This window comes from Rhinolophus hipposideros, assembly GCF_964194185.1.
Source record: "Rhinolophus hipposideros genome assembly, chromosome: 5".
NCBI lineage: Eukaryota > Metazoa > Chordata > Mammalia > Chiroptera > Rhinolophidae > Rhinolophus > Rhinolophus hipposideros.
Window position 1 is genome coordinate 83,838,285 of NC_138051.1, and position 142,774 is coordinate 83,981,058.

Sequence of the window (142,774 nt, forward strand, 5' to 3'; positions counted from 1 at the left end):
TGGTTCCACCACAGATGGCCAAGCTCCCTTATAATATCACAGGGCAATGATTAATATAATTGATAAGAAAGAAGATAAAGCACCAAAATGGATGCTATGGGTAAGGTTAAAGAGAAATCCCCAACATCCTAATTTGTTAGGACTGAATGGAACTACTCAAAATACTCACTGAACTAAGACAATGGTGAAAGTTACTCTCTTTATATCAGCACAAAACTATCATAAATTGTTGTTGACAATTCCTGCATCAAGTTTTCAAGCTAACTGCAAATCTAAGAAGATTCAAAATAAAAGGCATGATGTTGCAAAAATGGTATTGCCCGCTACTCAAAGAATCATTTTCAGCCATTCATTGTGTAGAAGCACTATTGATCCCATAATAGTCTTTTCAGCCACATGTCAAGAGCATCACACATATAAAACACAGCAATTTGTATGCATTTAGGTCAAAATGCACAACTATTAATGTAGAAATCCAAAATTATAAAACACTTTTTATCGTAGCTAAGTAATATACCCTATGTTCCAATTTAATAGGTACCTTTGGAAAAAAAAAAGATGAAACACAGAGGAATTCATTGCTAAACACCGCTTTCTGATAGTTAGACTGCACTGATGGATCTTCTACAAGAAGGAAAATGCAATGCTCTGTAGTCATTCTCATTCATCTGATATATTTTAAAGGCTTTTTGTGTGTGTGTTTAACAGATCTGAGTGAAAACACTTTTCTCTTTACTTAAACTGATTCACCTTCTCATCTCATGTATTTATTTGCCCCAGTTTAAAATTATGCTAAGGAAAGAAAATTACTTTATTGATTATCACAGCAATTTGTTGAGCAGGCTCTTAGAACATGATTATCCTGAAGGCTTATACCACTTTTCTGAATTGAAACTGGTAGGCATAGATTTTTACCTACACTATGGTCACCACTAAGCCAATTTCATGCTGTCTAAATCTTGATTAAAATGCTGCACATTTTAGCATACCACTTATATTCCCAGTAAAGCATATTTACCATCTACCAGAGTAAAAAAATTAAAATAAATAAATAAATACATAAATACCCACAGGCAAAATACATGAAACAGTGCTTTTCAAGATAGTAAACCTGAGATTGAAAAAAAGGATAATGATCCCTAAAAAACAGTAAACAGATAAGGTAAGCCCTGTGATCGCCACAACTTCCTGCCTTGAGAGAATTTGCAGGCCATAGTTCAAGTAGAAGGAACCCAGGCAGAGCTCAGTGGATGCTTTGAATTGAGGAGACAGATATGGAAATCTAGGGAGCTCAATGTAGCTAGAGTTTGCAGGACAAACTATGGAGAGGAGAGAGCTACAAAGAGAGAAAACTCCAAAGGGTCTCTTTGGAGTATTCAGCAGCATACAAATCATCACATGCATGTAAAGAAACTGAGGCTGGAGAAAGGAGCATTGAACAAGATTGGAGGGGAAAGTACCTATCAGTCACATAGGAACAGGAACAGTGATTATTCCTACCAGCCAGAATGAAACACCTCGTAATTCGTGGAATATTATGTAGAGTACTCAGAAAAGTCTTACCTCAGGAGGGGGGAATAATTAATGCAAGGTTAAATGCCACTCTGGTCCCACCTCACAAGCCTTGAAAGCAAGATCCAAAAATATCAAACTGTTTCCAAGTAACTTAACCACACCTCATAACAAATCTCAAGAATATTTATATAAAAACAAATAATCCAGCACCAAAAGAGGTAAAATTTACAGTGTCTGACATCCAAATGAAGATGATGAGGCATGCAAAAAAGAAGGAAAATACAACTCATTTTGAAGAGAAAAATCAACCAATCTAAATTTACCCAGAACTGACAAAGATGTTACAATTATCAAACAAGGACATTGTTGTGGGTTGAACTGTGCCCCTCAAGAAAGATATATTGGAGTTCTAATACCTGGTACGTGTGAATGTGACCTTGTTGGGAAACAAGGTCTTTGCAGATATTCAAGTTAAATTGAGGTCATATTGGATTAGGGTGGGCCCTAATCCAATGACTGATATTTTTATAGGAAAAGAGAATTTAGAACAGAGAGACACACGGAGAGAATATCTTGTGATACAGAAGAGAGATTGGAGTGGTGCTAGCCAAGGGACATCAAGGACTGCTGCTAACCTTCAGAAACTAGGAAGAGGCAAAGAAGGATTTCCCCTAGAGTCTTCAGAGAGAGCATACTCCTGCCAAGACCTTGATTTTTGACTTCTAGTCTCCAGAATTGTGAGTGAATTAATTTCTCTTGTTTCAAGCCATCAAACGTGGTAGTTTGTTACAGCAGACCTAAGAAACTAATACAGATGTCAAAAAGTTACTGTGTTTTAGATGTTCAAAAAGTTACATACAGACAATGAAAATATGAAAAAGTACCAAATTGAACTTGTAGATATCAAAATTTCACCTGACCTGAAAAACATACAGATGGGATTAGTGGCAAATTAACTATTTCAAAAAAAATAAATAAATAACAGAATACTGAATTTGAAGATACAAGGGGAAAAAAAAGACACTATCCAAAATGAAAAACAGAGAGAAAAAGAAATTTTCTAATGAAAAAAAGCCTCAATGAGCTCTTTGTGGGACACTTTTAATCAGCCTACTATAAGTGCAATAATTGGAATCCCCAAAACAATGGAAAGCAATAAGGGGACAAAAAAATATATGGATTGGGTCCCACCCAGTGGCTCAGGCGGTTGGAGCTCTGTGCTCCTAATTCCGAAGGCTTTCGGTTCAATTCCCATATGGGCCAGTGCCAGATGGCTCAGTTCGTTGGAGTGTGTCCTCTCAATCACAAGATTGCCAGTTTGACTCCCACAAGGGATAGTGGGCCGCACCCCCTGCAACTAACGGCAACTGGACCTGGAATTGAGCTGCGCCCTCCACAACTAAAATTGAAAGGACAACAACTTGACTTGGAAAAGTCCTGGAAGTACACACTGTTCTCCAATAAAGTCCTGTTCCCCTTCCCCAATAAAAAAAAAAAAAACTAAACTAAAAAGGGAACAAGGAATCCTGGGGGGAGGATAGGGGGGAATACATATATATGGATAAATAATGGCTGAAAATTTTCCAAATTTGATGAAAACCATAAATGCACAAATCCAGAACCTCAAAATACTACACAAGAAATATGAAGAAAAAGTACATCAAAGCACATAATAATCAAATTACTCTCAACCAGTAATAATGAAAGCCTTAAAAACAGCCTGAGGGATAAAAAAAAAAAAAAGCATGTTTTAAAAGTAAATTATAACAGAAGACTTTTGTCCTTGGAAACAATGCAAGCAATAAGACAATAGAGCAATATTTCTTTAGTACTGGAAGGAAAGAAATATTTTCAATCTATAATTCTGTATCTAGTAGTGGTATTCTTTAAAAATGAAAGTAAAATTAACACTTTTTCAAAAAAGATGTAATAATTCATAACTAGCAGGTCTGTACTACAAGAAATGTTAATGAAAGTCTTTCAAGCAAAAGTAAAGTGACATCAATGGAAAATATGAATCTACACTAAAGCATGAAGAAAGCCAGAAAGGATAACTAAATGAAAAAATATACGAGTGTTTTCTTCTGACTTAAATTTCTTTAAAAGACAATTGGCCTTTTTAACAAAGATAATAACAATGTGTTGTAGAGTTTATAAGTTATGTTTAGGTAAAATGTGTGGCAACAGAAGCATGAAAGCTAGGGAAGAAGAAATGGAAGTAATACTGCTGTAGGATTGTTAAACTATACATAAAGTAGTGTAATATCAACTGAAGGTAGATATTATCTGGTAACTTAAAGATGTACACTATAAACCCTGAAGCAACCACTATAATAACCAAAGAGTTAATAAATAACCTCAGTCAATAAAGAAGATAAAATGGAATCATAAAAATTTCTGAATTAACCCAAGGAAGTTTTAAAAAAGGAAAAAGGGATATCAAAAACAGGTGGGACAAGTGGAAAACTTGTAACAAGATTGTAAACTTTAACATCAATAATGATATCAAATGTACATGACTTATACAATCCAAATAAAAGGCAAAGATTGTCAGATTGAAAGTAGAACTTTCAGCTAGAACTGTCGTCTTCCAGTAATTTGCCAAAATGACCAATACAAAGGAAGGAGGAGAGGCACCAGCTATATCTAGGCCTTTTAAAAAACATGGAGTTGTTTCTTTAGCCACATTCGTGCGAATCTACAAAGTAATATTGTAGACATCAAGGGAATGGGCACTGTTCAAAAAGAAATGCCCCACAAATGTTCCCCATGGAAAAACTGGAAGAGTCTACAGTGTTACCTAGTATGTGGATGGCATTGTTGAAAACAAACAAGTTAAAGGCAAGATTCTTGCCAAGAGAATGAATGTACGTATTGAGCATATTAAGCACACTGAGAGCCATAATAGTTTCCTGAAACGTATGAAGGAAAATGATCAAAAAAAGAAGAAAGCCAAAGAGAAAGTTACCTGTGTTCAACTGAAGTGCCCGCCAGCTCCACTCAGAGAAGCATATTCTGTGAGAACCAATGGCAAGGAGCCTGAGCTGCTGGAACCCATTCCCTATGAAGTCATGGCATGGGTGTAAAAAAATAAAAGACTTCTGTGCTTTAAAAGTAGTTCTGTTAATTGAACAGAAGTCTGGTGTCCCCTACCCCAAAGAAATATTTAAAGAAAGCTTTGTGTCCTAAAACAAGAAAGAAAGAAAGAAAGAAAGAATAGCCCAACATTATGTTATGTGTAAGAAATGTACTTTAAGTATAAAGACACAAAGAGGTTCCAATAAACACCCCTGCATCTATTTTTGGAAATTGAATTTGTAGTTAAAAACCTTCAACAAATAAATCTCAAGGTCAATAGAGCTTCACTGGTGAATTGTATCAAATAAGAAAGAAAGAACATTGATTCTTACATAAATTCCGATAGAAATTTACAGAGGAAGGAATATTCCCTAACTCATTCTATGGTGGAAGAATTATCCTGATACAAAAACTAAACAAAAACATTACAGAAAAGAAAACAATAGACCATTATCCCTTGTGGACACCTATGCAAAATTTCTAAATAACATCTTAGCAAATCTAATTCAAGAATACACAAAAATCTTAATATATCATCAAGATCAAGTGGAGTTTATCCCTGGAATGCAAAATGGGTTTAACATTCAAAAATCAATCACTGTAATTAACCACATTAACAAACTAAAAAAGAAAAATTCTGACTCATCTCAATAGATGTAGAAACATCATGTACAAAACCTAACACCCAATCCTGATTAAAATCTCTAAACAAATGAGAAATAGATAGAAACCTCTTCAAACTGATAAAAAAGCATCTGTGGCAACTGTATAGGTAACATCATATTTAATAATAAAAAACAATTTCCCCTTATGAGTAGGAGCAACATGAAGATGTCTGCCTTTACTTTTTCTACCCAAAATTGTCTAAAGGTTATAGCCTGTGCAATAAGATAAGAAAAAGAAATGAAAAGCTATCAGATAACTGCAGCTCAAGCAGTCATTTTGTTTACAACCTCACAATAAACTTTGAGCCAAAAGCATCCAGTTAAGCCACTCCCAAATTGCCCCACAGAAACTCCAAGATAATAAGTGTTGTTTTAAGCCTCTAAATTTAGGGGTAATTGATTATGCTGCAACAAATAACTAATATAGGCATTGCAAACTTGTTCTATTGTAACCATAGAACCAGCTCAGACTAGTCGTATCCTGTTTGATGAGTACTGAGTTGTTTTTCAGAGACAACAGACCAAAACCACAAGTCTTGCAGCCAAACCATGCACAGAGGAGAGAATTTTGGCCTCCAGCTGCACCCAGAACCAAAGTCTCAACCCACCCCCGACCCCCACCACACACACATGGAATCAAAGGACCAGGACATAACCAGAACTTAAACACTGGAATCCTTTTAGAAGCCAAGGGTCCATTGTCCAGAAAGAAACCTTGTTGATGCCCCTTTACTGTGAATGACCAAGTTCCAAGGTCCTCCAATTAAAACTTGCCCCACCAGCACTTCTGCATACTTGTCCAGCCTCCGCTCCCATGCTCCTTAAAAACTCTTGGCCTGGTTCAGAGTGCAAGATGGATTCGAGGTACCAAGGTCTCCCATCTTCTCAGTTGGTGCCTTCTCGATCATTAAGCCTTTCCTTACCCCAAACACTGACATTTTGAATTCTGACCTTTCAAAGAGTTGAGCACACAGACTTTGGTTTGGTAACACATTCGTTTAACATTTATTCTTTACTAACTCTGAGCTAGGCATTGTTCTTGGTGTTAGGGATACAATGGCCAAGAAAAAAAAAATCAGCAGGGTTCTTTCATGGGACTTATGTTTTGAAAGGGATGGGAGAGCACCAAGAGACAGGCAATAAAGGAGTAAACTAATCAATAATAATAACTAATGATAAGTGCTTTGGAGACAGAGAAACAAGGTAATACGATGGGGGATCATTACTTTACACAGGATTTTCAGGAAAAATCTTTCTGAGGAAGTGATAATTTAAACTAAGACTTGAATGATGTGAAGATCTAGGGACAGATTGTTCTGGGCATAGAGTTCAGCAATAGTGAGTAGCCCAGAGGTGGTAATAAATTTGGCTTGTTCTGGGTCCAGCAAAGTGGCTGAATGTGGAGAACAGGGAAGCGTATTGTGAAATGAGATTGCATAGATGAGTAATGGTGGGATCTTGATGAACAGGGATTAGCAAACTTTGCCTTTCAGAATTTATATGTAATTCTTTTACTGTTTTTATTTTTGGTTGCATAATAGTATTCCACTGTGTATAGATGTATCACTGTTTATCCATTGCCTAGCAGAGGGACATTTGGATAGTTTCCGGGTTTGGGTGATTATGAATAAAGTCACTATGAACATTAAAATATACATATTTTAAGTGTAGAGTTCAATGAATTTTGACAAAAGTGTGCATTCACTCGTCTCCAGTCTAATTGACACAGAACATTTCCATAACCCCTGTGAGTCCTCTCCTGTCTTTTTCTAGTCAATTCTCACTAAACATTATTCTGATTTCCATCACCATAGCTTTCCCCTCTTGTCCCAGAAATTCATATAAATGGAATCACACAGTATGAGAAGAGTTAATATCTCTTTTATCCCAAGACGAATCAGTAAGCATCTGAAGGTTTTTAAGAGGGAAATTGGCATAATCCGATTTATATTTAAAAAAAAAAATTTTTTTTGGCTACTGTGTGAAGAATGATGAATAAATGAGAGTGTGCCACTTAAATATTCTTTTTCTCTACATCTTCTGGGGGGAAGGGGACGTATATGGCTCAATAAAATTCCTGGGCAGACCAGAATTTGCCTGCTGGCTTCACACGCTGATAGCAAAGCTGGATTCGGAGTTCCCTCAAAGGCGCCAGAACGGTTTCTGCCGTGCTCCGTTCTCGCCAGCAGATGGCGGCAGAGCCAAGTCCCCGACCCGCCTCTCCGAGTCAACCTGCTGCAGTGTAAGCCGGCCGCCGCCAGGCGACCCCTCGCGGCTATTTCTGCGCGAGTGCGGGGCCGCTCGCGCAGAGTGGACCAGGTTCGTGCTGAAGTTGGGGAGCAGCGAGGATCCGGCAGACGTGTCGCGCCCCGGCTTCGGCTGCACGTCGGAGTGGCGTCCGCAGAGGCGTCTTAGGCCAGGAGGAGCTGAAGTTCTGCAGGACCCCAGTCCGCCCTGGACAGTTCATTCTGCAGGGACTTTGGATAGAGAGTGCGTGCGGCGGAATCCCGGCAGGCAGCGTTTGTAGGCGGCTACCCACGGGAAAAGGTGGCCCACTGGGTTTAGAGAAAAGGAAAGGGGGGGCGTCTATATGAGGCTTGGAGAGAACTAATGGGAAGAACACGTGGGGCTGGTTGGAAAGCACAGGGGATAACCCGGACCGGTGTTAGGTATCCGGGAACAGAAGGAGCCATCTGCGTGGCTCTAGGCAAGGAAAGTAAAGCCAATAGGCTTGTTTGGGTGCAGAGTTGCCTAGGGAAACGGAACACTTAAGAGTCTCTTCTTTCCCCTCTCCAGCCTCTTCTTTGGTGCTGGAGTCACAACCCCAACGAGTCCTCTCTTCTTCCGCACCTCCCTCTCTCCTTCACCCTGGAGAACCCGAGGGGCAGAGGGCTCGAGAATGACACGATAGTGGAGATTGAAGAAATAACCTTGGGGACCCGTGGAAAATGACGCCGATGCTCCTGCTGCAGCTGGCGCTGCTTCTTGCCTTGCCCTGGAGCCTGGGGGGTAAAGGGTGTCCCTCTCCACCCTGTGAGTGCCACCAGGAGGACAACTTCAGAGTCACCTGCAAGGATATCCACAGCATCCCCAGCCTACCGCCCAGTACGCAGACTCTGTAAGTACCTCGGAGAGGAGAGGGTAGGGCCCAGAGGCCAAGCGCAGCTGGAAAGGTGGACGGAAGTGCGCAGAAAGAGCTTGAGGGTAGGCCAGAGGGTGTGTGTGTGTGTGTGTGTGTGTGTGTGTGCACGCGCGCCTGCAATGAATAAAAAGTCAGTCGCCCAAACTTGGGATTGCTGACACCATAGTAGTTATTAATAACACGGGAAAAGGTAACAAAACTTTGGTGCAAGATGAAAGTGAGAGTTGTTCTTTCTGGAGAGCTGCTATTCTGCACTTTGTCTTCCCCTCACCCTGGGGGAACCTTAGCTTCATCTCAGCAACTCAAGAACTGAATTGTTTATCTTATTTTATTTTGAGTAATAAATAATTGAAGAAAAAACTGTATTTCTTCTAGTTTTTCTAGATGGGAAATTATCTTAGCTGGTCTGCTAATTCATCAAGTAGTTGACAAAAATTTAATCAGGGGCTCTTTTTTAAATATACCCTTCATACTTTCTATGAAGGTAATTTTGTATGAAATAGCTAAATTACTTTCTCAAATATGAACTGCCCACTTACATAGGACATCCAGAAACTTGCTTTGGGATAGGCATGGTAGAAGTATAAAGAGATGAGGTTTTATAAAATATATTTTTATCTGCATGTTAACTACTACCAAATTCGGAACTTGATGTTAAATAAGCTTTATGTATGTACAATAACCTAGGCTGGTTAAATCCAGTTAAGGTAGGAAAGTACAGGTTATTATGGAGAATGTGGATAGATGAAAAGCAATGGTGAAGTTGTATTTGGAGATTTTTCTCAAGAATTATCTCATAGGGACATTCAACAGTAGGTGATGAATGTTTCAGTACAGGTATGAGTATGAAGTTCTGTGCTCTGAGATACCTCGGCTTCTTATCTCACCTGGATTAATTTGTGCAATAACCTCCAAATACTGTTTTATTCTCCATGCTGTGACCACAGAATAAAATATGTTCTTTACTCTTAATTAAACCCCTACATTGACTCCTCATGGCCTCCAGGATAAAAATGTTTTCTACAGCCTACAAGATCCTCTAACACCAAGCCTAGTATTTCTCTCAAACCTCATGCCTCCTAATCTGTCTGACTTTCCATTTTTACTGAACAGAACTTCTGGCATTTTCCCGAAAGTTCTTTTCTCTCACAAACTGCCTTTGCCTTCCCTCCCATATGTCACCCCCTCTGCCTAAAGCAACTTTTCCCCTTTCTTCATCTGGCTCATGCCTTTTCCAAGCTCCAGACTAGGACTCAAATCCTTCAGGAAGCCTCTCCTGATTCACAACCCTATGCCGGGTGAGCTACCGCTTCTCCACCCTCCTCCCAACATTCTGTGCATGAACCCTACGCTAGCCCTGACACACAGTGTGCTTTTCGGTAACATTTCTCTGTGTGCCTATCCAAATAAGCCATGACCCCTCCTAACACTGAGACACTGGAACTACTCTGGTGTCCAAAAAAAGAAAAAAGCTTAAGTGAATGAATGAACCCGTGAATCTGCTAGTCTCCGATTGTCAGTTGTGTGGCAGAGAGAGAGAAGGCCAAAGGCATCACGTCTACAGAGACTTCTTTAAAGGTGGCAGAATTTTAAGTTATTAAAGAGAAATGGCTCTGACAGTGGAACGGAACTTGGAGTCACCCTCTTTACAATTCCACCAAATGATGTGGAGAAAGGGTAATAATGTCGGAGAAAGAGCAATGGAGTAAGAGTCAGGAAACCTGCATTCTCTTCATCCCTCTCTCACTAACTGTGAAATTGGGTGAGATAATCTATTCAGAAGGACCCAAGATCTCTTCTGGGTAAAACAGAGGATTCAGTTAGGTGCTTTCTGATGTCTGTGATGCTAATAAGAATAGTCTGACAGAATCCACTGAGTCACAAAGACTAAGAACTGGATAATATAACAGCAAGGAGACTCTGACCTTTAAAACAATTGGCGGGGGGTGCTATTCTGAAGAACGAAGTTATTTTGAGATAGGGAAGAGGCTATTGAAAAGTATGGGTAGAATGCTATGCTAATCTAAACAATGACCACACCATCTACAATGGTAGTGAAGTGATTTTCCAAAGTTTGGGGGCAGTAGAACTCTTTTGTTAAAGGGAACTTTATAAGAAGTCAAAATGTGAAGCTGACAATTATATTGTGCTGCTCTCAGCACTTTACATGAACTCAACCCATTGAATATTCACAAAATCCAATTGAGTAGATGGTTTTGTTATTTTCATTTTATTAATGAAACTGAGGCACTACAAAAATGAGCAATTTGCCTAATGTCACATAGCTTGTAAGTGGTGGTGTCAGGATTTGAAATACCACAGAGCTGCCCCTCAAACCACTGCTCTCAGATGAAAGTGGGTCTCACCTGTCAGCTTTTCCCCAGTTTTGTCATGAGGCTCTGGAGAAAGAAGTTTGAAAACGAATGATGTTCAATAAGCCACAGATAACCTTGGGAGCTGTTGGCCTGAGAAACTTGCAAGAACTCAGGAAACAGAAGGTTACAGGGAAGGGAAAGAACAAAAGAAGGAAGAAGATAGAGGATGGGAGGGAAGGAGGAAAAGAAAGCCTACATCTAAGTTACAGATGGCATTCCCTAAACAAACCAGATCTTTCTCATTAAAAACTTGGTCTGGATGGTAACTGCTTTTCTTAATCTAGAAGCTGTGTAACCACTGCCTAGCTGTTTGATAAATTATTATGGTTCTGAGAGCAGTTTTCTTAAGCCTTATCTTCTACCCATATATATATTTTTTTCCTTCCATCAACATGTATTTGATCCCCCTTACCCTCATCTCCCACCCTCCACCCCCCCTACCCTCTGGTAACCACTAAACTATTGTGTCTATGAGTTTTTGTTTCTCATTTGTTTGTCTTGTTCTTTTGTTGTTTTTGGTTTATATACCACATATCAGTGAAATCATAGGGTTCTCTGCTTTTTCTGTCTGACTTATTTCGCTTAGCATTATACTCTCAAGATCCATCCATGTTGTCACAAATGTTCCTTTATCATCTTTTCTTACCGCCGAATAGTATTCCATTGTGTAAACTTCTTTATCCATTCATCCATCGAAGGATATTTTGGTGGTTTCCATGTCTTGGCCACCGTAAACAAAGCTGCAATGAACATTGGAGCACACGTGTCTTTATGTATAAATGATTTCAAATTTTTTGGGTAGATACCCAGGAGAAGGATTGCTGGGTCATATGGTAATTCTATTTGTAATTTTTTGAGGAACCTCCACACTGCCTTCCATAGCGGCTGCACCAGTCTGCATTCCCACCAACAGTGTATGAGGGTTCCTTTTTTTCCACAGCCTCTCCAACACTTGTTGCTATTTATCTTGTTGATGATAGCCATTCTGACTGGGGTGAGGTGATATCTCATTGTGATTTTTATTTGCATTTCTCTGATGATTAGTGATGTTGAGCATTTTTTCATATGTCTATTTGCCATTTGTAAGTCCTCTTTGGAGAAATGTCTCTTCAGGTCCTCTGCCCATTTTTCAATTGGGTTGTTTGTTTTTTTGTTGTTGAGTTTCATGAGTTCCTTGTATATTTTGGATATTAGACCCTTATTGGAGGAACTGTTTGCAAAAATCTTCTCCCATTCTCTCTCTTTATTTTGTCGATGGTTTCTTTTGCTGTGCAGAAACTTTCAAGTTTCATATAGTCCCATTTGTTTATTTTAGCTTTTACTTCCATTGCCTTTGGAGTCAAATTCATACAATGCTCTTTGAACCCAAGGTCCATAAGTTTAGTACCCATGTTTTCTTCTATGCAGTTTATTGTGTCAGGTCTTATGCTTAAGTCTTTGATCCATTTTAAATTAATTTTGGTACATGGTGACAGATAACAGTCCAGTTTCATTCTTTTGCACGTGGCTATCCAATTCTGCCAGCACCATTTATTGAAGAGGCTGTCTTTCCTCCACTGTATGTTTTTAGCTTCTTTGTCAAAAATTATCTGTCCATATTTATGTGGTTTTATTTCTGGGTTCTCAATTCTATTGCATTGGTCTATGTGTCTATTTTTCTGCCAATACCATGCTGTTTTGATTATTGTAGCCCTGTAGTACAATCTAAAGTCAGGGAGTGCGATACCTCCAGTATTGTTCTTTTTTCTTAAGAATGCTTTGGCTATTCGGGGTTTTCTGTGGCTCCAAACAAATCTGATGATTTTTTGTTCTATTTCTTTAAAAAATGCCATTGGGATTTTGATGGGGATTGCATTAAATCTGTATTTTGCTTTGGGTAATATGGCCATTTTAACTATGCTGATTCTTCCAATCCATGAGCACAGAATGTCTTTCCATTTCTATGTGTCTTCTTCAATTTCTTTCAAAAATGTCTTATAGTTTTCAGGATATAGGTCCTTCACATCCTTGGTTAAGTTTATTCCTAGGTATTTTATTCTTTTTGCTGCAATTGCAAAAGAAATTGTATTTTGTATTTCTTTTTCTGAGATTTCATTGTTAGTATATACAAAAGCAATGGACTTTTGTACGTTGATTTTGTAGCTAGCAACTTTACTGTATTCATTGATTGTTCCTAATAGCTTTTTGGTGGAGTCTTTAGGGTTTTCTATATATACCATCATGTCATATGCAAAGAGTGATAATTTAACTTCTTCATTCCCAATTTGGATGCCTTTTATTTCCTTCTCTTGCCTGATTGCTCTGGCAAGGACTTCCTACACTATGTTGAAAAGCAGAGGTGATAGGGGACAGCCCTGTCGTGTTCCTGAATGTAGAGCAAAGGGCTTCAGTTTTTCACCATTAATTATGAGATTAGCTGAGGGCTTGTCCTATATGGCCTTTATTATGTTAAGGTATTTTCCTTCTATACCTATTTTATTAAGTGTTTTAATCATAAATGGATGTTGTATCTTGTCAAATGCTTTTTCTGCATCAATTGATATAATCATATGATTTTTGTCCTTTATTTTGTTTATGTGATGTATCACATTGATGGATTTGTGGATTTTGAACCATCCTTGTGCCCCAGGGATGAACCCCACTTGGTCATGATGAATAATCTTTTTAATGCATTGTTGTATTCAATTTACTAGAATTTTGTTTAGGATTTTTGCATCTGTATTCATCAGAGATATTGGTCTGTAGTTTTCTTCTTTTGTGTTGTCTTTACCAGGTTTTGGTATCAGGTAATGTTGGTCTTTGGTATTTGGTAATGTTGGTCTCATAAAATGATTTAGGGAATACTGTCTCTTCTTCAATTTTTTGGAAGAGTTTGAGCAGGATTGGTATTAGATCCTCTTTCAAGGTTTGGTAGAATTCACTAGTGAAGCCATCTGGTTCCGGACTTTTGCTTTTGGGAAGGTTTTGGATGACTGATTCAATTTCGTTACTGGTGATTGGTCTGTTTAGATTTTCCAGTTCTTCATGGTTCAGCCTTGGCAGGCTATGTTTCTAAGAACTTGTCCATTTCTTTTAGGTTATTGAATTTGGCGGCATCTAGTCCTTCATAGTATTCTTGGATGATCCTTTGTATTTCTGTGGTGTCTGTGATAACTTCCCCTTTTTCATTTCTGATTTTGTTAATTAGTTTCTTCTCTCTTTTTATCTCAGTGAGTCTAGCCAAGGGTTTGTCAATTTTGTTAATCTTTTCAAAGAAAAAGCTCTTTGTCACATGAATTTTTCTTATTGTCTTTTTGTTCTCTATTTCATTTAGTTCTGCTCTGATTTTTATTATTTCCTTTCTTCTGTTGACCTTGGGTTTCTCTTGTTCTTCTTTTTCTGGTTTTTTAAGGTGTAACGTAAGGTTATTTATTTAGGATTTTTCTTGTTTCTTGAGATAGGCCTATAATGATATAAATTTCCCTCTTAAAACAGCTTTCGTTGCATCCCAAAAATTTTGGTAGGATGTATTTTCATTGTCATTTGTTTCTATGTATCTTTTGAGCTCTCCTCTAATTTCTTCTTTGACCCAGTCTTTAAAAGTATGTTGTTTAATCTACATGTATTTGTGCTTTTTTCTGCTTTCTTTTTGCAGTTGATATCCGATTTCAAAGCCTTGTGATCGGAGAATATGCTTGGCATGATTTCAATCTTCTTAAATTTGCTGAGGCTGATTTTATGTCCCAATATATGGTCTATCCTTGAGAATATTCCATGTACACTGGAAAAGAATGTACAGTCTGATGTTTTAAGATGAAGTGCTCTATATATGTCAATTATGTCCATTTTATCTAATGTGTCATTTAGGGCTGTTATTTCGTTATTTATTTTCTGTTTGGATGATCTATCCATAGTTGTCAATGATGTATTTAAGTCCCCTAGTATAATTGTGTTTTGGTCAATTTCTCCCTTTAGTTCTGTTAGTAGTTGCTTGGTATATTTCGGTGCTCCCTGATTGGGGGCATAAATATTGATGACTGTTACGTCTTCTTGTTGTATAGTCCCCGTTACCATTATGAAATGTCCATCTTTGTCTCTTGTTATCTTTTTCACCCTGGAGTCTGTTTAATCTGATATCATTATGGCTACATCTGATTTTCTCTGGGTATACCATTCTCTTGGAGTGTCAATTTCCACCCTTTCACTTTGAGTCTATGCTTGTCCTTGTAGCTGAGATCTGTGTCTTGGAGACAGCATATGGTTGGGTTTAGTTTTTTGATCCAATTGGCTACTCTGCCTTTTTATTGATGAGTTCAGTCCATTTACATTTAGGGTGATTATTGATATGTGAGGATTTCCTGTCATTCTATCTTTACTTTTCTGGTAAGGCTGTGTCTCCATTGTTTCTTTGCCTTTTTGTTGTTGTCTATTATTTCTGTGTGGTGGTATTCTATGATGGTTCCCTCTGTTTCTTCTTTTATTACAGTGTGTATTTCAGTTCTGGATTTTTTTTTTTTGAGTGGTTATCCTTAAGTTTATGTAAAAGAAAGCTTGATATTTAGAATATTCCATTTTCTTCAGTACGCTTACTTTCTCCAATCCTATATTCCGGTTCAGGCCTTGAGTCCCACCCTTTTTATGTTTTGGTTCCCACAAATTGTCCCTGTTGATGGTGGTGGAATAGCCTCCTTTAGTATTTCTTGTAATGCAGGTTGTGTATTAGAAAATTCCCTCAGCTTCTGTATGTCTGGAAAGGTCTTTATTCATATCTAAATGATATCTTTGCTGGATATATCATTCTTGGCTCATAATTTTTCTCTTTCAATAGTTTGAATATCTGGTTCCACTCCCTCCTGGCTTGTAGAGTTTCTGCTGAAAAATCTGATGATAATCTAATGAGCTTTCCTTTGTAGATTACCGTCTTCTTTTCCCTGGCTGCCTTGAGGATTCCAGGGAATCCTTGAAGATTCTTTCTTTGTTGTTGATTTTAGACAGCTTCAATACAATATGCCTTTGAGAAGGCCTGTTGGGATTGAGGTAATTAGGTGTTCTATTCGCTTCTTGGATTCGAGGATTCAGTTCTGTCCACAAGTTTGGGAAGTTCTCATCAACATTTTGTTTGAATATATTCTCTGTTCCCTTCTCTCTTTCTTCTCCTTCTGGTATGCCCATTATTCTCATATTGCTCTTTCTGATGGAGTCAGAAAGTTCTTGTAGAGTTCTTTCATTTCTTTTAATTCTCAAGTCTCTTTCTTCTTCCATCTGTGTAATTTCCAGGTTTCTATCTTCGATGTCACCGATTCTTTCCTTCATCTGGTCAACTCTACTACCTAAGCTGGTTATTTCATTCTTAATTTCTACTATTGAGTTCTTAATCTCCAGAAATTCTATTTGGTTCTTTTTAAAAATTTCAATCTCTTTAGTAAAATGCTCATGGTATTCTTTGATTGTGTTTCTGAGTTCATTAAACTGCCTTTCTGTGTTTTCTTGCATCTCGTTGAGTTTTTTCAGAACTGCAATCTTGAATTCTCTATCATTCAAGTCACGTATTTCCATATCTTAAGTTCCTTTCCTGGAGACTTTTCGCTTTCTTTCTAAGCTGTCTTGTTGCCTTGGTTATTCATGGCAATTACTGATTTATTATTTCTCTTCCTAGACATCTACAGGAGTGGCTTCTGCAACAGGTTGATAGGAAGAGGTCTTTCTTATGTTTTCCAGTACTTGTTGGTAGAATGTTTTATTTTCTCTCTGACTGCAGCCTTGTTTTTCTCTCTCACACGGTACTGCTATGTTTTCTCTGCAGTATTCCAGCTTCTCACACAATGGGGGTATTCCCTGGGAGACGGGATTCTACTCTGTTAATAGTTCGCCTGGGTCAAAGGGGCAGTGTCCGTGTGGGTACGCCGAGAGCTGTTGAAGTGCCAAAGCTCTTTCTGTACCAGATTCAGAGCCCGTGTTTCAGCAGTTCTGTTTACTCCTACACAGATCCGCCCAGATAGGTGGGGACAGGGGCGGGGTGAGTTGTGAGAGGTGGCTCAGAGCAATGGCGGCGACCACCACCAGAGCTAGTCCTGCTTCCACAGCTCCCTCCCCTTTGCCAGAACTAGTTGGGCTGCGAATCTGTGTCTGTGGTCCACAGTTCTCTGAACAGCAAATATTCTGTTCTTTTGATCTGACACTGCTACTGTTCCACTTCCAGCACTGGGCAGGTGGGGGCGGGGTGAGCTCTGGGAGGTTAGGGAGGGGGCTCGTCTCAGTGCCTAAGGCTTCTGTTCTCGCTCGGCAGTGAGGGCTTAAACCACTGTTTTCAGCCTTCTTCCCTCAATCTTTTCTCCAAGGTCTCTGCCCTGAGCATTGTGTTCAGCCATGTTATATGCTGCCCCCTCAGCCCTGTGGCCTATAAGCGGAGCCCTAGCAGTCCGAGTTCTTCCCTCTCCCGCAGCTGCGGTAGTTCTGGGATGCAGCGAGCTCGGAGCACTGCGCCAGGTCTAAGTCCTGCGCCCGTGCAGCTCCGTCACCGCACCTCTCTCTTCCCTCTTCCCCCCTCGCAATTCTTCCACCTTTAGGTGAATTCAGTAGTGGGCCTCTTCGTCTTGCCTATCTGCTGTGCAGGGAGTCCTTTGTGGAGTTATTGTTGTTCAATTTTTTGTAAATTCCAGGGGAGCTTTACAGAGGCTCACCTCACGCAGCCATTTTGATGACGTCATTCTTCTATCCCTATATTACGGTGCTAAAAGGTAAACCGATGGCCTCTTTTTGCACGACCTATACGCCTGCCACATGGTCCAGTGGATGGGTGGGACAGAGTACACTGTTGGGGCTCTTACTGAAACAGTGGTTCTGAATCTTTTTCTCCACATCCCCCCTTCAGAGAGCGATGATACACTCTCATTAAAACTAGGTTCTAACTAGGTGGTAGGTGAAGGACAGCTGGCATCCGTAACCCTCATCCCTCTGCCACCCCATGGAACATTCTACAATCTTTGATATGTTGGTAGTTTGAAAAAAAAATGCTCTTCTCAATTGAGATTTACTGATTTAAGGAAACTTAAATGAAGCAAGCAGAATAAAATTGAAAATTTAAATTTTGGTATGTAATTATAGATCATATCACCTCAAAACGAAGAATAACAAGATTTACCTATCACTGATTCAGAGCATTGCCATTTGCTACCTCTGTGCATGATTGGACTATCCCTTCTCTGAATGGGGAGGTGAATAGGGTTTGACGACCATTCTAGATGTGTGTGGATTCTTCCTCAAGAAAGTGCTTCCTTACCTCACCTGGTCCTTTCGACCTACTAGCTTTTAGTTTCATGATGGCAACAATCTATAATCACCTCCTCCACATCTTCCACCCCCTCCCCCACCATCTGGGGTCTAGAGCTTCAGTGGAGTAATGGTTTGTCCATCACACACTTGCGTGCCTTCAGAAATGTTTCCAAAGGAATTGTTGTGACTATTGTTTTGGGTTCTGATTTTTGCTTCAGTGTTTAGTCTTTTGCATTCTGCATCTGTGGCTCTAAGTCATTGACTATTGTAGCATTTTCTAAGATGAAGACAATTATTCAGTATTTTTGCCCTATCTGTGTTCCACCTGTGCTATCATTTGCTCAGTAACTTTAAGTTCACTCATGTCTTTAACTGAAAGAAATTTATTTAGAAAGTGGTATCACAACTATAGCTGGAAAATTAGCATGACTTGCTATAAATAGGAGGTAACAAAAAAACTAAATACAATGCAAACAGAAATGTAGCTATATTCTAGCTCAAGACTATGGTCTGTGAATGCTCTGTGCCTGTGGTGGCCTTCTCTTTAGAAAATAAGGAAGAGTAACAAGTGTTCAAGAAATAGTAAAGAGATACCAATCCAACATGGTGTCCTTGGTGGTATCAGAAGGATTGGAAAATAATGGAAAAGGGAGTCACTTTCTCATTATGTCATTCAATGTTATTTAATACTATGTGGGCATTCCACCTAAAATAATCTCACATATAAAGTCACATCTGCTTCACATTTCACACTTGTTTTAGTCACAATCAGTGGTCATAACCTGAATAACATATGGTTTTCAACCTAAGAGAAGCCCTCTGCTTTAGTACCCACCTGCTGTCCAAAGAGAGTCCAATACTTTGTGACTTAAAAGGCTTCACTTTATGCTTTCAGGCTCCGTGATTTATTCTTTTAGTCTCTCTCTCTCTCCCTCCCTCCCTCTTTCTTTTTCCCTCTCTCTCAAGGTTTTTGATGGTCAGTAACAGAAAACCCATTCTGTCTAGCTTAAGGAGGAAAGAAATATTTTGAAAGAATAACATGTAATTTACAGAATCATTGTAGAACCAGGCTTTGAAAGTAAGCCAGGGTCCAGGGCAGGCAGGAAGTTGGAGCCACAGCCAACCATCTGGTTTGGAACAACATCAAGGACAACACCTCAGCCACAGCCACCAGACATCTGTGGTGCTGGGCTCCCCATCCCATAGCTGCTGAACTGTCTGTCTGCTGCCATCAATGATTTCTCAACTGTCCCTGCCTCTTTGAATTACCAGCCAGAGAGTATTATCCTATAAGGGAACATCCGATTATCTGGCATTCGTTACATGCTGTGTCCTAGATGCTAGGTCTAGAGAGAGGGAGGAGATCCTCCTCTCCCACATTTGGTGTCTGTAGTGGAAGATGCAGAACTGAGTCCCTCTAACATTACACACAATGGAGAATTTCCCTCAAAGAAGGGCCATATGCTCTCAACATTACTCACTTTCTTCATTCTGCAAATGTTAATTAAGCACTGGCTGTATTCCAGATATTGTGGTAAGCTCTGGATTTAATGGAGAAAAACACCAACATATCCCTGTCCTCAGGCATCCTATAGTCTATTGCAGAGTCTGAATATTAATCAAATAATCTCATAAACATATAATTGGTTGAGGTTGAGGTTATACTTGGTAGGGATGTGTTGAGGTTATATTTGTGTGTGTTGAGGTTATACTTGGTAGGGATGGGGGAACTGGGGTTCAGGGAAGGCTTGAGCTACATCCTGAACCTGTAGCAGTTGGGTATACGGGTTGCAGGGGTAGGGGATTGGGATTGGGGAGGGTGTGGGAAAGTGGTATTCTGGGAAGTGGAACTGCTCATTTGAAAAGCTTTGAAGAGTTGCAACCTGAATAGTGAAGGAGTTTGATTTATTCACTTGGGACAAAGATACTGATGAGCAACACAATACGTTACTACTTCCTACATGCAGGTAAAGGTGAATTCTGATGTCTGTGGGGGCAGCTTTTGTGCACAAAAAAGACTTATTGGGGTAACTGGTTTTTAAAATATTTGATCCATTAAAGTCATAAACATACAATCTAGTTCTTTTTTTGAGTTTTCCATATATTTATTACTTTACTTGTAAATCTAGTTAATTGCAACAATTACTTTAAGGAAGATTTTATAATTCAATCATTTTTCAATAAATAATATATTAAAATAATAAATAGTTTGAATACAAATTTAATATATTTTCTTTTAAAGCAGCTGAATGTTTGACAGAACTTTCCAAATGCTTAGAAAATTCTAGAAAATCTATTAAATTAAACTTTATAAGTACGAGGAATCCTACATTTTTCAACATCCCAATGCTATTTACAGGGGCAGGAGAGTAAAGTGGTGAAGAGCGCACACTCTGGTGTGAGATCAGCAGAGTTAAATGCCTGGCTCTTCTATTTCCTAGGTGTGCTTTTGGGAATGTAGGGAAAGAAAAAATAGTTTTCCCTCTACCCTAATAAGTTCTCTCCAAGTAAACTTAGTAAAAAATAATTTCCTTGTCAACTTAAATCACAGGTTAAAATAAATTACTCAATTATATATTTTATATTGGAATCACAAGGCCAATCTACTAGACATTCCAATAGGACAAGTTTAAATAATATAATTACTGAAAATACTAAATATATATTAATTATTCTTAAACTTAACACAAACATATTAATACTATGGGTCTGATTTAGATTCTCATTTCTATTCTTAATTTAAAATTTTCCCAAGCTAAAAGACATTTTTAATCATTAAGCAAACTAGTCTCGCTCCCATTGAACTTAGGTTCTTTATGGAACCAACCATCCAGTGGCTTCCTAGGTTCCTTATAGCTAGGGTTGCCCTATCTAAGTGGATCCTCTCTTTATACCTGTTGTTTAGGTGTAATTAATTGCACTCCTTTCACTCTCAAAGTTGTCCGAATTTGAAGGATACAGTACTAATAGATCTTACTAATAGATGTAAAGCCCGGAGGGACATATTGAGACATTCTAAGCCTTTTTATTGTCACTAGGAGTCAGTAACTTAAAAAGAGGTTGGTCTCAGTACTACCTCAGAATCTGCAACCCCTACATACCTTACGTGATAGGGAACTTCCTGTACTGCTGCAGTTGAATTTTGCATTTCTTTGGGTCTCTTAAGATACTTAAAAAAAAAATAGTTTCAGGTGTACAAAACAATGCAATAGTTAAGCATTTATACCCCTCACAAAGTGATAACCTTCCTTCCCCAATCTACTACCCCTCTGACATCACACACAGCCATTACATTTCCACTGTCTCTATTCCTTATGCTGTACTCCACTTCTTGTAACTATATATATTAAATTATAGATGACATTTATTATTAAACTTCAGGTTCAGGTATAGGTCAGGCACCTACACCATTCATGAAGTGGTCTCCCTAATAAGACAAGTGTTTATTGGATACCCTACAAAATCTTTACAATGTTATTGATTATATTCCTCAAGCTGACTTTCGTATCCCCATGGCAATCTTGTGGTTACCAATTGTGCTTTCTAATCCCCTTACCTTCTTCCCCCATCAGACCCCCCCTCTTCAAGCAACCCTCAGTTTTTCCTCTATATCTGAGACTGTTTCTGATTAGTTTGTTCATTTATTCTATTCTTTAGATTTCACATATAAGTGAGATCATATGCTACTTGTCTTTCTCCATCTGACTTATTTCACTTAGCATAATGTTCTCTAGGTCCATTCATATCGTTGCAAATGGTAAGATTTCATTCTTCTTTATGGATGTGTAATACTCCATTGTATAAATGTACCACAGTTTCTTGATCCAGTCATCTACCGATGGGCATTTTGGTTATTTCCATGTCTTGACTATTGTGAATAGTGTTGCAATATACATAGGGGTGTATAATTTTTTTTAAATTAGTGTTTTGGATTTCTCTGGATAGATACCTAGGAGTGGAATTGCTGGGTCATAAGGTAATTCCATTTCCAGTTTTTTGAAATACCTCCATTCTGATTTCCATAGAGGCTGCACCAATCTGCAATCCCACCAACAGTACACGAGGGATCCCTTTTCTCCACATCCGCGCCAGCACTCGTTGTTTGTTGATTTATTGATGATAGCCATTTTGACTGGGGTGAGGTGGTATCTCATTGTGGTTTTTATTTGCATTTCTCTTATGAGATTAGAGAAGGTTAATGATTAGTGAGGTTGAGCATTTTTTCATATGTCTGTTTGCCATCTGTATGTCCTCTTTAGGAAGATGTCTCTTCACAATACTTAGTGTCTTCTCTGCAGCCTCCTAAATGTCTCCTGCCTCTGCCCTTGCCCTTCGCAATCTATTCTTCACACAGGAGTCAAAGAATTTGTTTTTAAACATAGGTCAGGCCATGACCCTCCTCTACTCAGAAACTATCAACAGGCTTCCTGGTCATCTCAAAATAAAAACCAAAGTGCTTACAGTGGCCCAAAAGGCCCTACATGATTCAGACCTTTATTTTTCCAATTCTGTTTCTTATTACTTTAGCTCATAATTCAGCTCTCATTCCATTGGCCTCCTTGCCTGTTCCTCACACTTGTCAGGGTTTATGTATTAGGTTCTTCCCTATGTCTTGAACGTTATTTTCCCAGATGTACCTATGGTTAATCATCTCACTTCCTTCAAGTTTTTGTTCAAATGTTACTTTTTCAACATGGCTTTCCTAAATCTTAAAATTTAACATTCCTTTTTTTTTTTGTTTTTTCTTCTTTACATAATCCATAGCATGTATCACCTTCTAATATACTTCGTAATTTGCTTGTTTTTATGTTATTTTGTCTTTCTCCATAAGAATATAATCTCCATAGGGGAAAGGTTTTGGGGTGTTGTTGTTTTTGTTGTGCATTTTGTTCACTTATGCATCCCACGTGCCCAGAAAGTATTTGTTTAATAAATGAATGTATGAATGAATGTCTCCAGAGGCACTTTAATGTCATTCTGTTTTGTTCTTCATACCCTTTTATAATTCTTTTTCAAAGTCCTTAAGTTGTTTGCTTTTTTTTTTTTAACTTTTCTCTTTCTTCCACCTCCATCCTCCTCCAGCTCAAGCCGTTGTTTCTCAGTCTAGTTGTGTAGGACACAGCTCCCTGGCCCATGCTGGTATGATGAGCCTTGCGCTCCCCACCCCAGCTGAGGAAGTTGGTCACTGCCGGCCACTTCTGGCAGCCCATAGCTGCTCAGCTCCCGGGAGAGCTGTTGTTCACAATCTTAGCTGTAGAGGGTGCAGCTCACTGGCCCATGTGGGAATGGAACTGGCGACCTCGGTGTCAGGAGCATGGTGCTCCAACCACCTGAGCCACCAGGCCAGCCCCAAAGTCCTTAAGTTTTATTTAAGGTAGATGAAATTCTACCTTTGTTTCATATTTTTCTTGGCTATCCGGGATGCTAGTTTTCTAGATACTGAAATCACATCTGATGGAGTTCCGCCATCTCTCACCGCCTGTTTCACCCTATGTTCATATTATTAAACCATGTTCAAGGTGCTCCTTTGAACAGCCACCTCCAAGAAATTAACTCCATCAGAGCTTCCTAAACTTTCCAAATGTAGTGCTTCTAAGCAAGAGGTAAGTGGAAGAGAATCCCAAGGATACCTGGGGTACCCAGCAGCCAACAAGAGTAATCAGGACATTCCTTTGAAGTCTCTGATTTTGTTTCTTTTTTATGTAACTTCCAAAAAATTACTGTGAATTTGAATTCTTTTCCATCATTTAACTGTGGTTCCTGTGGCTTCATATATATACCTTCCCAGAATAGTTCCTTGTATGTACCTTCAGGATAATGCAACTCTGCATTTGAATATCCCAGTAACTTGACCCAAGTAAGGGACTTGATGTATACCAATGGCAGGTATTGAAGGAGGCCAGTGAAAATATGCAGGTAGGAGGCAGTGTGTGTGCCTAAAGCCTAGCCTCAATAGTCAGACCAGCTCTGCAGAGGCCATGCCCATTCAACCCTTTCCTCAGACCCCTTGGTCCTGAATGTCTAGTGATTTCACCTGTGTGAACAAACCCTGGCTATCCTGGAGTCTATTTTCTTATATAGGCTCTGATAAAGTAGTAGACATAGAAAACTAATTCAGAATACTTAAAACACATTGTTAAATGAATGAATTTTATCTGGACTTATCAATTAATTGAAACAGATTTTTCCCCCTCCGGAGCTGAGAAATCGTTAACTTGAATTGATACAACTATTTGATTATTTTAATATCTCCTTGTTGTGCAAGTATGTTTGTTACCCTTCAGATTAAGATTCATTAATCAGAAGTCCATGGGCTTCTTAGGGGCCCATGATTGTCTTCCTCGGAATCTGTGATGAAGTAAAAATTTGTATACAAGTATATCAGTGTCCTGCTGAGAGAATCTATAACTTTCCTCAGATTTTCAAAACAGTTAAGAAATTCTGTTTCTTAACAAAAAGTTTAAAAAATTCTGTTTAGGAATAATTTGGCTTTTTGTGTGTGACAAATGTATGTATATTTGGTATTAACTATGACTTGATATTTTTATTTTATTACAAAGAACACTAAAATATATTGAAAAAAATAAACAAAAATGTCCTGATCTTTCAAAGTGATATTTTTTGTTAAGAATACATTATTATGAATAATTTTTATGCCTCACACTTAACCCTTGAGTAGTCTCTTTATGCAAAAGTTCACTAAATATGGCTATTCTCCAAATCAATGGTTTAAAAATAGATTTTACAAGTATCTAATGCCTTATATCTGACATTAAATCCTTCATGCTGACCCTGTCTCCATTTTCACTGAAGCTGGATGGTATGCTTACTTACTATTTTGCCTTTCATTACTACAGTTAAAAAATAGTTGAAGGAAATTTTGAGTATGGACAAAATGGTCCTATTTATTCAAAGCTACAAATTCGATTTTAAAGGGTTCCGTTTAGAAATCTAACTCTACTTGCTTTGTTTCATTTCTGTATGAATTCTTAAGAACATTTAAGGAGTCCCAGAAATTTTCGAAGCAAATTCTTTTCTTAAAATTACAAAACAGGCATTTGTGATTTTTAAACCATCTAATAAGTGTTGTTCTCTTACAACACTTATATGTCACTGTAGTGACATATAAATATGACCTGAATTTTTCTGTTACAGCCCTATTTAAAATATTTTACCGTTAGAATATTCCAGGAACTCAAATATTTTATTATCATCTTAATTAAACTTCCCACACCACTCTTGTACCTGTAAAAAACTCCCTGTGTCCCAATTTTTCTTTCAAAAACATGATCTCTGTATTTATATGAAACGTGAAGCCTTTGGCTTACATCTTGTAGACATTAGCTTAATTTTACCCACACCCGAATGTTATCGTAATTATTCAGCTCCAGAGAGGGGACTGAATTTGTTTCTTCCAATTGCCAGCTACTGTCACTTCATATTTTATTATTTCAATCTTTTCTGAGCTGAGAAACCAGAAAGTTAACTTTGGGGAAAGGATCTGTACATGACAATAAATAGAATTAAAAAGGAGGGCATACGTGAGGGGCTCTCTGATGACAAAGTCACTTTGTGACTACTCTGTTTCCTTCTCAACACCCTTTTCAGTTATTTGTGGGCACATGGCCGTGGTCCAAAGATTTGAAATGACCAGAAATCTTACCTCTAGATAGGTGATATTTTATGGTAGCTAGTTTTTCTTCCTTCTTACCTTTCTTTTTTCAATAAATATTCATTGATCACCTCTTATATGCAAGTACTATTCTAGGCATTGGAGGTATATATTAATAATAAACGACCTCATTGATCTTACAATTTAGGAGCAGGAAATAGCCAAAAAAATAAATGAGTAAAACACATAGTATGTCATATGGTGATAAGTATAATGGAGAAAAATAAAGGAAAGGAGAGGGAAAAGGAATGCTGGAAGTTGCATTTTAAATGATCAGAGAAGGCCTCACTGAGAAGGCCACATCTGAATATCAATCTGGGGGGAGAAAAATCTGAACAAACGCAAAGACCCAGAGTTGGGAGTACATGGGAGGAATACACATAGTATGTTTAAGATGTAACAAGGAGAGAAATGTGGGTGAAGCAGAGAGGGTTGTAGGAAATGAGATCAGAGAAGTTATAGGACATGTCATGTTTTTTTTGTAGATTGTTGTAAAGCATTATATACCACATAAACTACAAATGAAATAGAAGGTGAGCTCTTACACTGATTAACCAGTCAATCCCCATTCCCCCTCTCCCCATAGCCCTTGGCAACCACTAATCTGCTTTCTGTCTCTATGGATATACCTATTCTGGACAATTTATATCAACGGAATCATGGAGCATGTGACCTTTGTGCCTGGCTTCTTTCACTGGGCGTAATGCTTTCATGTTTCATCCACACGGTAGGGATAGAAAGAGTGTGGGCCATCAGACAAGCAGCCCAGTGGGAAAAATGTAAACAGGTCAAAAAGTACTTTCAGGACTTTTCAAGCAGGTTCATTTCTAACACACTGGTGTAGAGAGCAACCCCACTCTGTGTCTAAATGCCTTACACCTTAGATATAATAATTTGAACACCAAAAATGCCCACACTTATTCTCAGAGGCTTAGAGCCATGAAATGACTCTCCTACCTCAAAAGGTTTTAAGAGTACCCGTCTTGTGAAGGAGAGTGTTTCTAGCCAGTTGGCTGAGGAAAACCATGCGCTCATCCCTCCTGGATCCCGTAGCAATCTTAGTCAACACTTTGGGAAAGAGGTGACTTAATAGCAATGCATGAGCCATTATCTGTAACTCTTTTACCCTTTTAAGAGCCACTACTTATCCAAAGGGTTTTTTCTCTGTTGTAAGGAAGCTGCAGAACTCAAACAATATCCTATTTATAATGGTGTTTCTTATAATAATATTGGCTTCTATACCTTATTTTGCCATTAAAAAATTTAACCAGTATACCAATAAAGAACATTTGCTGAGAATAAAACAAAAAGATTAAATGAGAGAAGTAGATTCTTCTTCCTAGAACTTACTTCTCAGCTATTTCTTTCCAATCCACACTGGGCTTAGAGGCAGAAGATATAGTGGTCTAATTCTAGCTCTCCGCCAACTCGCTGTGTGGGAGACTATCTGCTCAACACACAGGATGAACAAACTAGTAGGATCTTCTATCTCTAAGGAGTGGTGATGAGGCTCACATGAGGTACTGCTAGTACATGCCATACCTGATAAACCAGAATAAAGCCTTGATCACAGGCTAACTATTATCACTAATGCAACAGTGGGTCTGAGACCTGTGAAATTTGGCCTGATCTAACCCTCAGTGGGAGCATTACATTAGAGAGGACAAGCTTCCATGCAGCGACCATTCGGCAACTGTTTGGCTTGAGGGCTGTGCAGCTTTATTAAGAAGAGCAAACACTTGTCCACTGTGCCAAAGGGACATTTGAAAGATTTACAAGATTTCTTATCTTCTTCCAGAGATATTCCTCCCTGAGGAGTTACTGTTAGTAGGCTAAAGTGACAGAAATTCTGACTGGGGGCGTGGGGTGGGTGGGGAGGGGTGGGGTGGTGGTCTCTGTCCCAATAGGGCCCATAAATCTGTAAGAAGGATTTATCTGTTCTGTGTCAGATTTTGGCTGAAAAGCCTGTTAGTATTTCCAAACTCTCCAGATGCCCCTATTTAATGCTTGGCTGGCCTTCTTATGTAGTATAACCAGTTGCCATTTCACAACCATCCACAATCCCTGGAATCTAAAACAACAAAGCCAGAAGCTCTGAAATGTGCTCTATGAAGCATGAAAGAATCTATTAAGGTTCAGTCGGATTCAGTTCTGTGTGACAATAAAATTCTAATGTACTTATAAGGAATTCCTCTCACTCATAAGCAACGTGTCACTTTACAGAAAGTATGCCTCTCCTGACCACTAAAGTAGGGAGGGTGCCTTGGAGGTGCTATGCTGTCTTTTTATAATGTATCCAGTATCTTCATTTTCAACAGCAGCAAAGTAGGGTGGGGAAGTATCTTGGATAAAGCTGTCAGCTAAAAGTCATGATGAAGAGGATGCACATTTTCCACACAATAAGGAAATTGCTGTATGACTATGTGAAAGGACTATTTATATAGTGAAAGTGGTAGATAGAAATGGAGATATTAAGTCAGGAGAACGTGAACAAGTCATGAACATTTTAGCAAGGCACTTAACCTTTCCGTGTCTCATCTTTTGTATCTGTTCAATGAAAGCCATAGGATGGCTCTGCCATACTTTAGAGAAGTATTGGGAAGACCAAGGAAGTAATTGTTTAAATGTACACAGTGCTCTTGATTATTCAGTGATAACCTTTCTCATTTAACAGAGTAAGAATATGGGAGGTTATGTGTTTACCAAATATTGTGGGGAACACAAATTTATAACATATGGATTTTGAGAGAATTATAAAAACAAACAAAGCAACAAAACTAAATTCTTAATTTAAAGCATCTCCACCCATCCTTTGCTGCTGTACTCTTACAACAATGCAAGACGATTCCTCCTTCCTGCATCCAATGCTCCCTTCTCCGAAACCTACCTTGACTTTTTTCCTCTCTCTCTTTCTCTCCCAGATCCTTTCACTGTTATCTAAACACACTCAAGTCTCTTTTTGCTAAAAAAAAATTAAAATCCCTCCATAGTTCTCACATCTTAATAAATCTGTTCACTCCTCCTTCCCTACCTGTCTTCTTCCTTCACAGCTAAACATTCTTAGAATTTTCTCAAGGTGCTCTCTTGATGTTATTACTTCCCATTCACTCTTTAGCTTAGTGCAGTCTGGCTTCTGCCCCCATTACTCAATGGAAGAAGTTCTTGCCAGAGGCATTGGCAACCTTTGTTGCAAAATCCAGAGGACATTTTTAGATCTTTTCCTGGATTGAACAGAGAGGTTAGGGGATGAACTCCAGCCCCTGTTGCTACAGCTGGTCTCAGGACCACAATCAGTACTTATCATTCTAACCCCTATTGTCCATTCTAAATTCCCCTCACACTCAGCTTCCACCTTTGTTGGCCTTTATGACTTATCTGATATGATCCCAGCTCTCACTCCTGAGGAATCTGAGCCTATGGTAACCACACTCTTCTCAGGCTGGGGTTGCCAGACTTGTCCATTTTAGTCATAATTGAGCAAGTACGAGGACATTCGCAAATAGATTATCTGAATTCCACACATATTTCTCCCGACTGTCATTGTACACCTGCTGGCCAACCCCTCGCTGCTGATCAGGATCAGTTACTCCTACCAAAATATTAACTCTCCCTTCAGTCTGCTTGTCCCTAGACATAAGGACAGAGTGTCCAGGTGGCAATCCTAGCTTGTAGTTCCCTGCAGAGCCTAGAATTGTAGGAATGCGAAGCACAAAATCCCTCAGTGGGTCATTGGCTATAATGGCACCTGGGGCCACTCCTGCTTCCACCCCTTGGTTCCAAGACTCATATATTCTTCCTAATGGGACACAACACTGAAATATGAAATAGAAGTCTGTGATTCAATGTGTAACCTGCATAATGTAATTTTATCGTGGCAGAGTATTGCCTGCAAGTTGGCACTTCAGTTGTGCCTCTGGCAAACTATTCCATTGCTCGGTAAAACCAACTGCTCTGGATTGTGTGGGACGTGATATGACCAATGGATACCATAACCATGGACTCACCTCCCTATCTCCTTTTCTGTGAAGTAAGTCTCGTGGTCAGATGCTATGTTGTATGAGATTACATGCCTGGATCAGACACTTCAAAATTTCCCAAATAGTGGTGCTGGCTGAGGCTCTATGGGCAGGAAAGGTGGACAGTTACCAAAGATAAGTGTCTCCGATGATGACACTTGTCCTTCTAGGAAGAAAGGGCTCAACGTGGTCAACTTGCCACCAACTGGTCATGTGGTCCCCTCAAGTAATAGCACCACATTTTCTTTTGCTAACCAGTTGGACTTTCAAATGGTGGTAGTAGCCAGAACAGAGTTGATAAATGGGAATCCATGCTATTGACATGCAGTGTCCACTTTGTTAATGTGCCAATTATGCTAATTCTCAGGTGGCCAATGACAAAGGCTGGCAATTGTCAACTGATCAAGTCATTTTGTATTGATTATTCAATGCTTCTTCTATGGTGGCTGCTTTCTGGTGGTCATTAATACCGGATACACAGATCTTCACATTCACACCCTGTATTTATCCTCATTCATTTAACCCATTTTTCTCTGCAAAATTCTAGTCTTCTCCTTCCCAGGCCCTTGACCAGCTGGCTAATCCAGTCGCTCATGATTCCATGTATATTCTTACCTCAAGCTACTTTTCCATAAAACACACCCATTGGAAAAATTTTCCCTTGCAGCTGTTTTTCAAAGCCACTTCCACAGGCAGCTGATATCCATTTTATGTGGATATCAGCTAGACCATACCAGACCAAAATCTGTATACCAAACCAATTGATCCATTAACCAAGTTCTGCTTTTTCTTCTCCCTTAAGCTGCTTGTGTGAGACACCTTACACAGCCGTAGGTGTGAGCCAAGGAAGGCACAGTGCTGCCATCTTGGAGACTTAGGGGTCTGGATTACCTGCTCGTACAGTTTACTCGTGCTTTGTCATCCTGCTTAGGTTTGATTCTTACGTACCTCTCTCCATCTGATTAATTGCTGCTGAGTCTGCCTGATATTATCACTTAGTCCCACAGAACTCAGCTCATGAAGAGCAGTTTAGAATGCAAGGGCACTTGGTTTCCATGGTAAAATGTTCAGTCTCATTTGACCCAGTAGCATACCAAGCGCTCTTTTTCTGCGCTGTAGATGGTGTGGCCTTGATCCAGAATTCCAGGGGACTGCATTGTGATTCTGCTGTGAGAGACCTTAAACTCCACACCATACTACCTCTTTTTCCACTACTGACCCCTCTAGCAGGGCCTACCAGATCATATGGCCCAAGTCCTGCTCAGTTCCTGGTCCTGGCTGGCAGACTTCCATGTCAACTGGTACATGGGCAGAGCAATGCTTTTACAGTATTCCATTGAATGAATAAACCTCAGTTTATTTATCTCTACCGAGGGATAAATAAAAGCATACGTCTTAACTGTAAGTCCTGAGTTTGGTCTTCAGCTTTTTTCTCATTTCCCATGGGACTGAAAAGCTTCACATTTAGTTTTCAATTGTTTGCTAATTGTTCTCTACTTTTCATGATCTGTCTATAGTCGCTTTAATACAATTTCATCAAAGCCAGCTAATTCCTTGGATGGCATTGCTTTCTTTCACTCCCACCCCAACACAACCCAGACACATGTGCTTCCCTAGGACATGAATCATTGCGCAAGCCAGGGCAGTTCCCTGTACAGAACATCCTTCCAAGCTATCACTGGTGAATGTTTTAGTAATTAGGTTGTCACCTTGTGCTGGGTATGTTTCCCACATACTACCCAGTATGGGATCTTCATTACCAACTGACAGAAAGCGATGCATTTCCAAAACTCCATTTTACCTCCTGCTTTCTCAGACCTCTTTTGGTACCAAATATGTCAGATCGGTTATGCTGAGGCAGAGCTGGGAATGCATGTGGTTTGCTGGGGGTAATATCTATGAAGGATAAAGGAAGAGAAAGCAGTATTTGATAGGGAGAGCCTCAAACTGTGCTGCACATCTGACAAAGTCTCGGCCCAGCCAATGGGGACCTGTTAGAGAAGCCCCACATTGGGCATAACGGCCGGACTCTAGTGCCCTTCATGCTCCATCATTGGCTATGGGCTTCCCAGGATGATTAGGGCCTCGGTTCAAACATGTGACAAACCCAAACGTGCTGCAGATGGAAGCAAGCTGCTAACTGCCTCTTGATAGCTAAACAGAAAGCTGTTTCTTGGAGGGTAACCAGAGTGGCACGTCTCCATGGCTGCCACATCCCTTTTTCTTTTTCATCTTTTCTGCTTGTACTTCCTTGGCTTTCTTTACAAGCTTTTTCTTCTTTACCTACCACTTAATTGATGTTGTTTCTTAGGTTCTCTTCTCATGCCACATTTCCGCCAGCTATCTTGTCCGCTCCCATTCATGCATCTAAGGAGATTCTAATGAATTTCAGTTTCAGATCTTTAGGCTAGGTCTCTTCTGAGCACTGGACCTATATATCATCCCACTGCCTATTTACATACCCTACAGACTCCTAACATTTAGCATTTCCAAAAGTGACCTCATTATCTCAGCCAGACTCTTTCTGTACATTCATCTTAGCGAATGTATCACCATTTACTTAGATCATTAAAACAGACACCATAGAGTTCTCCCTGATGCTGTCTTCTCACTCGTTCCTAATATCAAATCTATAATCATTACCAATCTACATATCTCTGGAATCTGTCTCCTTTCATTCCTCTTATTGCCAACATCAAAGTTCACACCACCATCACTGTTTTCCACCTGAACCACCAGACATGGAGTTTTTTCTGTCATTAAACATAGAAGTCAGAGTGATAACTCTAAAACGTACTGTGGATGGGGTCTCAGTTCCCTGTTTAAAATACATCATTGGCTTCCATTGTTCTCAGGAGAACCTAACTGTCCTGAATCCCCTTTTCAGACCTATGCTGCCTGTGCAATTGTTTTATCTTCTCTTCTAGACTATTGGCACCTAAGGTCAGGGAGTGAATCTTACCTTTGCTTCCCTTGTAATACCTAATCTAGTGCCTTGCATATAGCAGGTTCATAAAATCATCCTGGATTGAAATGAAACTTTCAGGTGTTGGCTAATAGATATTTTTAACCAATAGCCATCTTATCCTGGCTTCCCTGGAAAACAATCTGAGGCAGAGATTACTTACTGATGTGAGCGTGAGGAAAAAGAAAACTGGCAGGGAGGGCTGCCTCCCACCTCCTGCTTCCCACTGATCAAAGTCACTCCCCTGAACTTCAGTGGTGTCATCTGGTCCCTTCGATGGCTTCTTGGAAAGCCGGATTCCGTGCCCTACGGGGAGGCGTCTCGTTTGAGTTCAGAGTGGTCAAAGATGCACATAAAATGTGACAAACAAAACATCCCCCAACTTAAGCCTGTTGATTGTTACTCTGTTAGTTTTTGAAATACATTTATGCTAGAAACATAAAACCGGTGGCCATTTTCTTTGAGTGGCTTGAAGCAGGAATAATTTTTTAAATGTTTTATAGAAGACATTCATAAATAGATTAAAATACAGATTGAACAAGTCCTGATTTTTCTCTCTGAATCACCAATAACTTGAAAATCTCTATATGCCTTGTAAAAAATCAGTGTTTTCTCGTATGATGTTATGATTCAAAATTAAGAGACCTATACACTCCTTTTCCCATTAAATTACTCAATACAAAGCAAAAGAGTCCATCCTTTTAATCTGATATTCTCTGTCCTCAAATGTAAGTCATACCTATAATGAAAGTTGCTCACCAGTGCACAGATAAAAAATACTTAAGTTGGGGGAAGAATTCTTTTTTTACCAACAAGTGGTTTTTACCTACTTACAAAAAAGACTTGAGAACTTGGACATACTTCAAGAACCTCTGAATGTTTTTCTTCAGCAGAAATTCCAGCCCAGACGTTCAATAACCCAGGTTTGTTTTCAAAGAGGAAATAAAGAAACAAATTTCATAAAGACAGGCCAAAATTTGAAAGCAATTAATCATGACAGGTCCAAGGATTTTGCTTCATTTCATTATTAACCACTCTTTCCAGATTTTAGTGTCAGACAGTGGAAAAGAGGAGGGGAAAAAAGTCCGGGAATTGAAGATGAAATTCAACATAAAGGGGACGTTTTAAAGCCATGTTCAGAGTAGAGGAAGAGTAATTAAAGAATCAGCTGACTACTGGAGGGCACTTGTGAAGTCAGGGAACAACAGATAACAAATGGGAGCCTAAGGAAGATCTATTCATAGACTTCAAACTTTGAAAGGAATATCGCAGACCAAGATCAGTTGACATATTGGTGGAATAACTGCTTTAAATTAATTCACACCAACAGGCTGAGATGATGCTAAAGAGATCCACTCATAAATCTGTGAGGGTACTATACAGAATTTCGGGGGAATCATAGAAAATGAATGTTGGACCAGAAAAATAGGATCACTTAGTTCAGGTTTTCTAAAAAAAGGTACTGCTTATTTGCTGGATCACTTAACTGTTCTGATCCTCTAGTTTTTCTGTAAATAGAGGACATTTATTAGCCCTATTATCCATTAGAATTATTTTGAGAATTAAATAAGACATGCAAGCTAATCATAAATTGCAAATCAACATAAAAATGTTCCCAATTATTTAAATCCCTTCCATCTTTGCATGCTCGTTGCTCTCTACCTCTGTTAATAGATTTTAACATCTTGTGTGATGGAAAAGTTTATGTCTAGTTTCCTGACTAAAATTTAAGATACTCAAGAAGAGAGACTGTGACTTGTTTTTGCATATTACCCCACAGCCCAAAACACTGATTAGCACTTAATGGGTACTTAACAAATATCTGTTGAATGAAGCAAGATTAAAAAAATAATCTCAGAAGACTGTGCTTTAAATCAAAATGTGCAGGATGATATTTACCTGAGATATAAACCCTACAACGTTTATCTCTAAATAATAAGTTGCACAGTTACAAGGGTAACTGTAAAAAGTAAATTGGTAAAGTCCTACCGCAGAGTTCGTGGTAAAAAACCTCTGGGAGCTGTAGTGAGCTATCGAAAGGGCCAAGAGACAGATGAAATTTCTAAAAATATTTTGGGGTTGGTGCAAAGGTAATTGCGGTTTAAAGGGTTAAAAATAATTGAAAAATCACAATTACTTTGGCACCAACCTAATAATATTAATTTTATTAGTAGTATAGGGCATCAAGTCAGGAGAAATGATAGTCTTACACATTCAGCACAAATTGAATCGCATTTTAAAAGGGAAATTAACACACTAGGGTAAATTCAGGTGACTGCCATCCAAGAAGGTAGGCAGTATGCCATGCTATATTAAAGAACTGAAGAGCCAAGCAGGGCCCTGGGGAAGAGAAAAATAAAAGACAGACTTGAGCTGTCTTCAGATATTTAAAAGCTACCCAATGTTGCCCCGCTAGGCAAAATTTAGACCAATAAAATTTTACTTCCAAATTGGATTGTCACACGTCAGATTGAGATTCAGTATAAGAAGGATTGTTCTAAAGACAACAGCTGTTTAGCAATGGAATGGACTCCTAGAAGATGGAGAAACTGTGATGGGAGGGATTTGGGAGCAGGGTGAATGCCCGGGGCTTAGACATTTCTTGCAGTCCTATTTGTGCCTACCATTGCACTGAACATACAATCCATATTCCCTAAATATTTTTCATAAGTTGATGCCGAGGAAAATAATCATATTTAACTATGAGATATGCCTGCTTTGTCTGCCCAGTGGAGTTTAGAATTGGGCCAGTCTCTTAAAGTAGTGAACTCCAGTTTTGATTTATTGTTTATTCCTATCAGTTTAAGTTCTTAAACATATACTCCTAATATATACACTTATTTATAAGTCCCATACTATACTAATGTACTAATAAGCACATCTTAAACATGTTGATAAAACACATAAAGGTGAAAGGTGTGAGAAAGAGAAAAAGAAATGTTAATGTTTTCTTTCAGCACACAATGGGTCATGGCCACCCCACTTTGCAGAGCACTGGCAGACAACTGGAGCTTAACATACTTCTGTCTCAAATACCTGGATATTTCAAACGCTTCCTGGTTTGAGTTACCTACATATCAATCTTAAATTTTTCTATTTCCCTTTTCCTATGTATACAATACTAGTTAGGATTGTGGTGTTTTTTTTGAAGAGTAAGTGATTTTATGGAATTTCTGTATATGTTTATTCTAAGCCTTTTATTTAAGAAAAAGTTTTAATTCAGTTTCCTATTGACCCTGAATGATTTGAATCCAATTTTTCTATCTTGTGTCTCAAAAGCAGGTGTGTTCCCTTATAAATATAATAAATTTTACAAAATTGTAACTGTGTGGTGTTCTGAGGAGATGAGAAATTTAAATGAATGCATCAGCAGGAACTGAATTGATAATTCTTACTCCTTTTTGTCAATCTTTCAGTTAAATCCCTAAGTCCCAACATAAACCCCGTTAGCCTCATTTGAATATTTAGATGCTCTTTGCTTCCCCGATATCTTCTCCCATTCTTGGGAGATTTAAACTATTTTTAAATGAATTATTATGCAATACAGTGCCACATATTCCCATGATTCTTCTCTATTCTTGGAAACTCTCTTCTATGACCTAGTAAGTAACTACAATTTGTTTACTGCAAAATTTTCTGAATCATGTGCTCAGTGCTTGGTCGCAATAAGCTTTCAGCCAACCAGCAGAGGGAGCACCAAGAGACAAGCAGGTTTCAACTCAGATTACTTCCACTTCCCTAAGGGGACCGGAAAGCTCCCACAGAGTCCTCACTGGGGAGAAGTGTTGTTCTATTAATCGGAAAACCTGGGCGTTAGGCAATAGCACCCCTGGGGATCCAATCTCTTGCCCAAGATTTCTTGGGATTCCTATAGCAATCAAGGAGGGAAGTCTCTTTTGTACTAGTTCCTCCTGGGCCTCTGGTGGTTCTTGATTTCTCAGATCCTAAAGAAACAGACTCTGTGAACTGAGTTGGGTAGAGCTGGTGGGATGGAGAGAAAAAGAAAAAAGTTTCTTCTCATCCAGCTTCCAATAACCAAGTCTGTTTCTTTCAGAGCAAATACAAGACTTAACACTGATTTACTAAGTTTCTTACGGTTCTGCTCTCTGGGACCAAAAGAGTAAGCTGCTAAATCTGTTTCTTCAACTGTAGAGAAGATATTATTATTGTTGTTGTTGTTGTTTTAAATTATTCTGATCCTAGTATTATCATTCAATTAGTAATTTCTATTTTCTGCACTTAATCTCATTTAATCCACATGTCAGCTCAATGAGACAGGTTTTATTGTACCCATTTTAAAGATGAGGAAATTGAGGCTTAGTAAGGTCCAGGAACTCAGTCAAGGTCATAACAGCTAGAAAGGGGGGGTGCTGGGACATGAACAAAGCCTCCCTGACTCCAGAGCCCCTTCGTCTTCACCTGCATTGGGAAGTATTGTTCTTCTTAGAGTGATACCGTCTCATGCTTATATTATACCTTACAAAGCACTTTAACTTTTATTCTCCCCACCTCACAATAATTCCATGAGGTAAACAGGACAAATATTAACATCTGCCCCTGCCCACCCCTCTTTACCTCTTTAGGCCCCATTTTAAAAATAATAATAATAATAATAATAAGGAAACTGAAGCTCAGAAAATGCAAAAGATTTTTGTAAAGTCATGAAGATCATAAAAGAAGTTGGGATTATGCGACTTCAGTCCTGTGACTGCTGCACAAGCTGCTTTGACACCTAAAGATAGAGAGAGACCCAGCATTGCCTCTAACTAGCACTTTAACCCTAAATGGTCATTTAAACCCTGAAGTTTTTGCATACGGAAAGTAGATGGGAATAGCAATAATAATAACACCTACGGTTAACTCAGTCTATTATTACACATATTAAATGAAAAAACCGACATAGATGTCTATGCAGTAAGTAGACAAAATACAAACCAAGATAACTTTATTATTAGGACTATCCTGGTTTAGAAACTAGATTGTCTGGCTCCTGGTAAAATTGCAAGACAGGACAGGTTAGTGTTTAATACACCCATCTCCCCATCTCCCAATTCCCAGGTTGCACATGCTGCCTTTGTCCTGCCTCTTAGAAAGAAATGGTGGCTGCAAAGCCATTTGAAGGTATTTAAGAGGAAGGCTACTTCTCCTGACTGCTGCATGAGGTGGTGTTTACCTCCTTGGGGGACCACCTACAGCTCCTTTTCCCCTGTATGGGACCAGAAGCAGTTTTGTTGTACTTCAGAGGGAAACTTTGAAAGCCAGGTGAGTTGTCCTTATACCACTCAGAACTGTCCCAGTACCCATTTGATATAGTTGATAACAAAGATGAATGAAGTAGTTGAAAAGGAAGAAACAGAATCTTTAAACTGATCCAGGACATGAAGTCAAGAATGTACTGCTTCCTTTCTGCAATTTGTGAAACAAAAAGTAGATTGTTTCTATTCTTTTAAGAAACTGTGTATGTGTGTGTAAGTGTGTGCATGTGCATGTGCATGTGCATGTGCAGGTGGAAGATATAAAGAGCATTGGAGGGAGCAGTTGATCATGTCCTTGCTCGATTTATTCATCCAATTTAATATTTTAATATTTTCTGAGTGCTAACACTGTGCTAGGTAATGGAAATGGAATGCTGAACAAGACAGATAATTTGTCCATACTCTCATAGAATTTGCATTCCAGTTGAACAGCCAACATTGATCAAGTAATTACATGTTTGGTGGGTGTTATAAAAGAGACAAATAGGCTTCCATTACGACCTTATTTCTGAGCACACTGCAATGTCTTAAAGTTATTACTAATAAAGATCAAGCAGAGGTTCTGTTGCGTATTAGAAAACTCCAAATGATTCCCAACAATGAAAAATTTAAATTTCATAAATATGAATAGTAACTATTCTAAAAACAAACTAATCTTGACTCACAGTCTCTCTAAAGCTAGTATGAAAGAAATGAGAGACACACAATATTATCTCGACCTCACTGACTACGACATCTTTGGAGAAATAGTGCATGCAATAAGGTAGAAGGAAGGATCGAAGAATATGTTTTATAAGGATAACAATTCTGCTGACTTTTCCCCTTCTGTGCTATAATAATTTCAGCCTCTTTTGTAATCATACCCTGTTGGAAAGCCACACAGCTTGGACTGATTTTTGCCTGCTGCAGATTTTGGTTTCCAAAAGTACTTCTCCATGACTAAGGAAATGGGCAGTCCCAGGTTGGCTAGCTCCATTAGAACACTTAAAACTTCATTGCACAACTGTATGACCAACTAGGGGCTTAGCATCAATTTGAATTTTCTCATTGGCATCCAATTTTGAGGATATCATATTCTTGGGAAAGAAAGAGGGAGTAATTGTTATGATTTTCATGAACTTAAAGACTTTTAGTATTGGAAGAGGGACTTGTAAACCATCTACTTTAACCTTCTACCCAATGTAAAAATCTCCTGTACTTGATTCATGATATTCATCCTTTGAATATATATGGTAAAGGGAATTTACTATCTCATTTTTGAAGAATTCTGTTATCCTTTCCTACACTGCAGAAAATCTACCACCATCGGTCTTAGATGTGTCCACTAGAACCCTATAGACCAAATCATAATGAATTCCACTTCTATTTAATAATAGAAGTATATTATTCCCAGTATAATAAGTCTTTTGTAGGTTAAATACTCCAGTTTTTAACCTCCATTCTATGTACAACGTGATCCTCTGAACTGCTTCCATTTGGAGTCGGGAAAATTGAGATGGGAGAGGAACAAAATGTTTGTGTCTTTTACTTAACATATTTGCTATTTCTCTCAGTTTTGTAATATCAGGAGGTTGATCGCCTAAACCCTCATTCATATTAATAATTAAGCTGCAGAGAGCTACTTTAATTGTAAAGATAAAAGCAGAATTTCTCCATCAGTACTGCCCATGGAGTGGCTCCAACTCATTCTCTTTGGTTCCAAAAAATGTCCAATAAAATAATATTGACTCAAAAATTAAGCTCTGGGTTTGAAGACACTGCCATGCTGTTGAGTCACAAGAATATATTATTTTTTGATTTCTGTTATGCTAATTTTAGTAACTTTGGCAAAGGGAATATAAAAATATGCAGTCCCCAACTTATAGGGTTCTGTTCCAGAAGTCAGTTGTTTGCAATGTGTTTTACATGCCTATTAAACTTTCTGGCGAGCCTACCAGACTTTTTAACCCCTAAGATGCCTGGCATTGTAATACCATACCACAAGTCAGCTGAAAACCAGAATGCAGTCTCAGTATTTTCACTTAACATGCACCTTAAGCACCACTAGAAATATTCTAGCATTCAATATCTTTAACAATGTTTTTCTGGATTAGTGTGGCCAAGCAACTACTGGGAAAACCATGAAGGTTTTCATGCTTTCCCTCTTTTCTCCAAAGGACTTAAGGACTCCCTGCCCTAGGCAAGTAAACAAAGAAACCGGGAGCTCCTTGTGACCTGAGCCTGGTGGTGGTTGAGAAGGTGAGATGCAGTGATAGACGTTACAGACCTTCTGGGGGAAAGCATATGACTCAGCTATGCTTCTCAGGCTTCATTGGTTCTACTCAGGCTCCCATTCTCTTCTTCCACATCAGCCTGATACATAGACTCTTCATATTCATTCTCGACCTCTGTCTCTGTCTTTCTGTCCACCCTCCCATGCCCCCCGCAATAAAGTCTTTCAGTTTTGCTTCACTTGTCCTTTAAGCACTCTCCAAGGTTATAACAGTTTAAGGTTTTCCCCAGCAGGTGCCAAAATGAATAAATGAATGAATGAATATTACCAGTCACAAAAGGGAAACGAGAACTATAGAGAATCTCTCTAATAGCATTCTCTATTCCTTGATCTCACTTCCCATCTCTGTCTCGCTTACACCTGGAAGGTAGAGGCAGAATCACCTTGACCCTACTGGTGGGTTAAGTAAAATACAGGAAAAGCCAGGACAGGTCTTTCTAGACTTTAAAGGAAAGAGAGTGGTGTCCGTCTGACATCTGACCTTTGATAAGAAAGTGGAACAAAGCTTCTTGTGGGAGTTGGGAGTCAGGAGCTGGGGCCTAACCTTGCTGGTCTTCCGTTAGCCCCTCTTCTCTTTTCACAAAGGAACAGGTGCTCCTAACCCTTTCCAAGACCAGACACCACCTCCCCCCCACTCTACCCCCCCCCACACGCAAACCTACCACCACCATCTCCCCTTCCTTTCCTTCGGAGACATGCTTGGCTATTGCAGGAGCACAGTTCCTTGTCTGCAAGTCCAAAATTCAAACAGCTCTGAATACTGACAATTTTTGGTTAACTCATGGCAGCAGAACTTAGCTCAAATTGATGTGAGGTTATTTTTAGTTTTTATTTACTCATACATTTACTATAAAAATATCAATTACCAATGTGATTGTGTTTAAAGTAGGCCCAGATCCTGCTTGGGTAAAATAAAGTATATTGCCTTTCTAAAATCTGAAAATTTCTGAGTTCCAAAATACATCTGGCCCCAAAAGTTTCTCGGTAAGGTCCTTTATGCCCTATTTTCGTGCATTCTCCTCTTTCCAGCAATGTGTAGAAGTCAAGAGCATGCACTCCATGCCCGTGGCTGGATTCAAATCCTATCTCTCATATCAGTTATTTGTGACATTGCTAAATTTGCTTAACCATTGTGCCTCGGTTTCCTCATTTCAAAACTGGAGATAATAGTGCCTACTTCAGTGTCATTGTGAAGATTAACGCACGTGAATTTATGTAAAATGCTTAAAGTAATTCCTGGCACATAGTAAGCACTTTAAATTTACTATTACCATCATCCTTTGTCTCTCACCATCACGGCAAATATTACCTAATCTCCCTGTTATAAAAACCCTGCCCTTGACTCTGTCTCCAGTCTTACTTTCCTTTCTATCTGTCTGTCTTAAAGAGAAGGCTGTACTTTCTCAGTTTCATTTACTCTCCAACCTGCTCAAATCTGCTTCATTATCCCTTTACTCAACTCTGTGATAACTGCTCTCCTGATGGTCCCCCAGGACTCTTAACTGCCAATGTAAAAGGTCAGCTTAGTTTTTATTCTGCTTGATATTTTTCTGTAACATTTGATATTTCTTCAACAACCAGACTCCCGTCTTGCCTCGTCTCCATTCTACCTCTCCCTAGACTTGCTTGTTAAAGGTTGACCTTTCCCAGGATGCCTACCTTTGTCCTTTTTGCACCCAGCCTCCTTAGAGAACCTCGTCCAGGGTTTGTCTTCCTGTGACTGGCTCTTTTCACTTAGTACAATGTTCTCAAGGTTCTATTCGACTCCACTTACATGACGTATCTAAAATCATTAAATTCATAGAATCAAAGAGTGGAAGAGGGTGGTTGCCCATGGCTAGGGAGAGGGGAAGATGAACAGTTGCTACCCAGTGGGCACAAAGTTTTAGTAAAGTAAGATGAACAAGCTCTAGAGATCTGCTGTACAACATTGCACCTACCGTGTTTCCCTGAAAATAACACCTAGCCAGACCATCAGCTCTAATGCATCTTTTGGAGCAAAAATTAATGTAAGACCAGGCCTAATTTACTATAAGACCAGGTCTTATATAATTTATATAATATAATATAATGTAATATATATAATATAATATAATGTAATATATATAATATAATATAATATAATGTAATATAATATAATATAATATCGAGTCATATTAATGTTTGCTCCAAAACATGCATTAGAGTTGATCGCCTGGCTAGTTCTTATTTTCGGGGTAACAGGGTATAGTCAGCAGTACTGCATCGTACACGCCATGTATTATACACTTAAAAATTTATGACAGTTTGTCTCTAGTGTTCTTTATACTACAATATAAACTTAAAATAACTAAAATAACACTAATACTTAAGAAAAATAAAAAACTGATATTTGTGTAGTGGACAACTAGATATGGTAAGTTTTTACTAAATTTTTCTGTAAGGAAAAGCAGTTTTTGAAAACGAATGCCTAATATTCATATTTTACAATGAAAATATAGCATATTATGCTTTAGGTGAAAGATAGTTATTTTCTTTTGAACAATATTAAAACAAACCACTTGTTGTACAGCTCAGTAACATAATGGGCACATAACAGAGTTAACCTTTTAAAAGGTTAACTCTATTAACCTTTCTGACTCAGTCACAGTAAAGTAACGTAGACAATTAGTTATTTATTTATCTTGCCACCTTCTAAAATTGCCTGCTTACTTCACATTGCTTTCTTTAATGTTCTTTAGTGAATTATTGCATTTTATAAAAATTTCAGTCTCATCATAAAACTTACCTGTCTTGATGGATTTACTTTAGTTCTATTTACTGTTACTCGTATCACCGATGACTCACATTTAAAAGACATTTTAAAATGTTACCCTTTATTCCTGTGCTACACTAATCATCCCTTGAATTGAAAGTCTTAAGGAAGTATTTTAAGTACCCAAATGTAGATGGAGTAGAAATTTGTGATGTATACCTCCTTCTAGGAATAAAATTTGGATAAACCAAAAAGAAGAAAAAGCAAAAAGAGCACCTCGGCCTGGTTAACATGTCAGCCATCACCGTGATAATAATGACTGCAGACTTTATCATGAGCCCTGAATGCTTCTTGTGCTTCGGATTTCTTTTTCCGTTGCCTTCTAGACATCTCCACCTGGGTGACCTGCAGGAATCTCAAACTCATCTCATCTCAACCAAACTCATTATCTTCATCCCCACATCCTACCCTAATTTCTACTCCCAACCCCAAAAAGAATCCTACAGCATTTTACTTCCTCATTCTTCATCTCAGGTTTGACGACACTGTACTTCACCTACTGGCTGGAGCCAGACATTCTGAGTCATCACTTCTCTGAACCTTTCACATTCACTTAGTCACTAAAGTCCATGCATTCTTTTCCACTATTCCCACCCAACTCTACTTACTGCTTGAATTGGGGCTTCCATCAACTACCACGTACACCAGTGGACTGACACTTTTGACCATGACCCACAGTAAAAAATATATTTAACATTGTGCCCCAGGATACATATATATTTATGAATTTGTGTGTTCTATTTTATTTCATTTTTCAAAAAGGACAGTCATAATACGAAAAATTGATTTCACAATCTACCAGTGGGTTACAATCTGCAGTTTGAAAAACACTAACTTAGAATAATGGTACTTGACTCCCTCCCCCATCTACCATATTTGTAAGACTGGCTCAATACATAACACTTCAGGGGTGTATGTCAGAACCCCAAAGGTGGGGCTTGCGATTTGAAAAAGAAAATGTTCCCCACAGGTGATTCTGCTATCTCCTATATGTTCTACTCAGCTATCAAGACAACAATGAACATTTATTAAGCTGTATACATAAAGCATACAGCGGTGGTCCAAATAAGCATGATATATTTATTTGGCTTTTATATTTACACTTGCTCAGAGTCCTCATAGGTCTCAAACTAAAAGCATTTTCATACCTCCATGCCTTTGCACATATTGTTCTCCTTGTTTAGAACGTCGACCTATAGCAATCTATATAAAAATCTATTCCTTTACGAAAGACAATTCAGTGATAGGGCTACCGAGCCCAGTTTGCGTGCTCCTCCAGTTACTCTGTCTCCTGGTGAGAGCGGTCCTGGCAACAGCTCCTGCCAGTCCTGTCAGCTCACCCCATAAAGCTCTGGTGCAGTAGCCTGCACCTCATTTTTCTCTGATCTGTTCTGACTCAGAGGTACTGGAAGTCAGGTTTAAGATTTGCGGACACACAAGGAGGAAGACAAATCTGAACAGTGCAGGTTTTACCACATGGTCTTCTTATGAAGAGAGTTTCCATCCTGATGAATTCAGGGTTTCCTTTTTATCCTTCTCCTACCTGGAAATATAGCATGAGGTGGATCCTGTGATGGCCCCCATTTTAAGGATGAGGGAACCAGGGCACAGGGACATTAAGTAATTTAGGAAGGCATATAACCAGCAAGTGGCAGAGTCTATAGTTTGAAAACATACTTAGAGATGAAAATGTGCTACTTGTCTCTACTGTTGTGCTAAGGGAAAAAACACGAAGAATATAGTTTATACTTGTCCACCCAATGGTCCAATTTTTTCTGCCTACTAAAGGTATGGCTTCTAAACGCTCCCCCTCCCTTTTCTTTTGTACACTCCCAATCAGCACTCTAAAATATATGTGTATATATGCATATTTTATAGACACATCTACTGCATTAATATACCATGTAAATTATAGAAAAAGCACACAAACAGAAATTTGAAGAGTATGAATTTTAAAAATTATAAATAAAAGTTCTAATTTTTTCTGTATCCCAAAGTATTGCTTTGGAGAGCAGGTGTAAAGTATCATATTTAATAGAAAAACATGTTTTCCTTCATATACAGAAATAATATTGGTCCACAATCAATATTTATTCACAGAGTTGCTTTTCAAGGTGTGTTGGTCTGCCTATCACGACCCCCAGGATAAAAATAAAGACAAGTATTTGCAGTTTTGAGATGGCTAACCCTGACTAGGAAAGCAGATTATAATGTGCCACAGATTATAATCTCACTATCGTGCCCTTGGAACTGGAGAACACAGAAGTTTTGGAGTTTGGGGTCAGTTAGGAGTGATAGGAAGAGGACTGAATTAACAACAGACAAGAACTCTAAATAATTTGACCACTGCCTGAAAGAGCTATGGGACTTGGGCGAAACAGTTACTAGCAAGTCCTTTGATTAAATTGCTTTCGCATGTATTAATTCCACTGATGTTATAATAACCCTGTGAAATAAGTAGGGCAGACACAACCACCTTCATTTTACAAATGAGGGAAGGATTAAAGAGAGTAAATAACCTGCTTATACAATACGAGGTATAACCAGGCTTCACAACGGTACCCTCGATTCATGTACTGCCTTGCTTTACCTCTTTGGACTTCACTTCCTAAAAGCAATATATATATATACGTATATATATGTATACGTATATATATGTATTTATTTATTATGTATTACATATAATATATGCATCAGATTTATATTCAGTCTTTTATTTTTATAAATCTGTACAGCAGCATTTGTAGCTTCTGTTTCATTCCTAATATTACAATTATGTATTTTTTTCCCTTCTTTTTCCTGATGAATTTTGCTGTGTCTATTTTATTAGTTTTTTTTTTTAAAAGAACCGGTTTGTATATTAGTTTATCAAGTTTAAAAATTGAGGTACCATCATTATGGTTTAAAAAATAGTAATTAGAATTTTTAGTCATATGTAGTAACTGCTAGAAAAAAGTTTATTTCTTTGTTTCAATGACATTGAAAAGCCCTCTGAAAACATGAGCACTAATTTTTTTTTCTTACGTAGTTCTCGTGAGGAGAATCTTAATAGGTATACGTGATTGTAGAGACATTTGGGAGTCTTTGTTTACCCTGATGCACATGTTTATATAAGATTTATTAGATAAGAACCATTGTGATAAGTATTGTTGATACAAAGATAAATATACATGCCCTGTCTTCTAGGAGTTTGCAAGCCAATGAAAATGTATAGCTACTCTTTGTAGTTCCCTGCACTCTGTTATGAGTCAAGGGCTTTGTGAACAAGTTCTCCTGACACTGTGCACTGGCTTTCTGGGAGACTAAGTGACTGGCCTGGACTTCACAGCCAGGGAGCTTGTAGTCTATCCTCCAAAGCTTATTCTTCATATTGGACCACACATACGGCCCAAGGAGTGATATTTACTATGCCCTTTGAGAGTCCGAGAAAACATTGTTTAGTGGTCTGGCATCATCTATATTTACTTGGCTTGATTTAGGATAGAGTATAATCCTAATTTTTGATGATGAAAGGATTTTCATGTGTTAACCTTATTGGTCACGACATCCACAGGGTGATTTCCACTCATAGAGTGATTTGTGGAAAAACACGTGTACTAATACTGCATTTAGGATTTGAATGGATATACTTGTGAGAGATGGGCCTATAAAATTCATCTTAATGTGAGAAACGCAATAAATAAACATTTCTAAAATATCTTATTGGTTCAGTTCTTTCAGACCAAAGCCACTCAGAGATCTGCTCTGTATCAGGGTCCCCAGGCCCTCCCGTGAGAAGGTCCTGTTTTTTCTTTGCTTGCCGCCTTGAAGAGGAGTGAAAACAGTATCAGGGACAGTCCTTCTCAGAGGCCTCCTAGAGGGTCTGCCTTTATGGAAGTGTTTGCCTCCCCAGGAGGAAACCAGATGATCTGAGCTTAAGGGTCAGACCAGAGAGAGTAGCTGGATATCAGCAGCCAATCCATGACTTTAGAGTCTCCTCGCTGATTCCCATGGTGCCAAATAACAAATATCTTTCTGTTGTGTGTCAGAGTCCAGAATGGGGGGTGGGGAGTTAGTTTGTGTCTAGAAGACTGAACAGAGAAAAATAAGGTACTATACATGAAAAACTAGCCAGTGCCTGAAAACATAGCCTTCAACAGATTCCTTCTCCACTTGCCCCCTTCTCCTCATCACATCGTTAGTATCCGGCTGGACTTGTCAGTACAAGCCCTAAAGGTTTGATTGAACAATGGCACTACATAGTTAATGTTACTAGACTCTTTAACATGCTCTAATTGCCACAATTTTACTGGAAGAGAGCAAGGTTGGCAACCAAACTGAGGCTAACGGACTGGTCGTAGAATTCCCACACCAAGAAGGAGGCATAAAATGACTTGGAGACCCAGTCATAGTTTCTACAGCTATTAGTCATGGTGTGTTAGTGGAACACAATCTCAGAAAGTTATTTCCTAAAATCTTCCCAAAGACCTGCTTCCTCACACAGACAGTTTGGGCAATTGTAATGACAGGGAGAAACCAGAGTATCAGGAAGAACAGAATTTATGCTTTAAGTTTCATTTTGTTTGGGATCAAACGTTCCTTAAAAATAAACTTTCACCTGATCCTAATTTTCATTTCAATTCCATAGACTGGTGATGTGAGTGTTGGGGATAGAGTTCTTAGAATCTTTTCATGTGGTAAGAATACAGAAATGGTCTGATTCTGAGTATTAGGATCATGATCAGTGTTTTGATATAAACTCAAAACCTTTCTAAGTTACGTGGTATTTTTTTGAAGGTTAGAAATTGGACTTTGCAAACAACATAAATACCTTTGTCTGAGAAATGTTCAATAAGCATGGGGTTTGATTCCCATAAAGTTCTAACTACATCTAGAAAGTGTCTTTGAAAAGCAGCTCTGAAAACTTAAGACTGGCAAAGATGTTGGATAGTTGAAGGAGAAAATGGTAGAGAATTCTGTTTTGTGGTACAGGGGAACAAAAGGAGGGGGAGAAGTAATTATTGTCAATTTAAAATTTTATATTAAATTTCTAGTGTACAGTTTTCAAGACTGGCAAAATTTTCAGTTTATTACAATGTTAGATGTGTGTTAGAAATCTCGCATGTGAATGTCACCTTATTAAATTTCAATAGCACAAAAGATGGGAACAAGGGGATAAGGAAATAAGCAGAGCATAGGCTTTGATCAGCAATGGAATGCTGTCCTTCTACCCAGAATGTCTTTCTCCCAAGGGCAGATTTCTATTTGTCATTTACATTTTAGTGCAAATGTCACTTCTTCTGGGAAGCCTGATCACCCCAAATTCCATATTATACAATTGTCTATAATAGTGCTTAATGCCCTCTATTGAACTACTTATTTGTCTTTCCCATTAGCCCATGTATTTTTTAGGGTCATTTATTTATCTCCTCTATTTAACACAGAGCTTAGTTCATGCTGATGCTTCTGGTCCAGGGATCATATTTGAAGAATGGCAGGTCTATACAAAAGCTACTATCTTTAATGTTTCCACAATAGTAAATATGGGATACAATTAACTTCCAACACTCATTGAGAGCTTACTAAGTTCCAAACAGTGTTCTAGGTACCTTATGTATGTTAATCCCCATGAGACAGGTCTGAGGCAATAACTTGCCCAAGATAATACAGCTAATATGTGGCAAAGCTGGGCTACAACATCAGGCAGTCTGGCTCCAAAGGCCAGTATCTAATTTATACACTATAGTCTACCCGTACTACTGCAGTAGTAGCTGTGGGATTCAAGTCCACCCTCGGCACATATCTTAATGTAATGTCAGAGGACTCAGAGCTTACTGGGAGCTGCTGGTGTACAGAGCTAACAAATGGGAAAGAATTCCTCTAGTAATATCCATAATCTCTCCATAATCTCTGACTGATTGGCCTGAGATACTGGTCTTGTCCTGTCTTCAGACTCACACCAAAGTACCAGCTGCTTGGGTCTCGAGACAGCCTGCTTTTGGAGTAGAACTTGTAACATTGTCTTTCTTGGTTCTCAGACCTTCGGACTCAGACTAGAACTACACCATTGGCTCTCCGGAGTCTCCAGCTTGCCGACAGCACATCTTAGTACTTCTCAGCTTCTGCAATCACATGCACCAATTTCTTACACTAAATCTCTCTGTATGTATGTATACATCCTATTGGTTCCATTTTTCTGGAGAACTCAGACTAATGCAATAAGTAAATCAGTGGAAATATATAGTTGTGTTTTTATTGTGAGAAGAGGTAGAAAGTTGGGTTAGGAAAAATTTGAGGGTTTTTTCTATTAATAAATCCTTAATATTGATTTGTTTATTAATACTTATATATCTTTTACATACAATAAAATATAATGAAAAGGACATTGAACTGGGAGTCCAGGCACTTGAGTTCTAGTATTGGATTCTTATTACAAATTATATGCAATGCCTTGACCAAATCACTGAACCTATCTAAGCTCAAGTTCCCTCCCTTTAAAAGTGAAAAGATGGAATGTTTAGTTTCAGGATAGTAAGGACATCTAGAGCCTATACTCGTCTCTGGAAACCAATCAAAATAAACAAGGATAATTAGCAACAGGCATTCTTGTTTGTGATTATTAGAAAATCCTCAATAACTCAAACCATAATATACATGAAGAACAGCTATCAATACAGTGAAAATTGGACTAGAGGAAGGGAATAAAGTGAAAGAAGGAGGGTACTGGGGGGTAAAAGGGCAAAGTTCTCTGAAGAAGGTAGCATATACCAAGAGATAAGACATGCATAGAACAAGATGGGTGCACTCAAGAAGTCCCTGAAATTCCACAAGGTACCCTGGAGTTGCGGGGGATGTGATGATGAATGAGAACATTTGTAGACAAGCTAAGTCTTCAAGAAGTTATGTTTCTGTTTGGCAAACCAGATGAGAAACTGAATGATAAGCAGCCTGAGGCTATCAATTTTTATCCTCTACAGAATGTAAACTCCGTGGATATTTTTCTGTTTTATTAATCACTGTATTTCTGAAACCTAGAACTGTACCTAACACAGAGTAGGTACATAAGAAATATTTGTTGGATGGATGGATGGATGGATGAATGGGTGACAAGGTTATGGCTAAACCACCCCCATTAACATATGCGTACACACACACACACACACACACACACACACACACACACACACACACACAAAACCTCATATTATTTGAGACCTGGATGTGAACTGAAAAATCTTCCTACTATTCCAGACTACCAGTTTGGCCCTTCACAGATTCTTATATATTATTCTGCCACTTCCAGAGAAAACACTTTTTTTATCAAAAAAGAATTAGCATAGGACTTACGCAGACAAACAAACAAAAAAACCTATTCCAATAAATTAGAAAAGGAACAGAACAAAAAACAAAAAAATCATGGAAAGAACACCCACCAAAATATTTTTATTGCTGTAGAGCAATTAAAACTTGTTACCAAAGAGTTGTCTGTGAGTTCACAAAACTTAATAAATAAAATAGCATTTATAAATCAAGACTTCAAATCTGAGATACACAATCTCAAGGAACAAAGAATAAGGCAGCATAGATTTTTATGAGAATTAGTTGGCAAATCTTAGGATAGATGTGAAAGAGAAAAATAAAGTTATCACAGAAATAGAGCCTTCAATGGGAACAACAATGCTGCCAATGCTGAAATATGGTCAAGACATACTGGGAAAACAGCAAATTGAAACAGAAAAGAATAAAAACTGGAGTAGCGAAAAAATTGTAGATAAAAAATAAAGAAGGAAATCCAACAGGTGCAACACGTTTTAAAACACAGATCAAATGAAGCAAAAAATATCCAAATCCTAACAAATATCACCCAGTAAATTTAATTTTTAAAACTCCTGAATAAAAAATTTTAAAAAAAGGCTTGAGAGACAGTCGGATGGCTCAGTTGGTTAGAGCGCGAGCTCTCAACAACAAGGTTGCTGTTTCAATTCCCACATGGGATGGTGGGCTGTGCCCCCGGCAACTAAAGATTGAAAATGGCGACTGGACTTGGAGCTGAGCTGAGCCCTCCATAACTAGATTCAAGAAAAACGACTTGGAGCTGATGGGTCCTGGAGAAACACACTGTTCCCCAATATTCCTCAATACAGAAAACAACAACAACAACAAAACTGCGTGTTTGTACTATAAAAGCAACTTAGGGGGGAAAAAGGCTTGAATCTATAGAATTAAAGGATACATAGTATCCCAGCATACATAAATATTTACTAATACCTAGTAAAGTTAATGAACTTCAAAGAAAAAGAAAGAATGTAAGAGTATCCAGAGATGGAAAAAGATCTCATCCTAAAAACAAAAAAATTAAGATAGCCTCAAACTTTTCCACATTTAGTGCTAGGAAGAATAAAGTCATGCCTGAAAAGTTCTCAGGGAAATAAAGTGTGACCCTAAATTGTATATCCAGACACATTAGGCCCCTTTACTAACTGTTCATATATGCAATAACTTTTTCGAATATGCAAAAATTTAAGAAAATACAGACTATGTGAGTTTTTAAAAAATAATTAGCAAACTTAAGTCAACCAAGATATAAATGTATTAACTATAATAAAAGGACAGCTGTGAGCATTGAGTTCTTTTATATGGAGAACTAAGGTTAAAATAACTTTGAGGAATTATGGTTATAGAACGGAATATAAATGTAATAAATTGTTACTTGCAAAAATAATATAACTAACAAAAATCAGGATCTAGAGGGAAAAAAGATGGGAGATAGTTCAAGTGTACTCATTTCTTCATTTCAAAGTTTATTCTTTAAGGGTAATCTAAGATCAAGTACATAACTAAACAAAATAAGTATAGCAGAAAAGAAAAGCAAGAAGGTGAAAGAAACAAAGAATTCTAAAAATATTGTTATTCAGATTGGGGAATTAATAGATACTGGTTAAAGAAAGAGACAATTTACAATATTATATAATGTTATATTTTAGAAGGTGACGAGAAAATTACTAGATCTAAAATTGAACCATAAATCTTCCATATTATGGGAAAGAAATATGCACACATGCAAAATAAACCTAAGAAATCACAAACCAATGGTAAATATTAGCAAAGCAGGATTTAAAAAAATGTTTTAATCTCATAGCCACCACTAAAGAATTGTTAAATAAACAAGAAGAAAAGAAAACCCAGAGAGGTGAATCCTAGGAGTGGCTGATGATTCCGGAAGAAGTAGTTAAAAGAGAAGTTGAGCAGAGGTTTTGACAGCTCCATAAAGCTAAATGGCTAAAAAACAAACAAACAAACAAACAAACAAAAAACTACTATAAATTCTGTTAAGGAGTGATCTCTGGTAAAACTCTACACAGTGAGTTGGGATCCCAAAGGACTCTACCTATGAGTAACTGGAAAAAAAACTTGGGTCTAAAGTAGTTACAAATTGTCTCAGTCCCTTTGGATTGAGGTAATCTAAGATTGCTGGTGCCCCTAACCATCTACAAAGGCAAATGTAAATCCTACCTGGAGGAAGATAATTGTAGGTCTCAAATTATTTCAACAACATATTTTTCATATACAATGTCTTGCACACAATAAAATATAACCAGATAAATGAGAAGTGAAGATGATATAGTAAAAATCAAGAGAAATAACAGCAGTAGAAATGGATGTACACGTGATTGAGATAATGAATTATCAGGCAACAACTTTAAAATTTTTAATAGAGGTTTTTTAATAAAAACCTAAAGTGGATTTTTTGAAAAGACTAATAAAATTGATAAGCCTCTGGTGAAGCTCATTAAGAAAAAAGAATTAGAAGTGAAAAGGGATATATCACTACAGAGTTCACAGATATTTTAAAAATAATCATAATATCATTTAAAGATATTATTAACAACTTTATGTTCCTAAATTTGAAAATTCAGATAAAATGGACATGTTTCTAGAAAAAAAATACAATGTACCAAACTAACACAAAAAGAAATAAAAAATCTGAATCATCCGATAAATTTAATGGAATTAAAAATCAGAACAGGGGATGGGGGGAGGGGGGTCCACAGTGTGAGGGATATAAATGAAGAACGTCTAAGTATTGCCTTGTCTTGTGCACCTGAAACTAATAAAAAGCAAAAATCAGAACAAATGCATGTTGTTATTTTCTCAGTTATTCCATTCACTTCTTCTACTTAAAAAAAAACAGTTCAGGCTGGCCCGGTGGCTCAGGCTGTTGGAGCTCTGTGCTCCTAACTTCAAAGGCTGCCGGTTCGATTCCCACATGGGCCAGTGGTCTCTCAACCACAGGGTTGCTGGTTCGACTCCCACAAGGGACGGTGGCCTGCGCCCCCTGCAACTAACAACAGCAACTGGATATGGAGCTGAGCTGCGCCCTCCACAACTAAAACTGAAAGGACAACAACTTGACTTGGAAAACGTCCTGGAAGTACACACAGTTCCCTTAATAAAGCCCTGTTCCCCTTCCCCAATAAAACATCTTTAAAAATAAAATTTTAAAAATTTTAAAAAAAAATTAAAAAAAAAAAAACACTTCATTTTCGTATTTTTGAGAAAGAATTCCTTATGTTGGCTATAGGACTATTTGGGGAATTAAAAAAAATATATGAGTATATATTTCCTCTTCATCTTATTTTATTCAATGTGATCAAACTCTTCTATGATTTACTTTTGAGGATGGTGTGTATTAGTTTCTCAATTATATTTTAAGCCATAGCTTGGCAGACCATGTGGCATAAGGAAGAAAGGGAGGAAGTAGGGAGACCTGTTGTGATTTGGATTATCAGTTCTTCATCTAGATTCTTTGCAGTCTCTTAATAGCCTTCTTATATATAATAGTCATGAATAGTCACAGATATTATTAAATATAAAATATGTTTAAAAAAGCAGTATGACAAAATGACTGATTTGAGTTGTGTGAATGTATGTGTGTGTGTGTGTGTGTGTGTGTGTGTGTGTGTGTGTAGTCTTGTAGTCCTTGAGCAAGGTTCTTGAACAAAATACTTAACCTCTCTAATTTTCAATTTCTAATCTATAAGATAAAGATCATTGTGATATACTTCACACATCAGTGTAAAGAGTAAATGAGAAAACACATGTAACAATATTACCACAGAGCGTAGGACATAGAAGAATTCTATGTATACTAGCTATTATTTATGATTATGATGGAGAGAAAATAAATTATATATGACTTGATTTTAGTTTTTAAAATGTGTTGATGAGGAAAAAGCCAAATCAATCAAAGTCTCCTTATGCTTGATTCATGGAAATAAAAATTTTCTGTACTACATGGTAGGAATGAGTGTGGCCATTCTGGATAACTGTTCTAAGTTTAGCTACCCAGGGCCTATGAATTGATCAAAACATTTGACATTTTTCTAAAGAAAAGAAGGTAAAATAATAACTTGGCTTTTCTTTAAAAAAAATATACCAGGGACTCTGCATCCTTGCCAGTTGTCTGTTACATAGTTTGTTGAGACTGTCCAACATTGTCTGGAATTTCCAAGTCTCGGGACTATAAAAATAATTCACCAGCACTGCCTCCAAATAAATTTATATTGTGTAATTACTTCACACTGCACTTTGGACTACAGTATGGGTTGGATGTGCTGCGAATCATGTTGGGTTCAGTAGAGTCCTGCATGAAGCCTGTTTTGTCATAAAAAGCATCCCCTTGATGTTTAAGGAATGATGTTAATAGGTTCTGAAAACACTACCTACAATTACTGGAGCATACATATTGAAGCAAAGAGGACAGTTGAGAATAGCTGATACAAACTCTGAAAAAAACAAGTTCAATGACATTCCAGTGTGAACCTTCAAGAACCCTTGAGGGAAAAAAAATTACTTTTACAGGGAACTTTCAATTGACTACTCTCTGATGTCTAAACAGAATAGACTGAGTTCTTTTTCTTTTTCTTTTTTTTTTTTTGGCCTGGTCTTTTGGCTAAAAACACCAAAGAAAACTGATCATATACTGAATTTCAAGAAAAAAAACTATATTGCTTTTAGTAAAATTCATTTTTCACCTCAAGATTAGAGCTCTTCAGACTATCACATCAAAATACATTTTCTTTAAAAATCTGAAATTTTTACTCTGAATTTTATTGAAAGTAAAATCTAATTATAATATGGGATGAAATGTTGTTATTAATCCTTTCACCTCTCAATGAATTAAGACACATAAAAGCACTACTTACAGCTCATGCTGCCAGGTGAATGTTAAAGTCTTTTTACCAATGATTTGTTTTGTGAAACAAGCTTTTCTATGTCCAGTGGCTTCACTCAACAAAGAACTTTACTGAATAGTATTTCTAATTCTATTCTAATAAATAATTCCATTCTGACTGGAACTATCTGAATATGACCTCCCAGATACAGATGCATTGGATTTTCTATCCACTTAGACTACTTCATTCAAAATAGAAAGTCATGTGGTTTCATTTTTGTTATTTTTTTAATTGAGAGGATTCCCTGGAGGAAATGTGTACATTGCTTTAATATCTTTTTTGTTTTATCAAGAGGATTGTAAATAAGAAATGATTTTCAACCATACTTGGTTGAAAGAACCAGTACTTTCTCTTTCCATTGTCCCCAATACCCAACCACCATACTTTTGACCTTTTAATGAAAAAATGATTTTTCCAACTATAAAGCGTGCTCATAGTTATGAATAATATTGATCCAACCCTGTTCTACCTATCCTCACTTTTTAAATGGTTAATAACTTTCCTTTGATTTCAAATGAAATACATGATTTTGTAGACAAATTAGAAAGCACAGAACACAAAAAGAAAAATTTTAAATATCCAATCCCACTCCCTGAAAACTTCCATTAATATTTTGTTGTACATCTATTTAGAAGTTTTCTTGTGCAATTTATGTAAAACAGTTTTACAATGTATATATGTTTTGTAACTGGTTCTTTTTTAATCAATTATTACATTTTAAACTCTTCTCATGTTCTTTGCATGCGTCTTCTAGACAAACGTTAATAGCAGAATAATATTTCATTTAGTGACTGTACCATTATTATTGAATAAATCCCTTATGTTTTGACATTGCAATCTATCTATCTATTTATCTATCTATCTATCTCTATCATCTATTTATCTATATTTCTTGCTAACAGAATTAGCCTATTCTTCAGGTTGTTTTGTTCATGTTTGAAGTGAAGGAGCAGGGAACAATTTTACAGGTAATCCAAAGAATAGGGAGATGGTTGAAAATTGCAGTAAACTAAACAGTAGTTTTTTGGTTAGTCTGGATACTTTGAAATGTTCAGTTTAACATGCATACGAGTTAAAGGATCCATCTGAAACTATCAGAGAAACCATATACATGTCTAAAGATTAAATACATTTTTAATGTTTTTTTAGGGTAATTAAAGAAAATAGTCCAATTGCAGTCTCTTCCTTTTTTCCAAGTAGATATTCTGAAAGAAAAGAAAATAAGTACCGTATTTGCCGGCGTATAAGACGACTGGGTGTATAAGACGACCCCCTAACATTTCCACTCAAAATACAGAGTTTGTTATATACTCGCCATATAAGACTACCCCCTCTTCCGCACACCTTCCACACACCAAATAACTTTCAGTTTAAAATTTGCATCATACTTCTTTCTTTTGGCTGGTGCCATGATAGGGATGATAGGGGTTTGACTGGTCGACATTTTCTATGCTGTACTGTACAATGGTGCAGTATTGTGGTTGGCTGTTGGCTGTATACAAAGCCTGATTTGATTGGTCCCTGCTCCCTGTTTGCCCGCCCTGTCACTATAGCAGTCTGGTCCACCCTTGCATCAGCATCTCCCTGGGACCTCACTAGTGCGCAAGTGCGAGCTCTTCAACATTCTAACAGGCACCATGATAGCGCAAAATCGCGAATCTTCAATGCATATGTAAAGAAATATACGGTAACCCAAATTTACCACACTCGCAAAATCGCACACAGCCGACCATACACCCAGTATGGTATCGCGATTCGCGATTTTGCGCTATCATTTTGGGTGTATGCTCGGCTGTGTGCGATTTTGCGAGTGTGGTAAAATCGCATAACAGCAAAATCGCATAACAGCCGAGCATACACCCAGCAGCGCTGCTGATGCCTGAACGGTATGTGGAATGAAGTGGGTGGGCATCGGGAGGCCACTATGGCACGGGGCAAGCACTATGGGCAGTCTATCTGAAGTGTACCTGGCGTATAAGACGACCCCCCCACTTGGAGGCATATTTTTCGGGGCCAAAAAATCGTCTTATACGCCGGCAAATACGGTAAACACAATTTCTTTTATGTTATAATTTGTTTCTTGAGCCATTTCTACCACTGTATCAATGAAAACATAAATTTAAACTCATTTCATTTTATGAATAGTTAGGGAAGCTAGAAATCTAAGGAGTAATTTCATGAATGCAAAATATCTACTTGAAGTGTCTTTTTTACACTTGGAAAGAAGTGGAAAGAAGTGGTATTGGAAAAAAGAAAGACAGTTTGCTTAATCCTCTCTTTAGTTTGCCCTCAAATTATAGAAAATCCCCAGAGGCTGACTTCTTTCACAAAGTCAGTTTTGTTCCCTAAGAGCAGGTAGAAATAGTCCACTGCTGCATTGAAGCCCCTGTTCTTTGTTAAATTTTTAAAAATTCTTTCATAGTTGAAAATACAGTCTATACATAGAGTCCAAATATTTAGCTGCATGATCCTTCTGGGTCTACATTCCTGATTTTAATTCCTGTGCTTGTCACGCTCACAACTCACCACAAAGTATTTTAAAAATTGCACAGTGGTAAAACAAATTTATCAGTGAGAATTTCTTCTCAAAAAAAGTAAAAAACACTGGGCAAATTGTAACTATCACATTAAAATTATATTAATAACACCCGGTTTATAATACACAACTTCACAATGCATAAGTATCTGAATTATTTTCACCCATTCCCTCTTTTTCTACTACCAGTGTTTTCTATGGTGACATTGACTGGTTCCAAGTCATAAACTTGGCACATCTCAGTGAAATATTGATTGATTGATTGACAAAAGTATTTAATACAAAAGGTAGCCCTTGAAATGCAGATGACATTTCATTCTTGATGGAGAATCATAAAATATTCTCAGTCTGATTGCCAAGTGACCAAAAATGTGACACACAAATGGGAACTTTGGGTCTTTCTGGACCACATAAGTGTAGCCATGCCAGAGAAGGTCAACCAGGCTTCTTAATTCAGTAAAATTCAGTCACACCCCACTCATACCTCATATTTTTTAACAAACAGGGACTATCGTGGGAAACATGCAGCATTAATGAAAACCTGCTCTCACTTTTGCACATATACACACAAACTATGTATTTATGATTTCAGAAACCTTGTAAGAAATAGCATGCTGGAATATGGATTGGATTTACATGTTGATAAAATTTCACTGAAATGAGCTTACTACCATGCAAGATTACTGTGAAAAATTTAATTGCACAAACTGTTCTTATTGGAACAGAGAACTGTCTGCTCTTTTCACTAGCACTCACCAGATTTCCATCCCCCACAGCTACTGCAAAAACAAGAAAGACAGTATTTAAGACTGGATCCTCGTCTGCAAAATCTGTACGTCAATCAGTGGTGTTTCTTAAATCTTCTAAACGCAGACATTTGAGAAATATAAATCTTGCCTCAGCAAGGCTCAAAAAAAAAAACATTTGACTCTAAGTCACATTCTCACTGATCATTCTTGGTTAAATATGTCATAGAAAAAATAAATTAAATTACATCATTACCTTCAGTATTTATTCTCCCTTGTAATTTCTATAGCCTAAAGCCAACGTGTTTAACTATTAAATGTACATACTCCACTTAGGATATGAAACCATAGCTGTGAGCTTTCTTTCCTGATGCCTGACATGTGACGTCTTAGTCATTAATAGTAAACATTGGTACTATTTGTATAAGGTAAGTTTTCTGAGTTTTTTCATTGTATTTTAGGGAGAATAATTATTGCCTTCTTATTTTGAACCATCAAAGGCAAATGAAAAACAGGGTCTCTACAGTACCTATTTTTCATATGAAACAAATACTATTTTGATACTAATTGTTTTGGACAGTAGGATAACACCTTGAAGTTTTTCTGTTTTTGTCAAAAGAATATATATATACTTAGATAGCAGGTATTTTTCCTTTTCACAAATATTCAAAATATATTCGAAAAGTAAAATAAAATATTTTGGCTACATAATCACACTCATTTGCTTTTTTTTTTTTTTCTCTGCCATCTGCTTTTAAGGCAGTAATCAAAGTGTTACAAGATTCTTTGAATACAAGTTCTGCTTCTGAAAATGGAGACAATGGAAAGATCATCCAGCTGCTTATCCCTAAATGGAGCGATGGGGTGACAAAAAGAGAAACAGGTTGACATAAACACTCCTGTCAGCTAGCTCTAGCTAAAAAATTATTGCCTAACAAAGAAAAAGACCACATAACTTTCATATGGGTTAAGGCTCCTGCATCTAGGGTCAGTTAGGCTTAGGGAAGGCACACATATATTATAATAACTTATTTTCCACGACTCTTGTCTTATAGTAAAACTATCAGGGAAAACGGAACAAAGGCTCTGTAAATCAGTGTCGCATCTTCATTATTTAATTAGCTAGGTGCCATGTCCCCGACAATGATTTTTATCTTTATTTGAAGAGAAATAGATGCCTTGGAAGAAAACTCTTCCTATGTGTTTTCATAATGTTAATCAGACTAATAACATTTTAAAAGTTAGGGAAAAAGGCGAACGAAAGCTTAAGCTAATATATGATGAATTTTAGAGAAGCAACTTATACCAAAATTTTTTTTAATTTAACTCATTAATGCATTTTTTTCTTTCCAGATTATTGCTATGAATGTATCCAGACAAAATGTACAAGCTGCTAAAATGAATTTGGCAGTTTTTATGCTCAATTGCCATTCCAATAATTCATTCATTTAGCATAATTGAAGTCAGGCTTCTGTCTCAGGCGGCATTATAATCATCATATTAATGAGTTCCTTCAGTAAATAGATAATTCATTTTCATCTTAGGCTAGGATTGCTGGCATTCCCCCTTTCACTTTTGTTTAGAATTTATTGTGCATGTTGTATCATTGTAAGACAGCTATTCTGAGATATATCATCCTTAGTGGTCTATGTGTACTGGTGAGCTTTCTTTGGTGAGAAATGTGGGTAAGCAGAATATCTTGTTTGTGGAATTAGACAAAATATTAGCATTTTAAATATTTTTGTCTTCTGCTAGGTAGAAGAGGAAAAATTGTTTTCCTTTTACCCTTCTAGGTTCTTGACTGGAGCTCTGTAACCAGACAGATTACCAGAGAAAAGCATACAAATTTATTTAGAGAGGAAACTGGTGGGAAAATTTGATAGGACAAAGTGGTTGAGCTAGGGTACTACGCTAGGGAAAACTTAGCAAGGGCTGTTGTTCATATTCCTCTCAGCATCCCGTTGTCTTTGGTGATAAGGATGATTTTTTTCCTCTAAGTATAGGGAGGGCATCTCCCACATAAGGGTCTTATGTCTTGCTTCAAGGAAAAAAAGGGGTCAGAGACTCCTTCTTGCGCCTGGCATTTCTCAAATTCCTCCAGGTTAAAATATTAAGTATGCCAAGGCACCATATTTTGGGGTAGCATGTCCTGAAACCCATCATTCCCCCATCTGAAACTTTCCCCAAGAAGTTTGACAGCCCAGAAACTTAGTTGGTAAATTTCCTCATATCCCACTGACCCAGTCACTCAGTACTGGAAATAGGCCAGTCCTAAACAGTTGTGTCTCATTTCAGGAAGTGATAGTGTGGGTGGAAATAGGGCACCCACTTAAGTTAAGTTTCTATATGGTGTTAGTAATCACGCATTTAATGAGGGACATTTTCTATGGAAGGAAAAGAAAACCAGGTTAATGTTTAAAACAAATTATAAACTCAGATTTGTGTCCAGAGGGAAGTCAGTCAAAAAGATTTCTAGAGGTTGGGTTCAAAGCATCTTTAGGTGGTAGAGTAAGGACAGCCAGTAACACTCCAATGAATTTTCTGGTTTGCAATTTGAATATCTCTGGTGATAGCACTGGGTGTTCCAGAGAACTTTTTGAGTGACCCACAGAGCAGTAGGCATGAAGAGTACCCCCGCGTTGTCTGTTATGGTGAGTTCCTAAAAGTTTATATCATTGTTCAGCTTCAGCTTGCAGAGCTTTGGGAAATGGGCAGTTTTAGTTTGTAGTGATGCCAAGTCAAGAAGATGGGAGGAAAATTGGAAACATTAATTATTGCTAAAATGCACAAAATGACAGGATTCAGTTTATAAAGAGACAAAAATAGCTCAAAGGTAATGAATATTCACAAAAGTGGGTTACAGTTTTTCACTGAAACAAAATTTTTCTTTACAATCACCTCCATTTCTACAAAAGATGATCAAAGACTGTTTTTATTTGCAAAAATAAGTCTAGTCTCATTAAACTTGGCCTAATTCGTTACACAAGTGCAGCAAGAAAAGTGATTGATCATATAAATTCTTTTTAAGTCTGCTTTACAGGGACGCTCAGAGAAATTTCAAAGTTAGTTCAAAGTCAATAAGATTTTTTTTAGAATTTGATTTGGGGAAGTTTTTCAAAAATGTCAAAAGATGTGAACACTTGATTAAACAAGATCTTGGTCATCTATTTAACCAAAGTGACAATAAAAGATTTTAAAGGCAAATACAGAAGGTTACAAAGCTGTGAACAAAACCCTTTTACCGTGTTTCCCTGAAAATAAGACTTAGCTGGACCATCAGCTCAAATGCATCTTTTGGAGCAAAAATTAATATTAAGACTCGGTATTATGTATTATATTATATTATATTATATTATATTATATTATATTATATTATATTATACTGGGTATTATATTATATTAAAGACCTGGTCTTATTTTAATAATTTAATAATTATATTAAAATAAGAAGTGGGTCTTATAGTAATTTTTGCTCCAAAAGACGCATTTGAGCTGATGGTCTGGCTAGGTCTTATTTTAGAGGAAAAATAGTAATACTAAGAAGATTAAGTTTTCTCAAATAATCAAAAGATCTGATAAAGACAACATGAAGCACAGGAAGTTATTTTGATAAAACAGAGCATCTTTGTTGCTTAGGTGGATTACTTGAAAGGTAACTGACAACCCACACACCATGGCAGGTGGAAAACCAAGCAAAACTCTCAGGACACACACACACACACACACACAACAGAAAGAAAAGCAATAGCTGTCCCTGGGAGAGAAAGGATCAATAACAACAATGGGTACTCGAAAGCAAATTCACAAGAGTCACAATCCAAACAACTAATTCTTACAAATTTTTGGTTCTGCTAATCTGAATTTGGAAAGGAAGAGGCAAAAAGAAATTTTTATCTTCCTCTCTAGACTAAGCACTAAGAAAGATCCACAAAGCAAACTCTTACCTTCTGCCAGCTTTTTGTCAGTTGTCTCCGTTCTCAACTGCAGTCTCCAAGGAGAGTGGAGTACCGCAACCTTTTGCTATTCCATCCTTGTCACCAGAAACTATAGGGGAGGAAAAGAAAATGTTTTTCCTTCTACCTTTTTAGTTTATTAGCTAGTTTTGTAACAAAAAATAGGTTTACAAGAAAAAAGCATACAACTTTATGTAATATAATTTTTATGTGACATGGAAACGTTCACAGGGAAATGAAGATCTGAGGCAGTGAGCATTTTTTAAGCTAATTTAATGAAATGTGGAAAGAAATGGAAAAATGGGATAGGACAAACGGGTATGAGCTAAGGGTAGTAACCTGTGAAAAACTTAGCAAGGCCTCTTAGTTTAGATTCCTGAGTGTCTTCAGAGATAAGGATACTCCTTTCCTCCAGGTATAGGGAGGGCACCTCCCACTTAAGGCTCTTCTGTCTTGCTTCAGGAGAGAAGGAGGGTCAGAGCGTCCTTCCTGCATCTGCTATTTCTCAAATTCCTCTAGCTTAAAATATTTAATATTCCAAGGTAACATAGATTTTGGAATAGTGTGTTGAAACCCACCAATTGCTACTAACTCGGCAGTAGGAGAAAGATTTTTGTTCTAACTTAAAGTGTGAATGTATTTACATGTATGAAAGAGAAAGAGAATTCAAGAAACATGTTATGTGTTTCAGAAATTCATATAATGGGAAAGAACGTAGACATTATTTGAACCTTTAACTCAAAGTGTATGAAATTGCATTTAGATGCTATTTCTGTTCCAAGTCAAACTTCTTAGAAACCTTGTAGCCTTACTCTAATTTTCTTCTTAATTAAATATATGATATTTACTTTTGAACACAGAATAACCCCCAAAATTTTTAGCCAACCAAAGTTATAAATTAGGCCCACACCACCTACAAGCAGTGTGTGCAATCTTACGATAAGTATGCCCTCAAGATCCATGCCTGAGGACATGATCTTTAAGTAAGACTATCTCTGAGCTGAAGAAACTGTACCTCTTTGAATGATACCCAACAGGTGTGTGTGTACCTTATTCTTTGTTTTCCTTTGGAATGGCCTGATTTTACTCAGACTTCAGTCAAATGACTTGTTATTCTCTTATCTTTGTAACTTCAGAATGTGGGACTTGGATCAACAGACTTTTAAATCAATCCAATTAAGGAAATGTAAATGAAGGACCTGTGAGGGAGGGCAAATAAATTATGGGACCTGAATTTCTGAAATCATATTAAGGCAATGTTGGATTTCATGCTGAAACACCAAGGGTTTCACAGGGCTGACAATCTATCCTTGTGCCATTGGCATCACCTCCCTCCAAGTTAATAGATCCTTTTATAAACTAATTTGGCTATACTGATGCTTTAAGTTGGCAAGTTACATATATAATTCTTGATAGACAGGATACACCAGGTAAAAGGAACTGCTGTAAATAAACCTTTAGTGATGTGGTGGTGAGGTGTGGGGGAAGGGAAGCTTTATGTAGTCCTGTGATTATCTCTTAGTCTTTTAGTGAACCTGTGCCTCTGGACTGTGAACTTCACGAGTGTTTCTCGGGTTTTTTCTCCCCTTGAGTAGGACAGGGTGCTAGAGCTGGCTGGAGTTGGCTATTTCCCTTCCCCAGGTCAGTTAGGCTTTGGTTAACTAGTTTTCCCTGAGGACAGGCCTTGTTAAGAACAGAGCCGTCTGGTATATTTCCAAATAGCTCCTTTTCCCCTCTCTTTGCTAGAAGCACAAGGATTTTTCTCTGATATTTACTATGAGAATCTGGTCAAGTGCTTGGAGGTAAATCTCACAAAATTGTGGAGGTCCCCCTGTGACTGGATTTCCCTGGAGTTTTCAACTCTCAGAGTTGTCTACACTGCGCTCCAGGGATTCGTCAATCACAATTCAGGTTTTCCTACCCTGGCACCTGGTCCTGGGGCCGTTCTCACGAGTCTCTGCTCTGGAAAGGTGGATTCTCTGTATTCACCTGTCTCTCCAATTCTGGGAACAGTGGTTTGCCCTATGTCTTCCCTTCTCTTATGGATCCAAGAAGAGTTGTTTTTTTCAGTCTGTTCAGCTTTTTACTTATTGTTAGGACAAAGGGGTGATTTCCGGGCTCTTCACAAGTGGAACCAGAAAACAGAAGTTCCAAATATAATTCAGTCCCTGCAAATATTAGAAGTTCAAAGAATACCTAGATCAAAGAAATAGATTGTTGAGAAATAACCCTGCAGCCTAGAAAGAAAAATACACAATTTTAGTCTACTCTCTTTAAATAAGGTAGTAAATGGACACCTTGTGTGATTACCAATATTTAAACAGCAAAAACAGACCCATGGAGATGATAAGCATGGTGAGGCATTATCTTTTTGTGAAGTAAATTAGGATAGTAGGTACATGTTTTTCCCTACAGGATTCTACTCAAGCAGTTGCTATAGAAAAGGAAGGAAGTAAAAAAAAAAAAAAAAAGAAAGAAAGAAAGAAAGAAAAATGAGCACTTAGGTGGAGAGACATACTGGAATGCATGAAGATGTCTCATTATCTATAAGGAAAACAGTCTCAGACCTCTGAAAAGTATCCAAAAAAGCAAACTGGGAGAAAAGCCACAGTGTTTAAGTTGTATATGCAAGATGTCACAATCCTGAGAAGAATTAGCTCTTGTCAGTTATTTCTAAACTGCAGCAGATAGATGATTTGATGATGTAGGCAAAAAGATTGTAACCATACACTATTTTTAATCTTTAAGATATATCAAACACCTTTAATTCCTCTTAATATGTATTCTGATGACACTCTAAGACATTTCCATTGACAAGTGCATGATATGAATTCTGTAGTCTTAATGAACTTATGAACGTATTATGTTTACCTTTAGCTAACAAATTGAATATGATGGCATATTAGTTTCCTGCTAATTCAAAGACCAAGTATGAAGATTTATTTTCTGCATTTGAATCTCACTCTCAGTTCTTGTTTTATTGGGGAAAATATTATGTTTTTTCATTGAGTATTATTTTTGTTCATTGCAAATCATGAAATATATGTCGTCAGAACCATCATACTTCTAATAATGTGTTCTGTATAATAAAGGTGAGTCATTGGAAAGGTTTAATGATTAACACTCTAATTGTGTAACTGTTATTTTCATAGGAAGTTTGTAGAGACTCATCTGAAAACCATTCCCAGTCGTGCATTTTCAAATCTTCCCAATATTTCCAGGATGTAAGTCATTTTTTTAATATAAAGAAAAGTTTGCAATTATGATGTTATTTTCTAAATGTGTTCTATCAAGAAAAATACTTGTTATATATTATACTTGCATAAATCTATATGTATATTTCTAATGTATGTGAAAATTTTATGTGCAAGATGTTTATTTGATTTTGCTGTATCTCCACTATCTAATTCCTAAATTATTTTTTTAAACCTAAAACTAATTTAAATTCATTTGGTCTTGAAAATTGAATAATTCTTGATGTATTTTAATATATCTAGGAATGTGACAAAATCTTAGCTGGGAATCTCTCCCATAAACAGATTTCTATATCTGTCTATACTCTGTCTACCCTGATTACCAATTATTGATTCACTTTTCTCAAATGTTTATATTGTGCCATAAATGTAGCCAATGATTTCAGAGTTCTCTCACTTAAAAAAAAAAATTAAAAATAATCTAAATCCTAGAAAACTGAATTGCTACACACTCGAGAGTGAGGAGAAAAAGAACTACACTGAGTTGACAAAAAGTGTGTCTATATATGAAATGAACCAGGTCTTTATTTAATTAATTCTGACTAGAAACACAGATAATTCAGAAATAACAAATGACAATACAACTGGGAGCACCCTGTATAGATTCTGGCTAAATTTATTCATTTCATGACCAGTTATTGAGTGTCTATTGTGTCATTTCAGGGGCATGTGACATTTTGGGTTGTCACACCTAGAGATGAGGGTGCTACTGGCATCTAATGGGTAGAGACAGAGGATTTGCTAAACATTGTATAACAGGATATCCCCCCCGCCCCACAACAAAGAAGTATCTATCCGAAACGTCAATAGTGCAAAGGCTGAGACTCCATTGTCACTGGACATCGCTGCAGTTTTTATTTTCCTGACCAGTCTGTCCTTTTTCATATTTTGGCCTCCTTTTGTTTCCTTGATATTGCTTTTTCATTCCTTTTCTATTGTTTTGCCCTGGCTATTCTTCCTCACTCTCCTTTCCTGGCTTCCATTTCATTTCATTCAATCCCTTTAATACTGGTTCTTTATTTATTTTGTCATAATCTTCTATACCTTCTTCTTTCTGGAGTGAACACCCCCAGTCCTTTGGCTTCACCAATATCTAATAAAACTAATTCCTCAGTGAATATCTCTAGCCCTGACCTGTTCTTACAGTTTAGGCCTGCATTACAAACCTCCTTCCAAATATTATCACATTGGTGCCCCACAAGCACCATACACAGCATATCCAAAACAAACTCATCTTCCCCCTAAACTGCTCCTTCTCCTTTTAACATTACCACCATTTAGTGGCCTGTAGGCTAAAACCTCAAATTCCCCTTTAGCTCTTTCTTTTCCCTCACTTCCTTTATACAATTGCCTATTCAACAAACATTTACTGAGCCCTACTTTGTGCTTGGCATTTTGCTAGATATGTCACATACAACAGTTGACAATACTCATGGAGCCCACAATTTCCATCCTAAGAAACTAATAAGTGCTGTGATGGGGTCAGTTAAAAGGTGCTGTGGGAACTCATATGAGAGGTGTATTACCGGATTGGGGGTGGAGTCAGGTAAGGCTTCCTGGAGGAAATGGCACCTAATTTGCAATCTGCATTATCTGGCTAAATAAATAAATATAGGTGGAAAGAAACTTCCAAGCAGAAGAGAAAAGCCTGGGCTGTCTGTGAAATTAAAATAAGTTTGCTGAGAATGGAAGGATGGGGGAAGTAGTGAAAAATGAAACAGGGAGGTAAGCAAGTGCAGGGCCTGTGAATCATTTGAAGGAGTTTGAACCAAAATCATAATAAAGCATCATATACTACTTTACAAGGGAATAAGGAATAAGTTTAAAAAAAAGAAAAAATCAGAGTAAGAAGGACTAGATGTGCTGAGTATATAGGGATCCTCAGGGGAGATATTTGGGTGGAGACTGAGACTCAAGCGTCATGAACAGGTAGATGTTACTGGGACCAGGGAAAGAAAGGCGTCAGTAGATAGGAGGCTAAAAAAAGTGAAGAAAGAACAATTTTAAGAGCCTGAGCTTCCTAAATAGGCAGGAGAGGATAGAATCCAAGCAGAGGGACTGACCTACAGGTCACCTTTTACATTGCAGCAAGAGAGTCACAGTAAGAGAGGGGGCAGGTGCAAGTAAATTGATAGGCTTATTGGAAGGGACTTCAAAACATTCTCAACTCAGGGTTTTAATCTTTTCTATAAATTATGAAAAGATTGTCTACGCATGTTGAGGGTGACTGTCAGGGTTAGAAATTTGAGAAGGTTTGAAGTGAACATGATGGGCAATTAAAGAAGAAGATTGACAGATATACGGGCCTACTGGAAGATCTTGTTGAGGGTTCCTCTGGGGACATCCTGCTAGATTCTGAACCCCTTCAGAACACTTATCATCTTATATGTTAATCCCATTTATTAATACTGGTCTGTATCGCCCATTGCTATGAGTCCCTTGAAGCTAGGGAACATGTCTGGTCAATTCCCATTTACTGACATACAGTAAATGTTCCATAGATATTTGTTGAATGAAAGGACACACACATACATGAATAATAGTTAAAGAGGTGATGATATATCTAGGGGGCAAGAGAGAGATCACCAGGATGATCCTATCATGTTTCCCCAAAAAAGGGACCTAGCCAGACAATCAGCTCTAATACATCTTTTGGAGCAAAAATTAATATAAGACCTGGTCTTATTTTACTATAAGACTGGGTATGTAATGTAATGTAATGTAATGTAATGTAATATAGGGTCTTATATAAGACCAGGTCTTATATTAATTTTTGCTTCAAAAGATGCAGTAGAGATGATTGTCCGGCTAGGTCTTATTTTCAGGGAAACATGAAGGTAAGTTTGCCTGGGACAGTACAAATACCACCTATTATTCTGGCATAATTATTAGTAGTACCCTGAGCTAACTCATAAAAATATCCTATTAGAGATTTTAAATTATAGGGTCACCTTAGTGATTACATAAGATTTAAATGGTAAAAAAAAATTTGAGGAAGAAGTAGGAGCTGATTTTTCCTGGTTATAAAAATGGGATAAGCAAACAAGGAATCATTCTTTTTGTCCCAATGAATAAATGGTTCTTATATGTTGGCTCCACAACTGAGCTATAAGAGCCTTCTAAAGAGGTATCATTCAGTTGGAGACACTGGAACTTCAGTTATTATGACATGGGCTGAATGACTATCCCACTGAAACCTGAATTTCTTTTTTTTTTTTCATTTTAAAAATTTATTGGGGTGACAATTGTTAGTGAAATTACGTAGATTTCAGGTGTACAATTCTGTATTACATCATCTATAAATCCTACTGTGTGTTCACAACCCAGAGTCAGTTCTTCTTCCATCACCATATATTTGATCCCCCTTACCCTTATCTCCCACCCCCCACCCCCCTTACCCTCTGGTAACCACTAAACTATTGTCTATGTCTATGAGTTTTTGTTTCTCATTTGTCTTTTTCTTGTGTTGTTTTTGGTTTATATACCACATACCAGTGAAATCATAGGGTTCTCTGCTTTTTCTGACTTATTTCATTTAGCATTATACTCTCAAGATTCATCCATGTTGTTACAAATGTTCCTATATCATCTTTTCTTACTGCCCAATAGTAAGAAATTCAGGAGAAAATTTGGAACCATGGATATGATACAAAGTTACATAAACAAGTTTGCAGACTTTAAAATTAATCTTGTCTTTCAAATGGCTCAGCTTCATCCATTATACATCCCCACAGTCTCTACACAATAAATTAATTCTGTCCAATGCCTTCGATTGTGTCCTCTATGTTAGAGATACAATATTTGGATCAAAATGATTTATGTAATGTTATCCACAAGTGGCAATAGCTTGGGAGATCTGATAAATTGTTTATCAACAATTTCAAAAATGAAAATATAATATGAAAATGAAATGAAAATATAATTGTTTAGAAAATAGATAATTCAAAACACAAAGCACAGGACCTTTAGAATACTAACAATGACCATGGTGAAAACTCAAATAGAACAGTAAGAGTTTCTCTTTAAAAAATTGTGTTAACGAAATTATTCAATTTCATTAGTATAGGCAGATTGAATGCAAAGTATAGGCCAGTGGTTCTCAACCCTGCCTGCACATTAGAATCATCTGGGAAGCTTTTTAAAAATAAAGTGTTTTCCCCATCCCTCGTAAACACTGACTTAATTATCCTGCACTGAGTCGGACATCTCACGTTTTAAAAGCCTTCCGGGTAGTTCACCTGTGTGGCCAAGGTTGAGAAGCTCTGCTATGGCTACAGGTGAACAGCATCTGTTAATCATCAATTTTCCCAAATATCATAGAAGTGACTCTCAACAAAAAGCAGTCATTGAATTTGGCTACATTAATCATTCTTAGTACAAGATGGAATTTGAGGAGACTATTTGAAGCACCATTCCTTCTGTATTCTTGTAGTCCGTTGTAGTTAGAAGCTTCTCCTTTCCCCTTTTTAGTATTTCAATTTTTTGAGTTATCTTTTGCTTACAAAGTTCAAAACCTTGAATTTTCAGCCTCATTAAAATCAAGAAGAGAAGTCTTTAGATAACATGTAGTCACACCCCTATGGAATGTTCCACTAGGGCATCACGGATTTCTCTTCATCTTTGAAACTACCTCTCTAATCCCATGCTATTAGCTACTCCAGTAAAAATCCCTCTTATTCATTCTTGAGTTCTTTTCTAATGTCTTTCATTTTCTGCTTTTATTTGTGCATTTATTCATTCATTCACCTAACACATATTTATTGGGAGTCTACTACATGCCAACCATTATGAAAGGGACTCAAGATTTTGATGGCCAGCAGAAACAGACATGATTGTCCATTTCAGAGAATTTGCAGGCTAATGAGACAACATAAATCAAATATCCAATTTGCGCTATGATAATTAGTGAAAAGAGGCATGAGGATATACTATGAGAAATTCGACCTAATCAGGAAATTTGGGGAAAGCTTCTGAAGGGAGTATCAGTTAGAAGAGTAAGAATGAGTAAGATTTAATGTATTGGGAAACTTTCAGGTATCACGGGATCTGAAAAAAATATTAGCTAATTTTAACATAATTAGGGAATGGTCATGAGGGTTGTGTATGTTTTATTATCTGGTAACCCCATGACAAAGAAGTTACATCAAAATTAATAGTAAGTTTGGAGTTTCCAACCCTACTAACTGTCTACTTTGTCTTATATTTTTGTGACGTTCAGCTACTTATCAATAGACGCAACTCTGCAGCGGCTGGAATCACATTCTTTCTACAATTTGAGTAAAATGACTCACATGTAAGTACAATGAAAAGTGCAGCATAGACCCAAGCCACCACCACTCTTGACTGATAATTTTGGGGTTCTGGAAGGCAATAACAGTGCAACTATGGAAGACCATGTGGGTAGGCCCTTAGATAGATTACATAGAGATGGAGAAGGCCCCATCTGAGCCTAGCGTTCTAACAGTCCCCAAGCATAAAAGCACAACCATCTTGGACCTTGCAGATTGATCCAGATACCAGCTAAATAACAACCAGTGATCCCAGTGGATACCACATGGAGCAGAAGAATCACCCAGTTTAGCACTGCCTGAAATCCTAATCCACAAAATTGTGAGCTGTAATAAAATGGTTGTTATTTTAGCCATTTAATAATATTTAATAATATTTTGTGCTTTTTTGATAGGCAGAAGAGGTGGCAATTATATGTCAGTTAACAATAGGTAAAAGACTTTGAGGATTTTGTAAGAGAAAACTACAAGAATGGCAGGTTTTCTCTGCAAATTATCGAGGGTCCTAAGTGGATACAAATCAGTTCTCCTGGGTTTTAAACTTCAGCTGGGATACCGTTTGGACCCAAAAGTAAACATCTGATAAAGATTTGTAAAATGATGAAATACTGGCTCCTTCCATCTTCTATTTCATTTCCGCTGTAAAGAAGCCACTAGCATAGAGATGGGTTGTGTTATTACTTCTATTAATACTAGCTACCAATTATTGAGTGCCTTTTACGGGCAAGCACTCTGCTAAAAGTGCTTCACATGTACTGTCCCACTTAATCTCACTAAGCCTCAGTTTCCACTCTGTAAATGAAGATGATAATATACACAGGACAGGGCTCTAGCCCACATTTACTCAGCTAATAAATTTTAGTCAAAATTTGAAACCAAGCATGTCTGCCTCCAAAACCAATGCAAAACCATAGGACCTCTTTAATTAAAAGCAAAAATCACTAAAGAAAATGCTGACCTCACAAAGATGTTTTTACTTTTATGCAGATTTTTTAAAAATCACAAGTAAATAAAAATTCTAAAACTTGGTGAGAAAATGTGTGGTTTTTGGCAGCTAATGTGATAAGACTTAATTTCGCAGATTCACTAACCTGAATCAAGTGGATTTATTGGAGGCTTCAAGAGCATCTGTCTTAGTCCTGATTATTACATAATCACGAAAATAGCAATATGTGTCTTTCAGGCAATTTAGAAAATCACTTTTATCTTTTTTTGAAAATCCTTTTTATTTTATTTTTTTTGAAAATCCTTTTTATAATGTTTTATTTCCAGTGGGAAAATCTGCTGATAAACTTACATTTTCCTCAATCTGCTTCAAAAATCTGACCATTTATAAACTCCAGTATCTGAATTAACTTCTATTATTTTTAATTCTTCAGTAAATTAAAAGATGAATGAAAATCATGAATATCACCTCTCTGTAACAGAAACTAATAAAAGAAGAAGAAGAAGAAGAAGAAAAGATGTGAGAGAAAGTGACAATGTTTAGAGCTGTGTGAAGGAAAAAAAATAAAATTGTTAAGAGTATGATAGGTAAAAAGAAAGGGGAAAAAAAAAGAAGCTAAGGACCTAATATATACCAAAAACTTTGACAGACGTTATACTTTTTGACCCAGTATTTCCACTTCTATAAATTTTCCTTACTAAAATAAACAGAGAAGTGAGAAAAAGTTTACATAAAAAAGCCATTTGTCTCAGAGTTAATTTATAATAGCAAAAATCTGGAAACTACTCAAACACTTAGTTAGGAGAAGGCTTTAACAGGAAATACTGAGCAACCATTAGAAATCTGTTGTCATAGACTATTTAATCCCAGAGGAGTTACTTTTGACATAATGCTATTAAAAAAAAAAAAGTATACTTACAGAGAAGAAAAAGCCTTGATTTTCTTTGGATCATGGAATGATGGAAGATTTCACATTTTTTACATGAATGTGTTTAAAAATTTTTACACTGTATATGTATTATCTTTATAGTCAGTTGAAATAAACTTTTTAAAAGTTAAAGTTTCCTTCAATAGGTATTAATCTTGAAACCAATACTTGATGTTAAAATACATGGGTGATTTATTATGTGATAAAAGCCTATCACAAAATGTTACTTTAAAATTAATTTACCTAATTTTAAGTCCCAGTTTTCACTTTAGTCCTGTACAGCATATTAAAGTACTTAATGTAATGCAGTTATGGTTTTGCCAATGTACCAGGGGTGCCAAAAAAAATGTATACAAATGGATACTTTGGCCAACGTTGCTCAAGCAATAGTTCACCATAATCAGAAGTGTCTGGACGCTGATGGTAACCACTTTGAGCACCTCTTGTAATTGCAGAAGTCAAACGTGACTTGTATTTGTCTTTTGTTATTGGTATATATTGAGTATTACAATTTTAATACAGTTTTTCTTTCTTAAAATGTGTATACTTTTTTTGGCACCCTCTGTATACACATCGTATTGATTTCTACATTTATTAGTTTCTACTTCCCTATATCTCCAGAGCACAGGGTAAAGTTGCACATAATGGGTGTCCAACAGCTATTCATTTAATTTTAATGAATCTTTCCCCCTCAACTAACCAGAGCAAGCAGACCTAGTGAAAGTCAGAGTGGCTTGCCTCCCATTTTTCGGAATTATTGGCACTTAAAAGTGGACTAGAAAAAAAACTGAAAATCAAAATGAAGTAAGTGTTAAAAAGAAGCTGGGGCCTGACTGAGAGCTAGGTTTTTTGGCTAATGTTCTCATTAGTTTTTCATTCAGTTTCTCATTCTAAACAATATAATCTTACACATTACTGCATCTGTTTCTTAAAAGTCTAACTATGGGGCAGCTTCTCTTCTTTTCAGATAACTCACTCTAACTTGGTCTCCTTGCCCTGCACATGCGTGTCTGAGATTTTCTTATCTCCCTTTGCCCCATCTAACTTTGCAGGTGAAATGCCAGCTTAGCTTCTTTATTGCCTTCAGTTTGTTTCCCAGCCTGTCACTTTTCACTCATGGACTGGGCATATTCAGGGCATGCTCAAATATCTCTAAGGCTGATAGGATCACAGTCAAATGCCATTTCTGTTGAATAATTGAGGTGGGGAGGGAGGCATGAAAGGAAATCAGTAGTTGGAAAGTTCCTTAATCAGAAGGGTTTTAAGCCTTCGTTTCCCCTCTTTTTGCCCCTCTCTCCCCAACCTGAGAACTAACTCCCTTTTCTCATCTTGCTGATTTCCCATATTGTTTGGGTTTAGCCTGAGCTAAAGTGTCTGTCACTGGATGGATGGTCAGGTCATCAGGGCAGCCCTCCCCCATGCAGTCACTCAGGGATCCAGGCTGCTGCTCAAGAGGCATTGCCATCTTCAGCTTTTGTTCATACTTTGGAGGCATCTCCATCCCAACTCGCTGTACTACAATTACATACATGTTTTCTTTCCCTCAGTGTCCCCAGTTTCCTGGCAACATAATTAGCCCTTCTGCATGCTTGGACCATAATTGCTTAACTCAGAATTGTGTGATTCAAAATTTACCCTCTCAGGCATGCTTGGAACGCATCCAAATTTGGACTCTTCTTTCACCCTTCCCCTCTTATCAGAGGTTCTGTGGTACTTATCTCTACTCCTCCTTGCTTTCTATCTTTGAAAAGGTTCTACCAGCTGCATTCACTTCTGACATTGTCTCCATTTAGCTAAATTACTGGCAGTACATTCTCCCCTCCCCTTCCTTCCTTCAGCATAGGTTTTATTTTTCTAGCTGTATTGAGCTATAATTGATATATAACGTTGTGGAAGGTTAAGGTGTACAGTGTATTGATTTCCTACATTTATATATTGCAAAATGATTACCACCATAGCATTAGGCAACATCTCCATCCCACTCTACCATTTCTTTTTTTCTGAGAACGTTTAAGTTCTCTCTTAGCCACTGCCAAATATATAATACAGTATTATTAGCTATAGTAACCATGCTGTACAGAATTTGTTACTAGAATGTGTTAATCTTCTAGTAAGACAGTTTGTACTCTTGGATCAGTGTCTCTCTATCCCCCATCTCTCAGCCCCTGGTAACCACCACTCTACTCTCTCTGAGTTCAACTTTTTGTAGATTCCACATATAAGTGATAGCACACAGAGCTTATCTTTCTTTCAGCATAAAGGTTTTTTCTTAATGTCACTAGTGAGCAAAGTCACTTGTTGAGCTGTCTTCTTACCTCAGAAAGCAGCTTCTTTTCCCTGGAGTTTTCTTGTGGTATCTTCTTATTCATCTTTCCTGTAACTCTTACATTTTCCCGCAGAAATCCACCTTTTGCGTCCCACGTCTCTCCTAGCAGGCTCTCCCACCTCTTTCTTCTCTTATAGTAACCACCAGCAGTGCCTCATTTCCTTTTTATTCTCTCTCTTTACAGCTGATTCAGATGGGCTGCACTTCATTTCATCGCAACTTTAATTTTCTTGGGCCACTCACTGAATCTACTTGTTCAACGATAGTCTCTTAGGGAACAATTTTCCAGACTGCAAACCACACTCATTTTCCAAACTCTTCTAATAGTTTACATTTGATTGTCTCTGACAGTAGTTTGAACCTTCCTCCCCTAATAGAAAGCACTGGCAAGGAGTTTACTCCTCACCACGCAGAGAGAAAGCACTATCTTGACAGAGTCTCGTAGTCTCTTGGAAGGGCAGGGTGGGTAGCTGTGAAACTGTGCAGTAAGGTGGCCAACCGTCTCAGTTTACCTGGGACAGAGGGAGTTCTAGGGATACAGGGCTTTTAATTTCAAACCAGGACAGAATTTTAAATCTAATTTAAAGTGGGTCTTTCCGTGCAGGATCCTGATTGGATAAAGATCATGATAAGATAGTTTAGAATTAGTGGAAACATCAACATTTTGAGGTGTGGGCTTCTAAAAGTCGTGGCATATAAATTGTTGATGCTTTCCGTTGAAGCATTGAGGGCTTTTTCAAGAAGTTCCCATAATGAACAATAAAGGTACCTGCCTGGGCAAAAGTTATGTTAATGAAGTCAATAGGCCAGTAAGGTTATATCAATATAGACAGTAAGCTGAGGTTGGGGAGAGGGGAGATGGCTTCTGTTCTCAGAGTTAATTCCATCCTCTCTTTTCCAAAATCCGTTTCATACTCAATATCCTTAGTCAAATACTAAACCTAGTGTTTTGTTTTTACATTTTGTATGAACATTGCAGTACTTCCAACCCAAGTCGCTGATGTCTACTCTAGCTTTCATTCCACTCAGGAGAATAATAATAAAGCTATCATTTTTAGAGTCTTCACGGTGTGCTAGGTTACAGGTCAAACTCCTTATAGATATTATTTAATCCTCACCTATGAAATAGGTGGCTCAAAGAGGTCAAGGAACTTGCCCAAGGTCACACAGCCAGAACTAGCAGAGCCTAGATTTAATCTCAGGTCCCTCTGACTACTAGGCAACGAAAAAGGAGCAAACTACTGATAGGTGCTGCGTGTGGTTGTACCAAATGTTCATACTCAACCTTCCATTCTAGGGCCAGGATACTTGCTATTGTGAAAAGTAAAGATTTCCGTCCTCCACAAACCATTGGAGAGGCTTTTCTTCCTTATTTATATTTAAAGGAATAAGAAGGCTCTGAGACGGCAACTAAAAGAAATGTTGCCCATGAGTTGGAATGGACTGAAACAAAGTCAAAGACGTGAGCGGGCTGAACAACTAATGTGTCCCTGGGAGGAGCCAGGAGACTTTGTTGCTAATGTGACAGTCCTTGGGGTACCACGGAAATATGTATTATTTTCAGGGACACTTGTTACACCTGATTGATGTCGTTTTATCTTTGATAAAAACCAGAAATCGCTGTGTTATGGTGAGTGTGCTCCTTGTAACTTTTACAGAGAGATTCGGAATGCCAGAAGCTTAGCTTACATAGACCCTGGTGCCCTAAAAGAGCTGCCTCTTCTGAAGTTTCTGTAAGTATTAACTGCTCTCCAATCCCTTTTTTTAAAAAAAAAATTTTCTAGAGAATTATAATGCTATTGCCTGCCAGGAATCTCCCTGGGATGATGCGGGCCAGGGTCATTTTTGTGGTGTAAGGCCTGGAGCAAATCATACCCTGTGATTTACTCCCCGCCCTTTCCCATACCAGGTGAAATGATCCACATTTTAAAAACCTACTCAAAAGTCATCATCAAGGGCTGGGACCAGAGACCTGCTCCAAGATACACGAGGGAGAAAATGCTATCATGTACATGTAGTCTTTAAATGGAGGATAACAGAATAAAACAAATAACTGTGAGAGCCCACTGCTCAATTGTATTAGAAAATGGGTATCACAACAATATTAGAATGACTGCTACACAGCAAAAAAAAAAAAAAGAGAGAGAGAAAGAAAGAAAAGGAAAAAGCTACAAAGGGGAAAAACCCAATCTTTTGGAAGTTGTGGGGACAAAAAGGAAGGGACAGCACTTACTGCTTAGCTTTGGTGACACCTTAACCATAATCTCTATGAGACCAGGGACCACAACATGTTTGTTCTCTGCTGCATCTTTACTTACTAGCACAGAGTAGGTGCTCAACAAAATGTGTTCGGTGGATATATATGTATAGCCTGTCCTTTAGGCACCAGCTGGAAGAACCCTTCCCTTCTTCCCTTCTTTCCTACTCACATGTACTGTAAGAGATCAGAACACAAAACATTATGAGGAAAAGAAAAAGCAAAAATCAACCTTAATCCCAATACCCAGGAATAATCACTTTTAACATAGTTCATTTCCACCTGGGGATTTTAAATAAAAGTATATGCCCATATGTATTTTATCAAATAAGTCTTTAATGTGGAATAGAAGTTATCCAGGGAAAGAAGTGGTTTGGGGTAGAAGAGAAATACAAGTAGATGGAAAAGCCTGGATAAAGACATATTGGGAGTGGGAGATGCTGGGAGAATAGAAAAGGACATTGATGGGTTACGTGGCTGAAGGGATGCCTGGGGAGTAATAAAAACATATAGGACAAGGCAATCACTCCTGTATGGACTTTGCGTTTCAGTCAATCAATGACTCTTTGAAATAATGATGCCCTACTCTATGCAAGTCTCTGTGAAGAACATGTAGGATAATAAAACCTTGTCCTTGCCATCAAGCAGCTTACTATTTAGTTGGGGGAAGATACTATATGTGAAATTGAAAAGTTGCTCTTGTACCAGAGAATAATGGTAAGTGACAAATGACAGGTACATACACTACTTGGGGATACAGGTAATTAGAGGAGATGTCAAAAAAGAAGATGAACTTGTTTGGGGTTTTGAACAATAGAGAGGTCCTGGTTCAAGTCCCTAATCTGGCATTTCCAGCCCTTTCCCTTATGGTTCCCACTTAAGTCTAGGGCTTTTCCCCTCCCACATGAACAGGTATTGCAATTGAACTAGGCTTTTTTTTTTTTTAAACTGTTCTTCAAATATACCTTATGGGATCTCATCTCTCTCCTTTGTTATCTGCAACGTCCCATTTGCTTTCTGAGATTTCTGGCTCCTGCTTCCTCTTCAAGTCCTATGCCTTCCCCGCTGCAGGGAGTGAGGTCAGAATTTGCCTTAGAAGGTACATCAATGGAACTAGAGCTTTCTCTAGTTGGAAGACTTTGTCTAAGGCTTTACTGATAGTGTCTAGGTCTCACACCATGCCATGCCAAACCTCTCAAAAACAAACAAACAAACAAACAAACAAAACTCTCCTTCCACTGTCTACATTCTAGTACAGGGGTGTCCAAATTGCGGCCCGCGGGCCAACTGCGGCCCATGATCCATTGTTAATTGGCCCGCAGCAAATTCCAAAAATATATTTAGTTTACTTAAATAAACCAGGTGAGGCAATACGTACTTCACCTCGAGTGAGTGGCCCGGCTGTTTGTGTATTTTACCGCATATGGCCCTTGGTGAAAAACGTTGAAAAAAGTTTGGACACCCCTGTTCTAGTAGCTGCAACAAATGTTAAAACAACTAAATCTGAGAGGCATCAGGAGCCTGGGGTTTTTTTTTATTCAGGCTGGTCTGAGCATATCTTTTAATCTTGACATTTTGCCACAAACTTTGGAAAGCGAAGACATTTTGACTGATGTCCTTCCTTGCCTGGACATACTTTTTAAATGGTACTGCTGCCATGGTACTCCGTGGGAAAACGATTCTTGGCAAATTAATGAACACAGTATCACGTAGCATTTGAAAGAGGAGGCTTGGCTTGGAGTTGGGTAATTACATTGTCTCTCTGCCCCATCCTCTCCTTATTTTAGAGAGAGAGAGAAAGCAACTTATATTTCTAGGAATCCTACTTGGTTCAAACAATCCCCAGATTCTTCCAAACAGAAAAGATGTTTTGACACTGGTGGACCGGATTCAATACTTGCACCTGAAGGGAACATCTCCTCATCCAAGGGTTAGAACTCATGGTCACTCAGTGCCCATGGTCACTCAGATACTTAGTGGAGGAGTTAGGATTTGACTCCAGTCTGAACACATGCTTTCAGCCATTACATTATTCCACTTTCTGTGTATTACTATTTTTACCAAATTCCTGTTCTGTTTTCTTCTTTTTCATTACTTTAGTGGCATTTTCAACACTGGACTTAGAGTATTCCCTGACCTGACCAAAGTTTATTCCATTGATGTATTCTTTATACTGTAAGTATGCATGCATGTAATATTTGGCAATATTTTATTTGACACCAACAAGAAATAGGGTGAGGCCATGCAGGTTGGTTGAAACCAAGTGAAACAATTATTTCAAGAAGAAAGCAGTGACCAGCAGTGATAAATGCACTGATGGATGAAGTAAGGCAAGGACTGAGGAATGGCCATTGGATTTACCAACATGGGGCATTGGTGATGCTGACAGGGACAGCTCCAGTGGAGTACTGTTGGTGGAGAAGTCTGGTTAGAGTGCACTAAAGAGAGAATCAGAGGGAGAATTCAAAAGAGTGGCTATAACAAACTCTTGAGAAGTTTTACTGTTTAAAGGGAGAAGAAAATCTCTCTGTAATTGGAGGGTATTGGGTCAGAAGAAAAGGTTTGTTGTGTGTGTGTGTGTGTGTGTGTGTTTAATGGGAAAAATTATGGCATGTTTGTTTCCTGATAGGAATGATTGAATAGAAGGGAAATTTGATGATAATGATGACACTTTATTTTTCCCGTAGTTTTTCATTGCTTTTCAAACACTTTCCCACGTATTACCAAGTTTGCAACTCTCAACCACCTTATAAGGCATGAAAGGAAGTTATAATTTTTCCATTCTACAAATGAAGAAACTAAGGAATAGAAAACCTAAGTGATGCTTGTCTGAGCAGAGTCCCAAGGAGCAGTCACTAATGGTGCTCGAACTGCTTACTGTGACTTCTGATTGGTGGCCATGTGCTGTTTCCCAAAACCCATGACATAGTGCAGGGTGTTACCTAGTTGTACAGAAGTGAAAAGACATATGCAGAGAGAGTTACAGGTTGATTTTGCACTACAGAGTCAGCAAAAGGTGGAATGATAGGATCCACTCTTGGGATTTTGCTAGAAAAAAATAATTGACCATGCCTCTTTGCTGCAGAAGAGCTCAGTTCAAAATATAGGTAGTCTTCCAGCAACTAGACTGGCATAGAAATGTTCTCCAGGAGCATCTTCCTGGCAGTGTTTTGCAAGTGGGGTACACTTTAGAAATACTCATGAAAGGAAATCTATTGATCGCATTCTACGAACCATTTTTATAGGTTCCATACACTTAAAAAAACTCTAGTTGCTATGGAAAAGTATTTGTTGCAAGAAGTCTCTGAGACCTACCTGCTCTCTTTGCAGATTAAGATTAAATCAGGGACCTCAACCCACATCCAAAGCTCACTCACTTACTGTACATTTGGGGTTATGAGAGCATGTCCACCTAGGATAGTTCTCACCACCTCACCACCTCGCTGGTGGACCTCTGAGACACCAGCAAAGAAAGGCCAATGAAACTTAAAAAGAAATAAGATTCAATTGAATTGTGTCAGGTTACTTATTTAAGTGCCTATGTGCAGTAAGAGCCCAGCTCTAGAATGCTTTTTTTCACTACGTGTTTTGTTCCTCTCTTGCAGTGAAATAACAGACAACCCTTACATGACTTCAATCCCTGCGAATGCTTTTCAGGGACTGTGCAATGAAACTTTGACACTGTAAGTATTGTTATAATTTTTTCTTTCTACAAATGCCAACAACTGAATTTTGATTTGGACCACTGTCATATTTTCACAGGCCGTCCAGGAACATACTACCTTATAGTTTGTGCTCTATGGACTACCAAGTGTTTCACATAATTAAATAAGAGTATTGCCTTATGGTATGGTACTCTATAGATGACAAAATGGTTCAGGTAACAAGACAAGCGTATTCCCTTATAGAAATGGTCAGCACCCTTTTTCTGTAAAGAGCCATTTAGGTTTTACAGACCACATAGCCTTTGTGGCAACTGCTCAACACTGCTACTGTAGGGCAAACATGGCCATACACAATACATGAACTAATGAGCATGGCTATATTTCAATAAAGTTTTATTTACAAAAACAGGCAGTGGGGCCGATTTGGCCTGCAGGCCTCCTACTATCTCCATTGTACAAAGGAAGAATCCAGCGTTAAAGCTAATTTAAGTGACTTTCCCAAGATCACTGAGTTAGAAAATAGTGTCACTGAGGGCTTTGCATACTCCCTGTATTCACACTTTAACTGTGTCATCACAAACTATTATTAAGCTGTTATAAAGAGATAGTGAATGGAAAATACAGTGCTGCTCAACATAATTTTTTTAGAGTTGTAATGGTTTCTGCTCTTTAGATGTTCAAAATGAGATGTTTATCAGGGAAGTTCACAAAATGTTCTAATGGAGAAGATCAAATAGAGGCATTAAAGAGAAGTTTACTCTCTAAGCTGGTAGAGAATTCCCCTCTCTCATCGTTATTAGCCACAAAGTAAAGTTGGGATCACATCTCTCTAGTTTCAGTACCACTGCCCAAGTTCAGGCGTGGTGGGGTTTTTGCCCATATTCCCACTTAGCTCCTTTTCTCTGGTCACACTGCAGTCCAAGACTTCTTTACCATATACAAACCTGACTGAATCATTCCCCAACAAAACTGATTCAAGCCTGCATACAATTCTTCTAAGGGGCTATCTCCAAGCCATTCTAAGTCTATCAGTCTAGGCCCTATGACACTATCTCAACCTCTGGGACTTGACCCATGGTCACGAATTTCAGTTCATCTTTTTCCTCAAAATATGGGAGGGCTCTCTGGAAAAGACAGGAGACTCCTTCTCAGTCACCATTTCATTTTTCAGCGCAGCAAACACCTGGGGTCTTAGCTGGCTCTGCCCCAAACCTCCTCTGTAAAAGTTTCCGTGTGCCATTTACCGCTCATCACATGGAAATTCCATTCAGTTTCTTTACAGAAATGTTAACTTCACCTTTTGGCATTTTTTTTCCTAAGGACCCATATCCCAAGCAGCCCTCTCCAGTGAAAACTCCTCATTGTCCTACACTTAGTATGGGGCCCAGTAGACATTTGATAAACATCTAAATGAGGGAACCTCATGTTTCCTGAAATCTAGATGTGGCGAGGGCATGGGTTGTCCATTATCTTTTTAGATGATTATTTCTACATTCTTGCAAAAGTCCCTGCTTCTTTGAAGTTCATGCTTAAAAAATTATAAGCATGAAAGGATCTGTGTCCAACAGCATTTTTTACCCATGTTCCTAGTAGAATAGTTTTAATCAAAGTTTGTAATTTTTTCTTTCTTTACCCTTTTCTCTTTTTACACGCAACTTGTCTCATCAGAGTTTTATTTAATCTCTGAAATGTAATTCCAACAAAGAACCTTTTTATTGTCTAGGACTCCAACAAAGCTTGGGAAAATAGAAATACCCAATAGACAATTCTCACATCTTCATGAAAAAACTCTAGTTCACACACACACAAATAAATAAATGACAACTACCAGTGCTTTCTCAGCCCATGTCTAGCATGTCTGTGAACTGCAGTCCTCACCAGGACACCTCAGTAGTGAGAATTCAACGTATTGTATAATTATTTAAAAAACAAAAACAAACAAGGATGACCTCTCACTTCTCCACGACTACATTGGATAAATCCAAGTTTTCAGGGCACTTCTTTTACATAGCCATCACATAAGTGTTAAACAGATCACTATTTCATCCTCCCAGCAGCCTTTTGATTAGGTATTATCATATTTTTACAAATAAGGAAAGTGAGGATAATAGAGGGTGAGAAAAATTTCAGGAGCACCTCCTAGGAAGTGACAGAGCCAGGTTTAATTCCAAATTTGGAGTCTCTTTTCATGCTTCTTCATGTGCTACCAGAGCTTACAGGTCGTGGACTACAATAGTGTTCAGAGTCCCCTACAGTTGTCATCACTTGTGCCTGATTGTGGTCATGCTGCCTTCTCTTATCTCGTGCCAAAAGCTCTGAATAACTCCCATGTAGCACTGTGCAGACCAGAGTTCCCACAGCTGGGGCTCCTGCACAAATGATGTGTGCTGTTGGTGAGTGAGAAGGATCATTTTTGAGGTGAGACATCCTGATTTCTGACAGCTCTGCACCACCTCCATGTCTCAGTAATTTAACTAGGTAACAGGCCAGCCCCTGGAATCACTGTATGAGCTAATTGGTTGCAGAAACATAGCAAGAAATTAAAACATTACAATTTCCACAAAAGGGCATGGTCTATCTACTTTCTTAAATTTACCTTTGAAGTTCAATTTAATTAAGCTCACAACATTAAACATTTATTCTATGATAAGCTCTAAAAATAAAATATGGATAAAATACAAATGTGAAATAGCATTTTAAATAGAAAAATATAAAACCTATGCATTTAGATGAATAATGTCTTTAAAAGTGTTCATCTTAAGAAACTGAAGTTATTCCTCCATTATAGACATTGGATTAACTATTTTTTGAGTAAATGTGAAACATTTTTTTAAAAATGCTTAAAGGTAGCAAATCTTTGTTCCTCTTAGTGAACCTGCTCCTGAGAAACAGCTTAAAATTACTAAAAGCTTAGTCTGGAGGATGGAGATTCAAACTGGAAAATATTATTCTATGTCCCAAACAAGACATACTGTAAAGTTTTCTTGTGGGGCTCATATGTGGGGCCTGAGAACCTTCATGCACATTTCTGATACTGAAGAAATGAAGCTCAACCTCAGAAAAGGACCAGCACCACCTCTCATAGGTCACTGATTTCTCCCCTCTCTGTTGATTGTAGGAAACTATACAACAATGGCTTTACTTCAATCCGAGGACATGCTTTCAATGGGACAAAGCTGGATGCTGTGTAAGTCCAGGATAGCCATGGAAACTGCTGTCTTCCCCCAACTCCCATCCCCAGGAAGGACTAGAGATAGTTTGTGCCAGATCATTCCCCAACCACAGAGTTAGTATGACCAAGACTTGGGGACTATGTTAAGGAACTTGGCAAGAGCCAGCATTAGTGGACACTTATATTGACTCCAATTCTAAATCCCAAAGCTTTTATCTTTGATAAAATGGAGGACCATGAAGTCACATTCAGTTATCTTTTAGGAGTGTGTGTGTGTGTGTGTGTGTGTGTGTGTGTGTGTGTGTGTGTGTGTGAATGTTCATCTACTATGCTCATGAGGTAAAGGAGTATCTTTAATTAAGTCCAACACTGTTCAGAAAGTAAAATTTTTCTTTTAGTTCTTTTTTGACATGTTTTCAGGAAAGGTGTCAGTTTATACTTGATTCACTCAGAAATAGCTGAAAAGCCACATCCAACTTTTGCCTTCCCCCGAAATAAATAATGCCTTGAACAGAATGTTTTCCAAAAGATAACCATTGACATGGGTTTCTGTCTTTGTTGTACTTTTCTATCAGGTCTTTGGGTCCCCAGGATCTATGCCAGGGCATACTATGTGTCTAAGAACTTACAGACTGGTTCCGTAACATTGTGTGTGTGTCAACCTAATATCTAACAAATAAAAAAAAAACTTTAGTAGAGCGTTCTTCCCACAGTATGGTACACTAGTTAATTTGTAGGACCCTCCTACTACAAAACAACTAGATCATACATTTAAAAAAACAACAAACATTTAATTTCATAGCTACAAGAGAGGGGAAATAAAATAAACTAACAAACCATGAGCTGAAGCCAAATTGGTGAGGGCTCATACAGGGTGCAGCTCCCTTAGGGGTAGCAGCCAACATCAGTACTGCCAGGAGACTAGGCTTTATTACAGTGAGAGGGCAGGGAACATGACATAAACCTGAGACTCCTGGATTAAGTCAAGGATCCTGCACAAGTGCCATACAAATAGTACCTACTGACTCCTGGCAGCAATAAATGCAAATCTCTACAGCAGAAAGAATACCAATGCAGGCTCCCAGGCTTTGTTAAAAGATTAAGATCAATCAAATATGAGCTCACAAACAACAATCACACATAGGAGAAAAAAAAAACCATCACGGGTCAGAATCAGCTGAAGCAACAAACAACCGATTTTTGTGTTTGATTTGTTTCATAACACTTCACTGCATATTTTTTAACAACTATATATTTTCAATTTTAGAAAGTTTGCTGTTTTAAAAAAAATTACGACTAATCTTTGACAATCTTGTTGCTTACTCATTTTTGTGATTCTTCTTACCCCCCCCACCCGACTGGTGATAAAAAGATCAGCAAGAACAGTGTGCTCCCCACCCACACTGAACACACATTCTGCTGGGGTCAACTCGAGGGCAGCAATATTAAGAGTCAAAGTACGTTAGGGAGAAATGTACCCAAACCCAACTATGCATTTCAGATTAAAAATAACTGAACACTAAATATCTAACAGCATTGGCCTCCTTGCTTGGAGATATAAGTATGATTTTCTCTAGCTTTTTTAAATCATTAGCATTTGATTTTGATATTACATGAATCTAACCAAACATCTTCTTCTTTGATTCAACTATTCCTAGAAATCCCTGACCCTTAGAAAAACGATCCTCCTGGTTCAAATTTTCTATGAATGAAGTGAGGTATGGGGACTCCTTAAAATAATTATGACAGTTTATAGATACTTAGGGTATAAAGATTTCAGAAGACTTTCATGCTGTTCTAGACACTGGGGACACCAAGAGGGTATCGTTACGGCAACAGAGAACCACATTAGCAAGGGCAGGGTTAGGAATAGTGAAGAAACATTCAACCAAAACTGATAATAAGGTTCCTGAGTTCAGTGTGTCCAGCTGACTCTTGCTTAAATCAAAACTGCCTTTCCAGAATGCTGGATGAGAAAAAGAACCAGAAACCAATCTACCTTGGATATTGGGGAATTCATTTCTAAAACTTGAATTTTTCCACAAGCAAAGGGAATCAAATATATGGTGATGGAAGGAGAACTGACACAACGGGATTTACAGATGATGTAATACAGAATTGTAGACCTGAAATCTATGTAACTTTACTAACAACTGTCACCCCAATAAACTTTAATTAAAACAAAAAAAAGAATTTTAAAGCCCAAGATTAGGATCTATGCTTTAAATTGTTTCTTTATCCTGCCATATTTAGTCATTGGAAGGTATCACCCTCAATCACTCTCAGTTAATCATTTATTTAAGGACAGAGATTTGGGGTATAAAGTTCAGACTTTAAAGTCTACAAAGCAATGGTTCTAAATACTGGCTGGAAATCTGAATCACCTGAAGAGATTTGGAAGCACTGATGACTACGTTTTACCACCAGCCATTCTGGTTTAATCACTCTAGGTGTCGCCAAGACTTTGAGATTTACAAATCTCACCCCAGTATGGCTTATGTAAAGCAAACTCCAGGGACTGCCATTATGGAATCCTTACATCAGTCTTCTGGCCCAATAGTCACATTTTACATATGAAGCCCAAAGTGAATACGTGCCTTTTTTAAAAAATGTGGTTTTTTTTTAATGTGGCTTTTGAAAAATTTGATAGAGCTGTCTAGTGGCCAAGCCAAAACAAAAACCTGGATCCCCCAGTTTAAGATTCTTCCCTGTGTCCTACTGGGATTCATCGTTGCTGACCTAGCAGCCACCACCAAGGCTTGGACACCCAATATCTGGCCACTTGTTTCTTACCCCAGGAGGATGTTTAGACTTCATAGTTCAGTCCATTAAAGGCATGAAATACAGAAGCTAAAATACCTTGCAGCTGGGAAGAGTGGACTCATGTGAGAGAAAAGAAGCCACTCAAGACTCAAGGCGCAGTCAGTAGAAACTTCAGAAAATAGTCACACTGAGCAACAGTGTAATTAGTCAGTGAGAACCTGACATTAGCAATGCAGCAAAGTCACCAGCTCAGCCAGCTTCCAAATCAGGTCTTTCTACTTTGATGAAAAGGTCAGCATAACAAAATGTTACTGAATTCAAAGAATTGGGGATGAAGTGAGGCCATTTTGCTTCAAAACATCTCCTACCTATTCATAACTGGCCTCTTGGTCATGTTTAAAGAACTCCACAAAGACTTCAAGAGGCTTTCAAAGTGAATCTTCTGTAATTAGGAGACTTTGCTGTCCTAAGTGCATCTTATTGTAAGTCTAGTAGCCTATTACTTTATGGCTTTGGTCATAAACTCAGCTGCAGAATAGAGACATTTTCTATTGCAAAGAGAAAAACTAACAAGGAAACAATCATTTCTGTCCCAGCTTCTCTTCTTTTGTGATAAGAGAAGTGATGGGTGGGGAGGGAATGTTCTGTAAACTTTCTTTCCATGGTAAATTAATGGGTGTTACTTTTAAAAAGCTACTCATGACCTTAAAAGTTAAAATATCAAAGTGCACTTCTCTGGTCTTTTAATAGAACAGTCTGAATTACTGGTATCCAAGAGGAGGGTATAGCATGCAGAATTTCCCAGGGAGCTCTTGGTGCCAGGAACATCTCTCTGGACTGGTATTTCACAGAATACTAATGTTACTCAAGAGGATTCTCTTAATATACTACCTGGTGAGGCAGGTAAATTAGACAAGGTTTGTTCTAGAGGTAGCCTGTGTAGAACCTAAGACCTCATAAGAGTTTCAGATCATCTGATGGTCTTCTGAAATTAAATCTATGAAGAGATTATATAGGGAGACTCTCTCAACATTCCCACCAGCTTTCTCCTCAGACCATATCACGGGCTCTGTGAGAGGCTTGGCTGATGGCAGAGAGTTATTCTGTTAGAGACAATGGATTTTAATTCACTGGTTTCTTTCATTACAGTCTGTTCTAGTCATTGTAACCATACCTTGAAACATAAGAAAGAAATCAGTGCTCCATTTTCACCTTACTTTCTTGGCATTGCTATGTAAGATATTAAAGTTCTTTGGAAGAGTTTAATAAATGTGGGGAATACTTTTTCTGGAAAGGGCCAGATAGCAAATATGTTGGGCTTTGTGAGCCATATGATCTCAGTTGCAGCTATTCAACTCTTCCATTGTAGTGTGAGAGTAGCCACAGACAATACATAAGAAGTGAGTGTGGCTGTGTTCCAATAAAACTTTATTTACTAAAACAGTCAGCAAGCAGGATTTGACTGGATGACTGTAATTTGTGAACCACTGGTCTAGATGAAGATATTCAATGAGGATGACCATTGTGTGATGAAATATGTAGTCTACTTCTCCCAATTCCTGGTAAAGATTAATGGACAAGTATAGGATGGAGATAAGAAGTATATGGATAAAAAATATTTTGGGATTTGAAAGTTCAGATCCAATCATAATAGAAAACAAAAATCTTTTTTTTTCCAATCAGTATTTTGAATCCAAATTTGAAACTCTGCTCGATATAAACTAATATTCTATCTATTCATCATTCTACCTTAAGTTTCTGACTCCTGGTTAAGGTAAACTTATTTTTTCTTAGCTTTAAGAACTTCAGAAAAAGGTGTCATGTAAATCCAAGGTAAAATCAAGATGATTGTGCTAAGTAGGTCTGGGACTAAAGGAAAATAAGGGTTGAACCAGAGATGGAGAAAATAGAGGCCAAGTTTCTATAGTAGCAATGAAATAGTATTCTTCACTTTGTGATTTTGACATAGGACTGACACCTCTAGTCTCAGTAAATGTATAATGTAAACACATCAATATCCTAGAATTATCCTAATAGTGTTAAAAGATTGTACAAAGCATCTTAGCAATTTTAGTAAATTAGTAAATTTACTAAATTTACTTAGTAAATTTTCCAAGTGTGTTCAAATATCTTTAGGTTCAAATTTAAACAATATGTCATCCAACAGAACAATTATCCCCCCATCATCTGCCTCATGCCAATTTACTGAAATTAACAGATTTGATCTTATTTAGACCCAATTTTTTTAGTATAACTGAAGAATATGATTGCAGCCAAGTTGGACAAATTCCACATTGAGAACAAGCACTGATGCCTCTGCAGCAATTGGGTAATTAGTTAAAAGTTCACGAAAATTGTGGCAGATGTGTAAAAGCACATGGTCCTGTGATTTCATATGGAACCCAGCACACTGTCATCACTCAGCGGTGAAATTAATAAAAAACACAAGCATCCTTTGTTCAACAGAAGTTGAACTGCTCTCAGTCGCAAGTCACACATTCATTCTTTGGAAACTCTTTTCCATCCTCTCTTTCCACACAGGCTAGTGTGGGGATATATTGCTCATCTCAGAAATGTCTAATTCTCTGTATTGTATTTTCTATTGTCAAACTCTAGTAACTAGCTACTATCTAACAGTAAACATTTGGGTAAGGAAAAGAAATACCATCTTGATTGCTAAGAATGTACCAAAACACTAATCATTATGAACAGAGAAGTCAACACAACTCATGTGCTAATTAGCATCACATATTAGCTGACTAGAAGCAAAACACTGCAGTTTGGAGCACTGGGAAAAGATGACGATAGGGAAGATTATAGGCTTAAGCAAGCTATTGTTTCTCACAGGGTAAGTATTTAAACAGCTTGTAGGATATGCTCTAAGGCTGGCTTTTACCTCTGCTTATTGAAACCTTGAGCATTTTCTCACCTGTGACTGTTTATAAACAGGTGTCCTGATTTCTGTTACCAAAACCATTTCCATAAAGCAGTGAGGGCTGGGCAGGGGTTCCCTTTAATGTTCCAAATAATGAATGCTATGCGAGAGAAACACGGTTCCCCACAAAAGTGTTCTCATGAGAGTCTCACAACATAAACAAGTGACAGCACACGTGTCCCTAAAGCAATTATGGAGATACAGGCTGAAATGCCATCTTAGAGCTAAAATGTATCCTAAAACTCCCTAGAAAGCAACGCTCAGCTGCAACCACAACTTTCCTTGCCAAAGTCATACTCCTTCTTCTAACATAGGTCACTTCCTCATGCAAACATAACATAGAGGGTGCTTCTAGCTAGGAGTTACCCAGCAACTGGACTTTCATTTATTCATCCAGCTTTTTATTGAATGGCTTCTATGTGCCAAGAGTAAGTCCAGTGGGGATGTGAACCAAAATATTGTAACTATAATACTGAGTTCTTCAATTGAATATTCTTCTTCAAGTCATTCCAGACCGTCTTCATTTCCCTGACCACAATGTTTTTCCTTAACTGTGAGATACACAGCACTTAAATGAGGGCAGCGTTTCTTAACAGCCCTCACTTACCCACCATATGAAAAATCTGGCATATCTTTTCTAGGAAGAACTTCATTTCTTCCAAGAAATTCTCAAAGAGGCGTAAGTCCTCCAAACAATGAAACAGTGTTGAAAACATACATGTAGCAGTGTCTATATTATTTTTAAAGGAAATACCCAGTTACTTTCCCTTCCCAGTATTTGTATTTAGAAATCATAAATTTCAAGAAGTCTTTCCTTTCCACTGACTCTAAGACGTCCTACTCTATTGTAAGTTCATTTATTTTCACCTTGTCCTTGCAACAATTTAAATGACCACACACCCTTATAAAATAATTATTGTCTCGAGTAGTTACCCATATAACGTACCAAGATTTGTGATTGATTTACCCAAGCTGGTTTACAGAATGTGGATTCTAGAGGAATCAGGATATGTCATGGTCAAGGAATCAGTTAACTAGACTAGCATTCCGAATAAACATTAGTGATAAATGGGGCTGATGGAAGCACTTTCTTCCTGGCTATTAAAGCTTCTGCAGATGTGTTTCTCCATTCTACCCCATTAGATTCAGTTGGAAGGTAGTAGCAGCAATCTGAACCCAGGTTAAAAGCTAAATAGTGCAGCCCTCCACACTACTGAAGCAGTGACAGTTTCATTTTTAAGCACCTAATTATCTCTAAGAGGTTAAGTGCCCAAACAACCCTGTTGGTTTTAGAGAATGCAGCCTCCCTCAAGACTCAGTTCATCTCCGTTCAAGTTGGCTGCGCCCTCTCTCCATCCTCCTTCTCCCCTCCTGGACTCTGGCTAGCTTTTCCAGTTTGAAATCCTCTGCAGTGTTTCTGGTAAACTGCAATACATATCAACCAGCCTCCTTATCCTTGGGGGCGTACTGAATATCAGATGAAAACACTGCAGAATTGGACAAGCAATTATTTAGTTCTACAATAATTTCTAATGATTAGACCAAGCCGATTTTCACTCGCAGCAGTTGGAGATGAGGACAAACTGAGATGAACTCATCAGTCATTACTTGATTTTCAGCAGTCTGGGAACAGAATGTGATCTGTGAGTGGCGTGGTCCAAAGAATACAAAAAGAGATACAAGCCAGCGTGGCTATCGTGCTGAGCTTAGTTGTCTTTTATGAAATCATGCTGTTCCCGGTCTTCTGTCCAGTTGTTGTTTTCTCCAAGGTGGCTCTTGCCTGCTCCAGCTATCACTGACCAAAGGAACTCCGTGGACACAGTGGGTTGAAGGAAAAATCAAACAATGAGCAAATAAAGCCTGTGATTGAGAGCCGTAGGTGATAGCCCTTCATTCAGAAGGCACAGATTGGCTACCCCTCACATATAGCACCTTAGTGGGGCCTAACATATATGACATTAACTGGCCCCCTCCATTTCAGACATAACAATGCCCTGAAAGCTTGGTGTCCAGTCATTGCCAAAGAGGCCATGTCTGGGCCATACCCTTGGCATTTGTAAACCAGCTGTCCTGTCACGGCCATCAAGAAAGTCAATTGACCATTACACCATATGCTGAGTCTTCTAGTCTTTCATTTTCCACTATTTTTCGCATGTGTCACCCTAAGAGTTTAGCATCACCCACCTCACTATTTTGGAAAACAGGTGCGTTGATTTTTTTTTTCATTCACTTATTTATACATTCATTCAACAAATAGTTTTAGAGGCATTGAACTCGGCACTCATGGCACAGCAGTGAGGGAGAGAGAGAGCTTATATTCTGGCTGGAGAGACAGATGATGAACAAGTAATCAGATTAAAAAAACAAGATAATTGCATATTGTGATAATGCCATAAAAGAAATCAAAGGTACATTTAGGAAAACTAGGGGCATTAGGAAGTTCTCAACCTCAGTTTGAAAAAAAATGGAAAGAATCACAAACTCTATACCAATTTATGAGACCTCACTGTGTGGAGTTGAAGTACTTACTTGTCACCTGGTTAATCCTTCGTCCTGCCCAGAAGAGGGAGAATTCATTGGTGGATGTTAAAACTCTTGTTCCTCTAAATGCACCAGTAAAGATCCATCTTTGGCTCTGAGGCTGCCATCTCTTCTTCTAAGTAAGTTCCATCCTCCACAGAAGAGCTGCTGGACCAGGAGAGGCTGAGGGCAGGAACCTCACAGCAGCACGGCTCCTGCATTTGCCCTCAACAGCAACAGAGGCTGCCTCCCCTCAAGTCAACCACCACTGAAGCCACCTTCCTTCTCCTCAACTCTGATTCAGAGAAAGACAGGAGGGCTCTGGGAAAGGAATCATTCTGAGTGAAAGTCTTCATGTCACACTGCTATTATGAACCATCATCCTTGAGACTTTTCCATCATGAAGAGCAAACACCATAAATAGAAGGATAGAAGCATTACCCATATCTAAGCAGACCTCCTAAGGGTCTTTGCTATATCCATTTTGCATCAGCAGGTGACCATTCCCTAACTTTTCAATTGAGTAGGCTATGTGGTGAATTAATCTAAACATGTAAACTGAGATTACGTATAACAAGGATATACATGTGCTATGCTTCTTTTTAGATAAGTTTGTTCTCTAAAAAAGCTGGAGGTGTTGGGGGGCAGGGGTGGGGGACCGAAGCCAATTTCAAAATCCTTGGAAGCTTTTATCCATTTGGAGGTAATTTTATGCTTCAGAATCACTTTGTGACTTAAATTGCTTCAAAAATATTTTAGCCTTAAATGCCCAACATATTTTCAAAATGGAAGGATCAACGTGCCCATCAAACTCCTTTCATGAAAGGTACACTCTATAATCTTATCTACATAACCTGCCCTCCACCAAATAAGATTGTGAGAGAAAATACAGGCCACCCAATTAAATCTGAATTTCACAAAGGAAAGAAGGAAACAAATAGAAAGCACATTTCTTTAGTTGTGTGTGGTAGAGTACACACTACTTACCCTCAGCTGTTTGCACTTCTCAAGTAGCCAACAACCAAAATAAAATAAGCCATTATTTAAAATAAATAAATAGATAAATAAATAAACTTGCATTTCAGATAAACAACAAATAACTTTTAGTATAAGTGGGTTTTTTTTTCAAAAATTGTATGGGGAATACTTATACTAAAAAATATTCACTGTTTATCTAGGTTGTATTTTTATTTGCTAAATATGGCAAAGAAAATATCCCAAAGAAAAGGTCTGAATTTCTGACAGTGCCCATCACCCTTCACCACCTTCACCACCTTCATTCTGTTCCTGATTGAAGCCCAGTCTTCAAAAGTAAATGGGAATACTGATCAGTACAGAGAAAAAAATTAAATCAGTTGGTCTTGAAGATGACTGACAAGTACAATTACCACTAGCCAGGTACATAGGGAATTAGGCAACTTTTGTAAAATTAGATATGCAAACTAGATCATAAACATGCTTACTTTCAAAAACTTCTGCCTTAATTAACATGCATAAATTTGCATAATTTAAACCTAGAATGTTTTCATTGCTCAAGCCAGAAGAAGCTAATTCTTAAAACCAATTAATAGTTACAGGGGACTATGCTCACATCTTATTTTGGTATTTGTATTCATTTGTTTAACCTCACCTAATCCATTCTCTCTCTCTCTCTCTCTCTCTCTCTCTCTCTCTCTCTCTCTCTCTCTCTCTCTAGTTATCTGAACAAGAATAAATACCTGACAGTTATTGACAAAGATGCATTTGGAGGAGTATACAACGGACCAACCTTGCTGTGAGTAAGACATACCAAAGAATATTTCAGTCTTTTTCTCTTTTCTTTTTCTGGAAGGGAGGAGGGCATTAAGAGGAACAGATGATGTTCGTGGGTAGACTTCTGCTAGTACTTTTCTGCCCAGCTGTATAGGTTACTGCTTGCAAGAAAGTGCTTGTTCTTTGAGACTCATGCCCAAAGGCTCCATGTCGCATCATGCCAATCTGATGTCTGTTCAGACAGCCATTCATGGTAGACATTCATGGAGGCCCTCTCATGGAACAAATCAGACAATTTGAATGGCTGCTGTTTGCATAATTCTGAGACATGAGGTCTACAAATAGGATGAAGGGACTCTAGATTACACAGAAAATGTGTATGTGCACTGCACAATGCCTGGCACAAAGAAGGAAGGATATAAATGATAGTTTGATTCATATCTGAAAGAACTTGTCATCGGTGGAAACGGCATGTAAACATTTTTAAAAACAGAATGGAAAAAAGTACCTATTTGTGCGTTTCCTCTGATTTACATTTCCATGTCCAATTGGTGAGCAAGTTCTATCAAGTCTGTCTCCCTCAAGCTTTTTGATCAGTGCTGTCTTCTCCATCCCTTTGGTTTTGTCTTAGTTTAGAATCTCATCATTGAGCATCTAGTCAAGCCCTTGCCAAAATGGAACATTGCACCCCAGGAGAAGAACAAGACAATCCAGCAGAGGCAAAAGAAAATATTAGAAGCTCTATGCATGTTTATGTTTTTTAAAACAATTAACAAATTAAGTTTACTGACATTTTATATACTGCTGACCACTATTCTCATGTGTCAGGTAGGGAATGGATGTATCCCAAGGAAAGAGTGCTTGAGCCACAGTCTCAAGAACTTATCCTCACTCTTTCACTTTTAATGATTTTACTTCATTTTTAATTGAATACACCCACTTAAGTGGCTTTGTGGCCTTAGTCTCTTAAAACACAGGTTCCATATACGAGTAAGTGCATCAAGTGACCCTGAAAGTCTACTGTACCATACGGGGATGCATTGTTAACTCAGGGCAAAGTACTTAAAAGTTATTATGCATTTTTCTTTAAAAAGATGTGCTGAACTTTTCTGAGAATTTTTTTAACCTGAAGTATACTTTTAAAAGACATTTTTAACTGTTCTTTCAAGATAAAGATGATACTTCACCAATGCATGAGGAAAGTTGTTGCTTTTCTAAAGAAATTTATTATTTGGAAAGAGCCTTTAGAAACAAATATTTGGGAACATTTCCATGTTATATGATTTTCTTGATGAAAATGGTAAATGTCACTTATAAAAATTGTTCCGTTAAATTCAGAAATGAAATTGTAACTTGTTTTTAAATCGTTCAAATCAAGAGTTGAAATGGGTTTAAAACTCCATGTGTATAAAACATGAAAACAAAACAGCTTCAGTTTAGTTTGCAAAAACAACTGATTGAAATCTAAGAATATGAATTTCAATAAAAACATGTATTTAATTACTAAAGTGGATTGAAAGATGAGACTCTTAATTTAGTAAGTATAGCCAAGCCTGCCCTATTCCATTTGGAATCATCTATCTTTATGAGGTAATTTTTTCAATTAAGACAGCTAGCTATTTCAACCAAAACTGAAATTAATTGAACAAGAACCAATCAACACAGGAAAGAAACAGATGGAATTTCCAGGATGACCAAAAAGGAAGGTCCTAGAAATCTTGAGACTAAGACATCTATATCAGAGCTAAAGGATGGAGGGCTCCAAGGGAAAGTTCTACAAATAAAAAAGGATTGATAGATTATCTGACAGGATTGACTGTAAAAAACTGGTTTAAAAAGTGTTCTACAGAACTTTAGAGCACATGGTTAAGACTTAGCAAGAGGTCCACTCAAACCAAGTTATTTTAATAAGAGAGACAGACATCTCATGAAGAAACAAAAAAAGTCACACAAGAGAGGAAACGAGTCACAATATGCTGAACTGTAATAACCAAATACTGCATATGGGTTTAACCAAATATGTTCTAAAACTATTTCAGAAAAGTAGAGGGAAGTGTCAGGAGGAGGGGGATGTGTGTTGGGGGCGGGAGGTGATGGAAGAGAGCTAAATCCTCATCTTCCATAGTAGGGAGTCAGTGGGTGAATCAAAAACAAATAAATCAAGAAATGTTTAATTATGGGAAAAATGCCAAAAGTTGAACATGGTTGCTTATGGGGATTCCGGAAGTACTGCAGGGAGGGGCTTCACAGGGGCCTGATGTGTGCATTATCAAGCTTGCAATTTGCTTTTTAAAAAATAGGCCCATGCATTATTTTAATAAAAATTAAATTTAAAAAGAAAGCCACAAAGCATAAGAAAGAGAGGACAATGGGATGGCAGCATTTGGGAGGCCAGTAGGAAGAAAGTAAGAAATGAACAAAAAAGTGTCCAGTATCATTCTGCAAATTCCCAGCACAGTTTTGTCTTAAAATGAATTTGTTAACTAATCATGCATGGCCTTGTGATGTCACTTTCATTCCTGTCTTGAACTTTTGTCAAAATCATCATTACTTTATTTCCCACATATCTTCTTCCCATAACTAGTTTTCAAGATCCTAGAGAAAATGGACTATGTCTTATAATTTTTGTAATCCCCTTATTTCAAAAGAGAAGACAGCAAGTGCTCAATAAATATTTGATAAATTGTAACTGAATATCAAATAACGATGATTTGGTTCTGATTTGATATAAAAGTCAAACTTGGAAAATCTTAAACTCCATCTAAAGAAAAGAATTGGCTGGCGTATGTGTTTCTGCCTCATTAAGGTGTTTATGAAAGAATACATTCATCTCTAACAGTTGATAAAAACCATGAAACTTGCTTACTTAATTTACCTTTTTCAAGGTAATTTCTCAAAAAAGAATCTAATTTAAAACAGGTACAATTTCTACAGTGAGATCTAGTCTCCAATTTTTGCTATTTTTTAAAATGCCTTTTCAGTTTATTTTAATAACATTTTTACTTACTGATTTTTTTAATCAAGATATACAACCTCATTTTCTATTTTTATACTTTCCATTTTTTATTTTCTAGTTTTCTTTTAATCTTATTTTGAAAGACAAGCTCTTGGTGTTTATAATCTCAATGGAAAGGACACACTGAAATGCAATGCCTTCCATAATAACCAGAGTTCTCTAAATATAACCCACACTAACAAGCTTTTAACTTACTGTTGAAAATGACTATATTACAATAGTCTCCTTTACTGTTATAAATATCTCCTAAGAAGAAGAAACCTTTGCGATCATATCCTTGAGTTCACACTACATGTTATCAATAAAAATAAACTTCAAAATTCACTTTTGTTGCTATTAGTTGATCAAATCAATCATTTGAAGATCTAAGGGTCATGGCAACACCATCTTAGTTTGCAGAAAAATAAGCCTCTTATATTTTTCTTTTTGACTCTTAATAATCTTCACAAGTTCATACTATTAGATGGTGAAAAATTGTGGCAGGTTCTTTGGGGAATGACAAAAGTCCACAGGGATGTTGAATACTCGTATTTTTAGGTTGATCCTAAGCAAAATTATTTTTTTTGTTGAGGCATACGTAATTTTTGAGTACATACTATAACGTACAGTTCTCAAGTGTACAGTTGATGAGTTTTAGCAAAACTATATTACCCTACCCCAGCCAAGGCTTAGAATATTTTCGTCACCCAGAAAGTTCTCTCACACCCCACCCTTCCATAGACAACAACATATCTCATTATTTTTCTAGTGTAAAAATCTAGGAGTGAAACTGTCAGATAACAGGATAAATGTATAATTAACTTTATAGGAAATACGGACAAATTGTTTTCTAAAACAGTTGTCCCGTTTTCCATTTGTACTAGTGAGATATGATAGTTTCGTACCAGCCAACCCATTGTATTGTCAATCTTTTTTATTCTAGCCATTCTAATGAATGTAGAATAACTTTACTTTGTGTTACCCTCATTATGAATGATGGTGAGCATCTTTTCGTGTACTTATTAGCCACTTAAATATTTTCTTTTGTCAAGTGTCTGTTCAAATATCTTACCCATTTTTTAAATTGGGTTGTCTTTTTATTATTGAGTGGTGATCCTGGATAAAATTTTTGGCCTAAATAAAATCAGTTTTTGTCCTAACTACCAACCCTCCCCCATCCCAGTTTATCCTCTCTTTCCCCTTTTTTTCTTCCCTTTCTAAGGAGAAATTGCTAATCTGAAACAAACTCATGCAAGATGTTCATTTATTCACTTATTCACAGGCATTTTACTGAGCACCTACTGAATGCCATGAAAGTTAGAAGGATAAGACACAGCCTCTGCATTTAAAGAGGTTATAATCAAATTCAGGGGAAATGTGCATAAATAGCTATACTATAAGTGTAATGTAAAAAGAGCCACACGAGATACTCAGAGAATCAAAATACCATTTCTGATAAACAGCAAAGGCCTCATTAAGGAGGTGGGACTTAAGATGGGCTTCAGATGAGGGGTAGAAGTGGCAACAGATGAAGATAGAGTTATGAGAAAAAGAACAAAAGGCAAGACTACAGGAAAGCACAGGATGTGTTCACAGAACAAAATAAAGAGAAAGAAAGAAAAACATAATTTGGGCCAAAGGAGAGTCACTAAAACGTGTATTGTGCTGAAATCATATTATGGGGAATGTGACCTGACTCAGCAGGTAAAGTGACCCACTGAAGGGCCACCATGGAAATATTCGTAATCACTGCATAACCCCTTATAGTGTGTGGCTCTCTTCAGCTCACCCCCATGCCTTCTTCACTTTGCCTTTGCCCACCTTCAGCCCTGATATTAGTCCTAGATACCCTGTCCCAGCCAGTGCACGGGGACTGCTCATCTGTACCTAGTGGCTGTTTGGCAGGCACTGGACCTCCCTCAGCGGGGAGGGAAATTGAGCCCAAAGACCTACTCCATGTGGAGTGCCTTGTCTTCCTTTCTGTGCTTGCTGAGCAGAGCCTTTGGAGCAGCTCTTGGAGAGAAAGGGAAACTCCTAGGACTGGAAAACCAGAGGACGTTTGTCTGCTAAGCTGCTCTCTGCTCACAGATTGAAATGAATGCAAAGACAAACAGAACTTTTGCAGTGCCCAGTTTGGGCACCAAGCCATGCCAAGGGAGCCGAGTTGCTGAGGAAGCAACCAAAGCAGGTCGTCTTTCCTAAGTCACACAGCCAGGTCCTTAGAGGCGCAGCAAAGGAGAGGGCCTGTGACACTTTTCTGCAGTCTATGAGCGCTTCAAGAAAGGTCACAGAAGAATTTGAAGAGAAAGAACAATTACCTTTCCAGAATTGTGTGCATGCTGGCTTCTTGCTGAGAACAAAAGGATGGTCGACTTCAGCCCTGGGAATCTTCAGACCAGAGAAGTTATGTCAACAATTCAAGATAAATGATTCCCCCCAAAATCCAAATTTACTGATCAGTAGCATCTCTTACTACCACGGCCACCAATATGAGAAAAACGATCAATACTTTAAGTCACATTAATCTATAATGATAGGGTTACTTTTTATAACTTTTGTAAGCTGAGAAATTTTCAGAGCATTCCCCAACTAGGGGGGCTGACTGGGTATGAGAGAGGTGATGGAGTTATCACAAAGATCCTCAAAGTCATATAAACCTTTGCAATTCTTCAATTGACTAAAAGTATTATCATCCAGCCTCAAATGATCATGCCTTTGACATCAGGGAATTCAGTCTGAGTAAATGTTTTCATATCTATGCCAAGCCGAAAAGTAAACTAGGATGACCAATTATCTCTAAAAAGAATAATTCAGAAATCCATTAACTGTTTCTTATAACATTGTTTTGCTAACGTTAATTGTTTTAGGTAAGGGCTTCTTACCATGATCAACACTGACAGAACATAAAAGAATATTTTCTGAGTCTGAATCCTAGGAAAACAATGTGTACAAAATGTTCTAAACCATAAAAATTCTGAACAGTTTTATTAACTAAGCACCACTCGTTAGCAGGACCCTTCACAGTTATGAATCTTCAGAAGAAAAAACAAGTGGGGGCACAATTTTTTCTTTGCAACTTTAAGTATAAAAAAGTCTGTTTTTTAGTGAGTACCTACTAGACTCAGTACTAAACATTTTTATTTAAATTATTTTATTTCATCCCATGAACCCCAAAGAATTCTGACCTCTCCGACACTACTCCTCTTATAATTTCTGGTGATTTCAACCATCTCAAGTCTCAATTATTTATGTGATGAGAAAGAGAAATGAGATTACATGGGGCCAAATAGGTAAGGCAAAAATCATGTGTACCCTGTCCTCTAGTAAGTTTTTTTCATGACTCTACAATGAACTAAAAGACGCTTCCAATAGGCTACCTGATAGGAGGGCTAAATCAACCTGGGATTACATTTTTCAATAAATCACCCACAAATATAAACAAAAGAAGCTATTTTCAATTCTTCCCAAGTAAATATGGATGAGTACTAAATTCTCTGACTCTTCTGGGAGGTTTACTCTTAGAACAGGTGGAAGGAAATAAGGTAGTTAAGGGTTTTCATTCTGACACACTATCTCTGCCAAGTCTCTGAAATCCATTTTGTTAATTACATTCTGCTTCTGAGTCTAAAAGAAGTAAACACTCTTTATAAAAAAAGTGGACTTCCCCTTTCTCACAGGTAGCATTGAGGCTGATCCTTTTGTCACTATGATGATGGTCATTTTGCATGTGTGTAGGGGATGGGGAAGGAGAAGGGAGAGAATTTCACATTGAGGAGGATAGATGTCTGTTTCAGCATCTGACTTGCAATAAATTGCCATCATTTCCTCTCTTTACTGTGTGGAGGAGCTCTGACCTTACTGAATTATAGCCTACAGGTAGCTTTTCATTGCAAGATCCATTATGCTGAGACAGGAAACTCCATGAGATTTCATAGGTTATAGACGCTATGGGCGTAAAAGAAAAGTGTAATTATGTAAACTCAAGAGGGCGAAAAAAAAGGGATAACAGTGATAGCTGAGTTACAAAGCAATTTTGTTTTTACACAAAGACTTCAAGAAAAGGTTGGTAATTTATGATCATGTGAATCTTTAGACAACCATTTTCTTATTACTAATAGCAGCCATTTTTGAGCATTAGTTATGTGCTAGGTTCTTTACAGATAATCTATCACCTTGAGCCTTTTTAACCATTCAGTAGTAGGTCTTTATTAGCCCTACTTAACAAATGAGAAAATTGAGATGCAGAGATATCACCTAAGTCCCCCAGGTCACCTGGCCATAAGTGGTGGTGTTAAAATATGGAACCAGCACTGACTCAGAAACACTATCTCCTCTTACACACCACATCAACCCCTTTCACGTACGACTATTCTTGCATCTGTTGTAATTCTCCAACTTTGCTAGATCACTTTATTAAATTTCTATTTGAAACCATCCAGTTCTTTATCATCTTACTCAAAAGAAAGTTAGTCCTCACAAACAGCCTTCAAAGACCTATGCCATTTGTCCCCCACCCACAACCCAGTACCTCTGATCCCATCTCCTACTTCCTTCCTCCTCTACTCCAACAACACTGAACAGGTCCCCCGAGGTATGCTCTCACCTTACAGGTTGTGCACTAGCTGTTCTCTCGACCTAGAAGACTCTTCCCCCAGATATCCAGGGGGCTTGCTCCTTCACCTCCTTTAAGTTTTGCTTAAATGTAAGCTTCTCATTGAGGTCTTCCCTGAATTCCCAATTTAAATTTGCAAACTGGCCACCACTCTTCATCCTGCCTTATTTTTCTCCATGATGCTTATTATCACCCGACATGCTAGATATTCTAGACATTTACTTACTTGTCCACTCTCTGTCTCCCTCTGCTCGTAGGTAACACAATAGGAGAAGGGATTTTTGTCTATTTTTCCCACTGTTGTAACCCTTACACAATGTCTCACACATCGCAAAAACTCATTCAATATTTGATGAATGATGAATTTCAAGCCAAAATAATAGACAAGGATAGAATAGTTTCACTTTTTTATTCATCAAGTTTGTCTTGGCATTAAAGTTACAATAATAACACGTCTTTCCTTCTAAGTCATACATATGAGCAACTTGCAGATTCATGTTTCAATTCAATCCTCATGTGAGCAAAGTAAAGACATTTACTTGTGGGCACTGACAGCTTTGAAATACCTTAAAATAGAAGATATAATTTTGAAACAGGTTAATTGCTGACTCACATCATAGAAGCAGAAGCAGTTTACATGAAATGGAATTGAGTTGAACAATCTCCTTCCTCCTCTTTGTTGCTTTTGGACCATTATCCCTCCCTCCTCCTTAGCAACCCTCCTCAACTTTGACACTCATGCCATCAGACATTACCACCCAGATATCTTTTTAGGTTGTTATCCATGAACTCCAAAGTAATTTTGTCTCATTTCTTGAAGATTTCAGCTACTGATCTGCTGTTACTGACTTCTCTAGCACTACCCCTCTCATAATTTTTGGTGATTTCAATATCCATATATATAATCTTTCCTATACTGTGACCTACCTTCACTCCTCCAATAAACTTGCCCTCCACTCTACCTCCAAACTTCACTTCCTTGACCATACTCTAGGTCGGTCATTACTACTGACTACAAACCCTCCATAATCTCAGTTGCAAACATCCTGCTGTCTTTCTATCTCTTTCCCTCTAATACATTAATTCCTTCAATTCTTTTGTCCCACTAGGATCTACAATCCATTAGTAATATTGTACTATTTCTCACCTCTCTCATATCCTCAATTGCTTTCTGAAGCAGTTTAAATTCATGGTCTATCATTATAAACACTGACATATACCCATAGCCAACTAACCACCTTGCCCCTCTTTCTTATAATCCTTTCCTAGAAAAACCCTATTTTGGTTAAATCCAACAAGCCACCTGCTATGGACCTGGACTTTTGCATATGGCAAGTGATCTCACTTTATATCATTCACCACAAGTGGGTCCTAAGTGCTACACAGCAGTAACATCCCATTTCCCTATTCACTCTCCCACTCTCCTGCATGAATACATCATAACGCCTCCCTTCTCCTCAAGTCTTTTTGTCCTTTTCCCTCATTCTCACACCCAGTTCATCACCTTAACTTCCATTTCATCAAGAATGAAATTGATCAGAAGAGTATTCCCGTCACCACATCTCCTCATCTTCCCGCATCTATGTCCACATCCTCTGTCTCCTCTCCTATATTTTATGTCACTTTTGAAGGCTGACCCCTTCACCAGATCCTCCAACCCATGCCCACTCAGCAATTCAAGGGCATTTCTTTAGCAACCCTCACCTTTCTGTCCTATACCATCTATATTTTCCTCTTTACAGATGATCCCCCATCAGCATTGAAACATGCTGCAGTTTCTGCTATCTTGAAACAGTATTTCTTGAGCCTGTAGATTAAAAGATATGTAAAATACACATCAATCAGCTGCAAAACCTAGGTCTATCTGGATCCTGATTCCAATGAGACAACTACCTTGCCTCTCTAGAGATACTGAATGAATATTTGATGACTTTAAAGAGTTAGTATTATTTTCAGGTATTCTTTTATCTTAAAGAGATTCTTCATCTTTCAGAGCCATATATGGAATTATAATTTTAAAAATTCCTTCCACTCCATATTTACTTCTGACTTATTTATTTGTGTCCTTTTGCAGCAAGACATTATAAAAGAGTTGGCTACAATTCTAATTCCTCTTCCACAATCTCTATTATGCTCAGCCCAATCAGGTTTTCATCTCCCACCATGCCAGTGAACTGTGGAACCAGTGACTTCCACAGTTGCTAAATCAAATGGCCAATTCTTAGTTTTTTTATCTCAGAAGCATTTGACTCAGTGGATGACTCCAATCTCTTTGCAGAATCTTCTTTTTTTTGGCTTCCAAGATACCACTCTTTCTTGGTTTTTCTCCTTACCTCTGATTGCTCTTTTCCCAGTCTCCTTTTCTTCTTCTTCCTGACCCTCTCCTTCCCCTCTCCAGTTCTTCTTCTTCTTCCTGACCTCTTAATGTTAGAATGCCCCTAGGCTCCATCTTTGGTCTTCTTTTTATCTCTCTCTTCATTCACTTCCTTGGTGATTTCATCCACTCCTATGGCTTTGCATAATACCTGTGATATCCAAACAGAAATCTCCTATCCAGACAACTCATCCAAATTCCAGACTTATAACATATTGCCTACTTGACAATGTCACCTGGATGTCTAATAGACATCTCAAACTTGATCTGTCCAAAACTGAAACCCTGCTCATTCCCGACAAACCTGCCTTGTCATCTCAGGAAATGGCAACTTCCTGCCTGCCTATCTCAGGAAATGGCAACTCCCTTCATCTAGTTACAGACCACAAATCATGGAGTCATTCTTGGCTTCTCTCTTTCTTTCATACCCTATCTCCAATACATCAGAAAATCCCATTGGCTCTACCTTTTAAATCTATACAAATTCCAAACTTTCTCAGCATCTCCAATGCCACCACTTTGGTCCAAGGCCCCAACCTCTCTATCCTTGTTTCCACCCTTTGCTCTTTTTCGTTTACTTTCAAAACAATAGCCAGATTGATTCTTTTTAAACAAGTCAGATTGGCTTTTGATCTTACTCTGCTGAAAAGACAAAGTACTTTTGATTGCCTACAGACATGATCTGGTTCCCCATTACCTCCCTGTCTTCTTCTCTCACAATTCCTACAACACCCCCCCACCCCCACCCCACTGTCTCAGTTCCAGCCACACTGGCCTCTTGCTTGTTCAAAAATACCAGGTATATCCTCATATCAGGGCCTTTGCACTGGATGGGATCTGCCTACAATGCTCTTCCCCAGATACTGACATGGCTCTCTCTCACCTCCTTCAGACCTTAGCTCAACTATCTCCTCAGTAAGGCCTTCTTTGACACCCTCCCTCATCTATAATTGTGACTTCATGTCGGTGTTCTTCCTTTCCTCTTCTTTGTATTCCTTTTCCCCATGGTACTCATAGTCATCATCTAACATACCATGAGTTTCACTTTTTTTTTTTTAATTATCCTTCTCTCCCCACTATAATATAAGCATGAGAAGAACAGAAATTTCTGCATGTTGATAGTTTACTGCCATAGCTCTAGCATCTAGAATTGTACCTAAGACATAGAAAGCAATGAATACATAGTTACTGATTAAATATGTATCATGGTTTAAAATTCTTGTATACAAATAAACGAGCTCTTTGTCTTGAACTTACAGCTTTTAAGCCCTTAAGTTATTTTTAATTCAGTATTAATAAATTAACTAAATTGGCTTTTAAGCAGTAAATACATTTTCTTTATGCTCTTACATGCATTTCATCTACCAATTTATATCTACACATTTATAATGGATTCGCCTCTACACAGTGACCTCTAGAAAAACCCACACTCATTGCAAGCAAATATAAAAAACACTTGCAATCGCTACTAAAAGATTGGCAAGGCAATCAGTGCTTATTTAATTTGCAACTGAATCCATCAAAGATTAACCTTAAATAAGAATCAGTGAGAAAATATCTCACACAGAATGGAAATTGTTCCAATGTGTGGAGATGCTACTGTACATAATTGCTTCTGAGGCGAAATTTTTCTTCCTATTACATCAAATATCAGTTGGCTCTTTTTTATTTCCTGGCATCACAAAATTTGGTGATATTCTTACCTTGCATATAACCCTGAAGGACTCACTCTCTCCTGTTAGTTTCAGGTCCTGTTAGTTTCATTAGACACTTAACTTGAGATGGTTCCCATGATCTAAACAATTAGACTTCAAACTGTCTGGGAGGTTTCACTCAGTTGCATTCTGTTTTGTGAGTAAATACTTGCTAGAGACAAATTCTTGTCACATTTAGTGCCTATCACTTAATGAACTCTTTGTGGAAAGTGCCAGAGTCAGTAAGAGAGAGGGAGGCCCTTCCAGCTTGTAGGTTTCCATCCATATGGCTACATTCACAAATGAATTCAGATCCCTTAACTGCTTATAGCTACTCTCCAGGTTCTTTTCACTCTACAAACAAAATTTTTAAATGTAACTAAAAAAAGAAGGTACACTATTACAAAACTCTGGATTCAAAGCAATCAGATAAAAATTTAGATGAATGAGAAAAGATACAGCTTCAAATAACTTAAAATGATCCCTGCCTTATTGAAGTTTGGGGTTTCTTCAGACTGATGTTCTCTTTCTCCATTGATTCCAGAGTTGAGAGACTGTCTCGTGTTGCTCAGCATTCAACAAGTGTTTGTTCTAAGTTCTTGCACAGTTCTATGTGCTAAATGAAGTAGTGATTAAAAGTTAAAAATGATGCATTAAGCATAAGCTTTTATCTCCTCTGTCTCCTGAGATTCCCCTAAAAATATGGAAAAGGAATTTTTCCTATACATAAATCTATAAGGACAAAGGGGACAGGTTAGGGCACATCGATAGTATGAAAAGCTACAGAATCCTCAGAGGAAAAAGGCAGAGGAGAAGGAAGGTGAAACTTAGAGTATCCACAGGGAACATACAGGCAGAGGCAGCTGCCTTGTCCTGCAGAACTTCTAAGGGGAATGGGACTGAGAGGTGCTGAGTGTGACATGTGGCAAGAGTCAGACATGGGACTAAAAACAAAAGGATTTATCGAAGGTCTGTTGCTGGAAATGTTAACCCTCTACCCCATTCAGGCAAAATACCAGCAGCCAAGTACATCCCCTCTAGGATGGATATTTGAGTCTTAACTGAAAAGTTCTAAAATGGAGGAAAGAGACTTCCACATTGGCATTTTAGGGACCAATAACATGATGGCCAGCTCCCTACACAACTGTCCTAAAGCAAAGTTTGCCAGTGAACAAGCTCCCAATTACATTTTCAAATGCCTCACTCTTAAGTAGGAACATGCCACCAAGGACCACCAGCCAATGAATGCTTCTAACATGAAAGACATAAACCAAGGTAAACAAACATGGAGGGAGGAATGAGACTGGAAGAACCAAAGACATTACAGAGGACAGAAAAGAGCTTTCACCAAAGCAGTTCGTGACCTGAGATAAATCTGAGAAGAAATTTCATCCTTATAACTATAACAAAACTGGTAATAGCTAATATTTATTGAGAACACACTGTCAGTTACTGTTCAACAAACCCAAGACGTGGAAACCGGGGCACAAAAAGATTAAGTGACTTAGAGTAAATGCTGAAGCTGGGGATTCAAATTCAGATAGTCTGAATGTAATGGGAGGGAGGTTGGAGGGCTACTTGGAAAGGTGAAGCGATTAAGAAGTACAAATTGGCACTTACAAAACAGTCACAGGGATGTAAAGGACAGCATAGGGAATATAGTCAATAATATTGTAATAACTATGTATGGGGCCAGGGGGGTCCTAGCCTCACTTCACAAGTTATATAAGTGTCTAACCACTGTGCTGTACACCTGAGGCTAATATAATATCGAATGTCAACTGTAATTGAAAAATAAAAAGATTATTAAAATAAACATAAATAAAATAAAAGCCATGCTCCTAAACAATATGTACACTTCCTCAAATATGCTACAAAAAAGGAAAACAAGACAGCTCTCTTTAAAATGTATTTGTGCATCTGAACCACAGGTATTCAGCACCTTCTGTCTTCTAAGCACCAGTCTTGGTGCAAAAAATATGGCATTGAACAGAACAGGCAGAGTCCTAGTTCTCATCAAGCTAAATTAAACTTCAAAGCCAGGCACAAAAAGACAAATACTGCGTGATGTCAGTTACACATAGGATCTAAAAAGCTTGAACTCTTAGTAACAGAGAATAGAATGGTGGTTGTCAGGGACTGGGAGATGGGCAAAATAGGGAGATGTTGGTCAAGGGGTCATGTTTCAGTTATAGAGGGTCAATAAGTTCGGATGATCTAAGGTCTGAGTATAGTATGGTGACTATAGTTAATAATACTATATTATATACTGGAAATTTGCTAAAAGAGTAGGTCTTAAATGTTCTTTCCACACGCAACAATGATATCTATGTAAGATGATGACTATGTGAATTAGCTCAATTATAGTAATCATTTCACAATATACATATATCAGACATCGCATTGTACACCACATAGGGACACATACAGTTTTTATTTGTCAGTTACACGTTAATAAAATTGGGAAATTTTATAATTAATTATTTTTTCAAAATTCAGTAGAAGAGAGAAGATACAGTCAAGGAATTCTACCGGAAGATTCAAGGAAACTAACATGAGACATTTATATGAAAAGATGGGGATGTGCCGGATGGATTCCGGTTCCTTTCACACTTACTAGGAATTGCAGAGAGGAAACAAAGCAAATGAGAGGCCTAAGTTATCCTGGAAACAATACCAAAAATTTTCCTAGAGTTGAACACAGGTCTTCAGAGTGAAGGCCCCTTTACCACTTGTGACCAGGATAATAAATGGAAAAAAGATGCATAACAAGGCACACCTTTATGGAATCTCACACCAGGGACAAAGAGAAGGCCATATAATCATTTCACAATATTCACATGTATCCAAATCACCACATTGCATACCTTAAACTTAATAGGTTATTATGGTAATTATATCTCAATAAAGCTGGAAAAGAAAGAGAAGGCCTTGAAAGCTACCACAGAGTAGACACAAGTCAATGACAAAAAGACAACAATCTAAATCACTCATTCTTCCCAAAGCCACACTGGGTGTTAGAATTCAATCAAGCCTTGAGAATTCTGAAGAAATGTGATTTACAATGTAAAGTTAATAGCCAGGTAAAGTAAGGGTAGGGGAAAAAAAGACACTCTGAGACTTGCAAGGACTCAGAAAGCTTTTTTAAGTCCTCATATAGCTTTTCTAAGAAAATGTGTTCCAGTGAATTGAAGGAGAAAAATCAAGAAAGAAGACAACACAGGATTCAGGAAGAGATTCCCACTGGGGAGAAGGGAGATACTCTGCTAAGAAGCTTGAACTTCAGTCTGTAGATGTTGGAGGAACCATGGGATCCAAGTTTTAGAAAGAACTCTCTGTCCTAAATCTGAAGGTGGGATTAGTGGAATTTCTGGGAGACCAGTCAGGAAGTTTTTACAAAACTCATGTGAAATGTAATTCAGACCTAAACTAAGGTGGTAGTGATGAGAAACATGAGACTGTAGACGTATAAATAGCTCAGCTGACATCGAATTGGGGGTCATAGCCCAATTGCATTTTGCTATAAATATTTCTGGTGATGGCAAAAGAGAATTTATGAAGATACAAGCCCTGGAAGAGGTGGACACAATTCAGGAAATGAAGAAATAACGAGTAGGTTTGGAGGGAACAATCATTCCATTGGGATATTTTGAGCAGAGAGGCAGTGCTACATCCATTGGGAAGTATCCAGGAGCTCCTACCTTCCTTTCTGATAACATCCAGACTATCTGATTAAAACTGCAGATCTCTGCAAGGAAGGTTAAATCCAAAAAAAAATGGGAAAAAAGCAATTGTTCCATGTACTGGACTCTGTAAGTGCCAAAGTAGTATGAGTGGAACAGCCTGCGTCAGGAGAGAGCAGCACTTCACCAGCACTTTAGGGGCAGTAGGCTTAATGGATACTTAGAGCCACATCAAGTGGATGATGCCAGTGGGAAGTAAGATGGCTCCACATACATTGTAATTTGGGCAGTCAGTGACCTGAGGTCGCTGAAACGAGGCTGGAGAGGAAGGCAAAGGCCAGATCTGTAGGCATTGAAGGGCACGGAAAGAAGACTAGATGTTATTCATGGTACATGAGGAGTCACTGCAAGGTTTTGAGCAGGACAGTGACCTTACTCAACCTATTTTATGACTGTTCTGGCTGCTGTGTGGAGAATGGATTGGGAGAAATTAAGGATGGACCAGAAAGCTACTGCAGCAAGAGAGGACAGTTCTCTTGAAGGAGAGAGCTTACATTGGACATGCAAATACATAGATTCAGGAGTCTTTCAAAATTTAAATCCACAGGACTTCTGCTAGATGAAGTAGAGGAGGAGCAGGTTGAAGTGGGGGTGAGAAGATCAAAAACTAAATTGGGGATGGACCTGTTAAGTTAGAGATGCGTGGGGCATCCAGGTGAAGATGTCAAAGAAGCAACTGGATATACAAATCAAGACCTGGGCTGGAGTTGGATATGCTGCGTTCCTTGCTTCTTACTTGAGTTCAATAAACACCAAATTAAGGCAAGGAGAGAATTAACATTCACTGAACCCATATTACATACCAAGGACCCATGATGTTACAGACGTTTCTGTCACAAGATTTAGACACATTTTTCAACACCCACTTTCTCCGTGCCTGCACTGGGACCCAACTAGAGGCCAGCTGGGGTACACTCATTGCAGACACACAGACGAACCATAGAATTAATTCCTCCCTCCCAGATTCCAAAATGAGTCCCAGGAGGGTTCATGCACCTGGATCTGAGTTCACAGACTCCAGAGCTCTGAAGATAAGGGGTAAGGAAAAGCATTCCAGGACACTGATTCTAAGAACTCTAAATGCAGGTTATAGTTATGGCTCTCTCCTTGTTTCCCTGAGTCCTTAGACACAACGTGCCTTGTGTCTTAACTTTAGTATCCACCTGCTTCATAAAAATGTTGAGAATTGAGATGAGATACTGAACTACATAGAGGGCATCTTAGATAATGCAGATTCCTGGGCCCCACCATCAGAGATTATAATTCAGTTGACCTGGGGTGTAGTTCAGGAGAGTTGCCAGTTTTCACCAGATAGCTGCCTCAATGATATCCCCACCATTAGATTACCAGTTTTTAAATTAGGCACCGAATTCCTTGATATTCTGCCTGCTGAGACGTGGGTTCTGTGTCCCCTGCCCTTGAATCTACCAGCTTTCCTGAAACGCCCTCTCTCCAGATGCTTCCTCTCAGGATACTCCCGCTCAGAACCTGGCTGTCACGATGGGAGAAACGCAAGCCACATGGAGAGGCCATGTCATCAGTCCCAGCTGAGCTCAGCTTTGCCTCATTTCAGTCTTGGCACCAGACATGCAAGTGCAGGAGCCTGCAGATAATCCAGCCCCCGGCCTTCGTGTGTTCCCAGCTGAGCCCCAGACATCACAGCACAGAGACAAGCCATCCTTGCCAGGCCCTGCTCAACATCCTGACCTACTAAAGCTATACTTATCATGAAAGGTTGTCGTTTGCTGCCACTTAGTTTTGGGATGTTTTGTCACACAGTAACTGGAATGGTTACTAACATGTGTTCCCAAGAAATATCTATTAAAATGCAAACACATTACTTGGAAGGACAAACTCAGATGAACACACACAATCAGTGTATCTAACACTGACGTGAAAGTGTCACTGGATAAAGAGACACATAAGTTGCTTCCAGAAACCTGGAGGCAGAAAGATGGCCATACCCGGAACACAGCATGACTGAAAGAGGAAGAGATGCGTCCAAGGACAGATGAGGCAGGAGAGCCAAGTTCAGCTTCATTTACTTCACGATGGCGCTCCAACATCCCTCAACTCTCTCCCTAACTGCAAAGTTGTTTATTTATGCCAGTTTCCCACAATATATCCTTAATATTAAAAATAACCTGGAATAGTATAGTAACAAGCGCCAAGAGTAATTCTTACCACCAGTGTAGTTTGGGAAATGCTGAATTATACAGTTTTTAAATTGAATACAAAACAAAATAGCAAATGTGGCCCCTTCCCTGAGAATTATAGTTCTGTGGTGAGAATGAGGTTAATAAACAAGCTTCATGTTTATAAAAATTGAGTAGCCAGTTCTAGAAGCCTTGAACCTAAGAATGTAAATCCCAGTGGTGGCCGGATGGCTCCGTTGGTTAGAGCGCGAGCTCTCAACAACAAGGTTGCCGGTTCAATTCCCGCATGGGATGGTGGGCTGCGCCCCTGGCAGCTAAAGATTGAAAACGGCAACTGGACTTGGAGCTGAGCGGTGCCCTCCACAACTAGAGTGAAGGACAACTTGGAACTGATGGGCCCTGGAAAAACACACTGTTCCCTAATATTCCCCAATAAAACTAAAAAAAAAAGTCCCAGCTAAATCCAATTACAATGGTGATAAGGAAAAAGTTGCAAATACTGGAATTTGCTCTCTAATCAGACACTACTAATTATATTAAATATTTTCATTGTAAAATTAAATTATATATTAAATTTGTGAATTGTAGAAAAATTATAAAATGCATAAAAATATAAGGAATATTTAGCATACATTTTAGTCAATAAAATATAAAATGAGAGCTATTAGGTTAAATATGCATGGTCTTATTCACACATTATTCAATGCAATTAGAAATGATGGAACAAGATATGTAACCTGGCCTCTCTGGAACTGAGAAAAGAACTAGAAATGTCACACGGAAAGTCTTGAATTACCTAACTAGTAACTTTAGTAACTAACAGTAATGTCTACATTGCCCTCTGCCTCACCACTTTCCCCATTGTTTTCAGAAGTGACCTGAATCTCATTTGAGACTGTGAATGTAAATACCGAAGTTTCCTTCCAGGAACACATTTACAGCCTTCTAAAGAAACTGTGGGGAGGCTGTTCTGGGTCATGAATTCATCACAGAATTGGTATGACTCTCAATGCATCATTCGGAGAAGCTTTCAGGATACTGGTATTGACCCATATCAGTGAGCAGTTTACTAATCCCAAAGGGATTAGTTTACTAATCCCCTTGTCCTCACAGAGACTGAGAGCAATTTGGGCCCCTTTGAGCCTATTTCTCTGGCTTCTTGAAACTCTTTATTAGTTATATGGTGTGGTTTTCCAGAGTAGAATTGACATCTGTTTCTGACTCCAAGAGTTTCTATGTTTTGTAATGGATAACATAAACTACCTGCTAAACTATTATCAGTGTTGATGGATCCTGGAGTGCCAAGCAATAAAAATGGGAGTCCCTTGTACGCTATCAATTTAGGAACCTAGTAGGAATCAATTTAGCCACCCTTCCTTAGATGGGTGGCTGTATATAAAAAAGTCAGAGTGCCTATTCAAGAGCAGAAAGGAGCATACATCTCTCTGTTAATGTCAGGCCTGTTTGATTTCTGGCCAAGAACTAAAAGGCTCTGGCTGCTTACCACCTCTCTGCATCACTCTGCTCTCTCCCTCCCAGGGACGTTTCTCATACCAGTGTTACCACCCTGCCACCCAAGGGCCTGGAGCCCCTGAGGGAACTGATAGCAAGAAACACTTGGACACTCAAGAAACTTCCACTTTCCTTGAGTTTCCTTCACCTCACACGGGCTGACCTCTCTTATCCAAGCCACTGCTGTGCTTTTAAGAATCAGAAGAAAACCAGAGGGTAAGTGGCAGGTGTCTGGAATAAGGAACAAAGGCCTTGGTGGGAGTTAAATTAATTTCTGGGCTTGGGGAAGAAGTTTTGTGGTTAACCAGGTAAAAAGAACTGGAAGCATCCCTAAGAAACACGAAATCCATGGGACACAAAGACTGCAGACTCAGCGTGGTTGCAGATGAGAAATAAGGCCAAAGTCAATGGATCACAGTAGGGAAGGGAGGAGAATAGGAGATGACACAGGAGAGACAGAAAGGACCAGATCATGTAGAATCTTATAGAGAGATTACACTACATGGTTTCTGACTTTGAGATTCAACACACATTAGATGCCACAATATGGGAGAACTAACTTAAAAACAGAAGCGATTGGGTTACCTGGTCAATTCAGGCTTTGAACATGTCACTTACTGGTGACACATTTGTGGGTTTTGGAGTCAGCTGGGTTTGTACGCCATCTGTGCCACTTCCTAGTGGTGTTATCCCAGCCTACTTCCTTAACTTTCCTGCGCCTTGGTCAATGGAAATCATAAGGCTATCATTCATAGATGTTTTGAGAAGATTCAATGAGAAACTGAATAGAAAAGACCTATCATAATGACCTGGAATATTATAAGCTCTCAATATGTTGTTATTTTATGATTAAGCTGCTTGCGGGGCTGCAAAGGACAGATGGCCTTCTTTCTTTCTCTATGCTTTCTCTGAACCTTGTCTTCACCTACACTTAACTCTGCATTATTTCCCCCTTTGTGTCTCATGCAATCCCATTCTCCAAAAGCCACCTTCACTTGTCACTTACTCTCTCATTTTCTATATAATATCTACTGGTTGACTGTCTGCACTCATACTTGCAGTCAGAAATAACTGGGATCTAGTGGGGGGCGGTGGGTCGGCAGAAGCAAACTAGTTGAATAGCTGTGCCAGGAAGGCAAATCCCGGCATCACACCGACAGAAAACTAGGAGTGGGTTTTGGAGATGGTGATAGCAGGCTCTATACTGACGCCATGTGGCCTAGAGTGGGAAAGGACTAGGGATGGGTGAAAGGCTAAAACGGGCTTCAAGGGCAGAGTCCAGATTTCTCATTAATCTCCAAACAGGTTGGAACAGGCAGTCCATTGGGCATTTAAACCAGAGCCCAGTAGATGAATCAACATCTGCTCAGCAGCTGCAGCAAGCTAAATAATCCCTTTTGATTATTTGTGTAGTGCTAGCAAAAAATTAAGTCTTCCATGAGCATGCCTGCATAATGTCCTTTTATTCATTTGTGAAGAAACTATTTGTCGAGCACCTACTATGTGCCTGGCCCTGTTTTATCCACAGCAATGTATAGAATGGAGAAGAGCCTTCTTGCATTTTGTTTACATTCTACTAGGGGGAGTCAGAAAATAAACAAGCAAACAACTATGAGATATCAGATAGTGCTATGAAGGAAGTACACACAAGGAAAGGACAATTTATTTAAGGCTATCCCCTCTGAGAAAGGGACATTTGAGTTCAAACTGAAAAACGAGTAAAAGCAGTCATGAATTTTTCAGGCGAAAGGAACATGGGGTTCTAAAGCTCTGAATAGAAATAATAACAATAAGCAACACAAATATGGCATTAACAATGTAAGAGCTTTAAAAAAGATAAACTTGCCTCATCCTTTAATAACCCTATATGAAATAGATACTTTCGTGATACCATCTTTAAAATGGGATAAACTGAGGTTTCTAGACCTGCCCAAGGTGAAAGAGCGAGTACATAGCAGAGCCAGGTCCTCACCTAGACAGACAGGATCCAGCACCCATGCTTGTTTTCCTCACTATTGCTCTTGAACTGGTTGCAGATGAGAAAGAAATATGGGCCCACGTCACTGGGCCGCAGCAGGGAAGGAGAGGGTAATAGGAACTGACTCGAGGGACGGGCCTGACTAGGTCATACACAATCTTGTAGAATCATGTAGATCATAGTAAGTATTCTGCATGTTTTGCTAAGTGTTGTGGGGACCATTAGCGGGTTTTCAGCAAGGGGTGAGTTATTTCTGTTGCCTTGCAGAATCCTCGAGTCCTTAATGTGTAATGAAAGCAGTATTCGGAGACTGCGTCAGAGAAAATCTGTGAATGCTGTGAACGGGCCCTTCTCCCAGGAATATGAAGAGGATGTGGGTGACGGCAGTGCTGGGTACAAGGAAAACTCCAAGTTCCAGGATACCCACAGCAACTCTCACTATCACGTCTTCTTTGAAGAACAAGAAGATGAGATCATTGGTTTTGGCCAGGAGCTCAAAAACCCCCAAGAAGAGACCCTACAGGCCTTTGATAACCATTATGACTACACTGTGTGTGGGGGCAACGAAGACATGGTGTGTACCCCGAAATCCGACGAGTTCAACCCCTGTGAAGATATCATGGGCTACAAGTTCCTGAGAATTGTGGTGTGGTTTGTTAGTCTGCTGGCTCTCTTGGGCAACGTCTTTGTCCTGCTCATCCTGCTCACCAGCCACTACAGACTGACCGTCCCCCGCTTCCTCATGTGCAACTTGGCCTTTGCCGATTTCTGCATGGGGATGTACCTGCTGCTTATCGCCTCCGTCGACCTCTACACTCAGTCCGAGTACTACAACCACGCCATCGACTGGCAGACAGGCCCTGGCTGCAACACAGCAGGCTTCTTCACCGTCTTTGCCAGCGAGCTCTCAGTGTACACACTGACAGTCATCACCCTGGAGCGCTGGTATGCCATCACCTTCGCCATGCGCCTGGACCGGAAAATCCGCCTCAGGCATGCATACGCCATCATGGTGGGGGGCTGGGTTTGCTGCTTCCTGCTCGCCCTGCTCCCTTTGGTGGGAATAAGCAGCTATGCCAAGGTCAGCATCTGCCTGCCCATGGACACTGAGACCCCTCTGGCCCTGGCTTATATTATCCTTGTTCTGCTGCTCAACATAGTTGCCTTCGTCATCGTCTGCTTCTGTTACGTAAAGATCTACATCACAGTCCGCAATCCCCAGTACAACCCGGGGGACAAAGACACCAAAATTGCCAAAAGAATGGCTGTGTTGATCTTCACTGACTTCATGTGCATGGCCCCAATCTCATTTTATGCTCTGTCAGCACTTATGAACAAGCCTCTTATCACGGTTACCAACTCCAAAATCTTGCTGGTTCTCTTCTATCCACTTAACTCCTGTGCCAATCCATTCCTGTATGCGATTTTCACCAAGGCCTTCCAGAGGGATGTATTTATCCTGCTCAGTAAGTTTGGCATCTGTAAACGCCAGGCTCAGGCATACCGGGGCCAAAGGGTTTCTACAAAGAACAGCACTGGTATTCAGGTCCAAAGGGTTACCCAGGACATGAGGCAAAATCTCCCCAACCTGCAGGATGACTACGAACTGCTGGAAAACTCCCATCTTACCAGAAATAAACAGGGCCAAGGCTCAAAAGAGTATAAGCAAACAGTTTTGTAAGCTGACCCTACACTACTCACAGTAGGGGGACTTATAAGAGGCTAGTTTTTTAAACATACATCCCAACCCCATGACACACACAAGACAGCTGACCTAATTCTTGTGCAGGTGATAGTTCATGGGGCAAGAGTTCATCTCTAGAAAGGGACTAGCATTAACCTAACCATCACCCCCAAGAAGGAAGAGAGGCAACCAACATGTCTGAATTCCAGGTAATATCAAAATAATCTATACTTTCTGGAAGACTTGCTTGATGCGAAGTGCAGAAATGACATTTTATAAGATGCTCAATGAATATCCACTGAGCTATGTCAACAGTGAGCGTCTCACTTTTATATAGTATTTCATACTAAAGATTCAGCAAATGGCAAATGCTATTATTGCGGTTGGTGACCACAAGATAAAATCGGCCACATGGCTCAGTCCAACTTGATGTTCCCTGATACAACCAAAGAGAGTTTGAGATACTGGAAACTAAAAAGTCAAATAGGATATCATGCAAGGGATGGCTATTATGAGGCATGAAGGAGGGGAAAGGCTTAAGAGTTGTTTTGTGAGACTCTGCAACTATTAATCATCTCTTCCCAAGGATGTACATGATGAGACCCAATTGTTCTGTGTTGCTCAGAAAAACTGGCAAGATTTCAGCTTATGTAGCCAAACTAAGAATTGTTCTTCTTGGCTAGTCTCATAGCATAAAAGACGTGAACCTGAGAAATATTTCGGAGTAGCAACAAGTGGAAATTACGAACAGAGTACACTAAATCACCCATTGATTACTAAAGCAGGTTGGACACCAGGTAACTTTGGGCAAATCACTGAGCCTTAGGAGTCTGTAGAAATGAAGGAGCTTGATTGCCTCTTCCAGTTTTAACACTCTATGTATATCCCGTCCCCTTAAAACATATGTTTCCATGATAGAGAGAAAGAAAAGTATTAAGGAAGAAAAATCTTTTTTTCCTGTCTTGTCGGGCTGCCATCTCCTTCTGTTTGGAATCTAGACATATGACCCAGGAAATTTTTTCTTTGTTTCATTTTTAGTTGTGATGCACCAAAAATTCTATTGAGTGACCACATTGAGATGGATCTAAATCACTCATCTAATTACTAGATCTACACAGCTATGATTATCAGATGAAAAACAGATTTGTATTCATATCATAGAATAAAACGTACCTTTGCAAATTTTGCTCATTTGCAGTTACCATTTCACTATGCAGATTCACTTGAAAACATTTACCTGTTCTTCAGTGATTGGTTTCTTTTCTTAGCTATTTCCATCCCACAATACAATACTAAAGCTATCAAGAGAGGTTCCTTCTCTCCGAAGAACTATCTGTTCTTTCCAACCTTGTTGATCACTGAATATAAAATTTCTATTCCCCAACAGTGCTCCCTTACTTGAAATGGTGAGGATCTTTCTCTATAGATGTACTCTCCACGGTATCCATCAAGACAGCCCCCCTTAATTTCATCCCAAGCAGAGATGGTATTTGCTTCTCATGTTCGTGAACCACACCATGACTTAAATCACACCATGAATTAAAAGCTTTTGTTGTTTTAAATCTGCGGAGTGGGGTTGGTGGGCCCAGTGGGCTCCCAGAGATGGTACCTCCGACTCGCCTGGAATCTCCCCATAGCTATACCCATTCCTGATTATCACTGAGACTTGGATGTCTTAATAGAAACATACATACCTAAAATCATGACTTATCCACCGGTTCACTTGTAACTAATGAAATTAAACAAATGTGTTACCTTTTGACAAGTGGTTTCTCACCTGAGACATTTTGAAATATCACAATCTGATAAATAATGTGTTTTATCTTGAGTAGTTGAAATAATGCTTTGGAAACAGTCCTAGAAAAGTAATTTCAACAGAATTTTTACTAAAATTTGCATTTACAACATGAAATAAAGTTTCGTCCCAGGAAATGACTGTGCTGAGTCCTAGAGTATTGATTTTTGTAATTTGTGAGCTTCTTTTAGGGTTACCATTATTTGTGTTAAAACTGAAAAAAGGAAAAACAATTGGCAGGTTTCTTAATAAATCCATATTAATAAATTATTGACTATCAATAACTTCAATATAACATCGTATCTTGATTATAAATGGGCTTTATGTGAAGAAAACTTATATTGAATTATGATACATTGACAAGCAGTGATGGCTAAGGGAAAAAATATGATTAGTATTGACACTAGGAATTTAAATAGCACCCTAATGAACATAATAAATCCATAATAAATCTATAAATCTCTTTATCTGGTGGCTTTCAACCATTTGAAGATAGTCCTAAGTTAGTGAGGACAACTGTCTTCCAGCCAGTTGCAATAAATAGCACAAAATTTATGCCCTAAAGTTTATATATGTTGCTCAAAGGAGTGTCTCACAAAATACTCTCAGAGTTTATTGACCCTTGGTTTATGGATAATCTACTGCATATCAGAAGCTGCCAATTAGAAGAAGAGTGCTTATTACAGGGCAACACCATAAGTGGCAATAAGGTAAATGTGAGGGCAAAAAGATGAAAACTGTAATCACGAGAATGCAACACAATAGTGGTTTGAGAACAAATACTCTTAACTTCTTGATGTCTTTGGAGATAGATGTGTTATAACACAGGAGAGTGAGTCTTCTTGGTTCTGACTACCTAAAGGGACAAGAAAAACTTGTTGATAGCAATGCACTCTGTTCTAAAAGATACAAAATTCTATCTCAAAGTGGTAGACTGAGTCCCAGCATCTACCAACCCTCTTCTTTCAAATTCCACTGAAATGACAACAAAAAAGTATAAAATGGGATCCAGCCAAAACTACACTGTGAACAGGAGAAAAGGCACCAACAAAATACCAAAGCCTTTGATACCCTTCTGAAAGGCGGAATTTCTACGGCCTTGAGTTGATGGATAAGTTAGGGTGGAGAAGGCTGCAGCCTAGAACACGTGCACAGAATAAGGCTGCAGCTGTGAAGGGATGTGTTCTTCTCTGCAGTCCCAGAGAGACCCCAAGTCTGAAGGTCACAGGGCTGAGGGGCTAATTAGGATAGTTAATAGCACATCCATCTCATTTGGCTCCACCCATCCCCTCTCACTCCATTCTGTTAGAACAACTGACGCAGTTAGTGTTTGCTCCAGGCTAAAATCGAGAAACTGATCCTAAAGAAAGTGAGTATAAATGATGAACGTCTAAGTATTACCTTGTTTTGTACACCTGAAACTAATAAATAAATAAATTAATAAAAAAAAAAAAGAAGAAAGTGAGTAATGCAGAGGGTGCCAAAAAAACGTATACTCATTTTAAGGAAGGAAAAAAGTGTATTAAAATTGTAATACTCAATATATACCGATAACCAAAGATGAACACAAGTCACATTTGCTGCAATTACAAGATGTGCTCAAAGTGGTTACCATCAGCGTAATTTTAATACAGATTTTTCCTTTCTTAACACGTGTACACATTTTTTTGGCACCCTCTGTACGTATAGATAGGGCTAAATTCCTGGTCTGCAGCAGAGGGCAGGGGGCAGGGAACTCAGCCCACTTTCCTACTTCCTGCCCTCATACCATAAAGTGAAGCACGAACATTGACACAGAGCCATCAGCATCAGTCAGAGAAAGGTGTCTGGGGTGGGGGGGGGGGGAAGACATACGGCATCTGCTGACAATAACCAATCTTGCCCTTCATTCAAAAATATAAATGAACCACAAGAATTACCAGACAGTTGAGGAAAATGAACTGTCCATGAATAGCACACAAAAAAGGACAAAACTGAACAAACAGAACATTTCCCCGGGGGTGGGGAGGGGAACAGATTGTTTGGAAACGAGTATTATTATTTTTTTTTAATTCTAATTAGTAACACCAGAGAAATTTGAGAAAATACTGGGCCCCAAAGCAATAGCAAGCTACTATTTTTAAAAAGTAGTAATCAAAAATGAGAAGGCATTTTGGCAAATCCAAAATAGAATACCAAAGCAAGAGCTTTAATAGAAGGACTGGAAGTTAAGAGTAGAATAAGAAATGGAACTTTGTTTTCTAAGGTTACAAAGTCAACCAACTGAAAAAGTTAAAATTAATACCAGTAATAAAATAAAAATTAAGCTGGGAGCTAGGAGATAATGTTACGTCAATGAGTTTCCTAATCATCACTACATGCAGCCAAAAGATATATTGTCTAAATATCGATAGTTCAAATAACAGGTACGTAAGGATATAACGGACTTACAGTAATAATCCGAAGGACTAAAATCAGAGAATGGCTAAGAGTGGTTTCCTCTGGAGATTGGGACTAGGGATTGAGTGGTGCTGTGGACTGAATTGTGTCTCCCTTAAATTCATATGTTGATGTCCTAACCTCTAATGTGACTGTATTTCGAGATAGGGCTTTTATGCAGATAATTAGGTTAAATGAGGTCATGAGGGTGGGGCCCTAATCCCACAGGACTGTGTCCTTCTAAGAAAAGAGAGAGACACCAGAGACTCTCTCTCTCTCCCCATATATGCACAGAGAAACAGTCATATGAAGATACAGCAAGAAGGTAGCTGTCCGCAAGCTGGGAAGAGAGCTCTTACAAGAAACTGAATCTGCCAGCACCGCAGTCTTGGACTTCTGGCCTCTAGAAACCTGAGAAAACACATTTCTGTTGTTTAACCCACCCAGTCTGTAGTATTTTGTTATAGCAGCCCGGGCAGACTAACATAGATGGAAACTTTTCCAATGGTACTCTTTTGTACTCTTTTGCTGATTTTGTTTATCATGTGCATACTTTTTCAAGACATTTGAATGGAGATTATTATAATCATATTAGGCTTTAAGATAGTTAACAATTTAAAATGTGGCATTTAAAGAAAGGTGCAGAATGGCTTATTTTACCAGATAGTTGACTTTCACGTCTGTAGAGTAGTAAGAGAGGGAGGCAGATATCACACTGCAGGTGACTTTTACAATAAGTTACCCATTATGAAATTTATATTTTTAGAATGTAATAAATCTAAGCCAATGAGTTTTAATGTGCTTACTTTGCAAGAACATCTGGTAAGCTAAATACAAAGAAAATAAAACCCCTTTATAATGTATTCCATTGGACAGCCTAACATATTAAATCAGAATTTTTGTTTCCTATATGTGCATTGCTCTAGGTTGCATAAGGGAAATTAAGCAACTAATTGTTATCTGTCATACAAATTTAGTAAATGAAAAGTAAAGCTTTGAACAAAGTAGGGAAATCAAGATTGTGTAAACAACTTTAATTCCATCACCCATTTAGTATAATTTTGGAATCTGCTTTGGGAATTTGAGAATATGTGGGGATATTCTGTTTCCTTTAATGAAGAAGTTTACATGGAAAGATAGTAGGAAAATGGTGGCCAATTGCTATTTGACAGCCTACAATAAAAGGTTTAACTGTATCTCAGTCCTGTGCCTCCCAGTCTCAAAAAACACACAACGTGGATCCTTGTAAGCCATGTTGGGGGATTAGAGTCACAACACACTATAGAAATAGTTCAGTTATATGGAAACCATGTAATATGTATTAATAATTAACCATAATGGGATTTAAACAAAGGATTCTAATCATGAAGAAATTTATAATCAAAAACATCACTACAAATCTGCCCATTAGATGGGAAGTATTTTGACAAAAGCCTATTTATAACTTATTCCTGTGCCTCAGTTTTTTTTCTCCACAGGCATCATAAGGACAAATTCCAAGGGGAGTTGCAAAAAAGTATGAAAGAGTCTCAATTCTCTCAGAGCATTTTCAAGTTTCTCAACAAGGGCCATATTAAATATATGAGGTAAAAGTTTGAGAAAAGCAAGACTAGTACAGTGAATCTCTGTTCCTTTTTACTAAATCCCAGGCTTAAATCTTTCTGCATTCCACCTCAGTTCCCAGACAGTATGTAGACAAGGCTTCTGAAATGATAGTGGACAAATTTAGATTATGTCAGCATAGATAGTGCCAAATGATTTGTGGCTCTGTGGGAATATGGGACTCATCGGATTTATTATTAATAGCAAATAGAACCATTTCACTCTATTTGCTCTCAGATAGTTCTCTGATTTCTCAAAATGTTCCTTAAGCACTCTGACAGAAGGACTAGGGAAGTATTAATAGCTTCAACAAATGTTGGAGACATGAGATACCCTGACCAAGCAATGCCACTGTCCCGATGAAAGAGGAGACGCCTGACATCATACCTGTTTTCACCATCTATAGGCCAATCCTAGAGAGAGGGAAAAAGTGAGCACACACCTCTGGCACTCACAAGTCTTCCCAGACAGCCAAGTTGCTACTTGATTTCATTTTAATCAGTGCAGTTGAGCCTCTAGTGGGAACAGTACTTGGAGGAAGTTAAAATATTTTCTTTTGGATCTTTGGACATCAGAAACATGGTGGCTATCTGTCACCATGTACCAAAATTAACTCAAAAATGCATCCAAGACCTAAACATAAGACCTGAAACAATAAATTGCATAGAAGAAAGCATAGGTACTAAATTTATGGACTTTGGGTTCAGAGAGGATTTTATTAATTTGACCTCAAAAGCAAGGGAAATAAAAGCCAAAATAAGCGAATGGGACTATATCAAACTAAAAAGCTTCTGCACAACAAAAGAAACCATCAACAAAACAAAGAGGCAACCAACTGAATGGGATAAGATATTTGTAAACAGCACCTCCGGTAAGGGGCTAATATCCAAAATACATAAACAACTCATACAACTCAACGACAAAAAAATTAACAATCCAATTAAAAAATGGGCAGAGGACCTGAAACAGACACTTCTCCCAAGAAGACATACAAATGGCCAACAAATATATTTTTTAAATGTTCAACTTTACTATCTAGAATAAAATTACCACACGATCCAGCAATCCGTCTTCTGGGGATCAACCCATAAAACCTAAAAACATTTATCTGTAAAGATATATGTAACCCTATGATCACTGCAGCATTATTCCCAGTGGCCAAGACATGGAAACAACAAAAGTGTCTTTCAACAGATGATTGAATAAAGAAAATGTGGTACATATATACAATGGAATATTACTTGGCCAAAAGAAAAGATGAAATAGTGCCATTTGTGACAACAAGGATGGATCTTGAGATTATCGTGCTAAGCAAAATAGGACAGAAAAAATCAAGAACCATATGACTTCACTCATATGTGGCATATAAAACTGAAAGCAACAAACAAACAACACAAACAAAGAAACAAAACTGTATAGACAAAGACAACAGTTTAGTGGTTATCAGAGGGGAAGGGGGAAAAGGGATGGTAGAAGAGGATAAAGGGAGTCAAATAGATGGTGATAGAAGGAGAACTGACTCTGGGTGGTCAACACACAATGTGATATATAGACGATGTATTATAGAAATTTACAATTGAAACCTATATAATTTTACTAACCCATGTCACCCCAATAAATTTAATAAAAAATTTTAAAAATGTTTTTTCTTCTGCTTCTTTAACTGTTTGACTCTCTAGCCCAGATGGTACCCATGAGTTCTCTCCAAAGGCACTCACCCTGCAGCCATACTCTACTGACCATCTGGAAGACCCTCAACCTACACCAACCTTTCCATCCTGTCCAAGTCCCATCCTGTCCTGTCCCAGTACCCTCTTCTCCAACCATTCATGCTATTCTATCCCCCTTTGAGTCCTAAAAATAATATGTCTATGCCTCTCATGCCACCATTAAAAAGGGTAAAGGAAACTGTGGTGGTTGATACTGCCTCTAAGATATAGTCAGAAACTTTTCAAGAACCATCTTCGCAGGCTGGCAAAGAAAACAGTGAGAAGGTGAAGAGGATAGCAGTAATAATGGTTGAATGGATCAGGTGTAGATATGGTAATTATGTATAATGAGAAAGGAATCTGTGGCTGGTGCTTCTTATCATGTGTCCCAGTTAGCTGAAAAGGAAATGCAGAGGCTAATAATTTCATACTGACATGGCTGTGTCTTAGAGCAATCGCTGAGTACTGGCCACCATTTCCAGAGAAACATTCTTTAACTTTTGATACATTAATAGAGAGCACGTCCTCTCAACCACAAGGTTGCCGGTTCGACTCCCACAATGGATTGTGGGCTACGCCCCCTGCAACTAACAACGGTGACTGGACCTGGAACTGAGCTGCACCCTCCACAACTAAGACTGAAAGGACAACAACTTGACTTGGAAAACATCCTGGAAGTACATACTTGTCGTGCGAGGCGGCCTGCAGGGTCTCTGGTCCCGCTCCCTGCATAAGAATGCAGGATATGGCTAGGCCAAAAAGGAACACCCACGGAGCCCTAGATAGGGGAGTCATACCACTATAGTCTCACTGCAGGCTGGAGTCACACGACCTGCAACCTGCTGTCTCCTTCTCTGCCTGCCAACCGACCGACTAACTCTATTCCCCAGCGCAGCCGCGGCAGTTATATCTGTGGCTAATTGGCTCACTGGTTACAGCTGATGGTCAATTAGCCACAGCTGACGGCCATCTACTACCTGAACCAGCACCTTTCCATGTGAGACCGAGAGCCTGGAAACTGCTCCCTGGGACTCTGTCCCCACAACTCTTTTCCCCAATAAAGTCCTGTTCCCCTTCCCCAATAAAAATCTTAAAAAAAAAAAAAAAAAAAAAAAAAACCAACTATAACAAAGTCATTGGTTGGATGTGTCCAGAAGCACCTAATCCACCTTCTTGCTTTAAGATTTTGTTGAATGAGCCTTCTCAAACATACCTAAAGCAATCCTCAGCTTTGTCTTACACAGAGTGCTCTTATATACTAAGAGATACCCTCATTTAAATGATAATTAATTGAAAGACAAAGTTCAATTTGTTCATTTATTCAAAGTCTGAGTTTAGGGAGACACCAACAGGCTGGAATATCAGATTATCTAATGTTGGTCTGAATGCCACAGAGATGTTTGGAAACTTCTTTTGAAAAATGTCAGCTAGAACTTGATAATTATTTCTATGACTTTGGTTTTCCAATTACGAAGCCCTCTGACAGCTGTCAATTGTTAAGTGGAAACTTGGAAGTTGACACCCCTGATTTGTTTTCTGGTAGCCTTTATTTCCTCGGGTTGTACTTGAATTAACTAAGAAAGAAGGCGTGGACAAAGCAAAGAAATTGGTATTGGCATTAATATAGAGAAACATTTTTCAAGGGAATAATCATCATCGACTTTGTTGATAATAAAATTACTGGTAAATAAAGCTAATGATGATAGCTCTGTGGTCAGTGGAATAATATCAAATGTTTGTGTAACGGTAAAATTTAATAAAGAGGAAACTTAGGCATCAGCTCAGCTTCTTTAACAGAACTGTGTCATACAATTTATCACAAAAGAAAAAGTCCTTCTAAATTCTAAGGTGGCAAACAAAATTGTCAATTAAACGTCACAATTATAGGTAGTTATTCTAACTAAATAAGAGTATTGTTTATGTTATCTTTCTATATGATAAACCTTGTATAATTATAGACAAGGATGTCTCTTTTCTAGTAAATGGAGTATAGATTTTCCTCTTAGAATTATTATAAATTATAAAGTTCCATACTTTGGATTCTCCTTGATTGATACACTGATCTGCATAGAAACATGACATTGTTTTTATCACATTAAAAAAAATCGCTTCTTGACTCCACTTTGACTCCATCATTTCTTGGGTTCCTTTGTCACAAACTAGAAAAAGCGCTGCTTTTACTCACTGCTGTAAACAGCTTCCCTCCCATTCTCTGTTAAATCCACTCTACCTAGGTTTTCCACCCTACAGTTCTATGAAAACCGATCTCGGTAAGGTCATGCAGAGTCCATATTGCTAAATCCAATGGTCAATTTTCAGTCCTCATCTTGCTTGACCAATCAGCAGCACTTAATACATTGTTCACTTCCTCTTCATTGATAACCTTTCTTCCCTTTGCTTCAACTGAACCAACTGTCGTGGTTCCCACTGACTGCTCCTCTCCAGTGGCCTTTGCTACTTTCTCTCCTGTAGCAACCTCTTACTGATGTGGTATCTTGGGGTTCAGCCCTTGATTCTTTTGTTTATTTTCTGTCAACACTTATTCCCTAGGTGATTACATGCAGTCAAAAGGCTTTGAATACTGTCTCTTTGTGATGATTCCCAAAAGTACAAAGGTCAGACAATTAAGTTTGCAAATTTTCCACCATGCACTTACACGGTGGAAAGTTCGCGAACTTAATTGTCTGACCTTTCATAAACCCCCAGATCAAATCTTTCTCCAAACTCCAAACTTGTATATCCATCTGCCTCCTCAACCATCTCCACTTTGATGTCTAACAGGCATCTCAAAGTGAACATGTCCAGAGCTACACTCCTGATTTTCTACCCCCAAACCCACTTCACCTACAGCCTTCCCCATCTCAGTTGATGGCAATACATGCTTCATGGTACTGAGATCTAAATCCTGAGGTCTTCCTTGATTCTTCTCTTTCTTTCATACCCCACATCCAAATGGCCAGCAGGTCTTTGGGACTTAACCTTCAAACTATACTTGGAATATGACTGCTTCTTACACCATTACTGCCATCATCTTGGTCTGGATTACCATCATCTCTCTTGGATTACTAAATAGCCCATTGTCCTTCTCTTGTCTCCTCACAGTCTATTTAACATGTTGACAAACTACTGCCCCCTGGCCAAATTGAGCCTACTGCCAGGTTTTGTACATCCTGAGAACTAAATGGTTAAAGAATTCAAAAGAAGAACATTTTGAAGCACACGAAAATTACATGAAATTCAAATGTTGATGTCCATAAATAAAGTTTCAATGGAACACAGCCAAGGCATTCACTTACATATTGTCTGTGGGTACTTTTGTGCTACAACAGCAGAGTTGAATGGTTGTGAGAAAAACAGCATAGCCTGAGAACTTAAAATATTTAGTCTCTAACCCTTCACAAAGCAATTTGCCAACCTCCGGTATCTTCTCAACTGGTCAGCTAGAGTGGTCCCTTTAAAACTTAAGTCAGATCAGGTCATTCCTCTGTACAAAGTGACTCTCCAGTTCTCTCCGAGCAGAAGCCAAAGGCCACACAGTAGTTGACAAGGTCCATGTGATCCATGAGGTCCCGACTGCCTCACTGTTTTCATTTCCTACAACTCTCTTCCTTGTTGACTTTGTTCCTGCCATTCCTTGATTTTTAACAATAGACTCCCTAACCCCGTCCCTGGCACTGTCTGGACTGCTTTTCCCCCAGATAAGCTCTATGAATGAGTCCCTCACCTCCATCAAGGCTTTGCCCAAATGGCATCATTTTAGTGAGTCCTGTCCTGACCACCCTACTTGAAATTCTAACTTGTTTCATGTTGTAATTGTGATTCCCCCTTATCCTGCTCTATTTTCCTTTTCCTTTTGCACTTACCATCTCCAAACATGCAATATGATTTACTTATTTGTCATGTTATAATAGACCTAATAGAAGATAAGCTCCAGAAGGACAGACATTTTCATTGGCTTTCATTCACTGATGTATCCCAAGAGCCTAGGAAAATGCATAGTACATTGCAGATGCTCAATAAATATTTGTTGGATTTGAATTGCATTTCTGATATATGATTGTTCATGTCTATGATGTATTTAATTGATGCAGAGCCGTTAAAAATGCATCCTCCCAAATAGAACATCGCATCTGATATAGGATAAATTATTTGGCAATTATCTACTTTACAATATAGTTAGGCAGCCTCTCCGGTTAAAAATGAGAGATGACCTGATATATACTCTTGTGTAGTAACCGTGACTAAAAGTTCCACCACACACCTTTTCCTCTGCAAGAAGACCATTTATTAAGACATTGGTCTTATAGTTAGGATTCACTTAGGGTTACAAACCTAAAACCCCCGAAGTGCACTGAAATTCAATCTAAGCTTCCCTTTTAAAAACCTAAAGAACTGGCCATACACATCCAAGAAGAAGCATTTGAATGGAATATTTTTGGCTCAATTCATAATGTATTTACTGAATATTTATTACATGCAAGGCATGTAAATCAGAGATTTTTTAAAAAGTATATCTCAGTCTTTAACAAACTTACAATCTAAAGAGGAAAACAGATGTGTTCATGACAGTATAGAAATTATTACGAGTTTCTGAACATTAGTATAGAACAGTGCTGCCCTAAAGAAATATAATGCAAGCTACTACATCAATGTTAATTTTCTAGTAGTCACATTAAAGAAAGATAAAAAGAAAGAGGTAAAATTAAATTTAATAATATACTTTAACCCAATATATAGAAAATATAATCATTTTAACATGTAATCAATACAAAAATTATCGAGCTATTTTACATTCCTTTTTCTTCTTACTAAGTCTTCAAAAGTCAGTGTGTATTTATGGTACTTGGCAATTTGGAAACAAAATTGTCACCAGACATACTTGATCCATATTTAAAATTCATAAAATGTACAGTTAAAAAAAGAGATTTGCATACCCAAGTTGTGCTAAACAGACTTAAAAGGTTTCCCTAACAAAACTGAGTATTGTTTTTTTTAACTTGACATTCAATGAATACATATTTAAACTTCTGCTTTTTAGTTGCACTAGCAACATTTCAAGTGTGCAACAGTCACACGTGGCTAATGACTCTTGTACTGGACAATACAGTTTTAGAACAGGGATTGTCAAACTGTTTCTGTAAAGGACCAGAGAGTATCTTAGGGTTTGCAAGCCATATATACTCCTGGCCTACAGAATTCTGCTTGGGGGATCAGAGAAGTCTTTAAGAGGGTCACCTTGAAGCTGGGATTTAAAGAATGAGTATGATTTCAAATGTATAAATACAGGAGGGCGGTGAGAAGGGCATTCCAGACTGAAGCACAAGCATGGGCAAAGTCACAGACGTGTGAACTACCATGGTTCCATTAGGAAAAGGAAGCAGCGTGCCTAATGCATAGGATTAGAGAACTCGACAGAGGGCAGAAATGTACTGGTCATTGCCCCAGAGGCATTCTCCAACCTTGTATGCCCTGCAGAGGCTGACACCTAGGGACTGCATCACCCACACTCCATTGCCCTCTGACTCCACTTGGTTTGGCAACAGGGGCACTGGCTTGAGATAAGATTGCAGGAGGAGAGACAGTTGGGTATTTATCCCAGCTCCCTCCCTGCCTCGTGGCTATTCTGGTCAGGGTAGCTCTGCGGTTACAGCTCTTGTTTGGGATGTCTCTCTTCTTTGGCTCCAATTTCTCTCCAGGGACTAGGATCACTTCTGCTTTCCCTGTGAATCAGCCCCTATGGGTGATAATCGCTTTACTGTGACTAACTCCTGCATGTTTCATCATCTCTGATTGGTTCCTCAGTCATACCCACCACTCTGTAAATAGTCCATTCATTACATTCTTGGTTAAATTGTTTGAGCAGGCCATCTGTTTCCTGCCAGCATCTTCATTGATTCAGGTAGACTGAAGCCAGCATCTTCAATGATTCAGACTGAAGCCAGATCATGGAGGGCCTTGGGTACCAGGCTGTAAAGTTTGACCTCTATTCAGTAGACAATGGAGAATATCAAGGCTCTTAGCATAGAGTTGTGTGGGTTTTGCACTGCACAATTACATGTGGCAGTCCTACCTCTTAAGAAAGAGGGTGATAGGATTAGGGAGAACACAAAGCAGAGGCTGGCCTGGGAGATATTTCAAGGGGAGAAGGAACAAGATGATGTCATCAGTAGCTCAGATTATCACAGACACACACTACTAACACTGGGAAGAGTAAGAGTGGCTTGTCAGTTTTAACTGATTTTTTTCAATTACAGTTGACATTCAATATTATATTAATTTCAGGTGTGTGCATACCGGTTAGACATTTATATAACTTACAAAGTGACCCCCCAATAAGTATAGTACCCATTTGACACCAAACAATATTATTGACTATGTCCCTAGGCTGTACTTTACATCCCTGTGACTATGGTTTGTCAGTTTTAAATACGACTGTCACAGCTATTTAACTCAGAATTAAATAGCTCATATTCTCTAAAATGTTCCAGAGTTCATCCTTTGCAGCACCTGTACCCATTCCTGGGAGGATCGCCCAGCACTTCTGACTCAAGGGTCCCACTTCATCATTTTCTGATATTAATCTGTGGTGGTTCTGGGAAGCAGATAACCAAGTATAAGGACGACTAGACATTTCCTCCAAGATACCAAATCCAGGCAGGTCCTCTAACAAGTGATACTTTACGGCAGTGCTCTGCAAACGTGTTCCTATCATGGCACACTGAGAATATAATTGTACTGCATGCACACTAGGTAAAGGGCTGCTCTCAGCCAGAGGTGACCAATATGGAGGCTCTGGTTGCCCCAGACCTCAGCCCGCTTCCTTGAGGGTTAAGTGGTTCAATATTGAGGCACATTTGCAACACACTCCAGATATACCAGTTGTACAGCTCTGCCTGAGAGCTCCAAAGCCACCTACACAAGATTCTCTTCCTCTTGGGGCTCTCATAAATTCTCATTGACCTCATGCTGGGCCTCGTCCCCCTTTAGCACTGGATCCAGTCACAGACATATGACTCCTTTCTTGATCCTCTGAAGCACAGCCAGGGCCACAGCTAACTGTAGTGAAGATTTATAAAATTAGAAAAAAGTGCCCTTGTTCTGGATGGACATTGCCCAGCACCAGAGTGTGACAGCAGCCAGCTGGGATCAATATTAAATAAGATTTTATTAAAAACTCATGGGAGTATAGAAATGAAGAAGTGCCATCACTAGGTAAATGGCCTTACGAAATGCTACTTACTCACCGTTAACTCACCTTGGGGCCCACAAAAAGCCTGCCTCCTTACCCTTTTAGCTCAGAAGTTGACTGTCCAATCCTACTGACTACCTCTTCCCTAGGTAGCTTGACTTTCTATGAAAGCCACACTTGCACATCAGATATCGTGATACATTTTCAACCTCGCGTTGTACTGAGCTTTAGGATCTATCTTGTTGATACCGAAGATCTCATGGAAGTTGGGCCAGTTATATGATGTTCTTTCTTGAAGTTTCTATTCCTACTTCTGCATCTGGGCCACCCAGTAACTAGTCTAATCCCACTAACCTAACAGCGTAATCCACTAACCATAATGTTTATTATCAGTTCCCTTATCAAAATCAACCCCAGTTATCCAAAGTCGGAAATAGAGAAGACTAGGAGAGGAAGAACAGAAGTTGAAGTTCAGGTACCCTCTCCTGTGAAAGGTCTCACTCCCTGGCCAAGTGGAATCGAGGCTTGCTTTTATTAGGGAATGGACAGAGAATTTTAGTCTTTATTTTGTGGAAAGTAAACATAAGAAGGTCTCCCAGGGGTTAAATACATATGCTTTCACACTGGGATCACGGGGCCCGGAAGAGTCACATGCCATATCTGTGTAAGTTCCCACCAGTGGCCAGTCCAGTTGCTGGATGGCAGCCACAGTGGCTCTGGCAGCACCAGCCTCAGAGTAAAAATGTGGCAAAGGATGAACTTTTTTCCAAATGTGGGGAAGGTTAACATGATCTAGGACCAAAGTCCCTCTGTTCCTTGCAAGACATGAATGACCTTTTTTTGTGAGAAATAAAGACAACTTTAATGAAACATCCCTGCGTCACAGGGGGGCTTACTACAGACACTTACTTAGCTAGTCTGTCAGGTCAGTGGATGAGGTTGAGAGCTTGCCCAGCTGAAGGGTCACGGTCAACCAGTGGAACGAAAAGAGAAGGAGGAGGAAGAATGTTAACTAGCATTCAGCTGAGACATGAGGCACCGTCTCCTACCTAGAGCTGCCTGGAAATATATTTCTCCCCTTTTTTCTTGTCAAAGAAGCAGGGGCCCCTTAGTGTATTCACAGGTGACCAGCGTCAGACACCAGATCCTCACATGGAGAGCAGTCTCTCCCTCTGAACACTGAACAGCTGAAGCACAAGGAAGGCACCTCTCCTCCAATGTCCCCAAGTGTGACTGATAGGTTTCCTGTGCCCCTCAGCCTGACATGTCATTCTCTCAACCAGCATATTATGAGAATAACAAATTTCTCTGCTGCTGATTCATAGACCAGGGAATACAAGCCCACGGCCAAACCATGCGTGGGCCTGCAACTTGGTTCTGATCTTAAACTTCTGAAGCCCACTTTCTATCATCTGAAACTCCTTAAGGGGCTTCAGAAACAAAGGACCATCGATTTTTCCCTATTTCCTAGCCGCAACCACACACAGCAGAGGCTGTGACATCAGTCTTTATAGGATCACATTCCTGAAAGTGGTTCCCACGTTCATCAGTGACTTTAAGGAGAAGGCAGCAGTATAAAGACTCATCCTTCCTATTGTGTGAATTATGCCACCTCTTCCTGCTATCTCCCTTGAAGAACCAAAGACAGTCCATTTTTTTGTTTGTTTGTTTGTTTTAAGTAGCAGTGTTTCCCTTCCCACTGCAGGCAATAATATCTGTTCTCCAGTGGAGGCAAGGATGACACATGTGGATCAGCTTATACAAGGTGGCTACCATCTGCCTTTGATATACAGAGAGTCTGTCGAGGGAAAACCAGAATGAGATTAAAATTGAAGGTGAAACTGGACCAAGAGACGGAGCTAAACAGAAATTCCTTAATAACATTAGTTGAGCCTCTGCCTCCAGTCTTGCTTAAAGCCTGGCATCCCAATTTTGTGAGTCACTAAATTTCTGTTTGCTTACGCCAGTTTGAGTTGGGTTTTTTGCCATGAAACTGAAAGAGTCCTATAAAAGTTGGTGCTAACACAGGTAATGCTCAAGCCCTCCATTCCTCTTTCCTAAAGGAAACAATAAAGCACAGTAACACCAATGAACAGCCTTGGCATTTGGCCCCGCCATCCTCGAGTGTTCTTTAAGGATGAGGCAGCTACCAGTCTGCTCCCCCTCTTCAGAGATGCTGCACACTGCTTGCGAGGTCGCACCAGTTTTCCTTTTCTCTCACTACTCAGTAAGCAGCAAAGAGAAAGGCGTATGGTCAGTGCAGAGTGACCTTTTCCCCCACCCCAGACCTGCCCTACATAGTATCCTTTAACCCAGGTCTGGCCATCAACAGCATTGCCAGTGGCTATGATCCTCTCTCCATTTTCCCTCAACCACACATCCCTTTGCCAATGGCCAGAGCAGAGATGAGAGGCAAACCAACACTGTATGCCTAAACACAGAGCTGTGGTTGGCATACTTATTCTCCTCTATGAAAGGACAAAAGCAATGACATCAGTTGGGTTGATTGTGCCTTGGGTGGTTGCAAAACATTTTTCCTGCCATGACTGGAGCCTGAGCAATTCACACTGAGTGCTTTAAAGCTCATCAGAAAACCCACGGCAAAAGGCAGGACACATCAGGCAAGAGATGCCCGGCCCTGATCTTGCTCACTACACTTAGAACTTCACTGGCTCTCTTGACTTTTCAATCGAATTCTCCCTTTTCTTGAAAATATTTATAACCTGGCAAGCGTCTGTTCCTTTCCTTGAAACCTCTTAGCTTGAGAACAGCATCTGCTTCCACAGAGCTCTGACCTCTGCCCTCCATCTGTTCCCTTAAGTAGACTACACTTGAGAGTCCATCAGAAACAAATGCCTCCTCACATTTCTACTCCTGAACTTTCTTTTCAGTTGCCAAGATCTAGAGGCAAGAAGATACTAAAATGAAGGTGCTTCTAAGGTCTACCAAAGTCTCTGACCCACACAATGAAAAGGAAAGACCAAGAACGAAATTTGCCCTGGCATGTGACTAGGGACGGGAGGCCTGTGCTGTTTCTTGGATATACCTGCACAGAGCCTAATATATGTACAGTATTTAACACTAATGACTAGCTGTAGATTGAATGGTGACCCCCCCCAAAAAAAAAAATACGCCCATGTCTTCGATCCTGTAAACCTGACCTCATTTTCAAAAAGTGTCTTTGCTAATATAATTAAGGATCTTGAGATGAAATTACCCTGGGTTACTCAAGTGGGCTCTAAATTCAGTGACAAGTGTCTTTATAAGAGTGAGGCAGACAGAGATTACACACACAGGGGAAAAGATCAGGTGAAAATAGGGCAGAGATTGGAGTTAGACAGCTGTAAATCAAGAAAAATGCCTGGGCCAGCAGAAGCTGGAAAAGGCCAGGAAGAATCCTCCTCCTAGAGCCTTAAGATGGAACACAACCCTGATGAAAACTTGACTTTAAACTTCTGACCTCCAGCACTATGAGAAGAAGTTTCTGTTATTTTTATGCCACCGGGTTGGTGGTAAATTGCTATGGCAACCCTAGGAAACTAATGCACTTGCTCCTGTCAGGCCTACTCTGTGTCTATAGCTATCCTAGCCTTTGCATTCATGTCGTCCTTTAGTCATTCAAAACATCCTTACAAGGGAGATGGTTTACACCCTAAAACAGACTGAGGGTTTAAATGTTTTGCCCAAAGTATACTGAAGATAGGCGGGGCCTGAATTCAAATTCCGATCTATCTCTGCAACTCTGAATTTATAACTCTGAAGCCCATATTCTTTCCACCATGTCACTATTTCTGTATTTAATGAAGTGTCTGCGTTCAAATCATTAAAGAAAAGGAAACGACCACAGGCATCGCCTCTGGGTTTCTATATTCCTGCTGCTGCACTCTGCTGTGAAACCCTCAAAAGCCCTGGCCACTTTGAATGCATCAGAAAGTTCTCTTGGGAATAAACTTCCTGGAGAAAAATTGTGTGAGTTAAATGTAGACAACCCTCCCTCCCTCAAGCAAACAAAAATATTGATTTTTATTTTTTTTCCTGAAAACCCACTCATTTCCTTTAACTCATTTGACCTGGCACTATTAGTGGAGGGGAAAAGCCCTAACTGGCCACTTTGCTGATCCCTAAGTCAGCACAGAACCACTCTCCAGAGTGACTTCATCATCACGACCCAGCTGGTGTATTTATTCATCTCCCTGTCTTTTCACAGTGGTGAGTACAGATAGTGCAGAGTCAAGGAATGTTTCCAGAATGCCTCCTCTGAACAGAAACAGGAGACCCAGCTTCTCTGAGGGCTGCAGCCTCTGCCAACAGGGATAGCTAAGGTCGAAACCATTGCTCCTGAAACTGAGGAGACAGAGACCTATCTCATCCTAACTCACTCTATCTACCAAGCCGTCCAAGCTTCACAATCATTTTGATATATGATTTTAGGAAAATTACTTGACCTCCATAAAGCTCAGTCAACCATGTGTAAAATGAAGATAAAAATAAACACCCTCAAGGCTATTGTGAGAAAAGACCAGGCAAAGCATTTGGCACTCAGGAAACATTCACGCCTAGGGCCTTTCCCTTCATCAAACCCTGTGTTTCCAAAGTTTTCTTTCTGCCCCACTAAGAGCTATAACTATGAAAATTTGCCAGTCACCTTCTCCTTCCATCTTTAATGCCCACCTTGTTTGAGAAAAAAACTCCCCACATAAAGTCTCTTGATTGTGGAATGCAGAATTCTATGGGGAGGCTTCAGAATATATAGAACATGTCAAAAAAAGGGTTTTGAGAGCATGAAAGTAACTTAAGTACACATCATACACACAGTCTTTACAATGTAGGACATTTAAACTAAGCGTCATGTCAGGATAGGGCTCAGGGTCCTGATATATGTTTACACCAAGAAAAGAGAAGTTTTGGAGTTGAGGGGCACAATGCAGGCAGACTTATGCTAGAACAGGTTTAGGGAGATATCAACAGACTGGAACCTCCGCGCTCCTTCATCTCCTACAAACGGGCCTCCAGTGGTCTTATCCCGGCAAGCCCCAGCTTGGCCTCCAGAGAGCAGTTATTCTAGGAATGAAGCAGCTGCCAACCTTCCCAACCAGTTATTCCATCAAGACTGTATCGGGTTGGATTTGGGTTCTAGCTGTAATGGTACTCTTAGCAGGTACTCTATACATGAACAACAGTAAATCAAAGACTAAAATTAACTGAAACTCTTACACTCAAGGATAATCAGTCAGTCAAGCACAGTTGTAACTGATACTGATAAACAATAATATTAACAATAATTATGTACATACACTGCTATTTTGTGTATCCAGTGAAGATTGTAGGATATTGAATGCCTAATGGGAAGAAGGTGTTAATATGAAGGTAGCAGACTCCCTGAAAAGGAAAAAAGGTGATTCTGAAGACATACATACCTCTTTGTTTCCACAGTTTTGCTGCATCAAACCTGTTCACCCCAGCTTAGCAACAGATAAATGTGGAAGGATTTGAATACTGTATAGAATTGCAACTGAGCATGAACTTGCTATTGAGCCATGCAACAGACATTGACTTGCATAACTAATAAAGAGTTTCATCTTTATTGCTCAATGCTCTAAGTGGCTCTGAGCATTACTATCAGAGTGCACGGAGCTAGACCATCAGGATCCTTGCTTGCAAAAAACAAAAACAGACTCTGGTTAATTTAAACAGAAATGGAACTGATGGGAAGAATAGAGTAATCTGTCAATCAGCGGGAAGCCTAGAAAACCAGGCTCAGGCAAGAATCAAGCAAGGGGAGGCAAAACGACAGCCCTGCCCCAGCAAAAGTCTGCTTAGGAGGCTGGCACTGGCATACTGCATCAGGCAGTCACTGTCACACCACTGGACATGATATACCACTGGAATGTATAATTATATATAATATATATATATATTATATATATATTCATATAAACCTCTGAATGATACTGCAACTTCGTTTCGTGCCCTCAAGATTCAATGTCCTCTGATTTTAAAACTTACTACAAAGCTACAGTAATTAAAACAGTGTGGCACTGAAATAAAGAGAAAATATAGACAAGAAATAAACCCTCACATATATGGTCAAATTATTTTTGACAAAGGTGCCAAAACTACTCAGTGGGGAAAGGACAGTCTTTTCAACAAATGGTGCTAAGGAAACTTGATATCAATATGCAAAAGAACTCAACTGGACCCATACCTAACACCATACATAAAAATTAACTCACAATCAATCAAATATGTAAATGCAATACCTAAAACTCTTAGAAGATACACAGCTCAAAAGCTTCACAACATTAGATTTGGCAATGATTTCTTGGATATGACACCAAAGGCACAGGCCACAAAAGAAAAAATAGACAGATTGGACTTTGCTAAGAAATTTTAAATTTACACATCAAAAGACAATTATCAACAGAGTAAAAAGGCAACCTACAGAATGGGAGAAAATATTTGTAAATAATATGTATGATAAGGGATTAATATCCAGAATATATAAAGAACTCCTACAACTCAACAACAAAAACCAAACAATCTGACTCTGAAATAAACAAAGGACTTGAACCGACATTTCTCCAAAGAAGATATACAGATAACCAATAAGCACATGTAAAGATATTCAACGTCACTAATTATTAGGTAAATGCAAACCCAAACTACACTGAGAAACCACTTCACACCCATTAGGATGGCAACTATAAAAAAAAAAAAATCCCAGAAAATACCAAGCATTGGCAAGGTTGTGAAGAAATTGGAACTCTTGTGCATTGTTGGTAGAAATGTAAAATAGTACAATTCCTGTGGAAAACAGTATGGCGGTTGCTCAAAAAATTAAATATAGAATTCTCATATGATATAGCAATTCTACTTCTGGGTATATATACCCACAAGAATTGGAAGCAGGGTCTCAAAGAGATATTTGTGTTCACTCATGTTCATAGCAGCATTATTCACAATAGCTAAAACATGGAAGCAACCTAAGTGTTTACCAATGGATGAATGGATAAGCAAATTGTGGTACATACATACAGTGAAATATTACTCAGCCTTTATAAGGATGAAAATTCTGACATGTGTTACAACTTGATGAACCTGAGGACATCATGCTAAGTGAAATAAACCAGTTTCAAAAAGACAAATATTGCATGATTCCATTTAGTCAAAATCATAGAGACAGAAAATAGAATGATGATTGTCAGGGCTGGGTGAAAGAAGGAATTGATTGGGAGTTATTGTTTAATGGGGATCGAGTTTCAATTTTGCAAGACGAAAAGAGTTCCAAAGATGGATGGATGTATTTAACACCATAAACCATACACCTGAGAAAAATAGCTAAGATGGTAAATTTTACCACAATTAAAAATTGGAGGGAAAAAAGATTCAAAGTCCTGAGTGCAAGCATCAGACTGGGTTCCTTGACATTTTGGCCCCTGCTTCTGGATGCAGGTGAGGAATCACCTACCCCATTCCACTTCCAGAAAAAGAGGTATAGCCCTGCCTTGTACCCTGCTTGGCACAAAGCAAAGTAGGAAGGGTGTATCGGGAAGCCTAAACAACAAATGTCCCATTCATCCTGTTGAAATCAAACAGCCGTGAAAAGCCTTTATTTTTACCATCTCTTGAAACCAAGCTGGGTAGAATTCTTGGCTTTTGTGGCCCTACTTGCCCTGTCCTGCATTGCCTCCCTGACCCACGGCAGCCTTAGGAAGGCAGTTCTGTCAGTGGCAGAAAAGTCAGTGGACTCTTTTGAACAATGAAGGAGACAGATCTCTCCGACTTTCTTCAAATTCACCAGCGCGTCCCTTTTATTCACTCACACTTTCATTCAGCAAACGTGTGCTTCCATATGCCTGGCACAAAGTTCAGTCCTGGAAATATATAGCTGTGAATTTGAAAGACGGTCACAGCCCTAATGGAATTTATTAGTCCAATGACCCAATCTTCACCCCAGAACACTACAGAGTATTCTTTTCTTGAGGCTTTGAACAATTGCTGAAATTCTGATCAATTTGATGGCCTCCCAACAGCTATTTCTAAAAATCCCAAAATGACCCAGATGACCATCAGATTTCCCTCATCCTATGGGATGTGTAAAGGTTTTGGATTTTGAGCTTTCTCATATTTTAACACTCTCATAAACAGTAGATTATTAAGGAATGGAAATTACTCCTTTCAACTGAGCTCCCTGAGAGTTAAAACAGCAAAGCAGCCCATTGTGCCCTGTTACTCTCATTATAATTAGGAGTATTTCACACAAGGAAGTACAGGAATAAGCAAACATAGACACTCTAGTGGTCCCTGGGTAAACCCTCCCACCTCCATAGCCTGCTTCCCTACAAAATACAATTTACTTTTATTTTGAAAAGGCAACAGGCTTTCAACAGCTTATCACTGATAAGCCCCTGAGAAAACAGAAAGGTCTAGGAGGGTAACTACTTGACTTCAAATTGAATGGAATATTTTAATAAATCATTTTGCATTTATTTGTTCTTAAAACCAAAAGAGGGGTTGACAGGCTGTCACATGGGACCACAGACTCAGTGCCAGCAAACACATACAGTTAGCATAAATACGTAGGCTGATTGTAGAAAAAAAAGACGTGCCATTCTTGTGCTGCAAGTAAGCATTGAAAACCACCATTGAACACCGTTAAAACAAGTTCAACAAAACATGGCCACAGAACATCACTGCGTGTAGGCTGCCAGCCTCCAGAAATGGAACGGAAATTCGCCTCAGTACTAGGAGACCTTCTGGCTATACCTTTCATTATGTGCACAGTGTTGGCCAATTTGCATCACTTCTTTGGGTAAAATCCTCAACTATAGAATATGAAGATCAAACCAGAAGAACCCTAAGGCCTATTTTGCTAACAAGATAAAATATTTTCCGAATCTAATATGTGCCATACACTTTACACATCCTATACCTTACAAGAAGGGTGCAAGGTAACCATTTTTATACCCATTTTATAGATGAGGGCTTTGAGGTTCAGGAAGTGTAGGTATGCCAGACCGTCGACCCCAGATCAGTCTGGTTTCAAAGCTTGTGCTATTTCACATGACAGTATTTTCCGCTATGTGTCTAGGAATTATGCTTATGGGCCCCTGCAGCTCTAGGGAAGCAAAAGCTTAAAGACACAGTCACACAATCTACGCCTAAACCAAGCCACCAAATCCGCAGGGGAAAATGCAGAAAAGTGTACACAACTAAAAGAAGGCAGAGAGGAGGGAATAAATAAAAGGAATGATAAACAGAAAATATAAAATCTGTATCTATGAGAACTGTAAATGGAATCAATTACCTATCAAAAGGCAGTGATGTCAATAAGGACCCTGTTTCTTTCCATCTTCTGCTCTGCCTCCTGTGTCTTCGTTACCTCAAGCCTGGTTCTCCTCAAGGTCAGAGAATAGCTGCCAAGGTGGTAGGATCTACATGCTTCCTCATTCGAATCTGACAAGAGAAAGAAGTATTTCGTCTGAGCATTTCAAGCAAGAGTCCCGAAAATTCACCAACTAAAACTTCTTGGGTCACACTCCCATCCTGAATCAATGACAACAGCCAGGAAAGTAAAATGGCTTAAGCCAACCAGGACCCCAATCCTTATTAAAAATGCTATCTTCTTTGACAGCCTCTTCCCTTTCTTCCTATTTCACTGGCCTTGCTTCGTCATTCTTCCTTGTCGACTCCCAAGGCCAGTTGCAAGAGTGTGTCGCAGGTGCAGTAACAAGGGAACCACTCTTCACTTAATACTTTGCTGTCACCATCTTGAAATTCCTAGTAAGTTTTGAACACTGGGCTCCACGTTTTCATTTTGCACTAGGTTCTGCAAACTATGTCGCCAGTCCTGCTAACTACTCCTCGTCGCAGTGTGTCTTGGGAGAGCCTGTAGGATTGGTTCTGGATTCTCTTCCTTTGTCTCTGACTTGTCTTTATGTCCTCGCTTAGCTGAATCATTGCTAAGCGAGGCTTTAAATACTCTCGCTGGGATGATAAATCCTGGCGATGCTATTAGGCTCAGACATCCCCACTGATCTCCAGTCACTCATATCCATCTCGCTACCTCAATATCTCAACTTGGATGTTGAATGGGCACCACAAACTCAGTATATCAACTATGGACCTTTTTATTTCCTCCCTCCTCAAAATATATGTCCTCTGCCATGCTCACTACACTCAAACCTCTTGGGTACATTTTGTACCTTATATGCACCATCCGCCTTTCCTGACCGGAACCATTTGTGCTTCTGGTTCCGTCTGTCCACCAGAAAGTTTGTCTCCATTTACACTCCCACAAGCCATCTATCTTAAGGCCCACGTGCCCACACCCTGACCATGACAAGGTATTTATTGTTTTTCTAGTTATTATATAGGTGAGAAAATGGTTTCTTATCATACTTCGTATTCCTTCAATTGTTAAAAGGGTCAATTAATTGACATTTTTCTTTGATGAACTGACTTCCTTGTTCTCCGTGTCCATTTTCCCCAGTGTAATACCTTATTAATTTGTAAGAGTCCACGATATATTAAAAACATCAGGGGCGACTGGTTAGCTTAGTTGGTTAGAGTGCTATGCTCTTAACAAGGTTGGTTGCCAGTTCGATCCCCACATGGGCCACTGTGAGCTGCGCCCTCCACAACTAGATTGAAACAACTATTTGACTTGGAGCTGATGGGTCCTGGAAAAACACTTAAAGTTTAAAAAAATTAATCATTTGTCTTAATAAAAGTGAGTTAGAACAAAGCTGGAACAAAGGACAAATTGTTGAGTTCTCACTGCAAGGTAGAATAGGAATGCCCTGGACTCTGAGAATATAATGATCTAAGGGGGGAGTATTGCAGGCAAAGGTAAAAATCAGGTGCAGATACCTTGCTTAGGAAATGAGCTTCAAATGTCTGTGTTGCCAGATGGTTCCCTATGTGGTTGACACTTGTATGCACGACTTTGAATGAATTTCACATGGACATGGGTTAAAAAATGGGCTTTAGTTGAGACAAACCTATAAAGTCAGGATAAGCAAGTAAAGAACAGGCAGCCCCCCCCCTCCCACTTA

At 38.6% G+C, this 142,774-nt stretch overlaps 1 protein-coding gene across 2 annotated transcripts; it reads left to right on the forward strand.

Annotated features, from left to right (window-relative positions):
• The first annotated feature begins 7,545 nt into the window (after positions 1-7,545).
• Positions 7,546-119,078, forward strand: TSHR (thyroid stimulating hormone receptor). Of its 2 annotated transcripts, none has more exons than XM_081048695.1 (11): positions 7,546-7,748; positions 8,055-8,376; positions 65,603-65,674; positions 70,923-70,997; positions 76,851-76,925; positions 79,550-79,624; positions 81,055-81,132; positions 84,233-84,301; positions 94,201-94,278; positions 113,370-113,558; positions 115,588-117,130. In XM_081048695.1, the coding sequence occupies exons 2-11, from the start codon at positions 8,207-8,209 to the stop codon at positions 116,999-117,001; spliced, it is 2,295 nt and encodes a 764-aa protein (XP_080904821.1). In that variant the 5' UTR covers positions 7,546-7,748; positions 8,055-8,206; the 3' UTR covers positions 117,002-117,130. The 2 variants fall into 2 exon arrangements, with proteins under 2 accessions (XP_080904821.1, XP_080904820.1); XM_081048694.1 differs by having other exon boundaries at positions 7,566-7,805; positions 115,588-119,078.
• The last annotated feature ends 23,696 nt before the right edge of the window (positions 119,079-142,774 follow it).

Bases quoted from the DNA above. Each gene is read 5' to 3' on its own strand.
- TSHR (XM_081048695.1), top strand. From the start codon at position 8,207: ATGACGCCGATGCTCCTGCTGCAGCTGGCGCTGCTTCTTGCCTTGCCC. The intron at 76,926-79,549 runs GTAAGTATTAAC...TCATTACTTTAG, and splicing joins CTGCCTCTTCTGAAGTTTCT to TGGCATTTTCAACACTGGAC. The intron at 113,559-115,587 runs GTAAGTGGCAGG...GTTGCCTTGCAG, and splicing joins AATCAGAAGAAAACCAGAGG to AATCCTCGAGTCCTTAATGT.